Source organism: Haliotis asinina, chromosome 1, assembly GCF_037392515.1.
Source record: "Haliotis asinina isolate JCU_RB_2024 chromosome 1, JCU_Hal_asi_v2, whole genome shotgun sequence".
Lineage (NCBI taxonomy): Eukaryota > Metazoa > Mollusca > Gastropoda > Lepetellida > Haliotidae > Haliotis > Haliotis asinina.
In genome coordinates this window covers 67,193,192-67,311,886 of record NC_090280.1, presented here as the reverse complement: position 1 = coordinate 67,311,886, position 118,695 = coordinate 67,193,192, and the positions used below count along the sequence as shown (strand labels likewise).

General features: G+C 38.9%; 5 protein-coding genes across 5 annotated transcripts in view; 4 read left to right on the top strand and 1 right to left on the bottom strand.

The window, feature by feature from the left end:
- Window positions 1-12,379, top strand: part of LOC137274752 (uncharacterized) — a 12,723-nt gene extending 344 nt beyond the window's left edge. Inside the window, exons 2-16 of the mRNA XM_067808091.1 lie at window positions 575-656; window positions 1,478-2,233; window positions 2,778-2,916; window positions 3,238-3,371; window positions 3,579-3,948; window positions 4,700-4,837; window positions 5,455-5,505; window positions 5,719-5,900; window positions 7,837-8,116; window positions 8,409-8,512; window positions 9,462-9,511; window positions 9,832-9,925; window positions 10,458-10,522; window positions 10,899-10,979; window positions 12,077-12,379. Coding sequence (XP_067664192.1) covers window positions 600-656; window positions 1,478-2,233; window positions 2,778-2,916; window positions 3,238-3,371; window positions 3,579-3,948; window positions 4,700-4,837; window positions 5,455-5,505; window positions 5,719-5,900; window positions 7,837-8,116; window positions 8,409-8,512; window positions 9,462-9,511; window positions 9,832-9,925; window positions 10,458-10,522; window positions 10,899-10,979; window positions 12,077-12,158 — 2,583 coding nt within the window. The 5' untranslated portion in view covers window positions 575-599 and the 3' untranslated portion in view covers window positions 12,159-12,379. The remainder of the gene's footprint in view (window positions 1-574; window positions 657-1,477; window positions 2,234-2,777; window positions 2,917-3,237; window positions 3,372-3,578; window positions 3,949-4,699; window positions 4,838-5,454; window positions 5,506-5,718; window positions 5,901-7,836; window positions 8,117-8,408; window positions 8,513-9,461; window positions 9,512-9,831; window positions 9,926-10,457; window positions 10,523-10,898; window positions 10,980-12,076) is intronic.
- Window positions 12,380-27,682: 15,303 nt separating this feature from the next.
- Window positions 27,683-29,326, bottom strand: LOC137274743 (tigger transposable element-derived protein 6-like). Its single transcript, XM_067808085.1, has one exon. The coding sequence runs from the start codon at window positions 29,324-29,326 to the stop codon at window positions 27,683-27,685; it is 1,644 nt and encodes a 547-aa protein (XP_067664186.1).
- Window positions 29,327-30,549: 1,223 nt separating this feature from the next.
- LOC137282192 (uncharacterized) lies at window positions 30,550-53,007 on the top strand. Its single transcript, XM_067813927.1, has 7 exons — window positions 30,550-30,624; window positions 33,408-33,676; window positions 34,094-34,256; window positions 48,594-49,422; window positions 49,701-49,761; window positions 50,216-50,384; window positions 52,556-53,007. Exons 4-7 carry the CDS (start codon window positions 48,793-48,795, stop codon window positions 52,692-52,694), a joined length of 999 nt encoding a protein of 332 aa, XP_067670028.1. The 5' UTR covers window positions 30,550-30,624; window positions 33,408-33,676; window positions 34,094-34,256; window positions 48,594-48,792; the 3' UTR covers window positions 52,695-53,007.
- Window positions 53,008-55,607: 2,600 nt separating this feature from the next.
- LOC137274733 (uncharacterized) lies at window positions 55,608-56,774 on the top strand. Its single transcript, XM_067808076.1, has one exon. The coding sequence runs from the start codon at window positions 55,608-55,610 to the stop codon at window positions 56,772-56,774; it is 1,167 nt and encodes a 388-aa protein (XP_067664177.1).
- A 12,210-nt stretch (window positions 56,775-68,984) lies between these two features.
- On the top strand, window positions 68,985-118,472 carry LOC137296323 (thioredoxin-related transmembrane protein 2 homolog). Its single transcript, XM_067828097.1, has 8 exons — window positions 68,985-69,148; window positions 91,461-91,521; window positions 91,854-91,967; window positions 93,929-94,005; window positions 99,767-99,873; window positions 100,276-100,341; window positions 114,164-114,290; window positions 115,334-118,472. Exons 1-8 carry the CDS (start codon window positions 69,011-69,013, stop codon window positions 115,421-115,423), a joined length of 780 nt encoding a protein of 259 aa, XP_067684198.1. The 5' UTR covers window positions 68,985-69,010; the 3' UTR covers window positions 115,424-118,472.
- Window positions 118,473-118,695: the final 223 nt, after the last annotated feature.

Genomic DNA, 118,695 nt, shown 5'->3' with positions numbered 1-118,695 from the left:
GTTTCCACTTGCCACAGTTTCATGTTGGATGGTTTTGTACATTAAAGAATATTCTTATTTTAATAGTAAGCATGCGAGCACATAAATTTTCCGTGCAGTATTCTGATAACAATCTGATTAATGTGTGTCATGATTATGACAATGTTTAAGATGTCGGCCTATGTAGAGCTAATACACAATGAAGTGTTTACGAACAGTGTTTCAAAGTAACATGAATTAGGTCCTGTAAGTTCCAGATGTTTGTTTGACCAGCTGAAAATTCACAGGACCCATGGAACATGTAGAATGAAATGAACATATTTGAAATGTATGTTCAAGACAAGACTTGTGCATTGGGATCGACATGCTTTGTGAAGATGGGGCGGTGGGGTAAACTAGTGGTTAAAGCGTTCCCTGGTCACACAGACGACCTGGGTTCGATTCCTGACACGGGTACAATTTGTGAAGCCCATTTTTGGTGTCCCTAGTCATGATATTGTTGGAATATTGCTAAAAAGTGGCGTAAAACTAAACTTGACTCAATCAATCATTTATGAAGAACAAAGTCGTTTCAAATAGTAACTGTTATTTCCAGGTGAGATTCCACATATGCTGTCAGGATGTCAGATGATGTAAGGAAGAAGAGACAGACCAGTACCACCTCATCAATGTCGAGAGTAAGTATTGACGCTACAAAAATCTACCATAATCTGTGTGTTATATGTTTAAACACATAGTATGTCTATTATCTTCTTAACTCATTCTGACATGTATAAGGTATCTGGTCTGGACTACAGGTTGTATGAAATTCACTTCATTTCAAGTGAAATCTGGTGAGATCTCATACTTGGTATGTTGTTCATTTCTTTCTGTATGTGTATGTCCTGAGAGCAAACAAACACAAAAAAACGACCACATCATAATGTTTTGTTTGTAAAACACTGTGTCACTGATGTATCATGATCAACGCATCTATCATTGTTATGGTCCTGAAACTGCAACTGCAACCATAACCCAAGTAATAGCGAACTCTGTGATGGGTCATTACTTGATTGGATTTTCAACAGAAGTTTGACTTTCTCTAGATCCCAGCAGAAGCACTTATTACTGTTATTACTGCATTTGTTGTTAGTTGTTAACGTTAGTTGTTAACCATATAGGATGCAGAAACTTGTGTCCTATCAATCCCTGGGTGTATTCATCCACAAAATTCAAAGCATCATGCTCCAATCGCATATCAATACATGGATTGCACATTTTGCCTGCTACTAAGAGGAACATATGATCCATACTAGTATCCATTCCAATGGTTGTGTACAATCATTAATATGGTAAAGGTATGTACATGATGCAAGATGTGAGACACATGTTTTTGCTGCTGATTTGGAGCAGTAACCATCATGCCCGCTGTTTCTTAGCAGAGGCTGTTAACCACTTAATTTTAGCAGGAAAAGAATCCTTAAACATGCCAATATTAATTGTTTTCAATGCATTTTAGGCACAATCATCCAGACACAGGACTATCGGCGTCCTTTCTGATGAGCATTATGGGTGGATCAGATCGAAACTGGAAGGTGTTGATTTTCCGAAGGAAAGCAAGACCAAACCGTTTCATGAAGCCTGCAGGAAAATAAAGAGATTTAAATTAACCTTGAGAGAAATCCACAATCCCATCCAAGGAGGGTACAGACCTGAAGTGATTGATGCAGAAAGAAAAATTGTCATCCGGAAGTCTGATGTTGAAAGCATCATCGCCAAATTCTACAAAGAGTTGCGAGGGTCAGGTGCAAAGAAAATCAAGTCCATGATAAATGAATACTATGCAGGGATTTCAAGAGACACCATACAGGACTTCATTGATCGGCAGACTGACAGACAGCAGTTACGGCCAGCTTTTAGCAATGCACCTAACTTGAAGCCTGTGATTTCAAAGAAGCCGATGGGTCGACATCAAGTGGATCTCGTTGACCTCAGTGGCATGCAGGTGACAATTGGTGGTGAAACATTTCTGTATGTGTTATCAGTCATAGATGTATTCACCCGGTTCCTATGGCTTCGTCCTCTTTCCAGTAAAAGTGCTTCCTCGGTGGCTATAGAACTTCACAGGCTGTATTTTGAATATGGGTGGGGATGTCCACGGATTCTTCAATGTGACCAAGGAACAGAATTCAAGGGAGCAGTTAACCAGTTGTGCATGAACATGGGAACCAAAATTGTTCGCAGTCGGTCTCACCATCCACAGTCTCAGGGAAAGGTAAGAGTATATTGTAATGAAAAGTTATATGTGATCTATACCGTTGACATGGTTAAAGTGCCAGATGAAGGTCACAGATGCAGAGGCGTTTTCCTAATGCTTGATGTGAATGCTGTCACGTGAAACCCTTGGTGCCACTACTCATTTCATACAAATGATGAACACTACATGCTTACTTTTGGGGATTGTCATCAATCATTTTGCCTCTTGTAAAATTATAGGTAAAAGACAGTTTAGATGTTGGTGTACATGTTTCCTATTAATGTTGATCAGTAATGAAAAAGCATGAGAAAGACTGCAAGTTGCCAAGCTAAGATTTTCCATACTTGTTTTTGTTATTTGTGTTGCTACGCAGATATGTAGCTTGTCCATACCTCTGGCATTTGCTTCTTGCTTTTGATGATGTCATATCATGAGTAGGCTGTTCTGTCTTTTTTCTGTGTGTATCTTACCCTGTAGTGAATTATACAGTCTTAATGGGTTACATTGCTTTATATCTTTCGGTTCTTTATCTTTGTCTATTGGTATGTTTTCCTCCTTTCAGAGTGAACGGTCCCATAGGGACTGGAAGGCACACCTTGAATTTGATTATAAGAACAGTTCAGATAGTGAAAACTTCAACTGGGTGGAAAAGTTGCCAGTCTATGCCCGAATACACAATGACAGTCATCATTCGTCTCTTGGTAAAGTTTCACATTGACTTTTGGACCGAGGGGTTTAAATGAACGTTGCCATGTAACACAGCATGAAGCACTTATTATAACCATATCCTCTTCATAATGTAAGCATGCACTTGCAACATGCATATTGGGTAACATCGAAAACCCTTCACTACTAGTGTAGTGATTAATGAGTAAGCAAGCATAAATAGCTATACCAATTATAGCAATGTTAATCTGTACAGATAAGACTCATAGACAAATCTCACACCTAGTTCAGATGTCTAGGATAAATAAACAAACAAATAAATAAGTAAATATGTGCATAACTTCTTATGTTTACAGGTTGCTCTCCATACCAGGCCATGTTCGGCTTTCCGCCAGTCCATTTCAAGAACTTGTTAAAGGCGGGCAATTCTGTTGATGCGTACTCATGCTCTGAAGAAGAGCCCTCAGAATTATCAGCACAGAGTGATGAGGTATGACAGATTTTACGTTATCACTTAATTGTAAGTGTTATAATGTAAAATATTTTCAATACATATGACAAGTGCTAACAAGTTCCAGTCAGTACTTGAGTCCATTATCCTTTTCTACTAAATACATAAACATGTGAGTTATTTCATTTGAAATCATATATATGTTTACATGTAATGCATGTGTAATGTATTATGTTCACACTTCAGCACAGTGAAGAAGAAAATATTCACGACAGGATTGAGCGTATCACGAATCTGAGGAGGAATGTCTTCAAATCGTCAATGCACCAGTCTTCAAAGATGGTGAGGAAACACCGAAGAAAGTCAAGTGTATCGGTGTACGAAATCGGAGAAAAGGTTCTTGTAAAGACACAAGCCAAGGATGCAAGGCTTAGGAGAGGCGGCCAAAAAAAAGGAACTGCAAGGTGTTTAGAAGGATTGGTGTCAGAAATTGATTCTGACAAATCCAGGTACAGAATTTCTTTTCCAAGTGAACAGACAAGATGGGTACACGTGTCTGAAATGACATCATTGACAAGGGAGAAAGAGAAAAAGAGAAAAAAGGAGAGACTGGAAGGTACATTCAACAATATAAATATTGATAAAGACCTTTTTTAAAAGACAATGGTAGCAACGGTTTTCAAGGTATTCTTTATATACAATATATGTTATTGTGAATTTTTAGTGCGCATATGACTCATGGAGTGAACAGGTGCCTTCACATGTAATATGTATCTGACATTGTAACACTAGTGTATGAAGTCAGAAATGAAGTAGTGAAGGTATTGGACTTATGAGTTTGTGCCTTCACTTCACAAATTGAAACCAAGTCACTGAAGAGTACAATTGCTCTAGTAAATGGCATTGAAACATAATAACATGATTGAACGTAGGCCTTCAGTGTTAGTGTAGTGCCTCTGATAATGTGACTAGCACTCTTTTATGAACTATTGTGTTATTATTCCACCTTTGGGGATTTTTCAGCACTCATATTGGGGGAGGATGCATTTAAGTGTACTGTGTTCTTTGAGCAAGGGCTTTAATGGAAAAGTGGTACTCTACTGATATGTAAGAAAAAAATGAAAGATTGATTGGTACTGTACATGTTTACTTTTTAACAAGGGAGAGCTCATGAATATGTAAGGTATGTGCCAATTAACAGCAAGAGTCAGTATATGTAAGATAGTATTTCCATCATTTCCTTTTTCTTGGCATACAAAAAAAGGTTCAGTTCAATAACCAGTCAAACAGGTTCACTCTTATGGATGCCATAAAATGAAATTGTGATGATGTGTGGACTCCTACCAAAGAACATGTTTGTTATCCAGCAGACTCGATGCCTGATGCAGAAGGAAAGAGGAGATCAACCAAAAGAGTGAAAACACATGACCACAAAGGTATGTCAGAAGGTGATGCAGAAGGAAAGAGGAGGTCAACCAAAAGAATGAAAACACATGACCACAAAGGTATGTCATGCACTGCTTTTGAGTATATACTCAACACCAAAAATGTATATGTGCACACTGTTTTTTGGAGCATAGCTGAAACAGAACATTGAAATAATAAGAAATACTTGAGGCATGTGTCATATATTAAATTTTTGGAATGGCCAATTTCATCAATGTCATTTCCTTATGGACTACACAGGAATGGATTTCAATGTCATGGCATACCTAATTCACACTTACCAGGTGTGTGAAAAAGATACTGAGGTGGTGCCTTCCTTCACTGGAAAACTGATTTTTTGTGATTTTCATCGTTTAGTTCCAAAAGAAGGACATGGATTTATTTCTGGAATCCTCCTTAGAGACTTTCCACATCAGTATGTTCTAAATGTTAACCGAGTTGTGCCTTTTTGATGTGTAAATTTGAAGGAAATGAACTAGTGTCCTGTTTCCATATACAACCAACACAATCACCACAGCTTGCTCACACAAAAGGTCAACTGGTACTCTCCATTTGTTGGGCAAGGGAATTTGTCATCATGTCATAACTTTTGAATTCTTTGATCAGGAATAAATTGCACAATTCTAAGGAATACTAACTACAGCAGGATATGTGCACTTATGTTCCTACTTTTCAGGAAAAGGAGAGCAATCATCAAACAAGAGTGGAGGCACTGAAACACAGAAAGGTATAATCAGAAACGTAGAATATACATAATTGAATAACGCATGATGAATAATAATGAATTGGTTTATACAAATGGTCTACGTAATGTTATCATTTTTTCATACATCGTCATTTTCTCCCATTGATCATTTCTCCATTGTTTCGGTTGCAAAATGCAACAATTGCATAGGCGGTGAAGAATGTTAGTGATATTTATGATAATGTGTACATGTAGGACACACAACACCAACGATGAGAGAGCTGGAGCTCGAGGCTTCATTTTATGACCTTGAAGTCGTACATAATGAAGGTGAGGGCAACTGCATGTTTATTGCATTGGCCCAGCAACTGCAAATCCAAGAAGTTGAAACTCTCAGTCACATAGATCTCAGGGAAAAGGTTGTACAGTATCTGCAGGTAAGTGAATGGTCACAAACGCTTACAATGTCATCAGGAATGTGGTCGATACAATGAAGATGTGGAAGCAATGTGGTGTGCTCTTTTTTTTAAATGTTTCATTTTCATAAACGATAGATAAAAATGGCAGGCTTCAATGCAATTTTGACGAGGAAATTCTTCAGTGTTTAGTCATGTGTGTATTAATTTCTGAGAACTCGCATATAAATAAAATATGTAATATACAGGGTATAGGTGAATATATTGAATATTTATTTATCAGCCTTGTTTTTTTTGGGTGAGTCAAAATATGCAAAATAATAATTTCATCATGGGTGAAGAAATGCCATCACCCCATGCCCTGGACAGTTCGGTTTTCGTTTTAGGCAATCCTACTTGTCTCTAGGCCACCAGATGAACGATTTTTGGTTTTCTAAATGAATAACTGTATTGTGCCAGTTACATAAAACCAGCAGAGGGTTGGAAGATATAGGTTTTTAGTGATAATGTAATGATGCAGCATACATCTGTGAGAGAAAAAAAGAGTATGTCTAATGCGCAAAGCTCTGGAGCAATACCATAATATCCAAATGAGCAACAGGGGTAGGGGAATGGCATGAACACACAAGAGTTCCTACTTGTTTTCCGGGTTTCTTCACAGGCTTGGTATGGCATAGCTTGTTAAGAGACCTTGATTAAAAAAAGGAAAACCTTTGCTTTCATGTGATCCCTTATTTTCTCGTGTAGCAGAGGGACAATGTATAAAGGTACATAAATTGCAATATTTGTTAGGACTTTAGAGATCTATGATGCAAGCGTATGATCAAACTTTCAGGTGTTTGTAGTTGAAAAGTGAAAAATGCACAAAGAGCATTGCTCTGACTAGCATAGACGTGCAAGCAAGTTGTAATTCTCATATGATATCACATTTACGGGAATCAGTTCATGCTTCTGAATTTAAGTAAAAAATTGAAGAGATATTTGTTATAAGAAAAAACATCCAAACTTAACAACAAAGAAGAAATGTTTTCTACTCTGTGATGTCCATCATCATCATTACTGTGATAAATTAAAGAAGTTTAACCATTCGTCTCAGGTACAAAATGTTGGGACCGGAAAATTGCAGAGTTGATGCCTCATCTGTTTGTGTATTTGTGTGTATGTACATCCTTCTGTTTATCCGTAAACATTTCTTTCAGGGGCTAAAGTCCGAATATGTTTCATATTTTTCAAGAAGATTTGACACACATAGCAAACTGAATCTAAAGTGGTATGTGAGGATACACTTTATCACTGTATGATGCGTACCACAATATGTTATGTGCAGTATGACATGTATCACCATACATAGACCTGAATGGCACAGTATTCAGATTTGAAATGATTTCTTTTAAGGCATATGTGTATATCATGAACTCTATTATTATAAAGAAACACGTAAACCTGTTATACATATTTGTCTCTATATATATACTGTAACATGTTTCTTTAAAAAAAAATATGCGTATCGTTTTGTGTTAATACTCTATTATTATAAACAAACACGTAAACCTATTATACATATGTGTCTCTCTATATGTACTCTAACATGTTTCTTTTAAAAAAATATGCGTATCGTTTTGTGTTAATACACCAATCGCTGATTTGGCAGTTGTTTCAAACTGAGATATATCGCGATGAATTGTGCCAGCACTATGAGGTGGTGCCTTTGGCTATTCAGCATATATGTATTCAGGTCATACATTTTTCCTACTTTTTCCTACTTTCCATGGCTCCCATAAGGAAGGGATGTGCACAGAGAATCACTCCAGTCCAAAACAGTTGAATGTCTTTCACTAAAATTTGGCAGATCTACACTTATGCAAGAAACCAAAGATGGTGCCTTTGCTATATATGGATGTAAAAGTATGGCAGTAGATACTTTGCTGCTCCTCACACTCAGCCCATTATCTTGCAGGGCAAGCGACGTGTCTTCCAAGGCTTCCTAGACAGAAAGCATTTCCCATCCTTCAGAGACTATTTGACAAAAATGAAAAGGGCGGGTGAATGGGGTGACCATCTGATACTACAGGCAACAGCTGACCTGTATAAGGTTACCATCAGAGTGGTAACCACCATAGCCAATCAGCCCGTCTTCATTCAGCCCAGAGAAATAAAAGACAACATGCCTGTATTGAGCATAGGACACCTGTGTGAACTCCATTACGTTACGCTGATACCAATGTCACCAGGAAAAGGTTGGTGCTTTACATAGACATATTTATGGTACAGGTAAAAGACATATGATAGTTCACCCTATGCAAACAATAGCCAGTTAATATGTAGTATTTGTAACAGTTACATATATCAGTGTGTGGGTAGATTGATAGTGGTATTAGGTATCTGATAGTGCATAATATTGTCATGAGCACTATAACATGAATGTAATGAAATATAGTAAATGAAAACATTCTAGTGACGTTACATATGCGTGGCTGTGCCAAGTCATGTTTCACTTCCGACTTGTACTTACATACAGTGTTTTTGCAGCTGCAGAGAAAGAGACACAGGAAAGTTGTGAAAGTAACCTGGAAACAGAGTCAGTTGGTTCAGACGACCAGTACGAGATCAACTCAGCTGTGTGGGAGAGAAAGGCATGTTCAAACCAAAAGGAAAAAACTGGAAAAAAATTAACTAATTACATGACAGGATCTTCAATTGTGTCAGTTTCATTAATATGATAAATACCCTAATTTTGCGAGCCAATAAGAGTTTACCTGATTTGACAATGAATAAGATTTATTTACAACACTTTCACAATGTTTTTTTTTTGTTTTTTTTGGGTGAGATTTTAAATATTTGTGAGTCATGAAAATACAAATGTTAGTGTCAAATGTAATTGTGCATATGAAAATTCAACAGTGTGGCATAGATTTTGGGTTTTTTTGTGTTGCATTACCAAATATCTTACATAAGACATAGTGTATTTTTCACTCTTGAAATCAGTCATAACTGAATTATACTTGTAATGTACAGTTATTAACATGAATGAAAAGGAATTACCTATTTTATGACCTTTCCAAACTATGGTTGCTTATCAAATCGGTATTATTGACCTGAATTCTGAGGATGATTCAGTTCCCTCAAGCTTGACCAAGCCTGACTCACATGTTCACATTTTCAGTCTTCTTACAAAATTGTTCCATCAAATACGCAGGAATCATGTGCCATGTAAAACCCTGACATACAGAAGTATTCACTTGCATTCATATCTTTCATTACCTTTGAAGGTCCTGGGGTAGAATAGGCCTTTTGGAACCCAAGCTTGCCATAAAAGGTGACTATGCTTGTTGTAAGAGGCGATTGCCCAACAGCGGGATCAGACAGACTCAGTGACTTGGTTGATATGTCATTGGTTCCCATTTGCACAGTTCGATGCTCATGCAATTGATCACTGGATTGTCTGATCCAAACCCGATTATTTAGAGACTGCTGCCATATAACTGGAATATTGCTGAGTGCAGCGTAAAACTAAACTCACTCGCACAGATCTTTCATAAACCTATGTAACACGTGTTTGTTTCTTTACTTTAATGTTCACAGAAAGAAGATGTCATTGCTCATCTACAGAAAATACTCCTTAGAGATGCACCGTGAGTTTTCTCTTTACATGTCTTAGATTAACGTGTGATTAATGTTAGCTGAGGTTTATAGTTGCTGTAACTGTTCAGTAATCATAACTACCTTTGTAAGGGGTTTTGTGGGTAAGTGACTTGGTTGATACATGATCATACTGAAGAGGAATTAAATCTAAACCAAGTGAAATGATACCACTAGACTAAATGGCCCTGTGGTTGAGGTTCAGTTAGCTTCACTGATAACACACAAACACTACTTGGTGTTTCACACATAATAGAGCAGGACTGTTGTTGCATAAGGTGTTAAACATGAAGAATGTATTCATGTTTTTCAGCCAGGAACAGCTTCACAGGCATGACGAGTTTGTTAGCAGCTTCCCTAAACCTGATCGAAGAGTGAACTTTGCTGAGGGTTATCTTTCTCATGCTGTACGTATCTCGCTCAAAAGTTACATGGGCCCATGTGTCTTTTTGTTTCTCAAAACTTGCATTTCACTTGTTTAAATGTAAATACTGATTTTTCAAGGAGGAATGTCAGATACAACTGACAATGAGAAAATTGTGTGTTGATAGTGATTTTGTAAGCTTAGTGCTCTTGTAAATGTTCATGACACTACTGATAAAAGCATTGTACATAACATATATGGTTTGCAAAGCGTATTGTGGCATACGGATAATACCATGTAGTTTGAGAGATGATCGTTATTGTATGCTGTGTGTTGATAGTGATTTTGTAGGCTTAGTGCTCTTGTAAATGTTCATTCATAAATCGGAAAAAAGCACACGTTTGTACATAATGAATGAATGGTGCCTGTGTTCTGGTAACAAATAAATACAGAAACCTTCCGAATTACTTTCCACTTTAGATATAAAGACTAAAAAAATTTCTAATTCATGCATATATATTTGTGTCACTGCCACACATATTTACAGATTTCCTTCATGTGTTTTACTCTTTCAGATGCAAGAAAAGATGTTGCTTTACCTCACATCAACTTTAACATCAACAAGGTTAAAAGATACACGGTATTAATTCTTCATATTCTGTCACACAAGAGAGTATTTCCTTATGTTAAGCTATGAAGTTGTGCAAGAGGAATGAACATGATTGCATATTTGGCTTTGAAACAATATATATATATATATATATATATATATATTCTTTCTTATGAAATAATGATTACCAAAATACACAGTATGAAGTATTCTACACACAATAGATATTATCATACCAGCGCCATCATGGTAATGACTGAATAAGTGTTACATGTATATACATCTAGGATAATAGGACATGCCTTAAACCACCTGATTGTTTGGTCAGAATGGTTGCATTCTTAGCAGCTTGCATACCAAAGACAATATAACCATTATGAAGAAGGGAATTTCTTTGTTGAAACAGGAGAGTATACTCCGGAATGTTACGGCTGTTCAAGTGCAAAGTGGAAAAAGGACTTGAACATTTGACAAGAAAGCACATGATGTAAGAATACTTTCATAGTATTTTTGTTATGTCATTGTTATTGACATTTCTAGACACTATTGAGTTTTATGTAAGAATACTTTCATAGTATTTTTGTTATGTCATTGTTATTGACATTTCTAGACACTATTGAGTTTTATGGCATGATTTCATGAAAGATGGAATGGGTGTAAGTGGATGAAATTTTGTTATAGGTTCTTATACTTTTTCTGTTTCGAAAAATGTTGTGTTATAGAAATGTTATATATTTGAGTGAGTGAGTGATTTGGGTTTTACGCTACTTTTAACAATAATCCAGCAGGGGGACACCAGATATAGGCTTCCCACATTGTGCCCCTTGTGAGGAATCTAACCCGGGCCTTCAGCATGATGAACGAACGCTTTGACCGCTATGTTACCCCACCGACCCGAATGTTCTTTATACTGACTTGAAACAGTAGCTCTGCACGCACATATCAGCATTGATAAAGTAATGCCCACTTAATATGAAAACACTACACTGTGTATATTCTTTGAAATATACATTCTTTTTATTAAGATGGCATTTACCTGATGGAACATAGCTACAAATGAAGTTGATATTTGAATCTGTTGGTGGTCTGAGAGGAATACAGCAAACTGAACAATAGCTGAAACGTATTACCATAGCTATGGTACCAGTATGACAGTGACACAGACGTAGCATAATGATTATTGTGTTCCAAGGCAGGTAACATTGTATGCATACTTTAACTTCATGTGGCAATGTTCTCCTCACACTGGCAGTCAACAATGATATATGCTTTGCACACACGTTGACTGTTTGGTAAACATTCATTTTAACTATTGTAGATGTTCAGATAGGACATTCCTATGTCATTAGTGTCAGTAACCTACCTATGGTGTCTCGTGTAAACATACATAATTTCACAGATGCAGACAAATTACTTCTTGAGAGCTGTAGTGGTCTAAATAAGTTCTGTAAATTATGTGTTGTGTGCATTTGGACTCTGGTATTGTTGACAGTTATTACATGTATAATATGCAGATGTGATTCATGATACTATGTGATTTGTCTTATGAAAAGAAAATAGAACACGTATATTTTTTCACTTCAGAACTGCCACAGAATACTTATTGCGGGTAGGGGTGAAAGAAGCCATCGTCTTCATTCTGATGGATACAATGCAGAAAACATAGGAAGAAGTAAATATGGCTTGCATGTCTACTGAGTTTGATGCCAGCCAGGTTCCTGGGAGAGGCGTGCACATCACTGTCGACGATGAGTAATGTAGCGCAAAGATCGGCAAAACTGCAACATAAACTTATGACTGTAGTGCTACCATTGCTCTGAGGAACCCAGCCCAGATTGAAAATGCTATTGTTGGTTGGATTGCTTTACTGGTTGCAATTCAACCCAACAAAGTAGAAGTTCATGTGTACCTTACTATGAACGTGTAACCAGACATATGTCACACAGACCCTGAACATTTCTGTTACTCAGAGATTGTAGGCATCTTTATTTCTTTTCTTACTTCAATAGAAATGATTGGGACACAGCACGGATTTCAGTTTGGTGATGGTCTTACCAATGTACATTAATTCCATACCTCTGCATCTGTGCCATTGTAATGCTTTCTTCTATAGCTTTAGTGAATTACAAGCAGGTTACTTTTTTTTATACTTTTCCCTGTTTTCCCTTATTTGTATAACATACAAAAAGTTTGCACCTATTTTTTGTGTGTGCTTTTGTGCAGAGGATAGCGATTTTTGTAACATGTACATGTACATAAATATATTCAGTGCATGAAATAACGTCTGCCTGGTGGCCCACTGCTTGCTAGTTACATGGCGGGCTCACAACTTTACTTTATAGCCAGCCCAGTGTGTCAATACATTTTCCACAAGTATATATTTTAAATATTTTCAAGTTATTTGCAAATTTGGCAGCTAGACGAAACCTAACCTACCCATTTAAATCTTACACTGAATGTGCTTGGTCTGGAGAATGCTTCCAACCAATGGACAGTCTTCTTTTCTGTATGTAACAATCACACATAACTTCATTTAGTAACATTATTTTATCACCTTGTCTCAGTCCTATTTGTAATGCAGGGCTGGGTGCACATTAACAGGCCCAGCAACATTTTTCAGTTCTCAGCTCAGTGGGCTCGCTTGGTGTGTTAGGAGTTTCGTACAGTGAATATATTATTGTATATTTAACCCTGATGAACCGATTTCAGCCATGTCAGTCATGCTTGGATAATGTTTAAAACTGATATCTTCTGAACTGCAGTGGGCTGAAAGTGTGAGTGTGTATGTATGCTCTATATATTTTGTATATCCATAAACAGTGTTTAGAAGTAATTACATGAAAATGATATGAAACTTTTTTTTTGAATAATGCAAAGTTACTTTTGAAACAACAGTTTCACACTGCTTTGAGCTGAATTGTCACGGAAATTTGAATATCATTTATATTTTAGACGTTTTTGAACTTTCTTTTGTAAGGGGCTCAAATCATTTGTGGAATGCAAATTGCCACAGGGACAGTGACTAGGACACTAAATTGTCCTGACTAATTCTCCATTTCTATCATGTGTGATGTTTCAAGAGTGACGAGTAGCCAAGAAAACTGAAATCCTAGTTTCCTGCAGTTTAAAACCATAAGTAGAAATGTAATAGCCCACAGACAGATTACCATTTTTTTAGCCCCAAATGTAAATTGACTTCTCCCTAGCATTGGACGATGGCATTTTTTATCAGTTGATAGTGCAGTTTTCAATTATTTTATTTTGAACTGTATTGTCATAGAACTAAATATTATTTTTGGAAATTGATATTTATTGCACCTTTGCTTGTTTGCAGCTTAGGTTAAATGTTGCAAGGAATGCAAAAGTGAACTTAAGGAGAATTATGTGTAATAAGGTTATGTTTCAAATGATGGTTTGGTCCAGCTCTGTCATTTCCAGAAGATATTGTATTAGAATCCTTTATGGATACTTGTGAAGATAATGGTTTTACCAATTTCAAATGATACTATTTCCTTTCATGTGCAAATGTTTTTATACAGGATCATACTATTTCCATTTCTTGGCAAAGTAATGGTGTCTTGAGTCTTATGAAGTATACATTAATAGACTGTATGTCATTGGATTGGTTCAGTTTGCTTACATATAACCACCATTTAGCTGGAATACTCACAAATATGTTATGTAAAAGTAAATGCTCTCTCTCTCTGTGTCCCACTTCATAAACCATTTGCATGTTAATTTTCTTATATTATTTCGATACATGGGAGGGGTTGGATGGGGATGTTGTGTCTATGACAATGTGTGTGTGTGTGCGTGTGCATGTGCGTGCGTGTGCGTGCATGTGCGAATGTCTGTGTGATATTTTTTATATCTGTTGTAGTAGGCATAGCCTGTTGTATTGGACAACAGGTTTCAATCTGTTTTTGTAATAAAACATATTGTACATTATCCTTTTTGGTTGTTTCATGAAGAAGTGTGATAACTGGAGCTCTGCTATATGCACATACAAATAAACACAGGATGTTAAGGATGTGCCTGTTTCACTGAAACTATGGGTTACAGGGATGGATACAACTTTTTGAGAAAGGTGGGTGGACACTTCATGTTCACCCGAGTTTCATTGGTGATATATCAGAACTTGAGGACATAAGACCAATGGCTTTGACTACATGTACAGACTTCATGCCTTTGATTGTTATGTAACTGGCATGATACTGTCAGAGGCATCAAAACCAAATTCTAACCTCTGGGTACTTATATTTACGGTCACCTTGATGACTACATGGGTATGCTTTTCTTCATGTATACACATTAGCATGTGATCCCACGTTATAGTGCTGAAGTTATAGCATGTACAAGGCATCTTGTACATACTGAATCAGCGTTAAACTAAACTCACTCATGCTGTATCACCACATGTTATACTCATGACAAACAAACTCCATAACACCTGCATTAACACCAAACAAGCATACATTCACTTGAAACAAGGGATCACCTTCCTCCATTTAAAAAGAAAAATTCATATCCTCTCACATGTTGTAATTGCACAATGAAGGTAAGTCACATTGCCTTTATTGTGAATGTGCATGTACAAATGTACATGACTTTATCAATTCATGAGTAATGTGAATGTTTTTGATGCAATGACATTTTTTTGACAGAATGTATTCAACAGATGTACATGTTAAGGGGCATAGAATTAGTAGTAGTGGCAGTAGCAGCAGCAGTACTAATAGTAATAGCATCAGCAGTAGTAGTAGCATTCACCTGGGCAAACACCCCACCCCCACTACAAATTCTTAACGGTGCCAAAATCAAACGATGGTGCTTTTAGCAGGCACTTCACAATACATTCATTTGCTGGTATATAAATAGGTAATGCCATTTTTCATGTTGTACATGTAAAATGAGAACCCACATTGTACACTATGCTATTCACAACTCAGCACTGCCATGTGCAAGTGACAACTTGGCCGTACGAAACATGTTATGTGGTGGCATGAACTCTGCACACTAATGACTATTCATATTTATTGTGGACTTAACACCATTCTGGGTTTAAGGCCACAACCTGTACATGTCAATAAATATGGATGTGTATCTGTAGCTTTTGCACTGAATATCTTTGTTAACAACTGGAATCATGTTCATTTTCTCTAAATTTCATAACATTATTCACATTAATCACACAATGTGAGATGAAAAAAGAATGGTAAACGTGACATTATTTATTGCTATACCTATCCATATAGCTTATATATTGCTGAATGTGGCGTTTAATAACAACAAGAAGAAATAAACCAAAACGTGAAGAACTAATGATTGATATTGATACATTTCAGGCACAACCTTCAAGAAAGACAGGTGAAGAAGTCGCAGTGGCTGATCGATCAAGATGTCTGACTGTGTGTGCTGGTGATTAGGTGCCTGATTCTAGGGGTGCAGGTTCAAGTCCCAGATGGGTCTCAACCCAAAAGTACTAGAATTTGTACTTTACTAAGATGCCAAGTGTAATGTGCTAAGTGTAATGCCAAATATGACATATTACATTTGATCACGTTCTAAATGGCATTGTGTAATCACGATCAGTTGTGCCTTGAAATGGGAACAACAACTGTCGTAAGTCAAACTCAATATTCCCAACCTCAGGGAAAGGCAGTTGACAAATATCAAATAAAATATGTGCGATATGATGTCAAATATCAAATGTGATATTTTAAGGCCATGTGTAAGGTTATAATGGTCACAGATGTAGAACCAGGTTCCTGATGCCTGATATAAAGGAAATTATTGTTGCCTTAATTATTGCTGAGACAGATACACAGAAAAGATTATTTGACTTGCAACTTTCCAATGTTGATGCAGTATATGCTCAGCTTTATGTGAATCCTTAGTACCAATACCATGCCATGACACCTTAACATGTATGGTCCTTTGAGCAATTTCAGAGTTAGACCTTTGCTTATTCATGTTGGTTTTTAGCCATAATTGTCCAGTAAGGCATTTTTATGTTTTATGTTCTCACATATTTTGCTCCCTTCAGGTTATCATGACATTAAAACCAAATGTTTCTATTAATAACTAACTTCATATGTTCACAGGTTGTTCACCATTCATCCCATGTTGGGTTGGTCCTCACTCCAGATCAACAATTTGCAGACAGTTTGGAATGCAGTTGATGTCTACTCTTGCTCTCAAGTGAAGCATTATGAACTGAATGCATGGGCAAAGTTGAATTTTTTGATTCGGCATTTAGTTGATGTACCCACTTGCCAATGCCATGAAGCAGTGCTGGATTTATAAGAAAAAATAGATCCCCATGAATACATCCCTATTCCAAGTGGTGACCATGTCATCAGTCTTAGTAACCTAGCTTATTCTTCATCAGGAACAGTGTGGGACATAAATCGATTGTAATTAAAAACCTTTAAAGGCATTATTCCATTGTAGGTGACAGTCATGTGACAAATAAAAAAGTTAAAAATCTGTCAAAAATAGAAGTCTTGAGCAAGTACATTGAAAGGTTAATGACAAGTTTGAAATGCAATTTGGTATCATCAGCTTAGAGAACATGTCCACATTCCCTAAAATGTAGATTTTAAAGGCATTATTCCATTTTTGGTAACAGTCATGTGACGAATAAAAAAGTTAAAAATCTGTCAAAAATAGAAGTCTTGAGCAAGTACATTGAAAAGTTAATGACAAGTTTGAAGTGCAATTTGGTATCATCAGCCCACAGATTATGTCCAAATTCCCTAAAATGTAGATTTTAAAGGCATTATTCCATTTTTGGTCTCAGTCATGTGATGAATAAAAAAGTTAAAAATCTGTCAAAAATAGAAGTCTGGAGCAAGTACATTGAAAAGTTAATGACAAGTTTGAAATGCAATTTGGTATCATCAGCCCAGAGAACATGTCCAAATTCCCTAAAATGTAGATTTTAAAGGCATTATTCCATTTTTGGTAACAGTCATGTGACGAATAAAAAAGTTAAAAATCTGTCAAAAATAGAAGTCTTGAGCAAGTACATTGAAAAGTTAATGACAAGTTTGAAATGCAATTTGGTATCATCAGCCCAGAGAACATGTCCAAATTCCCTAAACTTTAGATTTTAAAGGCATTCATCCATTTTTGATGACAGTCATGTGACGAATAAAAAAGTTAAAAATCTGTCAAAAATAGAAGTCTTGAGCAAGTACATTGAAAAGTTAATGACAAGTTTGAAGTGCAATTTGGTATCATCAGCCCACAGAACATGTCCAAATTCCCTAAAATGTAGATTTTAAAGGCATTATTCCATTTTTGGTCTCAGTCATGTGACGAATAAAAAAGTTAAAAATCTGTCAAAAATAGAAGTCTTGAGCAAGTACATTGAAAAGTTAATGACAAGTTTGAAATGCAATGTGGTATCATCAGCCCAGAGAACATGTCCAAATTCCCTAAACTTTAGATTTTAAAGGCATTCATCCATTTTTGATGACAGTCATGTGACGAATAAAAAAGTTAAAAATCTGTCAAAAATAGAAGTCTTGAGCAAGTACACTGGGATGTTAATGACAAGTTTGAAATGCAATTTGGTATCATCAGCCCAGAGAACATGTCCAAATTCCCTAAAATGTAGATTTTAAAGGCATTATTCCATTTTTGGTCTCAGTCATGTGACGAATAAAAAAGTTAAAAATCTGTCAAAAATAGAAGTCTTGAGCAAGTACATTGAAAAATTAATGACAAGTTTGAAATGCAATTTGGTATCATCAGCCCAGAGAACATGTCCAAATTCCCTAAAATGTAGATTTTAAAGGCATTCATCCATTTTTGATGACAGTCATGTGACGAATAAAAAAGTTAAAAATCTGTCAAAAATAGAAGTCTTGAGCAAGTACATTGAAAAGTTAATGACAAGTTTGAAGTGCAATTTGGTATCATCAGCCCACAGAACATGTCCAAATTCCCTAAAATGTAGATTTTAAAGGCATTAATCCATTTTTGGTAACAGTCATGTGACGAATAAAAAAGTTAAAAATCTGTCAAAAATAGAAGTCTTGAGCAAGTACATTGAAAAGTTAATGACAAGTTTGAAATGCAGTTTGGTATCATCAGCCCACAGAACATGTCCAAATTCCCTAAACTTTAGATTTTAAAGGCATTCATCCATTTTTGATGACAGTCATGTGACGAATAAAAAAGTTAAAAATCTGTCAAAAATAGAAGTCTTGAGCAAGTACATTGAAAAGTTAATGACAAGTTTGAAGTGCAATTTGGTATCATCAGCCCACAGAACATGTCCAAATTCCCTAAAATGTAGATTTTAAAGGCATTATTCCATTTTTGGTCTCAGTCATGTGACGAATAAAAAAGTTAAAAATCTGTCAAAAATAGAAGTCTTGAGCAAGTACATTGAAAAGTTAATGACAAGTTTGAAGTGCAATTTGGTATCATCAGCCCACAGAACATGTCCAAATTCCCTAAAATGTAGATTTTAAAGGCATTATTCCATTTTTGGTCTCAGTCATGTGACGAATAAAAAAGTTAAAAATCTGTCAAAAATAGAAGTCTTGAGCAAGTACATTGAAAAGTTAATGACAAGTTTGAAGTGCAATTTGGTATCATCAGCCCACAGAACATGTCCAAATTCCCTAAAATGTAGATTTTAAAGGCATTATTCCATTTTTGGTCTCAGTCATGTGACGAATAAAAAAGTTAAAAATCTGTCAAAAATAGAAGTCTTGAGCAAGTACATTGAAAAGTTAATGACAAGTTTGAAGTGCAATTTGGTATCATCAGCCCACAGAACATGTCCAAATTCCCTAAAATGTAGATTTTAAAGGCATTATTCCATTTTTGGTCTCAGTCATGTGACGAATAAAAAAGTTAAAAATCTGTCAAAAATAGAAGTCTTGAGCAAGTACATTGAAAAGTTAATGACAAGTTTGAAGTGCAATTTGGTATCATCAGCCCACAGAACATGTCCAAATTCCCTAAAATGTAGATTTTAAAGGCATTATTCCATTTTTGGTCTCAGTCATGTGACGAATAAAAAAGTTAAAAATCTGTCAAAAATAGAAGTCTTGAGCAAGTACATTGAAAAGTTAATGACAAGTTTGAAATGCAATTTGGTATCATCAGCCCAGAGAACATGTCCAAATTCCCTAAAATGTAGATTTTAAAGGCATTATTCCATTTTTGGTAACAGTCATGTGACGAACAAAAAAGTTAAAAATCTGTCAAAAATAGAAGTCTTGAGCAAGTACATTGAAAAGTTAATGACAAGTTTGAAATGCAATTTGGTATCATCAGCCCAGAGAACATGTCCAAATTCCCTAAACTTTAGATTTTAAAGGCATTCATCCATTTCTGATGACAGTCATGTGACGAATAAAAAAGTTAAAAATCTGTCAAAAATAGAAGTCTTGAGCAAGTACATTGAAAAGTTAATGACAAGTTTGAAATGCAGTTTGGTATCATCAGCCCACAGAACATGTCCAAATTCCCTAAAATGTAGATTTTAAAGGCATTATTCCATTTTTGGTCTCAGTCATGTGACGAATAAAAAAGTTAAAAATCTGTCAAAAATAGAAGTCTTGAGCAAGTACATTGAAAAGTTAATGACAAGTTTGAAATGCAATGTGGTATCATCAGCCCAGAGAACATGTCCAAATTCCCTAAACTTTAGATTTTAAAGGCATTCATCCATTTTTGGTCTCAGTCATGTGACGAATAAAAAAGTTAAAAATCTGTCAAAAATAGAAGTCTTGAGCAAGTACATTGAAAAGTTAATGACAAGTTTGAAATGCAGTTTGGTATCATCAGCCCACAGAACATGTCCAAATTCCCTAAAATGTAGATTTTAAAGGCATTAATCCATTTTTGATGACAGTCATGTGACGAATAAAAAAGTTAAAAATCTGTCAAAAATAGAAGTCTTGAGCAAGTACACTGGGATGTTAATGACAAGTTTGAAATGCAATTTGGTATCATCAGCCTAGAGAACATGTCCAAATTCCCTAAAATGTAGCTTTTAAAGGCATTATTCCATTTTTGGTAACAGTCATGTGACGAATAAAAAAGTTAAAAATCTGTCAAAAATAGAAGTCTTGAGCAAGTACATTGAAAAGTTAATGACAAGTTTGAAATGCAGTTTGGTATCATCAGCCCAGAGAACATGTCCAAATTCCCTAAACTTTAGATTTTAAAGGCATTCATCCATTTTTGATGACAGTCATGTGACGAATAAAAAAGTTAAAAATCTGTCAAAAATAGAAGTCTTGAGCAAGTACATTGAAAAGTTAATGACAAGTTTGAAGTGCAATTTGGTATCATCAGCCCACAGAACATGTCCAAATTCCCTAAAATGTAGATTTTAAAGGCATTATTCCATTTTTGGTCTCAGTCATGTGACGAATAAAAAAGTTAAAAATCTGTCAAAAATAGAAGTCTTGAGCAAGTACATTGAAAAGTTAATGACAAGTTTGAAGTGCAATTTGGTATCATCAGCCCACAGAACATGTCCAAATTCCCTAAAATGTAGATTTTAAAGGCATTATTCCATTTTTGGTCTCAGTCATGTGACGAATAAAAAAGTTAAAAATCTGTCAAAAATAGAAGTCTTGAGCAAGTACATTGAAAAGTTAATGACAAGTTTGAAATGCAATTTGGTATCATCAGCCCACAGAACATGTCCAAATAACCTAAATTTTAGATTTTAAAGGCATTATTCCATTTTTGATGACAGTCATGTGACGAATAAAAAAGTTAAAAATCTGTCAAAAATAGAAGTCTTGAGCAAGTACATTGAAAAGTTAATGACAAGTTTGAAATGCAATTTGGTATCATCAGCCGAGAGAACATGTCCAAATTCCCTAAAATGTAGATTTTAAAGGCATTATTCCATTTTTGGTCTCAGTCATGTGACGAATAAAAAAGTTAAAAATCTGTCAAAAATAGAAGTCTTGAGCAAGTACATTGAAAAGTTAATGACAAGTTTGAAGTGCAATTTGGTATCATCAGCCCACAGAACATGTCCAAATTCCCTAAAATGTAGATTTTAAAGGCATTATTCCATTTTTGGTCTCAGTCATGTGACGAATAAAAAAGTTAAAAATCTGTCAAAAATAGAAGTCTTGAGCAAGTACATTGAAAAGTTAATGACAAGTTTGTGAAATGCAATTTGGTATCATCAGCCCACAGAACATGTCCAAATTCCCTAAAATGTAGATTTTAAAGGCATTATTCCATTTTTGGTCTCAGTCATGTGACGAATAAAAAAGTTAAAAATCTGTCAAAAATAGAAGTCTTGAGCAAGTACATTGAAAAGTTAATGACAAGTTTGAAATGCAATTTGGTATCATCAGCCCAGAGAACATGTCCAAATTCCCTAAAATGTAGATTTTAAAGGCATTATTCCATTTTTGGTAACAGTCATGTGACGAATAAAAAAGTTAAAAATCTGTCAAAAATAGAAGTCTTGAGCAAGTACATTGAAAAGTTAATGACAAGTTTGAAATGCAATTTGGTATCATCAGCCCACAGAACATGTCCAAATTCCCTAAACTGTAGATTTTAAAGGCATTATTCCATTTTTGGTAACAGTCATGTGACGAATAAAAAAGTTAAAAATCTGTCAAAAATAGAAGTCTTGAGCAAGTACATTGAAAAGTTAATGACAAGTTTGAAGTGCAATTTGGTATCATCAGCCCAGAGAACATGTCCCAATTCCCTAAAATGTAGATTTTAAAGGCATTATTCCATTTTTGGTCTCAGTCATGTGACGAATAAAAAAGTTAAAAATCTGTCAAAAATAGAAGTCTGGAGCAAGTACATTGAAAAGTTAATGACAAGTTTGAAATGCAATTTGGTATCATCAGCCCAGAGAACATGTCCAAATTCCCTAAAATGTAGATTTTAAAGGCATTATTCCATTTTTGGTCTCAGTCATGTGACGAATAAAAAAGTTAAAAATCTGTCAAAAATAGAAGTCTTGAGCAAGTACATTGAAAAGTTAATGACAAGTTTGAAATGCAATTTGGTATCATCAGCCCACAGAACATGTCCAAATTCCCTAAAATGTAGATTTTAAAGGCATTATTCCATTTTTGATGACAGTCATGTGACGAATAAAAAAGTTAAAAATCTGTCAAAAATAGAAGTCTTGAGCAAGTACATTGAAAAGTTAATGACAAGTTTGGAATGCAATTTGGTATCATCAGCTTAGAGAACATGTCCAAATTCCCTAAAATGTAGATTTTAAAGGCATTATTCCATTTTTGGTCTCAGTCATGTGACGAATAAAAAAGTTAAAAATCTGTCAAAAATAGAAGTCTTGAGCAAGTACACTGGGATGTTAATGACAAGTTTGAAATGCAATTTGGTATCATCAGCCCAGAGAACATGTCCAAATAACCTAAATTTTAGATTTTAAAGGCATTATTCCATTTTTGATGACAGTCATGTGACGAATAAAAAAGTTAAAAATCTGTCAAAAATAGAAGTCTTGAGCAAGTACATTGAAAAGTTAATGACAAGTTTGAAATGCAATTTGGTATCATCAGCCTAGAGAACATGTCCAAATTCCCTAAAATGTAGATTTTAAAGGCATTATTCCATTTTTGGTCTCAGTCATGTGACGAATAAAAAAGTTAAAAATCTGTCAAAAATAGAAGTCTTGAGCAAGTACACTGGGATGTTAATGACAAGTTTGAAATGCAATTTGGTATCATCAGCCCACAGAACATGTCCAAATTCCCTAAAATGTAGATTTTAAAGGCATTAATCCATTTTTGATGACAGTCATGTGACGAATAAAAAAGTTAAAAATCTGTCAAAAATAGAAGTCTTGAGCAAGTACATTGAAAAGTTAATGACAAGTTTGAAGTGCAATTTGGTATCATCAGCCCAGAGAACATGTCCAAATTCCGTAATCTGTAAATTTTAAAGGCGTTATTTCAATATATTGTTAAGGTGATGTGACAAATAAGATTGTTCATAATCTCTCAAAATTTGAACTATTGACTAGGTAGAATCACAACTTCTTAACAAGTATGAAATGCTCTTTACTGTAATAAGCTTAGAGAACATCTTCAAAATTCCATAAACTGTAGGTGTTAAGGGCAATGTTCCATTTCTGGTCAAGGGTGTATGACAAATAGAAATAGTTAAAAACCTCGGAAAGTAAGAACTTTTGACCCAGTACATTCAGAAATTGACCACAAGTTTGGAATGTAATTTACTATCATCTGTACAAAGGAAATATTGAAACTCCATAAACTGTAGGGTTTGCATGCTTTATTCCAAGTGCATGGGACTAATGATTCATGTATAATGCAGAGTCAATTAAAAAGAAAGGTACAGCATCATTAAGGATGGGTATCCCAGAAACTACAAGTAATTCCAGTTACTTGTATTATTTATTTCACCAGATTATTTATGTCACCATGACATGCAGTATCACTGTCACAGTTCTTAGGTACTGATTGTTGAAGTTGTATGAACCACCAGTGGCTACCACATCAGTACCTAATGTAAACACCCCTTGTACAGACATCCTCTGTCAGTTTTCTCCTCATATTGACAATCAGTCATCAAATCAGCAGGATTAGAATGTGCTCCATATTTTGTTTCTGTTGGCCTTTTTGTGACAGGTAGCTTCCTATCATGAGTTCATAACAAAATACCAGATTATTTTATAGCCCTGGGGCTTGTTTTATAGTGGTAGCTAAGCTCTTGCAAATACAAAGGGTATAATGTTCAGTGTCATAGAATTGTAAATACCATATACTGACACATTCATTGTTGGTTAGCCAATGGCATTACCTGTTTGTTGGATTCTTTTCGACAGGTATGTGTCTATACCAACTTAATGACTTTAGTACTACATATCATTATGTTTAACATGGTATTCTTCAAGTCTACTACTTGGGAAGATATGCAGCACTGTTTTGTTTTGTAATAAAACACCTTCAACAAAATTGATTTCTTTTGTCATTTTATGGGAAAATGTGACAATGGTTATGTTTTACCTGGCCAGCTGACGCTCTACAACATTTCTGAATACACAGACAAGTAACACCATGATTTGGACAGAAAATGTCCACTGTGACATGTTCACCAAGAACATGATTCAGCTGTCAGTGTTCAGCTGCATTTATAGGATGCCACAGATATTACCTCAATGCAAATATTTACAGTTGATATCCTCGATTGTGATGTGACTGGTATGATATGAGGCATCATAAACAACTACCTCTCATTTTACACTTTATTCACATTTTCAAAAGCTGTCCCAAACATGTAAACTTCTGATGTCTTAAGAGTCACATGTGCATGTGGTACCTCTTGTAAAATGTACTAAAGGTGTCCTTAGAAACGTGCTTCTCATGATGTATAAGCACACCTATATTTCAAGTTTATTATTAAAGAACATGACACATAACCCAAGCATTGATCACCAAACACCAAATTCAGCTCCAACACTGGGAAAGTCTGCAAACAACCCACCACACTGCTGAAAGTGTGTGTATGGTTTTACTTCACATTTAGCAATATTCCAGCAATATCACGATGGGGGACACTGGACTTGGGTCTCATGATGATCAAACACTTTATAACCACCCATGCTAAAGGAGTATAATTCATGCTCTCAAATTTTCTTCAGGTACATGCTCACCCATACTGCTTAGTGGAAACAAAACAGGCTCAGTGCTGAGGAAAATGTATATACTTTATATATTCTTTGGTTTTATGAATTTCCTGGAATCACTGACTGATTATATAAACTGTAATTATGACTTGACAACAACAACACTCAATTTCCATGTCAAACTCTTTCATACAACGATACATAACTGATACAGTTTCATGAATGTACAGTGGTAAACATGTACAAGGAGTGCTTTCATTGATTTTGTCCATGCCAACCCTGGGGGTCACTTGGTAGACTTACTTTGGTGTCATAAAGAACATCATCACCCCGCCCCAGCGGCAAATTATCAACGGTACCTTACATAATTACGATCGATTTCTTAACAAACATTGGGACATGTCTTTATTTTCCGTAGTATTGAAATGGTAGTTAGGTTGAAATACACTCTCATTGCACGCTTATCAACTTAACACGACTGAGCAGAAGTAAACCGAATGCTGTTCAACTGAGAAGTTGTGCGTAAGAAAGACGTACGACCTGGTCACATAAGCTCCGCCCACTAATGATTATTCATGTTCAGTCGGGACTTAAGACCTGTCGGGGTTTAAGGGCTCTACACACGTACACCGAGAATATAAAAACAATTGTAGACGACCTACATTAAAACAACCAGAATATCACAGATACAAAAGTCAAACTAGCCTGTAAATCTAAAACTACAGACAATACAATATGTAGCAGGCTACAGATCGCCAACAACCGAAGGCAGATCACCATCCCAAGGACCATGGGATTTACGGTACGTTTGCTTCCTACAAGGAGCTAGATTTACGCCATCACTTCAGCCACTGGCGGTTGTGTTATTTATGTATTTACAAAACTTATCAAACAAATCAATTTCTTTTAAAAACCTAATAACTGAACATCTAACATATGAAATAGATCCTTGACTGACGAAAAGAAAGCCGAAAAGAACTAACGACAGTGCACAAGATAATAAGTAATGAATGGCGATCATAGGTTGATAATTTGCTGACCTACAAACGAGCAACTGCTTCAAATAATAACCTCTGCAACACACATTACTGTTCCTTTACCCAGAAGTACGTCTACAAGTCAGATATTATAGATTCATTAAAATTAGGGAATTCACAAAAAGGCATTGTCAAGATAATAGTTTTTCTGTAACTGAATCTAAAACAGGAATCTATTCAAGTGGTGTTTGATGGCCAAATTATTTCAGTTGCGGAAAACGCGAAATAAAACTATACACACAAGACATAGATATCGATTTGAGCTGTGAGTGCAGGTTTGCGATTGTTACTGGCAATACCTTTAAAGCAGTTCGAAGTACCGTAATAATAATGGCCATATGTGTTCGTCTTATCTATGGCTAAATCTGTCATATTCGCCAGCATCTTCAGGAACTATGTAAGCTGCGGTCTATGCGGGTGGCACTGGCACTGTAAGTCCACATGACTTATTATTGGCATATAACCTGCCGTCATATTGTACTGTTTTCAAAAGTAAATTAGTTTTAGATTTTCAGGCTACTTTTAAACACCAACTGTGATACTCTAGTCATTTTACAGTTCTTTCACTGTAAAAAACCACTGTAATTTCATGTTGAAACGACTGTAAATAAAAATAACGTCGACATGCACTTAAGCGTTGCATCGTGGGATACTAATCCGGGTTATCGGGCCTCGCGACGTAGCGTCACCGGTCCGCCATGTTGTACTGGTTAGAAGTTGACAGCCGCGGGAACTCAAAATTCATGATTAGCAGGTAAAGGCAAAGGGTGTGACAGGAAGAGACTTTCCATGGGGCGGTGGTAGAGTCAGTGCTCCTAAGTACGTACGGTCTAGGTTGTCAAACGAATGCGCCGCTTACTTGCAGTACCAGTTTGGGAGCGTCGTATACCAGAATGAAGCTTATCCAATGGGGAGTCTGAACATAGAAACCGGTTCATTATATGGGCTTCAGTTTATCGTCCCTGTTAAATTTTCTACGCAAACGTATAGGCCCCTAATGCCGTACGGATTCACCGTAATACCGTACACCTAACCCCTCAATATCGTACAGGGTGCTCAATACCGTACACACAGCTAGTGTAGTGAATTATATATTATCAAATATTGAATTTCTATACAAAAACAATGTTTTGTACTGCACTTTGTAAGCGTTTGTGAATAAAGCGCACAGTGTCTCTCTTGGAGGCGTGCATAGATATTTCATTGACTGACAGGATAATATGCCCACCCACTAATCAAGGAGCTGTAATAGTGTTGTTGCCAATGATGACATGGCGAAACTTGAAATAATTCGCTATAGGTAGCTTTTGTGTTCACACAAACAAAATTCGTATCATACATTATTTAATAACGAGTGAAATACATGTACAAAATGAAACCGTGGAGGCATGAATGATGATGATAATAATTTTTATCCCAAACGATAAAACAGAGCAATTTGTTCTCGTCATCATACTTTACACACACTTTGAGTCACTGTGGGAGAATCAATTATCATTCTTTTTAAGTTTTTGTTTAAGTTCTCTCTGCTCTTTTCTGGCCTTTTTTTTCTGCTTCATTTTTCCGTTTCTGCTCAACTTTCTTTCTTTTCATTTCAATGATATGATCGCTTGTCAATATTCTGTGTGAGGTCAGCTTTCTGGGATTGACTTTGCCTTCTGAAGTTTTAGTTTCAGGCAAAGAAAATTCCTTGTTTACTGCCTCCAGTTGTCTAAGAGACATCCCTTCATCACTTGCAATCTCTACAATCATATTGCCAGATTCATCAAATGAAGAAGGGACGTCTCCACTGAGAACAGAGAGTATAAATTCCTCAGCTGTCAAGACCTCTGCTCCCTCAGGAAGGTCAGGCTCCTGCGGAGCGGATGTTGATGGTGTCTGATCGGGAGTCGCTGCAACTTTACGTGTAACTGCATCATTGGCAGCTTCGGGGGTTTCAGGGTTGGCTACTTTGGAGTTTGATGTGGAAGCTTTATCAAATGGTTGAGATGGTGCAAAGGCTGATCTGGGGATGGCTGTGGGATTGAAGGGAAATATCCCACATTTCCTGAAGCCATTGATAATGTTGCTGGCGGTGAATGCTTTGTCATAAGCAGCTCTGAATAACCTCGGCCACTCCCACTTACAAACGATGTTGTTGGGGCTGCTGCTCATATACTCCGAACATCCAAAGCTCCATTCCCTACTAAACGAACTAAATACAGTTTTATCTAGCGGACAGAGCCACTGGGTCGTGTGGGGAGGGAACGCGAGAACTGTAATATTATTCTCGCGTGCCTTCTCCAGAAAACCCAGCGTCTCGTGAGATGAATGGCTGTCAAGGATGATCAGCTGGGGTCTCTCTGAGCCGCAATACCTGAGAAAATGGTCTTCAAACCATCTCTCCCCCAGCTGATCCTCCATCCATGCTCTCTCCTGGTATGTATACACAGTACCTGGAACACCGAGTTTTGTGTTATAGGCACCCAAACTTCTTTGGGTTTTCCCTTTCACAATGGCCATTGGCGGTATGGTGTTCCCTGTGGCATTAACACAGGCCAGCACCGTAACTCGGTCTCGGTCATTTCCGACTCGGCCAGGAATGTTTTTGATGCCGGTTTCAGCAAAAACTTTCGCTGGCCGGTGAGTCAGAGGGACCCCAGTTTCATCTATGTTCCAGATTAATTGTGGTTTCTGGCTTAAACCTAGGGTATCTATGATACCACCTAAAGTTTCAAAATACTTGTCCACGATGATGGGGTTCAACATCCTTGCTCTCACTGTGGATAACGCCACTGGAGTTCTGAGCTTCACGTCAGGGTGACGTTTTAGGAAGCCCGCTATCCACTTCTTGCCAGGAATACCCCCTTTAAATGGATTTTTAATACCCAGCTGTTTGCAAATTCGAGACACCTTTATAATTAACTGACGTCGAGTAATTCCGAAACCCTGCAACGCAGCTAATTTCAGTTTTCTAGCAATGTCATTTTCAAGGTCTGCGGAGATGGTTGGTGGACGCCCAAGATGCAAGTCGCCTTCAGATTTTCCTGTGACGCGGTCTGATATGGTCATGACGGGCACACCGTGCTTTTTGGCCGCCTTCCGGAACGACATGCCCATATGTACATCGTTAATTGCCATTTGAAGGTCCTCTTTTGTATATGTTCTTTTCTTCCCCATCTAGAAAAGTAACAATAGTAGCTTAATTCTAATAAAAAGACCAAAACCTTCATGACTGAACAAGATATTCATTTATTTCAGTAACAACCACAGTGTTGTAAAACTTCCATAATGGTTTTCATATCCTGTTGGAGATCATAATGGTTTTGTATATAATACAAGACCTGACGCGCAAGGTGCATCATAGACATTTCACCGTGTATCTCCCCTGCTGGTGTTTTAGTATATGGCAAATTACAAGGGCCACAGCATTTCCGTAAAACATGTTGTCCATGCTGTGCAGAAGCAGTTCCTTTATAATTTCAGCCTCTGACTCGAAATACACATCGTCAATTAGAATGTTTTTGATAGCGATCTTTCCAAAATCAACACCCGTAAAGATTTTCCCATGCAGTTCTTGCTCTCTAATTTTGATCGGCATTGCCATCTGCAATAAAGCATATATATTGTCTTCGTTAAAAGAACATTGATGTATAATAAATATGCCTTAAATTTGCTAGTATTCAATTTCATTTTCAGATTCTAATGGAGCATCTGTCAACCATATTTTACACTAATTACCTGTACGTTCTTCAATAAGATAGACCCGTGAAGGTCCCGGGGTAGAATAGGCCTTCAGCAACCCATGCTTGCCATAACAGGTGACTATGCTTGTCGTAAGAGGCGACTAACGGGATCGGGTGGTCAGACTAGCTGACTTGGTTGACACATGTCATCGGTTCCCAATTGCGCAGATCGATGCTCATGTTGTTGATCACTGGATTGTCTGGTCCAGACTCGATTATTTACAGACCGTCGCCATATAGCTGGAATATTGCTAAGTGCGACGTAAAACTAAACTCACACACTCACACACACACTTCAATAAGATAACCAAATGCATGATAATTAAAGCTAGAGAATAGTGTACGATATTAGGAGAAGGTATTTTTATTTCGCCACAACCGGCCGCCTAAAACCGTACACTTCTTTTTTTCAAAAATGTTTCATTCATCTGTATGAAAGTTCCTTAACCGTTAATATAATCTAATCCTATTCAAACGGGTCGTTTTAGTTTGTATTCAAGTGTCTGTGTTCACTTTATGTACATACCGTTATCAATCAACAGGTGTCCAAGGATACGAGGGCGTGGCTTCTGGTAATCTCGGGTGCGAGCGAAAAGAACGAGCCTGCGCAGGCGACCGTAAAATTAACCAATTAAATCTTTCGTGTGATCACGTGATAGTTGACCGATTGCGTGCTATAAATAACACCAGGAATCCCCGGAAAAGTAATCGGCTTGAAACAAAAACATCGAGGCAAGGGTTTATTCAGTATATTTATTTATATGAAGTGTACGGAACTTAGGACACCGTACGGATTTCGGAGCACTGACTCTACAATTTATTGAACATTTGTTATGTATTGTCGAATATTTTATCTGTTTTTGTTCACCAGCTTCGTGTGGATAGTGGCCACTGTATCGTAATGTATCGATGCAAACACTGTTCACACGTGTCTAATACTCAAAGAAATTATGTTGCCCACTATCAGTACCATCGCGGTGATGCCAATGTCAGATTCCTTGCTGTTACGGCGAATGTAGACGCGACTTCAATACATATTCATCGTTCAAATCACAAGTAGTTAGAGATCACTTTCACCAGAGACCATATAATATTATATGGTCTCTGCTTTCACCACGAACAGAATGTGCAGCATAGTGATATTGAGATTATGAAAGGCAATGTACTTGCCTGCAGTATCTTTGATTGTTCAGAAAGGTTTGCGAAATTTCACGATTTCATAAAACATCTGAAAGTTCATATTGCAAGGCACGATAGTGTTGGATGTCCCTACAAAAAGTGTAGCTCATGCTTTACCCAAGTGTCTAACTTTACAAGTCACGTATCTAGAAAGCATAGGTCACAGCGTTTGGAACATCTGGAAAATGATTTTATCGTGTCATTGGTGGATGGTAACACAAGTTCTGAGAGCATGGTAGTTGATTCAGGTATAACCATGTTAGATAGAGGAACCATCTCTTCTAATGAAATAATTGACATGAATAAAGAATTTGAACCAGAGGTCACTGATGACACAAGGAATCAGTATTTAAGAAATCTTGCATGCTTTTACATGAAACTACAGTGTAAGAATCTTTTGCCAGTTAGTACCTTACAACAGATTGTGAGGGAATTCCAGGACATGCACAGTGCAAGCCAGTCCATTCTTAAACACAATGTCACTGAGAAAATGAGAAATTTAGGACTACCAGTAGAGGTGATGGGTGAAATTATTGATGAAATAACGCTCAGTGATATATTCTCGTCATGCAATATAGGCCCTTTGAAAACAAACCAGAAACGGAACACCTATTATAAACAAACCTTTGCCTACACTGAACCAACAGAGGTTTATCTTCGTTTGGATAACAATGAGAAGGCATCCTCAAAGCAGTATGTGTCATTTAAGGACTAAATAAAAATGTTGTATCAGCATTTTCCAGATAGTTTTAACTTTGAACCATCAAACATAGAACATAAATTCAGAGATGTGCATGATGGGGTAGTCTGCAAGTCAAATACCCTTTTCAGGAGGAGTGAAAAAGCATTCACAATAATCCTTTATCAGGATGCATTTGAGGTAGTAAATCCATTGGGTTCCGCAAAGAAAAAGCACTAACTGATTGGTGTATACTACACTTTAGCCAACTTTGATGTTCACAATAGGTCCAATATAGATCATATGCAGTTAGCTGTTTTGTGCAAGGAGAGTTACCTAAAAGAATTTGGTGCCCAAAATGTTTTGTCAAAACTGGTTGGAGAAATCGAAGAGGTGGAATCAGTTGGGATAAGAGTTGGGGAAGATGATTACATCAAAGGAACAATATTGTGTGTGGCAGGGGACGATCTTGGGTCTCACACGTTAGGTGGGTTTGTAGAAAACTTTAATGCTAATCAATTCTGTAGATACTGCTGTATAACAAAGGCACACTTTCAAGAGTATGGTGCTGTAGCTTAAGGCTGTAGGAGGACAACAGAACTCCATTCAAATTCTCATGGACAATTCAGACATGGCAAATCATATGGGCATAAAATCAGACAGCATTATGAACACTTTAAACTTTTACCATGTTGCCATGCCAGGTTTGCCACCTTGTACTGGTCATGACTTGTTTGAGGGGATAGTTCCCTATGACATGGCACTAATGATTCTCTATTTTGCAACAGAGAAACACTTTTTTACTTATGATCAGTTAAATAGGAAAATTGAAAACTTTCCTTACAAAAGCACTGATGCATTAGATCGTCCATGCACTGTGAATTGTCAAAGTGACAAAGCAGGAGGTCAGGCTATACAGAACTGGGTTTTAATCAGACTTTTGCCTTTGGTGGTTGGTTCATGGATTCAATACACTGATAGTGTTTGGCAGTTGTATTTGAAATTGAGGGAAGTAATTGAAGTTATATGTTCTCCATGCATAACATCCAGTCATGTCGCATATCTCAGGGTTTGCACTGAGGAATATATCTGTGATCGAAAGTCACTCTTTGCTAATACACCACTGCGTCCAAAACACCACTTCCTCTCTCACTACCCTGAAATGATTTAGCTTTTGGTCCTCTGACACATGTTTGGACAATTAGATTTGAAAGTAAACACTCCTACTTTAAACAGTGCGTGAGAAAATTTCACAACTACAAACACATCACTAAAACTCTAGCATGTAGGCATCAGCTTTTGCAAACCTATCACTCTTCAGGAAGTTTGTTTTCAAATGAAATTCGCTGTGATGATGGTATCCCTTTTATTGCAGAAAATTATTGCAAATAATTCCAGGAAGCTGTTAGAGAAAAGTCATTTACTGGGATGAGCACCACTATTTCCAATCAACTTGTGCACAGAGGTATAAAATGTCAGACAGGCCTGGTATTAATGCTATCAACTGCAAGAACTGACAGTCATGTCAGAAGAGTAGGCTCTATCAAAGGGATTCTTGTCAGGGACTCACATGTCTTTTTGCTGTTGCATCTTGGCCTTTATGCTCTGACCTTTGAAACATTTTCAATCATATGTGTTAATATATCTGAACTTGCAGATCTCCATCCCCTCTGTGAATATACAGCTTTTGGTGAAACCTACATTTCTTTGAAACACAGCATAGAGTAATAGTGGCTGACCCTGCTGATGCACTGACTGAAGAAATAATGAAAATTTTACCCAGTATTGATGACACATTGCTGCAGTCATTGATGGGAAGATTAAAGACATTGGGTGTAGAAACTGTTGATGATTTAGGACTTCTACAGGAGCAAGATCTTAAAGGTTTTGTGAAGCCTATCCAGATCAGGAAAATCCTCACTTCTGGTAAGTTGGGTGCATCCACTTCCATATGAGTTTATACTGTGTGCCTTTATTGTTTTCCTCAGGATTTGACAAACTGATTTGCCATGGCATGACTTGCCTGGTTTTCTGTTCTTAAGGCGAGCTGACACGCTATAACTGAGTCAAAATCATGGTTATTCTTGACAATAAATTCACCTCAAAGCATTATTATATCGCGGACAACTATGTCAGTGCCATGAATGATGAGCACTATTTGTTCTTTGGTAATCTGATTGTATATTTTGGATACATTATATCATTACAATAAACCATTTTGTTTACAATGGCCGACAATAAAGCCACATGGAACTTGAAGTTTCTTACAGTTGCTTCAGTAATGTTACATTCATATAGGTCTACTAGTACATGTTGAATTTGTGGTGTTTTCTTTTTTCAAAGTGGGCAATGGAAAGTTCAACTTTCAAAAAGGTCCTCATCTCAATCTGAACCTTCAAGTCCAGTTTCAGGAACAGCATTGATGTCTCCTTTAAGCAGTTTAGGATCACCATGTCTGATATTCTTTGAGAACAGCACCAACTCAGATCCAAACTGGGTTTACAAGGTTAATGTTCCATGGACCAAAATGGGCAGAGATATAACAGGTCAAATTCATGTTGCTAATGATTATTATCAAAGTTGTATTCAACTCATGTTTGATGACTAGATTGGTCAGCACTCCTTTAGTAGTATAGGGAATGGGGGTTCTAAAACACTTTCAAGAAAAGTCTCTACAAAGCCTTATTTACTAAATAAGGCTTTGGTTGGGCCCTTAGCTCTTGCTACTATTACCCCTACTACTTAACGTGTGTTGGAGGTAACACTGTGCCGTACGGTACGATCAATAATTCTTCTCTTACAAAACCCTATGTCACGTTTATATCGATGAAACAGTTTAACGTGAACCGCCTATGATCTCTTTGGTGTTCGTAATAAAGGCTTGTTGGGCTTTTTGTATCCCTTGTTCTATGTACTTTTTTTTCTCGTCTTCGCTGATAGCAGACTTACGAGTCTTGGACCGAATATCTTGTTTCATTCCGTTATATTTTGTGAGTTCAGAGAGGATTGAACGAAACTCCTCTTCTGAGATCTTACTATCAGAGAGTGCCGTGGAAATACGCCCACTTACTGTGTTGAGCTTTGCTTCGGCCAGAACCCTGATCTCGTCGTGTTTCAATGCCTTACGATGCAGTCTGCGTGATACTAACTTAAGCGCCAACCCTAACACCCCTGCTATCCCAGCTGTTATTTCAATACCTAGCACTATAGGTGCAGCCACGATGGTAGCTAACAACCCAACGCCTGCCGCCCCTAGTCCCATGCTGGTTGCCATAAGGGTAGTGTCAGCCCCGTCCAAGATATTGAAAGCTCTATGGTACTTTTTACATAGTGCTTTCCGCGTGTCACGGTCTTGTTCTAGTTGGCGTTTCACATCACATAACTGCCTCAAGCGGAACCCATCTACGGTTTCCAGCGTCTTTGCTACTTCCTCTACGACTGGGTACAGACCCATCCTATAATATATTTTTGAAAGATATTTTAATTGGGTTTCAGTTAAAAGTCTATCAATGAATTTGAAGTCTACAAGTTCTAGACCATCAGTTATGGTAATAGGTGAGAGTCTAATAAACTTTTCTGTTGTAATAAAAACCCCACTGAGGCTTATTAAGCGGTTTATAGGACCCGTGGGGGCGGGGGTATCCCGTTGTATAACAATACGGCAATATTGGTCTACGTGTTCGTCAAACCAGTGTATTGACACCCCGGGTAAAATTTGGTGTACTCTTGAGGTGTTTTCATTGTCTAAATAAAAGAAGACTTCTATGATGAGTGTGTAAGGGGAGGATAGTCTATCAAGAGACCACGTGTTCAAATAATTATTGCTAAATGTTAATTTATTGTTTGGTCCAGCACTTAACCTATTTATTTTGGCATACAAATGTAGCGGGGTTGCTACGGTACCCTCCGTAATGAAATCCCCGACCCAGATACCGTTGTTCCTAATCTTAGAGACTAACGTATCTTCGTTTAATGTGATATAAGGTGAGGTGAGTGTTAAGTTGATCAGCCATTTGGGCTCTTTTAAATCTGATAACGACATCCGTCTGTACACGTTGTCTTTGAAGTGCAGGATGTATAATTCATCTTCCTCACCAGGCTGATCGAATCCCTCCGTATCTCCTAGGTCGTTAAGCGTAGTGTTGGGACGATGACTGGTCATTATTATACTATTACGATATAATTTCCAACTGGTTTTCTGATAATAATTCAGGGGTGAACTTCATACCCATGAAGTGTATGTTGTCAGGCAGGAAGATCTTGGTTAGTGATATCTTGTTTTCCATGATCACGTTGACCCCCTGCAGACTGGTGTTGGAGCCGACACCCACCCGCACGTAAACGTTGCAAACTTGATACTGGTGTCGTTTCCCCCACCCGAGTTTGATCCCCTTCACGATCTCGACATCATTCCCCGATGGTTCCCCTAGGTAGACTTTGATGATCAGTGTTGAGTTTGCCGGTAGACTCTCTAGTATACTGACCACGCCTTCGAATTCAGACACCAACTGCAATGTCACGTTTTGTATGGCCGGTTTACTAGATAGCATGTGGGCTGCCATAGTGTCGAGTGGGCTGACGACTACGCTACGTCTCTGAGTTGGGACGTAAGCCACGAGCAGGGTTCCATTGTTCACGACTTTGTTTAGGTGGTTGTCTTCGTTATCCGTGAATACGTAGGGGGAGCCGAGCCTAATATTGAGAAACCAGTCGTTATCGGGTAACAACACCCACTTGTCATCTTCGGTGAAGACGAGCATATATGGCTTGTTTCGGGCGACGGTAGTGCTCTCAACATCGTCTAAGTCGAACAGTTTACCCCCGAACGATGGGTATATTATCCAGTTATTACCGGTGTTGACAAGGGCGTACTTAGTGTTGACTGTTGCTCTTGTGGTATCTACTATATCACTTAGGGTTCCACCGGAGGTGACTTCAACGCGTTTGCAAATGTTGTTTTTCAGTTGCAAGGCGTACGATTTACCATCTACTCCGGGAGCGTCGAAACCGCGCGTGTCTCCGAGGTCAGAGATCCCGATATTGACGCATTTTTTCACTCCGGGCCCTTGTGCGCTGGTCATTTTACGTGAAGCGTTAAGCTGAGGTATCCTATATTTACAGGATTATGATTTATATCTAACACCGATATTATCAGCTCAGGTATGTTGCCCTGGGTTAATCTCTTATACTGCCGTGGTGAAAACGACTCGGTTCTACCGTCGTTGTATTTCTCAGTTTTCACCGGCACTGCTCTCAGTATAGTGGAAGGGTGACCCCCTTGAATGTTGTACGTTGTGCTCACCTGACCGAGATGAATGTACAGCTCTCGGTACGGTACTAGGTCGGGTAACTTCGTGCCTGTGACGGTTGTTGTTGGTTTTATTTCGTCAGGAGACATACCGAGTATCCTCGCTAATGGTCGGCCGAGCCTCAAGGGGTTTCTTCCGTTGTTGATTAACACCACTGTACCGTTTGAGTCGTTCATCTTGAGTTCGGCTCCCAGGGGTTTGAAGACCTCGTCGTTTAGAGAGCACAAGCTGTAGTAGCCGTCAGTTATCTGACTGCGAGTTCCACTGACGAACAGCTTATTGTTGCTGGCGTTGATGTTAGTCCATTGCGGTAGGTAGGTGATATCGCAGAGTGCGACTTCTAGTTGGCCTGACGTGTTATCGATCGCGTGCGTCAGCTGAACGGCCTCACCGCTCGTTATTCCTGGAAGTGTTATGTACATATTATAATATATAATTTATATATTATAATATGGACTTAGCACACTTGAAAATCGTGGTGGTAGGTAGTACGGGGTTTAAAACAACCTTTATTAATATCTTTGAAAACTATATCGTGACCGTTAATAACGCGCAGGCGGTGGTAAACTGGAATCAAAACCCAATGCAGTTTTGGCAGAACCAACTCAACTTTGCTGTGTGGTGTGCGACGACAGGGTCGGGTGTGACACTAGACTACGGTATAGACGAACTGAGTAAGGCAGTCATTTTGTTTCATATTTATTATCAAACGAGACGAATATTGAAGGAAATAAGTGCTCCTCTTCCCCAAGATAAAGCGTGGAGTATGACGAATAACCCCTATGATAAACGCGCTTATGAACGTGTTTGTGGGGAGTTTGAGATTCCAACGAATAAAGACTTTCGCCTTCCTGGTGTGAACCATGGTCTCGGTATAGTTTACGTGTACTTCTACAGGTCCGGAACATATATAGCCGGTTCTGCAGATGGTACATACAACCCACACCGTCATACATTTACAGGTCCCACAACGAATGAACAGATCCATGTCAGCTACATAAAGCAAACCAATCCTGATGCAGCCACAGCCTGGACTAAAATGATCTCAAAAACATCGAAAGAATTGACTCATGCTGGTACAATACGCTTGAACGACTCGATTCGAACGTACGTGTGGGCGCTGTTGGGTGCGCAGTCGATGACGCGTTCCAACATCCTCGGTAAGGGAACTGCTTACGACGCTCAGAAACAGTTCGTTGCCAACGTTGAGGATGCTATCAATTCTCCAGTTGATCTCCCGCGGGCCATCGAACGCTACCAAAACGTGTTAGAATACGCCAGATCGAAAGTCAACTACGTGTTCGGCGTGGGGCTGTACATGGCTCCGAGTGATATGCAACTGAGAGTAAAAAAAGTGGTGGGTTATAACAACAAAATAGTCATAGCCACGGCGGATCAAAAGTTGGGTATCAACCCCGATATTAACACCCCCTATATCCCACACATCCCACCACGTGAAACGAGTATAGCCCCCGGAGTCTAAAGTTCAACCAACACCACAGGAGGTGGCCCCCCATATTCAGGCCTCCAATCAGCAGCATATTGATAGTAAAACGGCCCTGGTGGTTGGTGGGGTAGCTTTGGGACTTATTTTGTTAAAAATTCTTTAGCCGCTACGTACACCAGACCCGCCACGGCGACGATGGCTGCCCACAGGTTTTGACTGAGCCACGTGGCAGTTTTAGCCAGAGCGCCCAACAACCACGAGACGATACTACCCAGGATGCCGGGAAGGGCTTCGGCGGCTTTACCAGCCAGTTTAGCTAGGCCTTCCCCGAGTTTTTTTATCCAGTCTTTAACACCACTTGAGGTTCCGCCACTTGGGGTTCCGCCGCCGGCAGGCCCCACAGTACCCCCTGTCAGTGACACCACCAAGGTTGATATGATGAAACCCAATGCAGTCAGAATGCTGGCGATGGTGATCCCTTGCTCCCGGAACAATATCCGAATCCTGTCTGCTAACGTGGTGTCTCGGTAGAGGACTTGATTGATGGTTTCCCGTATACGGCTGACCTGGGATCGAAGCTTTTCTTTGAAGGAGGATGCTGTCTCCAGCCAGGTCTGCCTTTCCTCTTCCAAATTACGTATTCGTTTCTTGATGGTGGCTTTCAGAGCCTCGTCCTCAGTTTCACCGAGTTTGTCCTTTTCATGGGCGATGTGGTCGTCTATCACGCTAATTTTGGCCGTGCTTTTCGCGAGATGTCCGCTAATGGTTTGCATCGTCAGATCCAACCCCCGCAGTTCCGAAAGGTAAATTCGAGACCCGGGAAGGGCTTGTTCTCGTAGTCGGCCAACACCTTTTTAATATCATAAGTCATGTTTTGAACCGATGTGGCGTCCCTGATGTCTTGCAGACCTTGACGGACCTTCGGAGGATACTGCTTAGGCCGCGCGCCACCGTAATCTATGAAGCCTAGTTCATCGAGGATCAAGTCATTCCCATGTTTACTGCCCAATGTTGATAAGGCAAGCGGTTCTCTCGTGCGTTTATTCACGAGATCGATCTCCGGGCGAGCCTTCAAACGCAGCTTGCCATTGCTATCGATGGTAAACTTGGAATAGTCTCGCCACAGCGGCTTGAGTTTGGATTTATTTTCAACTGCGTTGTAATAATCGTCGACGGCCTGCCACGTGAGTGCGCCACCTTGCGAGAATGAGGTCTCCTGGTCATCATCGAATGCCTGGGCACTATCGCCCCGTATATCATCCATAGGTATGTCTTCATCCATTAGTATTAAAAATATATTTCCTTTATATAACAATGTACGGCAGAAAATTAGATCCTTTCAGAAGATTGAGAGAGCCATTAGGCGCCAGAGCCGTGCGCCAGTCGGTGACCATCACCAACAATCCCAGCAAGATAGACCAGAATCAAACTCTGCTGGTTAGATTTCCAAACCTTGGTGAGAATGACCTCATTGTACCAGGCACTGTTCGACTGGCGTTCAATATCACGTTGACCTCCGACAACGACAAACGCGAGCTAGTGCGGAACGTGGGTCGAGCTATCATCAAGAAAACGACCGTCAAGATCAGCGGTAACGAGGTGCTGAGCATCGACGACAGCGACGTGTTTCACTGCTACGGGGATCTCTGGAAAAGCGAGGGAGAACGAGTCAATGATGTGTACCAGGGCATCAGCAAATCAACCCGGTCGCGCATAGGGTATGCCTTCACGCCAGACCAGCTAGACAAGCTATCGGACGGTGAAAAGGCCATCGCTCGAGCATACGGGAATCGATTCTGCGTGCCGCTCGACTTTGAGTTGCTCACGGGACACGCGCCGTTTTACCAGGTCGCGCTGGGTGATAGGCTCGAATACGAGCTCACGTTTAACGACTATAGCAAAGTAGTGCGTACGCCGAACGGTGATGAGGCCAGTTATGCCATAGACAACATCTCTCTGGAGTTCGACATGGTCACTAGCCCGGAGCTGGCCAGGCAGGTTCGAAGCCAGTACTCTGGGAAGATGGCTATCCTGTACGATCGCGTACTGAGGCATAGATCAGTCGTGCGAGATAAGAGCGACACTGTGTGGAATATCAACCTGAATGTGCCGGCGCGATTGATGAAAGGTATCCTGGTCATCCCCGTGGAGGATTACGAGCCATTCCGGAGGGACAGCGAGAAGTTTTTCAACCCCGAGATTGAAAAGGTGGAAGTGACCATCGAGGGCGTGCCCAACCAGCTGCTCAGTCATGGTATGAGACCACACCAGCAGTGGGATGAGATAAAAAAGCTACCAGTGGGGACCTCACATTATATAACAAAGGACCTGGACCTCGGCTCCGTGCAGATCGGTGAATACCTGACCACCAAGTACGCCCTATGGTTGGACATGCGATCCACGGATGATGATAAACTGCACGGTAGCGGGCGCCGTATAGATAACGGCAGCGAAGGGATAACCATCCAGATTACTAAGAAGGCTCAACCCGCTGGTAAGTTGAAATTATATCTGTACGTTATTATGGACGCGCAACTTAATATAGACAATGGGAGATTCGTGCAAGCCATCTACTGATGGGGGGTACCCCCCACTGCCCACTGACCCACACTGCGCCATAGTGTGCGGGCAGACTGGCTGTGGGAAGACCGTTTTCGTGTTGGATATGTTGGAGGGTTACTACAAGGATGTGTTCGATAACATCGTTATCATGTGCCCTACTCTGAGCATGAATAAAACGTAAGCGCGACCTTGGGTGATGACGGACCCGGACGTACACAAAATCGACCCTGGAACACGCCTGCAGGACTGGTTGAAAGCTCTTCACGAGAAATTTAAAGGGGAACCGACGCTGTTTATACTGGACGACTGCAGCGCTAATCGCGAGATAACAAAAAAGAGAGACATGCTATCGTACCTGGCCTTCTCCGGCCGGCATGCAAATCACAGCGTCTGGGTGCTAACGCAGAAGTTCAACTCGGTGTTGAAAGACCTCAGGGAGCAGACGCGATGGGTGGCCTTATTTCACTGCAAGGACAGGGATTCGTTCGAGGAGTGTTTGAGAGAGAACGATGTGATGAGCAAATTAGAACGGGAACGGGTGAAGAAACAGCTCGCTGAAACTAAACACGCTAAGCTCGTGCTCAAGACCGACCAACCAGTAGCATATAGGGTGTGCTAAAGCTAAGCAAAGCTTAGCAAAGCTAAGCAAAGCTAAGCAAAGCTAAGCTAAAGCTAAGCAAATGCTAAGTATAGCTATGATATTTGAAGTGTTTGTCGTGTGCAACTTAACCTTCATTTCTCTGTGTTTTGTCTGCATCGGGTATTATATAGTTAAAACTAAATCTTACTTGTTATATTATAAGATGGAGTGTGAGGAATTGCTCGTACAATTGTTGGTACCTGGGGTCTCCCTCACTGATGATAAGCGAGAGAAACTGGTGGCGTTGGCTGTTGGCGGCAAAGCCAAACATTACTTTGGAGACTACACTCCGGATAAAATTCACAAAATGTCAGCCGAAGAAATCGATAAGCTGTACGCTAGATACGAGTCCCGGCTCGGAGCAGAAATGACAAAGACAATAGGATCGGCTATGACCCAGATATACACCGGTATTGTATCATACTTCCTTCCCATTCCACCAGAGCGCCGACTTTACCTGTGGGAGGACCTCGAGAAAGACCCTTTTATCGAACACGCCGTGAGCTCTATCAGCTGCGAGCTGTACCACAAATATGGTATGTTGTTGGCTCCAGTGACGGCGGCGATTATCACGGCAAAGCATTGTCAATTTGAGAGAAAAAATAATAATAATAGTATAGATGGATGCTGCACAGGAGACCCCAGTGGGGGTACCCCCCACACCCCCAACAGTGAGGGAAACCCCCACAGTGAGGGAAACTCCACTGGAGGAGACCCCTTCAGTGGGGGTACCCCCAACAGTAACCAGACAGAAGAATCCTAAGAGAGTAGCTGCCGGTAAAAAACGGTGGTGTAACCAACATAAAATTGTTACAGTGACCAACCCAACCCGACTGTTGTTGGCTGTAGGCGTAACTGCTGCCGTGGTGATAACATGGTTATATCGTGGGGGTGTGGGAAACCCTGGGGGTACCCCCACTGTGGGAAACCCTGGGACCCCCACTGTTGGGGGTGTGGGGGGTACCCCCACTGTCGACCCGCATATCATGTTATAATTTTAATATTTTTATATCATATACATAATGTCTGAGGGGAAAACGTTCGTCAACGACGCATACCACGCCACAGTGGTCGCCAGTCTAGCCGTAGGGTACGCTCGGTTGACTAAAATGGTGCTTAAACAACCAACTATCAAGCTAGATTTCAACCTGCAGGATATGGGTATGCTCATAATGAACCTTGGTATGGCGATGGCCACAAAAGACATCCTAGTAAAACAAGGGATAATACCTGAAAATATAATGAAATAAATATAGGATGGCCACGATAGCTATGATGGTCGGTGGGGCGTTAGTGAATGCCCTGGCATTTTCCGGGAGTAATTTCCTCTTTTCGAAACTACGAGATGACCACGCAGCTGAAATACAGGAAGAAAGGAAGCGGCACGATCTCGCTACTGAGAAATTACAAAAGGCACAGGCCGAGTACGCTAAAAAACGCCTCCAGAGGATCGATTTTATTAACGAACAACTCCAGCGTGAAAACCATGCCGTTCAAACATTCAACGATGTCGATGAAGCAATGAAAGAATACTACCTACTAACTGGTAAACGATTGGAACCGCTAAATAAACCCACACTCGCTCAGTACTACACACCATCCAAGGGACAAATGAATCGTGAACTGGGCTTCATAGTGTTGGGTATAGCAGCTACTGCGTTGGTTGCGAAGCAATTAAATTAAATACCTATATAAGTAAACATGAGACCCGCTCCATACCGATGCGAATACATACTTATGGGGAAGACCGAGGCCTGTGGTAGGAAATGCAGGAATCAGGGATTCTGTTGTTTCCATATGGGAAGTCCTAACTACACGTGTTCTGTGTGTGGTATCGGGGTTAAAGGGCACTACTGTCCATGTAAAGCTCACGGAGCGAACGTAGTCAGACATCAACTCATCTACGAGAATAAAAAGGGCTACATAAAAGAACGTAGGCGACTGCTCAAGATAGACTCCAATTAGACATTGGTTCTCTTAGGTGTAAACACAACTATGACTACTGTACGCAAGCTTAAGCATATCGCGAGAAGTCGTGGTGTGATCGGGTATTCTCGAATGCGGAAGTCAGCATTGTTGAGATTACTAGGTTTAGAAGCCCCTACGGTAAAACAATTAAAAGCTCAAGCAAAACAGCTTGGATACACGGGTTATTCAAACCTGGGGAGAGCCGGGTTAACCGCATTGTTATCACATGCCCCCGTAGCAAAACCTCCCACTGTAAAACAACTGAAAGCCGAGGCACACGATTTGGGTTTAGGCGGATATTCCCGTATGAGAAAACCACAGCTTGTAGAATTATTACGACAGAATAGAGCTACTGACCTACAGTTCATGCGCACTGAGCGCGCTGTAGGCAACTATTTGAGAGGTTGGCACATGCACGTTGATAGAAACATAGACATTACAGATATCAAGCCTCTGATAGCTGATAAGGTCAACCAGGAACTAAATAACCTAGGAAGTATCAAGTTTCAGATCACAGTGAAAATGTCACTCGATAAGCAGGTTGGGAGTACCACTGAGTATGTTCAGCCTTACTTCCGAGGTAAACAAGAGGTCGTCACACATACAGAGACCATTGACACATCAATCGATACCAGTTTTCAGCAGATACGAGAATACCTAGAACGCTACACACACTTGGGGTCCGGGTGGGCTGTAGATAAAATCGATAATGTCTATCTAGACATAGCTAACTACGTGCCATTCAGAGGCGGGTCATACCTAGCCTTACCCCCCTACTATAGGAACAAAAATGCCATAGTAAACGTTAAGAATAGAGGAAGCGATTGCCTGAGGTTAGCTATCAGGTCAGCCTTATTTCCAGCTGACACTAATCCGAACAGGCCTTCTAATTATCCTCAGGATGATGGGCTCAACTGGGATGGTATAGATGAACCCACCCCCATATCCCAGATCACTAAAGTAGAAAAACAGAATAATCTGGCTATAAATGTCTTTGGACACGAAGGTAACACAACAATAGTACACAGGGTCAGCGAAGTGAAGGATCGCCAAGTTATCAATATATTCATGATCCAGCGAGGTGACAAGTATCACTACACATGGATAAAACACTTTAGCAGGCTGTTGTATGACCAATCGGCACACAGAGAAAAGACCCACTTCTGTGAACGATGCCTACATGGCTTCACCCAAGCTGATTTATTAGAATCCCACCGGGATGATTGTCAAGGTGTGGGGCAGACGGCCATACGAGTCGACATGCCTAAGGAAGGTGATAATATCCTAAAATTCGGTAACCACAAGAACCAAATGTCTGTGCCTTATATCATATACGCCGACTTCGAAGCCTTGGTGGTGGGGGATTCCCCCAGTGGTGCCGTCGGCGAGGTCCCCAGTGGTAGCTTCACCCACAAAACACAAGAGCATAAAGCCTGTGGGTTTGGATACGTTGTCGTCCGTTGTGACGGGGAAACGAAAGCTCCGGTAGTGTATAGGGGCCCTGACGCGGCTGAAAGGTTTCTAAAGTGTTTGCAGGAGGAAGAAAAAATTATTAGGAATACATTGTATAGAATCGCTCCCATGCGTATGACCCGAGTCGACAGGCTAGCTCACGCTAGTAGCACTAACTGTCACGTGTGTGACTCACCACTTAACGGTGATTCGGTGAGAGATCACTGCCACATAACTGGTAAGTATAGAGGCGCCGCTCACAGCGCGTGCAACCTCAAGCTTAAAATCAACCCTAAGACAATAAACATCCCCGTTGTCTTTCACAACTTGAGAGGGTACGACTCACACTTGATCATGCAGGCCATCGCGAAAATCGATGGTAATATAACGTGCATCCCCAACAACATGGAGAGATACATCTCCTTCAGCTTAAACGGACTTAGGTTCATTGACTCGTTTCAGTTCCTCCTGTCGTCACTCGACAGTCTGGTCAAGGCCAACAATACCTTCCCTATCACCGATCGATACACAGACGCCGAGACTAGACCCCTGCTTATGAGGAAGGGTGTGTACCCCTATGAGTACATGGATAGTTGGGCCAAGTTCACCGAGACCAGACTACCCCCTATTGACTGCTTTTATAGCAAGCTGAATGAGGCGTCCGTCTCACGAGATGATTACTCGCACGCGACTAACGTATGGAATAAACTGGGTTGTAAGAACCTGGGTGATTATCACGACCTGTACTTGAGGACAGATGTACTGCTGTTAGCTGACGTGTTTGAGACGTTTAGGCGGTATAAACTCGACCCCGCATGGTATTACACCAGCCCAGGTCTGTCGTGGGACGCCTTGCTTAAAAAGACCGGAGTTAATTTGGAATTGCTCACAGATTACGACATGCACCTATTCATTGAGAAAGGCTTGCGAGGTGGGATTTCCATGGCATCCAAACGATACGCGAAAGCAAATAATCAATACGTGAAAGGTTACGATCCTAACAAGCCAACCAATCACATTCTCTACCTCGACGCAAACAACCTGTACGGCTGGGCCATGAGCCAGTATCTACCTACAGGGGGATTCGAATGGGTACCCCACGTTGATGTTATGGGGGTTGCACCAGATTCGAACAAAGGTTATATCCTCGAGGTTGACTTAGAGTATACCAAGGAATTACACACATCACACAACAGCTACCCCCTGGCCCCCGAACGTATGAGGGTTAACCCAGACTGGATGTCTGAGTACCAACATAACTTGTTAGGTGGGCGTGTGACAGACGTTGAAAAACTCGTGCCTAACTTAATGAATAAGACCAAGTACATCGTTCACTATCGCAACCTACAGCTGTACCTGTCGTTGGGTATGAGGCTGACCAAAATACACAGGGTGCTCATGTTCGACCAGAGCCCATGGATGGAGCCCTACATCAGAATGAACACAGACCTACGAAAAAAAGCCACCAGTGATTTTGAGAAAAATCTCTACAAGCTCATGAACAACTCGGTGTTTGGTAAGACTATGGAGAACCTGAGGAAACGCGTGACCGTGAAGCTGGTTCGGTCGAGTGAGGAAGACAAGCTCAGGAGATTGATAGTCAGTCCGGCATTCAACCGTAGTAAGATATTCACAGACAACCTGGTTGCCCTACACATGAAGAAAAGCCACATAAAATTCAACCGGCCTGTTTACGTGGGGATGAGCATCCTCGATTTATCCAAACACCTGATGTACGACTTTTACTACAACGAGCTCAAGAAACAGTACGGCGACAGGTGTGAAGTGCTGTACACTGACACGGATTCCCTGCTGTTAGAAATTCGAACCGAGGACGTGTACGAGGACATGAAAAAACACCTCGATTTATACGACACCAGCGACTACCCTAAGACCCATGCCATACACAGTACGGTAAATAAAAAAGTCCTAGGTAAGATGAAGGACGAGTGTGCTGGCACGCCCATAGCCGAGTACATAGGTTTGAGACCAAAGATGTACTCCATACTGAAAGCCGACAATAGTGAGATCCGGAAGGCTATGGGGGTTAAGAAGTATGTGGTGAAACAACACATCAAACACGCCAGATTCAAGGAAGCCCTGTTCAAGACCCGTACCTTTAGGCATAAAATGAACACACTTAGAAGTGATGGACATAAGATATACGGACTGACTATAAACAAGACGTCCCTGTCGCCTATGGACACGAAACGTTGGATAGCTATTGATGGGATAAACACATACGCGTATGGACATGAAAAAATTTGAGGCTATTTACTACAGCCCGCGTGGGTACTGGAAAGGAGCTAGCGCAGTAGATAAGCTAGCTAAAATAGCGCGAGTACCCCCGGAGGAAGCCAAAGCGTGGCTTGAAAAACAAGCCCTGTGGCAGATCTATTTGCCGGCACCACGCTACGTGCCTAGAAGGAGGTTCGGTATTAACATACCTAATAGCGTTCACCAGGCAGACCTACTGTTCCTACCCCACGACAAGAGGTACAAGTATGCCTTAACCGTAGTGGACGTAGCCAGTCGTTACAAGGAAGCCGAACCCTTGACCACGAAAGATTCGGCCCAGGTAGCCAGAGGATTCGAACGCATATACAAACGCAGTCCGCTGACGTGGCCAACAGAGCTGCAAGTTGACCCCGGACGGGAGTTCATGGGTGCCGTGTCACAACTGCTAGCCAAACACGATACAAAGGTCAGGCGTGGCACGGCCGGAGCCCATCGCAGCCAAGCCATAGTTGAGAGATTTAATAGGACTTTGGCTGAGCGCTTGTTCGGCCATCAGTATGCTAGGGAGATGGCCACCCCTGGAAAACGATCGACTGAATGGGTCACGAGGTTACCCAAGGTGGTGTCGGCAATCAACCATGAAGTCACCCGTCTCACCGGTAAGAAACCGGCAGACGCTATCAAACTAAAATCAATAGTTGCAGAGTCGGCCGCTCCATTGCGTGGGAAGGAGAAACAGATACCAGATAGGGCCCTAGTGAGGTATCTATACCAGCTGGGGGAACACGAGGGTGATAGCCGTAAGCGGGCCACCGATCCTATATGGTCAGTCAAAACTTACAACATAGATAAAGTGGATATAAAAGCCGACGAACCTAACTTGTACTACTTGAGGGATGGGCCGGGTAGGGGGTTTGTAAGAGAAGAATTATTGATCGTACCGTACGGCACAGTGTTACCTCCAACACACGTTAAGTAGTAGGGGTAATAGTAGCAAGAGCTAAGGGCCCAACCAAAGCCTTATTTAGTAAATAAGGCTTTGTAGAGACTTTTCTTGAAAGTGTTTTAGAACCCCCATTCCCTATACTACTCCTTTTAATATGGCGAGTAGACAGTGGAATGTGTTAAATTGTGTTGGATAAGGCTGCTTTAAATCTAAATCTCTGCTGCTTCAAATTAGAAAAGTTATATACCATGTTAACAGTATGGTCTTCATTCTTTCACTAGATCCATTGCAGAAAGAGAAAAGACTGATGCCTGATGCCAGGAGAAAAATCGTGAGAATCATTGTTGATGAAATCAGAACGAGGAGTGTTCATGCAACAAAATCACAGTTCAGTGTTACTGCAAAGAGAATTGTACAGATGTTTCCAAAGAGTCTAGAGTATAGGATAGAAGATATCATTGTAGGTACAGGATATGATTCATGTGCCAAGCTGCTCCTAACAGAAATGACAATCTGAATAGGCCAATGGGTGTGAAGATGGGTGTGAAGACAAGTGACATAGGAGAAAAAACTGGAAAAAGAAATGAAGTCCAAGCAGTGGGAGAGACATCTAAGAAGAAAGATTTATATGGATGTATAAACTTTTCCCCAAGTTTGAGCACTGATGCAGAAAGTTTGGAAGAAATCAGGGTGGATATGTGCAGAAAACACAATCAGAATCCAAAGAATCATGACTGGGACACCATAGAGACTCAACTTCGTGAAACATACAGCTTACAGAGAGACAATATCAACGAAGGAGAATGTGTCAGGGATCTGTTGTCTAAATGGCCCTTTTTATTCACAGGGAGGTGTCTGTTTCTCCTTTTCAAGCTACTGGTTGGGCTGGATATCAGAAACACAATCTGCGAAGCTTTTTCTAAGAAAGCTCACAGACTGAACAAGTTTTTAAAAACAGAATCAGGTATTTGTAAAGAAACTGATGAACTCATCAGAGAGGCTAAAGTGCAAACTGCTAAGGACAGTGTTATTGCTTGGCCACCTGCTAATATCCTTGCGATCATGAAGTACCTCTCAGAGAAGGAAGAAGAACCTTGCTTCACAGTGGATGTAAGAATTTAGAACTTTTAGTTTTTAGTCATTTTACAATGTGGAATGTTTTAGGAATAACCTTGTCATGACATGTTTTTAGAAAAGTGATAATGGGTAACGTGTTTATCCTTACCATGAAAACCAGCCTCCTATCCAAGACGAAAGGATTTATGTCTTTTCACAGTGTAGTAGCTGCAGCAAGATTTGTTTAATACCATGCTGAAAAAAGGTACTTGTTTATGAATTTTATGTGTTGCTTTGGTACTGAATATATTGTTTATACATGTACCTTTCAGGACACGTCTACCAGATCTGAAGCTGCAGACACAGACAGCTTGCCATGGATAGTTTGCTCTGGTAATTTTTTGCTTTAGGTAAAACCTCTCACTCACTTGTTTTCCAAACTCAACTGACACAGATCAAATGAACTCAAACCCACGTGACCACAATTAACAATTTGGCGCAATTGCAATTTTATTTCAGCATCAAATGCATATATGAAAACATATAAGTAGCATGACTTTACTGTACCATGGTATAGGTTAATGTGGATATTGACTTGACCAATCAGAGAATTTCACTCAGCCTGATTGTCAAGAAATTTGTTCAAACCCTGCAGATGGCGCTTGATTATAAAAGTGCATGTATGCAATGGATACACCATTTCTCTTGAGTCTTTTACCCTGACTTTTCAAAAGAACAAAAGTTTTAAAAAAAGCTAATTATGTAAACATGGTAGAATGTCTGTTTCCAAGTTTAGAACATAACAAACAGGTAAGAAACATATTTCCACACATCATTCATGTTACAGGCAAGAGTGTTCTGGAGGCCAAGAAATTCAGGATTGTGGTTGACAGAGTGGTGGTGTTGTCAGACTTGACAAGCTTTATAACATCCCTGAGTGCACTGTTTGCTCTATTTTACATTCGGAACATTCAGTACCAACATGGAGCATCAGCTACCTTGGAATTCATACAAAGGTGAGTGTCACTTGACACTTATTGCTTTTCATGATTATGTACCTACAAATTTTCAGTATTGGATGATTCAGATAACATATTTGAAAATGTTGCTAGTTATAGATGAAAGTTCACTCTCTATATCCAAATATCCAAATTTCCAAAAGATCATAAATTCAATAATTCATTCAATGAATTTATGACATAACTTTGTGAACCTTCTATATTTGATAAATTTCAATGGTCAGTAAAAACGAGCAAGCTTTTACTTCCAAATTTCTTTTTCTAATTCCATCTTAAGGCCAGACACGGCACCTTCAAACTGACATTTTTGCTTCAATCTATCAAAATCGAGATTTTGATTTTTTTCATTTATTTAACACATGTACTTCGCGATACAACATGCTGTTTTTGATATAATGTCTTTAAATTTGATATAAACCCCTAAAAACATCATCATATCTGTGGAAATAGTTAAATATGTGTGTAATCAAACTCTGAAAACACTGATCTTTCACCCGTAACCACGCCCCTCCAGCGTAAACGAACCCATTCATGTTATACATCGCTAGAAAGCTGATCGTTTCCGCCATGTTGCTGGTCAAAAACATTCTAAAAATAGATATTCCACGTGCGGATATCTTCACTTTCCCGCGATAGGTATTCTGTACGAAAACATCCTTATGAGGCGAAGTATCCCACAGTGCAGCATTCGCCAAGGCGAAATGTCCCACAATGCACCATTCGGCAATCTTCGTTACTTCCTGATATGGCAAAACATATCCCACAATGCACCATTCAGCAAATCAACAAAACATCGCCCTTTCCCGGTAGCATTCAAAATGGTGTCTGCTTAGCGAAAATATTGATCGAGAAACGTCGTATTTGAGATATTCTTGACTAACGGTTGTTGTATTCTGTAAAAATGAGATTAACAAAGTCAAAGCACGGCTACGTAAAGAATACGAGGCGCAGTTGCGGCAGACATGCTTCAAATACAGTGTCAGTGGTGCGACAAGTGTTGACAGCGCAATCAAGCTTGTGTTAGATTCTGACAGCTTTGACATTTTCGATGCGTCGGAAACATGTTAGGGACCACGCCTTTGAGGAAAACATTCCCACTGGAGCCTTTGAAGGTAAGAGCGGATATTCACGCATAAAACTTTATTTTAAATCTTTTGAAAACCTTCAATCTCATTTCTGTGACAATGTATGCCAAACTGATCGATCATACCAATGGGTGCGAAGGGACCGAGTTTGTGTTGAGGCAATTAGGTACTTGTTGTAATTTTTTTTATTTTATTTTTTTTGTATATGAATTGTTTCATGTATTTGGAATACATCCCTTCAGTAAAGTGAGATTCTGAATGTGTTTGTCTGGTGTCAAAGTAGAAAAAAAACATGACCAAACCTATTTCCTCATTTTCTCCATATACGTCATTAGCGATCTTAGTGCACTTAGTTCTCGGTTGTTAATCACCCAATTTGAATGAAATTTTGTGTACATATAGGCAGTTGATCACTTTATGCAATAACAGAGAGACTTTTTAAATTTTTTCCCCCGATTTCTTTTTAAAAAATAAAATATGAGTGAAAAATCAACTCAAAAAAGTGATGTTTTTAAAACAAAATTATAAATAACAGAAGTCTTTTTTAAATATTTTCTCTCTATCATTGCACCCTACACACCCCAAGCTATGATGTAAAGTTGAAATTATTTAGATATCTTTACTAGTTTTAGAGAAAAACTTTCACTAAATTTCATCATTTTTCAGGCTTTCAGCGGCCATCTTGGATGTTTCCATGGCAACCAGTGGCATCATCACCCGGAAAAGACTCTTTTTCAATTGTTAACATGTATACCTCTAAGTTGAAACTAATTAAACCTAAGAAATACTTCATAAGCATTTTGTCATATGTGAGGTGCAGTGTCTGGCCTTAACAATTGGAAAAATATATTGGGATCCAGTGGTAATCACTGCTGCTATTATTCTTTTGATAGTATCAACATCCTAAGGACTAGTACTAAGATAGCTAAAGCTACTACTGGTTAGTGTTTTATTCAATGTCATTGATTCTACACAAGTCCAAGTCCACTTTTGTGGTCAAGATTTAATGTGCTTATATTCACTGAATTTGCTTCATGGTTATTATTTCTGTGAAATAGCACAGACTATTCTGTTTACTTTCAGATGTTTTGTTGGAATCAACCCAGACAAGGGCAGCAAGAGTGATCGAAAACGGAAATCGAGTTGTGCTGGAAGTGTTAATGCCAAGGTTCTGCTGCGTCTTATCAACCAAATGGCAAATTTTGAATGGACAACCTGTTAGATTGTGAACTGTGACTGTTATCTCTCTTGACTGGAAGGACATGATGATGCGGGTACAATTCATTTGCTGGAGGTTTTCCAAAGTTATTGTAAGCCTGTTATTATTTTTCATGTCATCTCAGGTGAAAGTGAGTTACTGGCTTGGTGCATTGTCTGATCACATCCATGAACCACTTGTCTCAAGAAAGCTTTACGTTTAGGAGACTATTTACAACTATGACACATTTGTATCATCCATATTTTCAAATGTCTTAGGTCATTGTTCCAGAATTACCATGTATAATGTTTAATTTGTGAAAAATATCTCATGAACTGAACTTGTTTCATGTCAGTTTTGTTCTCTGCAAATGAGACAGCATGACGTTTTTACAGTTATGATGTTCTTAGTTCCACCTCCCGATTCCGTATTGTCGGAATCACGTGAGATGTGCGCATGCGCTGAATCATCAGTTGTGCGTGCATTGTTTCAACAGTCAACATACTTATACATTAATTGGAACTAATTATCGAAGTTTTAGACGACAGGAGTGGATATACAAGCTGTCATTGACATCAACAGGTTGGTTCTTACACCGAGTTCGGAGAGACGTACGAAACTTTTTCCCTGGATTTCTAATTGTGTAGAAAATTCAAGACAATCTCTCTCTGACCAAAACGACCACTGGTCGTGGTCTGCCAAAATGGCGATGCCAGTCCCGGGGGGCAAAAGCCCAGAGGGGCACACACGCTCAACAGAGCGAAGTGACAGTGCTTTCCAACTTTTTGAAGACCTCACTGAGGTATCAAATGCCATACAACCCGGTACATCCTCAATGAGGGAAAACACAAGTTCACAAGAACTTTGCCAGTCAGAGGACATGGAGACGAGAAGGGGTGGGGGGAGCAGTAATGACACAGACACCCCGCTTGACGAGACCTCGCTGAAAGCCATTCTCCAGGGTCAGACTCGGGCTATGCTGAGCATCAGCCAGGCACTAGCTAAAATTAGCAACAGGCCGGAAAACACCGAGGCCGAACGAACCCAGCCGAGCGGGTCCGAATGCAACCAAGATGGCGGCGCCCATAGCGAAACCGGTGAGTCGGACGATGATATGATAGATACATTGGTGAATCACTGCATCGACCAGGGAGTTAACCGTGCCACTATCAGTGATGCAGCTGAGGAGGAGGCAGGCGATACTAGCAATCTGCAGGCCTTATTGGCAGATATTGTTGATTTTTTGGGGGAAGAGGAAGCAACGGGACCAGCCATTACAGAAACACTGGCGACCTCAATAACCCAGGGCCTATCAAAACCTCCCAACATGGACAAACTAAAAGAAATCATGGACAAATACAAACGGCCACAAAATCTCCCCTATCTGGTATCACCTCAAGTTAATGAGGTTATCTGGTCTGAGAGCAAAAACTTCACACGATCTCGTGACCTGAAAATGCAGCAAACACAGAAAATGATGGCCAAAGCCATTATACCGGTCGTTGAAATGACTGACACATTGATGCAGGCTGTGCTCCACAAACAACAAATCAACGTTGTTGAGCTGCTAAAGACGACAAAAGACACTCTCAGACTGTTAATCGGAATCCAATCTGACCTGAATACTAAGAGGAGAGAAAACTTCAAGCCAGACCTGCAGGGACCCTACAAAAGGCTGTGCAACAGCGACATCAACGTCACCACCCACCTTTTTGGTGACGATCTCTCCAAATATGTCAAGGACATAAATGACACCAAGGAGCTCAGTACCAAACTACACTGGAAGGAACTGAACAGGGGGAGCCCCGCGGGGAAAAGTGTGGGTCCTGCACAGAGATTCTCAGGGTCAAGGTTCAAGCCATACAACTCGGGTCCAGCCAGGAAGGTGTACACACAGCAGAGAGGCAAAGGGTACTCTGCAGGGGGTAGGCCTCAAAACAACCATGGGAGCAGACAGCGGCCTTTTTTAGGGCAACGCCAACTGGGGCCAAGGTCATCCCAGAAACCTCAATGAGTGAAAACACCCAAACCCCACAGGTTGGTGAAAATACTATGCTCCCTCCAGTAGTTGTAAATACACCTGAAAATTTCTTTGCGGGGAAGATAAGCAATTTTGTAGACAATTGGGCAAAAATCACGTCTGATCCGTGGACCCTATCATCTGTTGAGGGAGCAAGTATCGAATTCAACACTGTACCCTTGCAACATAATGCTCCTCCCCCTTTAAGACTGCAAACAAGTGAAATAATACTCATGGATGCGGAGATTGAGCGAATGTTACAAAAAGGCATTATTACAACATGTGAACATTCTCCGGGAGAATTTTTATCAAATGTTTTTTGTAAGGTGAAAAAAGATAAATCACTAAGAATCATCCTAAACCTTAAATGGTTAAATGACCATGTAGATTCCTCCCACTTTAAGATGGACACTTTTAAAACAGTTTTGTACCTGATTCAGAAAGACTGCTTTTTTGCCTCGGTCGATCTCAAAGACGCTTATTATTCTGTCCCCATTAGAGCTAGTGACAGAAAATATTTAAGATTTCTTTGGGGTGGAACTTTATATGAATTTACTTGTCTACCCAATGGCCTGTCATCGGCCCCAAGGCTATATACTAAGATAATGAAGCCAGTTTTCTCCTCTTTACGAAAACAAGGGTTAGCAAATACAGCTTATATTGACGACTCATTATTAGTAGGACAAAACGAGAAATTGTGTTCAGAGAATGTGGAGGCTACAGTAAAAACGCTTGATAGCCTTGGCCTCACGCTTCACCCTATGAAATCTGTTTTAAAACCAACTCAATCCATTACATACTTGGGTTTTGTCATAGACAGTACCTCCATGACAGTTACTTTAACTGATGAAAAGATCTCCACAATGAAAAATATGTGTAGAGACATGATTAAAAGAAGATCAATATCCATTAGAGACATGGCAATTCTCATAGGGAAAATGAATGCCAGCTCCATGGGTGTGGAATACGCACCTCTGCATTTCAAACACCTAGAGATTGCGAAAAATGTAGCCCTTAAGCAAGCAAAAGGTAACTATGATGGGCCATTAACACTAGATAAACAATGTGTATCTGACCTTCACTGGTGGATAGACAATGTGGACAAATACCCAGTTTTTCTTGAACGAGCTCAGCCAACCATCGTAGTGAAATCTGACGCCTCTAAATCAGTATGTGGAGAGACAAGTGCGGGGGGGCAGTGGAACAGTGCAGAGAGCAATATGCATATCAACTGTTTAGAACTAGAGGCTGCAGGCCGTGTACTGAAATCCCTCTGTGCTCAACTTCGCAACATGCATATCAGACTTCTATTGGATAATACTACAGCAGTAGCATATATTAACCATATGGGTGGTACTAAGCTAGATTGCAACAACATCACAAGAGAAATATGGCTGTGGTGTATAGAGAGAAAACTATGGATCTCCGCAGCCCATGTGCCAGGGGTGTGCAATATGGAAGCTGATTGGTACTCTAGAAACAATTCAGACGATAAGGAATGGCAAATAGATGTGTGTGTGTTCAATAAGCTGACATCTCTCTTTGGAACACCAGATATAGACTTATTTGCATCAAAATCAAACCATCAGCTACAACGCTATGTGTCGTGGTACCCTGATCCATCTGCATCAGCCATTGATGCTTTTTCCTTATATTGGGGTGACTTGTACAGCTATATTTTCTGTCCCTTTAGCATCATCGGAGTTGTCCTCAAGAAAATTCAGGAGGAGCAGGCAGACGCGCTGATGATAGTACCGCTGTGGACGACGCAACCCTGGTTCACCAAGCTGCTGCAATTATTGACAGACTGTCCCAGATTGCTACCCAAGTCACCTCAGCTTCTAAAACTCACATACAGAAAAGATGTGCTCCACCCACTTCACAAGAAGCTTCAACTCGCAGCCGTGAAACTATCAGGGAAGCTCTCCAGCGTGAAAGTTTTTCAAAGCCAGTTGAGGACATCATACTGCAGTCATGGCGAAATTCGACCCACCAACAGTATGGGAGTTATCTCCAAAAATGGATGCAATTTTGCAATGAACAAAATGCTGATACCTTTTCACCATCTCTCCAACAATGTTTAGAGTTTCTTGCTAGCCTGTACAAGAAAGGACTCGGCTATTCAGCTATAAATACAGCTAGATCAGCTCTATCAACAATAGTGACCGTTCAAAACATACCATTAGGACAACACCCGATTGTGACACGATTCATGAAAGGAGTGTACAACCTAAGACCAGCATTGCCTCGAAACAAGGTGACATGGGATGTCAGCATTGTCATCGGCTTTCTCAAATCATTTGAGCCTGAGTCACTTCAACAGTTGTCAATGAAACTGGCAACACTACTTTTACTGCTGACAGGGCAGAGAACTCAGGCTTTGCATATGATAGATCAAAGAAATGTTGAAATAACAGACAATTGTGTGAAAATTAGATTTGGTGATCTCCTGAAACAGTCCAGGCCAGGATATCACCAAGAAGAACTGACCATACCCAGTTATCCTGACAAAAAACTGTGTCTAGTTACCCTACTTAGACTGTATTTGTGTCGCACTGAACCTATCCGCGGAAATGAAACCGCCCTTTTCATATCCACTGTGAAACCTTATCACAGAGTTTCAAAGGACACAATTGCTAGATGGGTAAAAATGACTTTAATCAAAGCAGGTATAAACATGCGCATTTTCACCCCTCACAGTATCCGGTCAGCATCTACAACTAAAGCTTCAATGAAAGTCCCATTAAGTACCATTCTCAATACTGCTGGATGGAGTAGCCAATGTACATTTGCCAAATTCTATAAAAAACCTATATCCAACAGACATCAGTTCAGTGAAGCTGTCATGGCATAATATTCTATGATCTTAGACTAGTCTAGCTTAGATGAGTATTAGTTGAATCAGATTTTCGTCGACATGTTTGACATCTTACAAACAATTTGTGCCTTACATAAAAGGTTTGACAATTATTTCCACATTTGTCTTTATTTTCTTTCCATTCAAGAAATATGTTTCCTTCTCTAAATATCTCACGTGATTCCGACAATACGGAATCGGGAGGTGGAATTAGCAAATTAAACGAGACTTACCTGTAAGGTGAAGTTTGATTATAATTCCACCGACCGATGAAGTATTGAGGGATTACGTGCCCTCCACTCCCAACCCTTCTCTACTGGAAACATATTTCTCACCTTTAAAGACTGATGATTCAGCGCATGCGCACATCTCACGTAATCCCTCAATACTTCATCGGTCGGTGGAATTATAATCAAACTTCACCTTACAGGTAAGTCTCGTTTAATTTGCTAATTTTGACATAGCCCTGATGGTATGCAAGAATGCGTAAAGGTGATGACTTTTGGGTTACTTCAGCAAGTAGTAACTTTGCATTTAGAGTTAAATTGTTTGTTGAAACTGGATATAATATCTCTCAGCAAATGAGACAGCATGACTTCTTTGCAGTTACATGTATAATGATCTTAGTTTTGACATAACACTGATGGTATGCAAGAATGCATAAAGGTGATGACCTTTGGGTTACTTCAGTAAGTAGTAACTTTGCTTGCATTTAGAGTTAAATTGTTTGTTGAAACTGGATATAATATCTCTCAGCAAATGAGACAGCATGACTTCTTTGCAGTTACATGTATAATGATCTTAGTTTTGACATAACACTGATGGTATGCAAGAATGCATAAAGGTGATGACCTTTGAGATACTTCAGCAAGTAGTAACTTTGCTTGCATTTAGAGTTAAATCGTTCGTTGAAACTGGATATAATATGTCTCAGCAAATGAGACCGCATGGCCACTTTGCAGTTACATGTATAATGATCTTAGTTTTGACATAACACTGATGGTATGCAAGAAGGCATGAAGGTGATGACTTTTTGGTTACTTCGGCAAGTAGTAACTTTATTTGCACTTAGAGTTAAACTGTTCATTGAAACTGTGGATATAATATGTCTCAGCAAATGAATCTGTTGCAACTGTATTGATATTTTAGTATTAGAGTTTCCCTTGTGTTTGTGGGTAACAGCTGCGTTGAGTTAAACTGTTCGTGACATTACTTTGCATATATACCATGCAAAAGGGCTAGTTGCCTACAATCATATTGAATTACTACTGTAAGAGAAATTAGGTTTCATATTTTGCAAACAGGCTATTAACTAGCTACTATATCCAGTTACATCATGATGAGATTAAAGACACTAGACGTGATAGATCATAACGGTGTGCAGTGTAAATTTGCAGTTACTAGTGTTCCAGACATCTGTAATGATCGATTATAAGATTAATGTTATTGTTGATGATGACTGAGACTAAGCACTAACACTTGCTGTGCGCTTTAACTTTTCTTTCATGGTGTTAGACTATTTGACACATCCTTTGTATTGTTCCAACAATACATAATAATAAAAGTTCACAAACCTTCCTTTTCGATCATTGTCTATATGTATATCAAGAAAAATTGTGATAGTTTCAGTGTTTTCCTTTTCATGCTGGAATGCAGAATTAACGTTAATTTACAGAAACACTAAATTACAATTCACGTTTCAACATTAATTCACATGAAAAGTTTGGCAATCATGCTACCAGTTATTTCGTCATAAATTTACAGAATGTCTGTTCAGTTACACAATCAGTGTAAGTTACAATGTACATTTCGAATGTTAATTCACGACAAGTTTGCCAACCATGCTGCCAGTTATTTCGTCGTAAATTGGGAATTTTTTAGTGTTGACGAGTGGGTGTTTAATACCCCTAATTCATCATCCATGCAAAACCTTTCAATATAGAGGAGAAATGACCTTAGACTTTTACTCTTTCATTTTAATCAATTTTTTATGGCTAGATTGTCTATAATTGCTACTAGCTGAAGGAATGGTGTAAATCCAGATAGGGCCCATGCTTAGAATAATAAGATGACCGAGGGTGTGAATGAAGTCAATAAACGTACAGTGGGATCATGCTCTGTCTTTGCACCACATTCACCGTGGTACTTTGAACAGATAGAGAGAGATCTGCCTTTTTGTTTGTTATGCTTTTTAATGTTGGTGTCTGTGGAACTGAATAGAGTTTCTTTGAAAGTGTCCATTACAGGACAATAACCACACCTTACAGTATATCCCACGATACCTGATCTTTAGAAATTCAATTATTCAACAATTTTGATACTTTCATACAGATATTACTAATTTCAAACAGAAAGTCACTATCACTGCAAGTGTCTTCCAATGTGTACCGATCACGACCACTCCGACGTATGTACAATTTGAAATATTTTCAACAGCTTTTCACAGAATGAGTGAAAAGCTCTGAAATTTAGACAATGTATTTTATGAAGCCAAATGTTCGAAATTCTGTTATAACGTGGTCGATATGGTTCTCAGTATTTACATAAATTGTCAAATAAGATTTTATTGTCACCACAGTGGCCAGTGAACCACATGACTACACACAAATCGTCGCAATGTGTTGAAGTAATGACAGCTATGAAAAGATCAAATATTCACCTTCACATCAGTCCTAAACAACAACTCTGTACCACCCATGTGTTACTTCAGAGTACCAGTCATTACGCACTTGCCGCAGATATTCTCAAAAATAAAATCACAATCACCGAAAAGCTCGCTGTACAGAATGAAGTTGTCACTGGACGCCTGAAGTACAGGGTTCCAGAGGTTGGTTATTGCCATGGATAAGAGAGTGCTTGGCAAAGTTCTTGAGCTGTCTTAGGTTGACTCATCAGGTTGGCTCAGATAGGGAGGACGTCAAGATATTATTTGACATTAACTCTGCGGACTGTGGTTCAGTATGAAGTTGAACTGCAGTATCGGGCGTATAGCATTATCATGTTAAAATGTAATGTGAAACTGTGTGAATAGGGGAATGTCTAGTCAAAATGTGCGTGACCAAAGCACTTGACGGCAATGAGATTCCCCATGGACAATGATCAATTGAAATTGATCATGGTATTCTTTGAAATTTTTTTTTTCAAAACTTGATCAACCTATGTGTTCATAAATGGCGCGTGCAAAACTCCATCCTTGTACCCTTTGAAACTGATAAAAACAATGTCCTAATTAAAATCAAACGGATGAAGTTCACAACTTTATTTCCATTTTCCAGTTATTAAGAAAGTTGCTGGAAGACAACTTCAACTAACTGAAATTTACACACTATATAAATGAACTCTTGTAAAATAAATCAATAACAACTGTGATCAGTGTGACGCTGTGTGAAGACCACTCTGTATATGGGGAGTATACATGAACCACACTGTTGTGCTGTAATGTGTCAACTCTCTCCATACCAACTGCCATCTATGTGAAGCTTTGTGAAGACATCACTCTGTATATGAGAAGTTTACACGAATCACAGTCTTGTGCTGTAATGTGTCAACTCTCTCATACCAACTGCCATCTATGTGAAGCTTTGTGAAGACATCACTCTGTATCTGCCCGGCCGCCCGCTGTTGGCTAGTTACATGACACGCTTACAACTTTAGTTTATAGCTGGCCCTGTGTGCCAATACATTTTCCAAGGGTATATATAGTCTGGTTCATAATTATTGAGAATTTTTCTTCTTACTTTGAGCTATCCTAACACCTCAACTGATTCACTGATACTTAAAACTAAGTAATGGTATAAGGGAGGTAACTCATCTTGGCCTACTGAGTATAGTACAATTAGAGTTACCTCCCCTGAATTTGTAGCAGACGTCATTTTCCTCAGCACTGTCAACAATGTCTGCTGAAGATAAAAGAAGGTTGATTTTTGAGTTGTGTAATCAAGGAATTGATGATGTAAATACACTGGCAGAGAGAACAGGAACTCCTCTTTCTACTGTGTATAGGATTAGGAAGAATTTTAAAGAGGGAAAGGATTTTGGGCATCAGAAAGGAGCAGGGAGACCCAGAAAATTGGACTTCTCAGATCGCGTCCGGCTGGGAATTTTAGCGTCTAAAAAGCAAAGGGCAAGCATCTCCAACATCAGGTATGAAATGATAGAAAGGGGATCAACAGTTGTATCAAAATCTACAGTTAGAAGAAATTTGATTGATCTTGGATGGGAGAAAAAGACTGGAATTCTTTCTCCTCTCATGAAACAAGAACATAAAGACAGGCGTGTTGAGTGGTGTTTGGCACATGAAAACTTTGACTGGGAAAATGTGATTTTTACTGATGAAAGCTCAATATGGGTATATCCCAATAATGTGAAAATATGGACAAAGTCTGCGTCAGCACCGTTGTATCGACGACCTAAATACAGCCCAAAGTTTCATGTATGGGGAGGGATATCCTTATTAGGAACGACCCCGCTGTGTGTGTTTGAGGGAAATCTGACAAGTCAACGCTACACTAACATATTAGATAATTTTCTGCTTCCAAGTGCACATGTGTTTTATGGAAATGACTGGATTTTGCAGCAAGATAATGATCCTAAACACACCGCAAAACATGCCAAGCAGTGGTTTCAGGAGAAAAATGTGACTGCATTACCATTTCCTGCATATAGTCCTGACTTAAATCCCATTGAGAACATTTGGGGGATGATGAAGGAATGTGTGAATCAAAAGGGGTTGACAAAAATTGAAGACATGAAGAGAGAAGTGGTCCGATACTGGGACAGCATAACTCACGAGACACTAACCTCTCTGATAGGAAGTATGCCTACCCGTCTTAGACTGTGCCGGGAAGCTCAAGGAGACTTGATAAAATATTAAATTGTTACCTACACAACATGAAAAGGTCAGTTCACTTTCACAATACATTCAATTTTATCTGATTTGTTCTCGTTTAATAATATGAAATGCTTTAGCTATTCTCAATAATTTTGAACCATACTGTGTATTTGTCACTGACTATGGGAAATATTTTGAAAATAATTTACAGTTGTAGTAACTAGATGATGTCTGTAAAGTTCATGATCAGTCAAACTGTAACTTCCTCAGATCAACCCTACCCATTTATCAAACACTAAATGTGTCTGGTCTAGAGTATGCTTTCACCCAGTCAATAGTGTCATTCTTTTCTGATGACTAAGTGAATTAACAGTGACCACCAAGTCATGGTTTTGTTAAATTTGCTTTTGCACACCTTAAAGTTTATTCATTAATTACATTCTTTTAACACAATATCTCAATTCCTATATTTAATACAGGGCTGATTACGTGTTAACAGTGCCGGCAACATTTTTTAGTTATCAGCCCTGTAGGTGTCCTGTCTTTTGTGAGATTTTCATATACTGATGTTATCTGTCTGCAGCTATGTGAAGACATCACTCTGTATATGAGGATTATATATGAATCACAGTTCTGCTGTAATGAGTCATCTCCCCCTTATAATACAAACCACTAACAGCCATTCAAAACTATGATCGTTTGCTCACAATTTTTATCCTAAGGTGAATAAAATTCTGAGATTTAAATGTTCAGTTGGCAAGGTAAAATTATGAAAATTATTCACTTTGATTTACTTTTTTTACTTAAAGTGAAATTCATCAGTACGTTTTCACTGCAAACAGACTATATGTCTTGAACACTTTTAGAGTTCATTACTCAATAATGTTGTGTCTTTAAAGGTTTGTTGTCACAGAGATTAAAATTTGTTTTAAAATAAACAATAAATACCTGTAAAAGTCTAATAGCCATGACCTAAGTCTGATGTCAGCATCAGAAAGCACATGGATGACAATTCAGCTTCATCTGTAAGGCAGTTTGAAAGATGAGTTCAGAACAAACACTGCATTTTGAGAGAATTCTAAGAGGGAAGTTGGTCCACATTCTAGGGTTATCTAACAGCTCTAACTAAAGACACTAAAGACACCACATACACCATGTGGAACACACCAGAAATGGGCTTCACACATTGTAGTTGTACCCTTGCAGAGAAAGAACAAATTTGGGTTTTCAGTGTGAAGAGTGAATGCTTTAACCACTAGGCCACCCCACCACCCCTTGCCTCTTACAACAAGGGGTTATGGGTTACTGAAGACCAATTCTAACATGGATCTTCATGGGTCATTTGTTATCTGCATTTGTCTTATCCTTCCAGCTTGTACTGTAGCTACAAGACTGCTACAGCAACAAGACTGTGAATCTCAAATCTTAACGAAATATTGTCTGCTATATAGCATTTAATAAATAGAACGAGATTTCATTTCAGTTTCCAAATACGTCACCCACTGGTTTAGCCAAGCAGAAAGCAGAGGGGAACCATAATCATTGATAATGTTCTGACATAACATAAGTCTCAGAAACCATGTGAAGGAATGTTGCATTTTTACTGCTTTGCCAAAATTGTACAGAAGCTTCATAATATTACATCTATGATACTGACTAAAAACATTTTCACATATTTCCTACAGCTCTGAGTGAAATTGGTGATGTGCACTTTAACATTAAAATGAACTGTTACCTTCTTTTTTCAATCATTTCAATTGTCAAATATGAGATAAAATTAACAACATATATCAGAAAGACCCATTTTTCAATGTTACTCAATATATCAGCAATTTATCCAAGATTCCCAAAGTGAGTGAGTTTAGTATTCCACCTATAAAGCTGTGGTCTGTAAATAATGGTGTCTGGACCAAACAATCCAGTCCCACAATTGTGAACAGATGACAGATTCCAAAAGAAGTGCTCCTGGTAGACAAATTGAAACAAAAAGGTTTCCTGGACACTTTCTTCAATTTAGAGATACTTTACATATTATTTTGACTTTGTATTCAATGCATTTGAATAACAAAGCATTGAAACCTCTTCTTAAGTTATTGGTTTTGCTATCATAGAAGTATGAACAGTTAGTAGAACTATTAACATGTTTTGGGAATATATTCATTCTGATTTGAAACCCCAATTTTTACTGACATTTGCCCCAGACTGACACTTTCAGTGATAGAGCATGCCTTGATACATCCCTGAATACACAACATTTAAATTGCTAACATCCATACTGTTGAATTATCAGATATCACATTCATTCACACTATTTGTGATATTGTACACAGATGCATAAGGAGCATGTATCACAACAAACTAAGTCTAGCTTAAAACATATGTCCTCTTTTGTGAGACAATACATTCCTCCACATCTACATGGGTGTTTATACACACGGTCCTCCACACAAAATTCCTCAATGCGGACATTGTCTTGTACTGGCCAGTCCTGGACTAGACACCTCTCTTTCCATCTTTTATCAAAGAGTCTTCTCATCTCCACATTTCCCAGGATCTTCCAGGCATGGGTTATCTTAGTAAACTTCTCTGATAAATCACTTTTAGTTGTGTATGGGTTGAGTTGCTTATCTGGGTGGTGGGCTTTTGCTAACTTATTGAACTGGCGTTTAATCTCGTCATGCGTGGAATTTTCCGAACACTCCAAAACCTCATAAAGGTTGTCCATCTTAGGGCGGTCTCGGTACCTTGCTATTCGCCGCAACGTCAACGTCTAATCATAGTCTAAAGAACAAATGTGATCTTCGTCTTCAGGACATTTCAGTCTACATTCTTCGATTGTGATATCTACCACTGATGACGATGTCAGCAAGCTTACCGAGACGCGAGAAACGTCGGCTGCTGACGGGTCGTAGTCAAAATGGCAACACATCAAAATGACCACAAAACATCCAAGTCAAAATGGCCGCAACCCCCTGGTCATACCAAAATGTCAAAATGGCCATACATTATTGTTGTTGTTGTTGTTAGTATTGTTGTTGTTGTTGTTGTTGTTGTCGTAAAATGCTCATAACAGTTTGCCATGTATTATTTGATACCAACGTGTAGAAATAACAAAAGAAGCTTTATCAGACAAAACTTATTACACATCAGCAAATCCTATTCTCAACATATACCAAGTTATATCGTTGCCTGAAAACCTATTATGTCACTAAAACCTAATTTGAAGATAATGGACTCCAAACACTGCGATCTTTTCATACCTTTTATCAGAAGATTGAATAACACCTCATAGTATTTGATATTGATTTTGATATTTGATGCAAAATAATGTTCAGGGTATGCTGATTCTATTTATAATGCACACATCTATTTGCATGAAACAAGAAAACAGCAGAAAGTATTAAACAGAAAAACACACATAAAAAAAGATAAATACTGGCTAGCGAACAGTTATTCCCATTTTAAGCGGTTTTTAACGATTTGCTCCAATATTTCTTCACAGAATGAAATAAAATTTATCTTGATGATAAATCAGCTATTCACCAATGTTTTCAACTTGTTTACAGTTGTCGATCGTCTTTCTCTGAAACGCGGTCAGCAAGAAGCACGGTAGTGTATATTGTGCGATCTCTACCACTAACAAGACATCATCGCCACTAACAAGACCCATTATCGCCATTTCTGAAGCAATAAAACTATTGTGTTTCAAACCTTGACATATTGAAGAAATTTCATAATTGAAATTTGTTTTAAAAAAGGTAGTTTAAAACAACAAAACTCTCTCTCATTGTGAATGTTGAGGGATGCTGATATAAGCTGATGGGAATATGGAGACGGGCACTTATCAAACTTGACATTTTGAGTAGTTCTTTGCAATTTTGGCAATGTTTGTTTTCTCGGGGGAAAACATAAAGATAACGGTGAAAATTGACAGTTATATTTTCTCAGTATCGTCTGCATGGGACATGTCGAGTCTATAAAACCGAGATGGAAATTTGGGTCAATTCAAAGTTAAGTGATTCACTGTTGGCATTTTGGGTAAGTTCAGACAAATTAAAATCTGCACTTTTTATGGACTGAATTGTCACGTCATAGATTCACAACACAGCCAGGAAGATTTTCATTCAATTCTCATTGTTTATGAAATTTCATATCAACACACTAATGGTCACGTTATATACCCCGACGTTTTCGGGTCTCGTCTTCCGAGGGGATTCATATATTTGTAATGTCTACAACGTAAAATACTCACTCTAATTTTAACTCTTGTAACCTGTCGGTTTTTTTTGGATGTGTCAATATGTGAAATACTATCTAGGTACAGGTAAAGCTGTCTGTGCAAGCACAACAGCCTGGTGGTGGCGATAATTGGTAGGCAGCGATAACTGGTCGCTAGACAGTAGACCTTCTCAAAATATTGTGTACCAACCACAAAGTCTCAGTTGAGAACGAACTTCAACGATAATGCACATCTCCTCCTCCTTCAGACCAACCCCCACCCCTCCCCAACAACAACCCCCAAACAAACAAAAAACAACAAAACAAAAAATACCCCAAACAACATGATAGAAAGAAAAAACGCCACAAACGAATACAGTCTGTTGGTCAAAACGGCCAGTATCAGGATATATGGCAGTAAAAGGTTAGACTGGTTCCCCTGCCCTATTCCGCGCTGCGCTATCGTTACACTTTGTGTAGCCAGCTTGCTGAGCGTAGCATAGGCAGAGTACCAGTCTAGTAAAAGGTAAAATCAGAACGGCAACATAAGAAGTCAAAACGGCCATAAAAACCACAAGCACACGAAAAGTCATAACGAATGTCAAAACGGCACTAACACAGATCTTAAATCATTATATTGCATTATTTGTATTTTTGACGGTCACCCTATGACCATTATTTTGTACTCGTTAAGAAAGTGCGCTAAACACAAGCCTACGCTTATGCGCATATAAAACAAAATTCTGATCATTTACGTTTGCCCAGAACTTGAGAATATATTGATACACCCTTGAGTGTACAGTTATCACACAGCCTTGTTGCCTTTCTGCGTGTGTTTTCACTGCGTCTTTGGGACTCTAAGTATCCTGGCGTAATGGGTTTTCGATCGGATAACGATGAAATATTTCGTGAACGAAAAATAAATCTTTTAATATAGTTCAGCCTGTCTTCAGACAAGATGAAGTTCATTTCCTAAACTATTATATTCCCATGCATATCACGCATTTTCTATCGTTAAGCCGCCACTTCTATCGAAGTAATCTCTAAGTTTCGCCGGACGTGACGTCATATGTTTTCGATCCTTTCGTTGGCTGAATATTTATTATGACATGCCCCTTTTATCAAAAACGCTCACTATATAGTCAAGCATTTCAGGTTGCAGAGATAATAAAGATCTCGAGTTTCCCTTTCCAATTTGCTCTAAAACAGTTTTAGCTGTAGCCGGGAACAAAACACCTGCATAAGTAGATTTCCCATGTCATTTATCATGGTGTGTACCATGTGAGATGGAAAGTCATAGGATTCCCCGTCCAGCAGACTAACGGCTAGTCTCTGAAATGAACATATTTTACTGAAAAAACGTCCATAGTGAACAAAAAATAATATAATGAAATGGAGCCCTGAGCCTTTCTTCATTTTCAGATGGAAATCTAGACTTGCCACATTTTCTAGACTTGTGTGGGCTTTCTTGGGTATTCATACTTCAGGGTCTGTACGACAGCCTACCCGTCCAGCTACCCCTTATAATTATTAGCTAGAGCCTAATAACTACACTGCCGATACTGGGCCTTTTGCGTTGATAGCCTTCATGAGGCAAAATAATTTAAACGGCACTATAGTGTATACTTGGAAATGAATTTTGACATTTTGGCGAGCCATGAAAATAAATCTAGTAGCGTGGTCACATGACTAGTAACGTGACCTTGTAAGGTAGTACGTAAACCATGCAGGTGAAACATGAATGGCATCTTTAGAGTAAAGATTTAGGATTTTTATGCATTTGGTTATGAAGTAGATATTGCATTAATGATTTCCTAGTTAAAATAAATCTTTCGTTGCTTTTTTACTGTTGCTGACGCATAAACTTTGATTCATAGTATATTTATTTCTCACCAATAGCGGGGATCGTGTTGTTGACATGCAGGATGGATTCTCATGGATTTTCCCGCATTATCGCTGTATATATGGGAATTGTAATGGCCGATCGAAAACATGTAGCGATCGGAAACATATGACGTCGCGATAAACTTATATCAACATGTGAAAAACACAATCTTTAAATTCTCAACAATTTCTGGTCATACTATACTTAATGATGAAATGTACTGCATGACCGATGCATACAAGCAACACCTGTCGCGAGATGGGATATGACTGGTCACGTGATGACAGCGTTTCGTGACAAGTAAACACCATTCGTAACTACTCGCCTCTTTCCGTAACCATCCGGCTTTCCGGAATGACCCGAGTAGTTACGAATGAAGTAAACACGTCCCATTCGGAAAATGTCGTTTACCTTCGGCTACTTCCGACGGAAACGAATGAACTCCGAGTAACGCGTATACGTCGAAATACAATCCTACTGTCTCAACCACATAATAGCGCCATCTACGCCACAACGCTTCCGGTCAAAGATGGCTCTCTTAGGTGATTGGAAAGCTGTTGTCAATGCTCATTATATAAGCAATATCCTTCTTGCTGTTTTGTATTTTATTTTGAAAACAACACCGACAGTTTGCACATTTCTGTTCGAAGATTGTAAGTTGGAAATTGTAAGTATGAAGGTCTTATTATTGTGTTTTTTATTTCTATACTGAAGCCATTCACTTGATGTGTTATGGTGTCCCTCTGGCGCAGTATTACATTGGCAACTGACACGTTCTTGTTTCTTTACTGAGGCCATTCAATTTTTCAACAAAATCTGGTGTGTTACTAGAATGAAGTTTCAATAACATCAAAACACTTTGATTTTCATGTTTAAAAAAATTGTTAAGAAGTTGTTAGATTTACAAGACACCCACCCTGAGAAAAAAAAGAATTTTTTTTCAGTCATTTTTTTTTTGGGTAGGAACATTTTAGAAATATTTCTGCACTTCGAAAAAATATGTTTTAGTATTCTAGTTCTGTAATGGTATCCTGGCTATCCATTTTGGTGATGGCAGTCACATCAGTATGGAAATCTGGCCTTATACTAGGAGTAGCCCCATATAAATAATTTTAAAGCTTTTTTGCTTTTTTATACAAAGTTTTCATGATTAATGTCTAAAAGTGATTAAAACATCGTCAAAATAAGCATACATATTCATTGTCATGGTACAACAGGCCTTTCTATCCCAAAAGGGTGACAGTAAAATTTAAAAAAAAAAGAATATTTTACAGCTTTTATAAAAATATATGTTCGACCTTAAAATTTGAAGGTCATGTGATACAGACATATGTAAATGTATTTAGAAGAATATCTAGTGTTCTACCTGTAAAGTTTTACATGAAATTTTTACGTGGATCTAGGGCAAGGGATAATTTATCAAAATACACTTTGTTTTCGACAATAAAAAATATTTAAAAAATTATTAGCATTCAAACACCCGTTCCATCAAAAGGTTACCTCATCTCTTTCCAGCCAAATACTTGCTAGGGTAATTTTTAAAAATATTTTTACACTTCTGAAAAATATTGGTATGCATTGTACTTGTTTATTGGCACCAAGTCTGTATTTTTTGCAACATAACTAATATATCGAACACATACAACTGCGAAATTAGTGACTGACAACTCAACTGTTTCAACACCATCATAAACATATGACATGTAGTAATGTAGTGATGTCTAGAATAAGACAATAACTGTATACAAGGCAAGTTTGATGTTAACAAAAGTTTGTCAAAATAAGTAGCAACCAAGTAAAACATAAGGACTTCTTGCTCCTTTCTTAAGAAGGAGCAACCACATAAACTTTCTACAGACAACATAGTGCCACTACAAATGGAATAAATAAAGTTTTTCTCCCATAAATAATCCATAAAACATAATCCCATAAATAATCCATAAAACATATATCACTGGGTCAAAAACTAAATTTGGCCCCAGGAACAAACAAATCTCAGCTAAGCCCTTTCATATCATTTACAATCTCTCATACATGATGGATTGACACCATATCTGACATTTAGAGGTCAGGGATGAAGTCTGTTTTGGATGTGATCATAAATACTTAAGAAAAAACATTCCAGCAAATACAGTTTCAGTTGCAATGATCCTGGGGGCTTATGTATCCATTTTGGCAAAGTTTAATGTACAACATACAGAGAAATATTGTTATTCCTTGAAAGAGTACCTAGTCTTGTTCTTTCAACTCTATCACAAATTATTAGCCTGGCATTTTCTCTTTCTTCTGTTCATTTGGACAGCCCATGCAACTGAAAATGGAGATGATAAATTTACAGTCTAAGTAAACTTATCCTCATTACTTTTCGTTACACTCCACTACTGAGTCTAACAAAACCTTATGGGAGGTCGCGTCAGGTAACCTTTGAGATTGACCAGTCAGAACACAGCTTACCAAATCGTGAAAGTGGACATTCGCACATGCCTATTGAACTTGTTATCTTGAAAAGGTTCATTGATTCCGAATGCTATTTAGCGTATGCTCGCTTCGGGATGATGCACACAGTGTACGTACAAACATGACAATGGTGAGTAAACAGTCGCTGAAAATGGTGTTTTTGGCAGTATTCAAGGATGTCATCTTGCGGGAATATTAGCTCATGGTAACCATGACAACAGAAACCCCAAAGTGTATATACTGCAGGTCAAATAATTGTGTTATATGCACATTTTTGTTTGTGGAGAGATCTGTGTCAGTGACCTGAATATTTTGTAAGTCAATGTAACTCAGATCACATGGAGAGCATTTGGTGTGGATACGGACAGTATATTTTCGTTATGTTTTGTTCACAGTGAACCAAACTATTCCAATACAAAGTTCCCCAATGTGAGAGGATACCATTTGGTAGTTTCACAATTTGTAAGAAAAGATGCCAGTGTACTACATCAAAAAGCAGGTAATAGCGATTTGGATGTCCCTATCCGATACATAATTCAGTTCTTAGATTCCCATATTCTCCTGTTTGTGTAGATGTATTTTGATTAATTTTGCATCATTATTAACGGAGTAACAGCCACATTTTCAAATGTAATGAAATAACTGAAAATAATGCGACATTTTAGTTGACGTCACAGCATGTTTTGTGCATTTGGTGACGTCAAAAAAAGACGACTCTGGCTGCTGATTAGTATATATCTAACCTAATATCCACTCAATGTGTGAAAGATCTTAGCGTCTGTGTCAGAATTCAACATGTATTAGCCAAAATATAAAATGAATGGTTTTACCGCGAAAATAGTGTCCTGAATATATCAACAATTACATGGTTTTACTACATATCTTCTTGTGAGCAACACATGCTCCTGTCTGGCATGAATTTAGCGTAAATGAAAATTTCACAACGCCTCAATATTCATTGAATATTCATTTAGGAAATAGACTTTTCGTCTTATGATTATGAAATTATATGTCACTTCATAAGTATGCAATGAAAGGTACAAAGAGATCGCTTTTTCAGTACAGAAGTATTAGAAAATGGATGTAAGGCTTGTCCAAATTAAAACATGACCTGGTTTATATATTTTTAACAATTTTCATATAAATATTGTTTGGGTTAGATATTCTGCCATCAGATATATTTTAATGGAATTTGAATTGACTTTATTATCGAAAAAAATGATAATGAATCATAAAACGTTCTTGACAAACTCGCACCTAGTCAATTAATATTCATAATTGTTTTGTCTGTACAAACCAATACGGTGAACAAGACAGTTCCTTTAAATATTTGTACCTCTACGTTTCATAAGATGTACAAATCATTTTCATTAATATTATCAGTCTTATTTATAAGTTGGAATTAAATCGCTATTTATTAACCTGTTCATATGAAACTGCAATATTTGTCCCAGCGTATTGAATATTGTACATCACAGGAACTAAAGCACATGTTGCAGTAATGGCTACGCATGATCTTCCAACATTTGTGTAGAGGCACAAAATGTGATTTAGTACACTTTCTGAGTCAGTTTCCCATGTAAACATTATTCAAACAATCAAAAGCATTCAAAGAATAAAAACGCATACTTTATATCCACATATGATATGGTGTTGAACATAGATATATGTAGATACTGAAGTCAGTTTCATGAAAAAATATCTGAACAATATGCAAAATATACATCACAATACTAAAAGTGCAGTTGGAATGATATGGGCATTTTGTTTACTCTTGTTCAACCAACCTTAACCTCAAAGAAAAAAGTCATGGCATCAAGCTGCACTAAAAGTTTGACAGTTTCTTATGAATTACCAAATTATTTCACTGTATCTGTTTTTAATTTGCTATTTCTTGCTACGATACTCTTCCCCTGAATATATTTGGCGTATTGAGCCATTGTAAGCAATGATTAGATGGCTGGATGTTGGAAAATTTCCGAAAATGCTACGCAGTGTAAAATTGGAATTCAGAATTCAGAGTTTGAAGTTTTCCGGGCTGTGGTTAAGAAGAGGAAAACTCAGAAGTTACGCAAGATGTCCCGTTTGCCTGTGTCTTCATCAGGATCCAGGTACACCAGAGTTACAGCCGATGCGAGAGGTGCCTGGGGCGACGTCTGATGCTTCGCCGAGAGTGGAGCCAATGTTGATGCAGACACTGACGTCATTGCTGATACCAACGCCAACTACCCAGGCTGGGGGTTGGATGTACTTGTCAAGGCCAGACGCCCTAGTGCACCCGGAGGTACAACAGATTCTACGATCATTGCTAGTACCTTCCCAGCGGGCGCATCTCAGGGGTTGACGGAGCCTACTACTAGTGCTCCACTGTTGGTCCCAGACTTTGCAGCAATGCTGAGAGAGGAGCGCATCTATTTACCAGCGCCTGTGGGTGCATCTCATTCTCAATCAGCAGGAACGCCGGGCTTGGTGAGATCGACGCCAGGGTTGGGCACATCAGCGTATGGAGTGTCTGGAGACGCCACTACTGTCACCAGCGCTAGAGATCAAGACGCACAGAGGCAGCTGGTCTAGAAGAGTGAGAGCAGAGCCCACAGGTGTGAGAAGATCAGGATCGAGAAGCCCCCGGGCAGCTCGTCAAGCGTGTGTCGGCGTTGCCAATCTGCTTCCAGATCTCTGGATCGTTGGGCGTTAGATGAGGTCATTAAGAGACTATCCTCCAACTCCACATATACAGTACATGATTCCAGAATCCAAACGATTGATACGGAGCGGCGGCGTATCCTGAAGCCGGTCTCGGTGCTAGTGCCAGCGACGGCTATTGATTTGACTGAAGTTAACGGGTCCCAGTTTGCCCATTTGACATTGTTATTCCTGTGGCAGGGCAAGGTGCTTCATGACCTGTTGGGGCATATCCGTACAGCATTAGCTATGACGACGGTGGTGTGTAGGATGTTAGACGCATGTTCGTGGCAGGAGGAGTTCAAGTGGCGTCTCATAAGAACTCCCTTTTCCTCAGAGGCCCTCTTCGGAGATGCTATCCAGGAGGATTATAAGGAACACATGGAGCTAACTAACACCAAGGTGTCGTCAGCATTTGAGGCCCTATCGTCTGCCTGTCGCGACAGAACTGGAACACGTGGCAGGGGGAAGAAATGCTACGTCCCGAGGAGGGAATCTGTCAGATCTGCCATTGCCAGAGGTCGCGGCTAGGGAGACGTGGAAGCCAAATGTCGCAAGCCTGCAGACTCAGCCAGGGACACCCCCGCCACCCTCGGCAGAAGGAAGGGGAAGTGTCCTATTCAAGATGATGAGGGTGTTACCTGTCTCAACTGGGACCTCCCGCCCCCAGCCAATTTTTTCCTACATTTGGTAGGCGGGAGATTGGGCATCTTTTGGATGAAATGGTTCATCCTCAAAGATCCTTACGTTACCAGAATCCTAAAGAAGGCCTACAAACTACCAATCATACAACCTTCACCGTTGACGTCTCGGCCATTGGCGTGGGTGTATATAGAGTCGCAGCGCTAGTTGCTAGCAGACAACATCGAGGTGTTACTAGGGAAGTGTGCCTTCAAGGAAGTGTTGGACCCACACTACTCGCCAGGGTTCTACTCTCCAATCTTCCTTAATCCTAAGAAGGTCCGACAAGTTACGCATGATCCACAATGTGGCAGCGTTCAACAATCATTACTTGTTGGAGCCTCCTCACTTCAAGACGGTGTCTCGTGCAGTCTCGACTTACAGAATGTGTATCTGCACGTCCCCATCTATCCGGCTCACAGGAACTTTCTGAGGTTCGTGTGGCGGGTCCTGCTGTTTGTCATTTCCACGGCCCTGTGGCTATTTACCAGAATCACGACTCCTATCACTCAGTTTCTTCATGTCAGGCAGATAGAGTTCGACCCGTTCAACCAGTTTGAACCTCAGTTGTTATGCAGACTGCTAGACTCAGCCATCCGTCTCCTGGAGCAGTTAGGAAGGATAATCAACTGGGAAAAATCGCAGTTGCATCCCACGCAGGAATTGGCATTTATCGGGGGCCTGTTCCACAGACAGTATGACCATGTGTAAAAGATTTTCGGGTTCGTAGCAAATGAACTGTCAGAGCCGTTGCTTCTCAGGGAGTGGCAGTCACCGTTGGGCCTACTGACGTCGGCGCAGAACTTAATATCCCAGTGTGCAGATATGTCCTATCCGATGTGTTCTGCCGACCATGGAAGCCGTCCCCTTCCGAGTGGATGCTTCACCCGGAGATATTTCGGCTCATATGTCAGAATCACAGCCTCTCACTGACCTATTTGCCATGAGGTTCAACGCTCAGCTTCCAGTGTACGTGTCTCCGATAGCAGACCCGGCAGCATGGGCAGTCGGCGCTCTGTTGATGTCATGGGAGGGACTGGATGCATGTGGTTTCCCTCCGCCAGTGCTAGTACCAGCGATGGTGGCGAAACTCAAGTTCACGGTGAGGATCCGTCTGCTTTTGGTCGCTCCCTGGTGGCCGGCGAGGACATGGTTCCCAGAGCTGTTCCGCCTTGCTGGAAAAGATTCTGGCTTCCAGAGTGGGACCAGTTGCATTAAACTCAGTGTTAGCTGTCAAAGGAGATAGGTACGTCTCGAAGATCAAGGAACTGGTTGCTATGTTGAAGGCATTCAAGCTGGAGGACGAAAAGGTTGATTTCCGTCCGCCTGCGTGGGACCTGAACATCATACTACAGCACTTGAGAGGTTGCCCTTACGAGCCGCTGGACAGGGCATCGTTTGACAACTTAACTTAGGAAGACGGTGTTTCTGTTGGTGCTAGCTACAGCGGAGAGAGTTAGTGAAATTCACACACTGGATGTGACAAGGGTCTAGTTTGAACAGACCAGACATGGTTCTGTACACTTGGGCCTTCTCTGGGATTTCCTGGCAAAGAACCAGCTGCCAGGTCAACCAGACAGGTTTTTCACCACCCCACCTCTTACTGCATCATCGGACCTGAGGATCAGGAAGAGCAGTTACTCTATCCGGTTTGGGCCCTCAGATTATCAGGAAGTCCTCTCCTCATCGGGGAACTAGGAAAAGGTTGTTCCTGCCCTTTTCCTTGACTGCTAGAGGGGAAGTCACCAGGAACACATACAAGTTAATCATGTATTTAAAAGTAAGGCTTCCAGTAAATTATTTTTTTCTGCTTTCTCATCTTCGTATGCCCCATTTTTTTGTATTCAGACATGAAATAATGGAAAGTGTCACTGACACTCCGTGAATTAATGCCCTTGTGTGATCAAGTCGCTTTGCATACAAAACAGGCCTGTTTACTCCATTATATACATTTACTGAATTAATGTTTTAATAAGAAAGTGACCAGACATATATCATCAACTCAAAAAAAAATAAAGATCGTTAAATATAGATGCTATAAGTGAACTTTGTTTGAAAAACCTGATAAACAGATATATCCATGGATCATGTTTGTACAGACACTGTTCAGGAATACCTGTTTGATTCCTGGTACTAGCAGTTATATGATTTACAACTACAAGTGAGTTTAAGAACTGCGTTTTCAACAAAACATCAGTCAAGTGGAATTGTTAAAAATTAATGCAACACTGTTTTCTTTTGAGTTTTTTTTTTTGCTGATTTCCTCTCCTGTCCATCTGTCTGTAATCATTTTGTTTCCGGAGCATAACTCAGAAACCGTTCAATATTTTAGACTAAACTTGATAGATATAATAATCTCAGTCTATAGTTGTGCCTTTTGCTATTTATAGAGTTTGGGCATGTTCATTTTGGTTTTTTTTCCATGAACATGGTGGGGTGGGTTTTGTTTCCAGAGCAGAACTCAAAAAACTTTCAATATTTTTGTGCAAAACTTGGTAGATATATCAATCAGAACCTGAAATGGTGCCTTTTGCTATTTGGAGGTTCTTGTGATTTCTTATTTTCTCGGTTTCCATTGAAACGTTTTGGACATAGTCTCAAAAGTGGGTGGTGTGTTTCGTTTCCAGAGCAGAACTCAAAAACCATTCAATATTTTTCTGCAAAACTTGGTAGATATATCAATCAGGACATGCGGTGGTGTCTTTTGCTATTTGGAGGTTTTTGTGATTTCTTAGTTTCTCGGTTTCCATTGAAACGATTCGGACTTTGTCTCAAAAGTGAGAGGTGTGTTTTGTTTCTTGAGCACATCTCAAAAACTTTGTAATATCTGTCAGCAAAAGTTATTAGATATATGTGGCAGATCCCAAAGTGGTGCCTTTTGCTCTTTACCGTTTTTTGTGATTTATCATTTTCTGGGTTTCCATTGACATGTTCAGGACTCAAAATGAAGGGATGGGCTGCGTTTCCAGAGCACAACTCAAAATCTTATAAATTCTGCAAAACTATGTAGGGCAGACCCTAAAGTGGTGCCTTTTGCTATTTACAGATTTTTGTGATTTATCATTTTCCTAGTTTCAATGGAACCGATTCTGACCCAGAATGGAGGGATGAGCTTTTTTTCCGGAGCACAACTTGAAAACTATTCAATATCTTACAGCAAAACTTGGCAGATATTTGAAGCAGAGCATAAAGTGGTGCCTTTTGCTATTTACAATGTTCGGACATTTGTATTTTTCCTGGTTTCCATGGAAACAATTCTGACTTAGTTTCGAAATGGAGGGATAGGCTTCGTTTCCAGAGCACAACTGGAAAACCATTTCATATCTTTCAGATCTTGGCAGATATATGAGACAGATCTTGAAGTGGTGCCTTTAGGTGTTTCCAGATATATGGAATATATATTTTTCATGGCTTTCATGGAAACGATTCAAACTTAATCTAAGAAAACATCAAGTAACTGTCAGATGATTTGTCCTTTCAGATGTTGTGAGCCGGGGAGATATGTCATCTTCTGATGACTCTTGTTTATATGTTGTTTTTCGTTTTAAAGCAATTTACACAATTTTCATAAAATTCAACATATGATTATTATTATACATATTGATACTATTGTTAACTTTGTGTACAATGCGCTTAAAAGAGCATTTGGTGTCACAACTGTGCAGTTACAAGAGTGCAAGTTTAACTCCTACATTTTATGTACATGGCCTAATGGTTACGTTAGACTGGTATCAGCAATGGTTTTGAGAACTTGACAAACAGTACTCCGTTGTTCAAAACAACCTTATCTCTCAAGGTCAACCTTCTCTCTAAGATTTCAACCTTAGACCTTTACTAAGGTTAGCCTCCTGTTGCACGAAACAACCTTAACTAAGGTTAACCTTAAGTTAAGGTTGATAACTAAGGTTGGCCCGACCCAACCTTTGCGTCTTTAAAGTTGGGAAGGGAATATGGCAGCTGCTTTTATTTTGAGGAAGCGGAGAGTGTACAGAAATCGAAATGTCAAAAATAGCATATTAATGATCACTGATATCAAGTTTTCATGAAAACCAGTTATGATAATTCGGAAATGTCGCGGATGAACCCAGAATTGGTTGGGATGTTTTCGAAAATACACTTACACGAACGCCGAAGTGCGCTTTCCGCTATATTTGATAGTGTTTACAAAATCACGTTTCGACAAGGCCGATATTGAGATGCCTATTACATCACGTATACTTCATAGTCAGCTGCGACAAATGCATCATTGAATTGATCATAGAATCAAATCATAGAATCAAATCACAAATGGTCTTTGTCACCAACACCAAATGTCTAGGTAAAATGAAACGAAAGATATTGGGCATAAGAACGAACACTGTGCTGGAAAGACTGTGCGTTTCAAATGTAAACAAAGAAAAAGTCTGATTTTACACTACGTGGCATTGTTTGAAATTTTCCAACACCCAGCCGTGTAGTCATTGCTTACAATGGCTCAGTACGCTTAAAATACTGAGTTGAAGAGTATTGCAGCAAGAAATAGCAAGTTACAAATATATACAATGCAATCATTTAATTATTCATAAGCAACTGTCAAAGTTTCCGTGCAGTGTGACGTCATGACTGATGCAAAATCACGCAGAACGACAGCGGTACATATCAGCATTTCTGGCATCTTCCATCATTTACAATGTAAACGATAAAAACACATAACAATACACAGATAGTCAGAATAATTCTGATTACTTACATCCTGCATTTATGTTCAAAAGATACCTGAATCAAGGCAAGTTTCCTCGCAAAATCTGATGTAGCCTTGTCAGTGAAGCCGCCGTTTTGAAAGAAATGGGTCATGGGAAGTGATGTCTCATGCCAACATTGTTGCACATATTAGGCAATTTCTTTGAGGTGAAGGTCGGTTGAATAAAAGTAAACACAATGGCCATATCATTCTGATTGCACTTTCAGTATTGTGATGTATATTTTGCGTATTTTGACGAGGTGCGAGTTTGTCAAAAACGTTTTGAAACAGATTTTGATAGCAGCTAGGATATCTTACTCAGTATTTGTACGAAAACTGCTTAAGAATATATAACAGGTCATGTCTTAATTTGGACAAACCTTACATCCATAATCTCATAGTTCTCTCTTTTCACCTTTCATTACTTACTTATGAAGAGAAATAACATAATCATAAATGTTTATATCCTAAATGAATATTCATTTACACTAATTTGATGCCAGGCAGGTGCGCGTGTTACTCACAATAAGTAAAGTAAAACCATCTAATTGTTGATATATTCAGGACTATATTTCGTTTTGTCTAAAGTGTGTTGATTTCTGGCATAGGAGCTGAGACCTCTGACATATTCAAAGGAAATTAGGTGAGATATATACTAATCAGCAAATCAGTCTTTTTCTGACTTCACAAAATGTACAAAACATGCCATGATGTCAACTTAAATGTCATTTTCAGTTATGTTATTATATAATGTCATTACATTTGAAGATGTGTCTGTTACTCTGTTAATAGTGATGCAAAATTAATCAAAATACATCTACACAAACAGAAGAATTTGGGAATCTAAGAACTAAATTATGTATTGGATATTGCCATCCAAATTGCTTTCTCATGTAGAACATTGGTATCTTTCCTTATAATCTGTGAAACTACCAAAAGGCATCCGCTCACGTTGGCGAACTTTGAATTGGAATAGTTTAGTTCGCTATGTACAAAACATAACGCAAACATACTGTCCGTATTCACAGCAAATACTCTCCATGTGATCTGAGTTACACTGACCTGATATAAAGCATAGCGGAGTTATGCCCCCTTAACTTTATGCGTGCATCATCTCCCTGTCGACATTTGACGTCATAGAAGAGAATCCATTTTTAACATTTATTGCGGGCCATTTTTAATATTGAGCGCATAACGTTGTGCATTAGCACATAAATCCATCTCATATACACTTATGTCGTTCTGACATTAGGCTCTATTTTCTTCGCTCACATTTTTCGTAAAGATGATAAATTTAAAATCGTAGAAGAGTGCTTTCATTGGTACAAGATGAAAACAGAGAAATTTACTGATTTTTGATGCACACAAAAAATTTGGACAACATTTAGCAGTATCTATTTCTCAAATCCCTGAGGTTGTCACAGTTATATTTATACCAACGGATAGGAAATTAAATAGTCTATATTTCTGTGTAATTTTATAGCCGTACACAGATCCAGGACCACGCGAGCGCAATTCTCGCACAACGCTCACTTTTCAAACCTTATGAAAATGTGCACCTGAAGAAAAACTCGGCATCCAGGGGGTTATGGTTACTGCTAAGGTTGGAGTCCCTAAGGTTGCCCTAAGGTTGCCCTAAGGTTTTGTTTTGTGCAACGGGCGTATCTTTTTCTTAAGGTGATTATAACTCTAACCTTAGTGCTTAAGGTTGATCTTAGCTAAGGTTGTTTTGAACAACGGAGCACAGGTTGTTAATGAGAGGTTTGCTGTACACTGGTCTTAGTGAGAAAACTGTCATTGCCTTAAGACAGAACTTTGTGAATAGTGAACCACAAATATGTACTAATACTATGCAGAGCTCCAGATAAGGCACATATTTGCATATTTTACTCAATAAAATTTGCATTACTCAATTAATTACAAATGTTGGAATGAAAAAAAAAAGTCATAAGAATCAACCAAAACCCCTTAGCTCTGTAATACCTTGCATACTTTACTCAGTAAACTAAATTGGCTTGTATATTATAATTTGTTGTGGCGCCCATGCTCTTCAACAGCGGAAGTGAATGCAGGGATAGAAATGCTACTTTTTCTATGTGTGTCTTAGGGAACCAGATGTATAGTTTACACATGCTTTTCAGAAATCAAGTGTGCTCACATGTTTTAGAATATGTGGCATTGATCATTTGAAATGCATTGTTAAATAAAGAAATGTGGTTATGAATATTCAAATATATATGGCATTATTCAATTTGTGTAAAAAATAATTGTTTGGGGGATCAAATGACTAAAGGTGAGTTACGTTTAAAAAAATTAGAAGTGCTATAGGGGCAATGAGAACATTATTTAACCATGCCATTTCAGTATTTTCTATGCCATACCACACTAATATGTGGGGTATTTTGATCCCTGAAATGTTGCGTCATGCGTATATAGGCATATACTGTTACTGTCTGGAGTGACTTCCTGACTTCCATGTTGAAAATGGCTGCAAACTATCTGGCAATGTAAGAATTATTAAAAACTTAGGTCTGTTGTGAAACATTTGTATTCATATATTTAAGAGTGTTATTTACGCAATAAGGATAAGAAACTCTGTGTTAAAGTACTCAATTCTTTTAACTAGTGGCACTATACAAAATTCAATTACTGCATTAACAGATATGGGAGTAAATACCCAATTCCTTTAAAAATTAACTGGAGCTCTATGTTTTGGCCAGTATTCAGTCAATCAATCAATCTTTATTCACAACTGTAGGCCACAGGCCCACAGTACAGACAAATAAAAACAGTTCAACAGCAGAGTGGATGTCTTTTAGAAATAGCATGATAAATAAACAAAGCAACATTTTCAATGAGTATCCGATTGGAAGTTGACAGTAGTTGGATAAATTTATTTTGACGGTTGTATCGTAAAATATTTGGGTATATATTTGATTCTAATGTTTCTATAGTAGTCACAAATTAATAGTACATGGTATTCGTCTTCCAGGATATTCAATTTACAGTATTTGCACACGGTGGATTTATTATGGAATTTTCCTTTATAACAGCTTACGTCATAATAAACGGAGATTAATACAGCGTACATATGGTTCACATATAAAATTTTCTTTAAACAAGGAGTAAGTGAATGCACAGGAGCTGTTTTGGAGTTTTGCATGCCACTCCTGTATAAAGCAATCTTTGCTTCTTCGTACAAGCAGATTTAAGAAATTGTGTTTGCTTCCAACTCCCTGCCATATCCACGCATGTCCAAGTCCAAGTCTAAAGAGAATTGTTTTTACATGTGAAGCCCAGTTAAACCTATTTCGCTCGGTGCTTGCGTTTGAGTCTAGATTACATAACATGTACTAGGTTTTAGATGGAAAGCATGAAGAGGGCATGGAGAGGAGCTTTGTAGAGTTTAAGAGTATATACATGGAGAGGATATCTATCAGTTTCTCCGAGTACAATGTTATTTGGTGTAGACATTCGCAAACCAAGAAATCGTTTACATGCATAAAGTAATACCCTTTCCAGGCAATCATGTTTGTGAAAACCCCACAATTCTGACCCATACAATAATATTGGTAGTATTTTACAGTCGAATATTTTAAAGTAGACATCATATGACAAGTCTTTAAAATTACAAAGGCATTTTGTTATGGAAACTAAGGCTTTCTTTGCTACTAAACTCAATTTTTGGTACTCTTGTTATCACTGCATATGAAAGACTTTTGGTTAGTCATAAACGAAACACCATTTAATTAATACCAAGCGTTTAAAAGTTGCTAAAAAGCTGTCTGCTTCTCTCTCGCCCATAAACGAAACCGCAGACAAGTTACGTAACCCTGTCGACAGAACCCTACAGTGACGTCATAGAAGGAACGATTTCTCGTTAAATGTATAGAAAATGTGTAGGAAGCTTGTCATTTTGCTGATTTCTCGACGCCACCAAAGACATGCCGAATTGTTGTGTTGCCGTCAATTGTTCCTTGGGGTCAGGTGATGGTGTCACTATGCACAGATTTCCACCAGACTGCTTAGTTTGTGCTTAAATTGGCTGTTAGTGTGTGCGAAGTGAGCTTTGTGGAAGCCTGTGGTATATACAGTCGAACCCCATTGTCTCGAACACGGTTGAGACGAATTCTCGGATGTGTCAACTGACATCTCGGTACCTGCCGATTTATTATTATTTTTACCCTGATGAGTCGAACTAGATGTGTCGAATTCCCAGTTGTGCCGAACTCATTTTAGGGTCCCCAAAGGCTCTAACAAGTACAAATTTACCTTTTGTCTCGAACTGTCAAAGCTGGTTGTTGAAACTGAAAACTTCAGTTGCGCAATCGGAAGTCATCCTCATAAACGTGCTACCTAAAGATCAAAAGTAACGATTAACGGACTCAACAATCAAGTGACATGTTTAACTACGCATCTCTAAACAAACAATGGCGCATGTTGTTGTCATGTGACAGTCTATGTTAGCGGTCATGTGATTTCCTTGAAAATACAAAATGAGAAGTGAGGAAAACGGAGTTGGATTATCTAAATTGGTGTTTTGTTTTTTGTTTAGTATTTAAGGTGTAGGATCAATTTTTTAACCAGTGCGGTTAGTAACACGGCAGAGCAATTCAGCGAAGGACCCTATCAGCCTGGGAGGATAACTGGATCGCAAGTTACACCTAGAAAGCAAAAATTATCTGTGGAGACAAAAGAGACAAAATACGAGGCTGTCATAGCTGTGGCGTCGGGTGGAAAATCCAAAGCAGAAATTGCAACTGAATTTGGCATACCCGCCCTCGACACCCTTATCAGATTTGTGGAAGCACGTGACACTGACACTTTTTCCAACCAGCTTGGTACATTAAGAAACTTTTTGAGCAATTCTGCTGTGATGCCATGCCCGAACGCCAAACAGACTGTAATTTCGGATTTTTTAAGAGATAAATTCCCCACATGTACACGTATGTACATTCCGATTCCGTTTGTATGAACTATACAACTTTTTATACTGACTGAAAATGAATTGCTGCTGTCAACTAAATGGAATCGCTTGTGAGTTTGTTAAATTATTCTTGTTCTTATCTTTTTGTATGCATATTTATTTGCCATGACGAATAAAGTGATTGAATTGATTTACATTTGTATATGTTAAAGATCAATACTGCCGTAAACGTCTATTGCAAAGACATATTGTTCGTATGTGTATCCAACTGCAAAATAACAATGTGTTAAGCACCGTGGTCGTGTTGGTTCTTGGTCTTTTCAATGCTGACGGATGTGTCGAACACTCGGATAAGTCAAACTTTCCCCTTGGACCCGACGAGTTCGACACAACGGGGTTTGACTGTACTAACTCGAATGGTTCGCCCCCAACCACGCTTCCAGGATAGAAAATGGAGTTCAAGTTTCATTGAGTTTATAATATTAAGACTGCTTACTACATATTGCTGACCAAAAGGATTTTGCATGGATATATCGCTTTCTTCCTCGGAAACGAGGTTTTGGTCGAAGTGACAATATTATTGTAAGTAATATTATATTGACCCCTTTTATTGACCAATTCCATGACTGAAATTGTTATGTTATAAGCAATGTCATGTAAAATCCTAATGTCCATCAATAAAATACATATTTTACTAGAAAGTAGTAGAAAGTAGAAAGTAATTTTGATTTTGTAAGTCGGTGAAAACAAACTTAAATAGCATTCATCCTCAGACAGGGCGCCGCCATTTTTGAAAATCATGAAGTCACGGGCTAAAGTCCGTTAGAATTATTGAAATTATGATTTGTTCTCATCAAGTTAAAAAATCCAAACTACTTTTTACTGGTAGTTAAATATGCATTTGAATCATGGCCAAAAGGATTTTGCATGACACAACTTGTAACATAAGGACTTCTTCCAAGGAAGCAAGGTGGGGGTCAAAGTGACATTTATATTGCAAGCAATGTTATATTGACCTCCACCTCACTTCCAAAAGTGAAATTGTTATGTTATAAGCAATGTCATGCAAACTCCTATTGTCCATCAATCAAATACATATTTTACTACCAGTAGAAAGTAATTGTCCCTTTGTAAGTCGGTGAAAACAAACTTAAATAGCGTACATCCCAAGACAGTGTGTCGCCATTTTTGAAAATCGTGAAGTCAAATCCATTTGAATTAATGAGATTATGTATGGTTTGTTCACATCAAGTTAGAAAATCAAAACTACATAAATATGTATTTGAATCATTACCAAAAGGAGTTTGCATGACACAACCTGTAACATAACGTAAGCGAGGTCGGGGTCAAAGTGAAAATACTGCGCGATAAATTTCTTCACTTGCTAAATTTACTTGGTTTGTAACATTCACTCACCAGTATGTAGACACTTGTCAATATACGTCTTTATACTTGGTCTCATAATCCTAATTACTTTATAATCACACTTTCATGCATTTGCTTGCAACTTAATAAAAAGAAGCGATCTGTGAATGTATAACAGGAATGTAATATGTAGACATTTCATAGTTTTCCTATATGAATCATAATTCGCACGCACGCCCTAGTGTATGTCGTCTGCATCATTACACTTAACGACGAAAACAATGATTCTGTTGAAAGCTACGTCAACTTAATCAAAACAAAATGCAAATATTAAAATTAAAGTTATAGGAGCAATGTCAGGCTATTACCTTGTTGGAGGAATGTATCCATCAATATCCACAAAAACAAGTGATATATAATTCATCTGCAGATTTCCCAAGTGATGTGTCTTTTAACAGTCTAATATAAGAAAACGTGATGTATCGTTTCAGGTTTTTCACATTGCTGTATAGTTTCATTGGTTACCCAAGATAGCACACCTGACAACTAATTGCATAATGTGCGTCATTCTTTTTAAAAAGTTATTTAGTTAGCCAATAATGAGCAATCAATCAATGTATTGGCGGTTAATCCTTTGAAAGAAGGGTGTTGTTTAAATAGACTCAGACACGACAGAGTGTATTCAGTATAGATTAGTAAATGTACATACATAAACATTACCTTTTGACAACTCCCCCATTTTAATCCCCATAAAACTAATTAATCAATCAGCGTGTTATCGGTTAATCCTTTGATCGATCCAGACAAAATAAATGCCAAATGGGGGCCTTTGTCGGGTAATCTAAGTGGCGTTACCACTAATTATACTTGTTATAAATTCATTAACTGACCATCAAGTGAATAATGACAATTATTGTGTAGGTTTATACCACCTAACACAGATTACAACCTAGCGACACCAAGTGATTTTGACAGAATTGTCTTTGAAAACAAGGGTTGTAACTTGAAAACTAGGTAAAGCAAGAGACAAAACTAAATGATAGTAGATAGTGAGAACATATAGCTTTCATTTTTCTCAACAGCTTTCGCGGTTTCAGGTTTGTACAAACCTGTAAACGAAATAGTTTAACCCCATGAAATGTAGATGAATACTGCACAGACCCCCATTTCTATACCCACTATTACGTCACGGAGACACGCAGTTCTGCTTGATTGAAATTTTGTTTGCGGTTGAGAATTGTGCACGGTTGACAAAAAGGTCAATTTAAGGCAATTAAAGATCGAAATGAGCTGTTTTAATGACGGGGTTTCATTTATAACGATGTCAGCAAGTGATTTTGCATTTGTACCCTATTAGAGTATATGTGACCTTGAACTGAAATGTCTATTTAGAGTGCTGTTGAATGTTACGTCAAGATACTGGTAAGATGTAACAACTTCAAGCATAGTGGATTTCCATTTTTCTGATTTTGAAAGTTTTGATCCTCTTTTAAAAACCATGATTTTAGTTTTATCGAGGTAGACATTTAGGGCCCACTTATTGCAATATGTTTCTAGAGCATTAATTTGCCTCTGTAGACCGATTACAGACTCAGAGAAGAATACCACACCATCGGCGAACATCAGACTAAATATTTCAGTAAGATCTGGAAATAACTGGACACCAGTAGAACATAAAAGTTTAATCTCGGAGACTAGTTCGTTGAAAAAAAACGAAAATAGGAAAGGGCTTAGGACATGCCTAATACCCACAGGACAGTCAAATACGCCTGTAAGAAGATTGTTGTTAGTGCGAACACAGGCTTTAACATTTTCATAAATACTTTTTGGGGTTTTATCCATTTTTGAATGGAGACCGTGTTTATTGAAGACATACCATAATTTGTGTCTCTATACTGAGTCAAATGCTTTGGAAAAATCTACAAAACATACACACAGTTTTCCACCTTTCTTACTAATATATATTTACAAATTACAGATTGAAGAACAAATATATTGTCTGTGGTGGTAAAGCCTGCTCTGAAACCTGCTTGTTCTTCATTTATCATACCCAAACTGTCTGACCAGAATGCCAAGCGGTTATTTAGAATGTTTGTATAGATTTTACCAAAAATACTTAAAAGGGAAATGGCATGATAGTTTTTCGGATTGTTTTTATCGCCCTTTTTATGTATTGGCACAATTATTGCTTTTGTCCATTTTATAGGGAATGATCCATTATCATACAATGTGCTGAAAATGATTTCAAGGTAAGGCAAGAGGATATGGCAAGAGCGCTTGAAGAACTTGCAGATTATGAGGTCTTCCCCAACGGTTTTATTATATTTAAGTTTATTAATACTTGACTGGGTTTCCTCTCAGCTAACTGGTGCACTGAATGTGTCGTTAGTTATGTCCTGAGCATGGCTATCGGGTATGGAAATGCTATTACTATCTTCCAGGGAGACAGAGTAAGTCACGCTGGAGTCCCAATCAAAGAGATTTCTAATGTAATCGTGCCAAGAGTTAACCGTAATGTTATTTTCAGCTTTACGTGGATATAAGATGTACTTTAGTTTTCGCCAAAATAATTGGGGGTTAGTAATTGAGTCCGACAACTCAATCATAGTTTTGTTTCCAAACTTATGTTCTGCATCCTTACACGCAGTTTTGTAGACATTTCTTGATGAGATGTATAAGTCCCGGGATGATATATCTTTATGCTTTCTAAATTTATTAAGGTAGTGACACTGCTGATGATTAAGTGCCAAACATGTATTATTAAACCAATCTGGGTTTGGTTTGGAGGATGTAATGGTCCGCTTCATGCACTCCGCTGACTTGAGTATTACATCACTAAACTTTTGTATGCCAAGCTCACAATCAGAACATATTACTTCTGTTGCATCCTCCAACTCGTTTGACAGGTTTAAAAGATTTGAGACGTATTCACCTTCTTTTTCGGGTTTCCAGACGTACTTAACAATAGGTGTATTTAGCGGCCATTCATTTGTAGCGAGCTGCTTGCCATGTATCGACACTAGAGAAAATGATATTGGAAGATGCTGAGACAATATCAAATGTTGATATCTGGTTAAGTACCATATCTGAACCGATGACATAGTCGATCACACTGCACCCTACGTGACTTATAAATGTATAATCACCTTTACCCTTGTCTGAACCAGATCTTCCATTTGCAATATGGATGTTAAGCAGACAACACATTTCTAGAAGACTTTTTCCAAATGTGTTGACATGGGTATCGCAAGATATTTGTGAAGATGAGAATCCATCATTTATAAAGTGATTCAAATCATCACAATCGTCTGATATGTACTTTATGTAAAAATCTGCTAGTTGGCCAGTTCTCGCATTCAAATCGCCAATCAGACTCACTTCGCTGTGTGTAACATTCGCAGAGTAATCGCAATAGTCATTAAAAAGGATATCAATACCATTTTTGGAATAGGTAAGTGAAGAGCACCAATTTGATCCGTCTGGTTGAATGTACGCAAATATAAACATTCTATCTTTAACAGTGGTAAACATATTTTAAATATTGCGTTAACTCCTTTTTGAATGTGTTTAACATATGGCTGGTAACATTCTTTTACACATAAGAGGATACCTCCAGATAATCTGCCCGATTTTGACAATCGTACACTTGGGATATGGTAGCACTTGTACAAAGGAAATGATGACACTATAGTACTATGATCACAATCAGCAACCCTTGTCTCGGATAGATGAATAATGTCATGTTCCTTAAGAAAGTTCATAAAGTCAGGATCATGTAATTTATTAACAAGTCCAGGTACGCTCCATGTTACAAACGAAACACCACTACTTGAATCAGTCACCTTGTTCGACGAATCCTCATGGATATGGGTTGCTTTGACTGGGACCCAGCCGTACGCCTATCTGTACTCCCGGTCCTGTTTCGTACTCCTCCTAGGGCCATCTTGTACGGTGTTGAATCTAGGTGCTATGCACCTAGCTTTCCAGTGTCCTCTAATCTTGTGGTCGCTAGAAGTACTGACATTGTCTACAACAATAAGTTTACCATTCTTATATATAAGTTTCCTTTCTTTCCCGTATCCGATAGTTCTTTTAGTTTCTCTTTCTGTTTAATGGTCAGGTCGTTTGCTATGCCAATTTTATTTCTTCAGTTCATCTCGTTTCTTCAGAGTCCATATTTTGCTCTCCGTATCCCAAGAAGCAGCTATAAGCATGATAAGTGGTCTTGGTTTCCTGGCCTGTTCACCACCAATCTGGTGTCCACGTTTGATGTCAAACATTCATTACAGACGGAGTTCAACACCTGCACTACCTTGTTTCTACAGTCACTGTACTACATGTTGTTCAGTCTCAGGGATCCCGAACAACTCAATATTGTCTCTGCGACTGAAAAGTTCCAATCGTTCCAGTCTGTGTTCAAACTCGTTAAGCTGATCACTTTGGGATGCATACTTATCTTCAATGGTGTCGTTAAGAGAGTCTGTGTCTAGTCGTAGGACATGCTGATGTTCACTGAGCCTACTAACATCACTCTTCAGCTCAAGTAATGAATTCGTAAGGGATTTCACATCTTCCTGTATGAGTAAAACTTCTTGTTTTAGCTGCATGACGTCACCTTGAATAACATTCTTCATCTCAGTGAGAGCAGACAATAAGTCAGTTTTCATACTGTCAAGTGCTGCTTGGGTGACTGGGCCGGGGTTTTGTTTGACATCACCACAACACAATAGCTCTACACCGAGCTTCCCCTAACGGTATATTACACACAGGGATCTCGTTTTCGTGGTTGATACAACTTGTCACTGACCCGTACACATTGTCGATAGGTATACTTTCATACTTTAAATCATACCCAAGTAACCCTCTTGTTACTGAAAAGGCAAACTCAAAAACATTGTGTGGTGAATACTACCGAGCAGGCATGCAACAACAAGAAGGCTCACCATTCTGTAGTTATATTCGGTTATTGCTGACAAGTTCGTTTCTGGGTTATACACAGTAGCCATCTACTCTACCTGGCTCCAACCTGGTCGATGTGTGTATCTTCCGATGCATTGTCTCCATGTTGTTATATCCACCATCGTGGTCGACAAAACTCAAGACAGTTATGTCCGACAAGTGTTTGAGCTAATTGTACGTCGTATATGTCTTCAATTCTCTAATTTAGGGCATTTCAAATGAAAGCAAATGTTGACTTGAACCACTCTGCTTGACGCATGCGCAATATCAAGAGTATTAGTAATTGTGTTAACCTAAACATTTGATGATCATTCATACCCTTGAAGGTCCGTGGTAGAGTAGGCTATCAGCAGCCTATGCTCGCCATAAAAGGTGATGATGCTCGTCATTAGAGAAGACTACCTGGATCAGGCGATCAGCTTCACTGACTTGGTTGACACAGTTCCCAGTTGTGCAGATCAATGCTCATGCTGTTGATCACTGGATTTTGTTGTGGATTATTTACAGACCGCCACCATATAGCTGGAATATTGATGAGTGCAGCATAAAACTAAACTAACTCACTCACTCACTAGTGATCATTCAACTCTAGCTTTCCAATTTTCAACTAAAACTCGTTTGTGAACCATGGTGTATGGGCTTCACCTTGAATGCCCTTTGGAGTGTTCTTGAAAATGTTTCTTCATGGTGCTTTTTTGATGAGAATTTTTTTAGTCATTTAGGAGAAGCATATGTGAAACTGGATCTGGTTTTTCACCTGTCCAATTGTTTTCAATATTTGCTATTGGAAAAGCTGTAAATGTTGGAATTATATTGTGATTTTGAAGAAAGGAAGATTTATCTTCCATCGTGATGGTTGGAAGGCTATTTTATTTTGGATTTTTTCTTGGACTAGTTAATATGAAACATACAAAAAACAAGAAATATAGGTGGCATATGTGTCTCTTACTGTGTTACATTCCTTCTACTACTAGTTATTTACAAATGACTCCTTTCTCATCACAAAGTTGAACATTTGTACAGTAACCAGTTTAAGAAATGAGAAATCATCAATTAGCCATCATCTCATGTCATTTATGTTTTCCTGTCAACTGCTAATCAGTAAAATACTAGGGTAACCGAGCTATGTATTTGCAGTAATTTCAGTTTGGTTTTTGTTTAATTGATATTTGTTCTGGTGTTTTTCAGAAAGAGTGGGAATGGATCACTTTTCTAGGCTGTGTCATTGTGTTGAAGAATAGAAAAGAAGGTTTGTTGCACACAATGACATGAATGGAACATACATGAAGTGTTTCAGGTTTTACTGTTACTATGTGCATAAAATCAATATTTTTTTAAGCCTTGGGTTCAGTATTTGACAGTTTGTGTACTTGTATCTTGATCTGTGTACTAACATTTTGTGACAAAGGTAATGTTTAAACATGGTGATATTTAAATGTAATTAAAATGATTAGTGCATATTGAAAACAAGACCTGAATGACTGAATATCAGCATCTTATACACAAGAAAATGTATGCATGATTTATGCACTATATATTATATTTTGATGTTACAACTTCCTGATGGCTTTTTCTTTTCAGCAACTATCAACAAGTATGTCTCCACTACATGTTTGTTTGCCAAGATGTTGAACGTGGTGATGTTTTTCAAGCAGAGTCCTGGTCTGGGTATAGCTTACTGTGTTTTGTGTTTATGTAAGTAGTACACGATTTATCTCAGCTCGCTCATGCCTCTCATGTCATATTCCCAGAAGTTGTCAAAGCTGTCATTGTGAAAGCATTATATTTTTAAACCTAGTATATCTCACATCTTGTGCGCTTCCTTAACCCATTCAACACAGTAGGCTGAAAAACTGGCGAAAACATCACCAGTCCCCAGATACCGTAAGCCGCAAAACTGGCCAGGGAGTAGTTGTATCAAAATGATATGTAATTTTAGGAAACTAACTAACATGTGATTCAGAATTAGAATTAAAAGCTTTTTTTCCCAGTGTTATTGTAAAACACTAATCTCGCACACACGCTTGGGCATGAGGTTCAAAGGTGTGCGAAGGACACACAGCATAGACTCTCACCTGTCATGTCTAAATTGGTTGTGAATCTACTGAAATCAAAATTAGAGCCGCATCAAGATCCTCAATTCCTCTGGATTCGATTCATCACTCTGTTGAACCGCATAGTCATCCTAGAGGATTGGTGGGACAAAATTCAAGCCATGATAGCACAAGCACTACTCTCTCGGTTACCACTACCAGGTGGCAATGCCTACTTGGTCTGTTCACATCAGCATAGGATTTGACCAGATGAGAATGACTAAAACCACGCCCATTGCAATGGTTCTTGATTCAGCACCTCAACATGTTGGATCGGATTGCACTGCCAGACTTGGGACCATATCTACTATGGTGTACTCACTGACAAAGTCAGCAGGGACCTATTTACATCTCTACATAGACGTGTCACTACAAGTTTGAGGTGTTCACCTAAACATTGAGGTGGCAGCAGGAATCTGAGCAATGAAAGAAAAACAAACCACTGATGGTTAATATGGACGAATCCACATTAACAAGCAAGGATCAACAAGATCTCACACACTGCTACAGTTGACCTTTCAACTCTTTGTCACATCCCAGGTGCGTGCAATGTCATGCTGACTCACTGTCACGCCCTCTACGACCATCCCCAATGGAATGGATGCTACATCAAGAAGCATTACGACTCACAGTCAGACATTGGATTGATGCATATAGACCTGTTTTCCACAAGGTTCAACAAGCAGATACCAACATTTGTATCTCCAGTGCCGGATCCGTTAGCATGGGCAACAGACATTTTCAGCATCTCGTGTGAAGGACTGAATGCGTTCGCATTCCCCCCCTCCAGTACTTGTACCAGAAGTCATCTAGAAATTAAAACAGACGATGTGGATACAACTGATTTTTATCACGCCTTACTAGCCAGCGAGAGATTGGTTCCCAGTACTCAATGAGGAACTAGGACGACCAACATGGCAACTACCTGAGTGGAAGAACCTACTCATCCATTCACACACCAAACAAACACACAGCAATCCAACACCGTTCCAACTTCACGTATGGATCGTATCAAATCCTGCTTGAAACATCAAGGATATTCTACTAGAGCAGCGAAGGCGGTCACCTTAGCTCTACGTAGATCTACCCACACATTATATGACAATAAATGGATGCGGTTTGAAACATACGCCAGAAAGAAAGGCTTCCCTGCAATGGAGGCCACATATCTCAAATAGTGGACTACTTATTTCATCTGCGACACACCAGAGGACTGAAAGGTTTTTCACTCTCAACATACTCTGTTATCACCATGAAAACGGGGATCAAGCTGACTACAATGCTTGAAATACTTGCCTCACTATGCTTGTTCAAGCTAGAAGACCAACAACGCAGACGCATTGAATTATTGACACAAGAAATCTCTGTTCCTACTTGCCCTATCAACAGCAGCAAGGATATCAGACACTGGACTTAAATCACACACTATTTGACACGAGTCACCATGAGTTTGTACATCTAGGACCGAGATGGGATTTTTCTAGTTTGTTTTTTTTTCCGTTTTGTTTTTTGTGTTTTTTTGGTGGTAGACACGAGTTAATTTGAGGTTATGATTTGTTCCAGTGCAGTTCATATTTCTGCCAGAACCAACATACCAAGGTCCAGAACATGTAATCTACTTTCGTGGACCACATTTAGAGGTAAGATGTGACAGTATGCGACAGTGAGTGAGTTAGTGAGTTAACAATTTGATGTTTTCAGCCTTTCTGTTGTTACCATGATCAAACATCCCTTATGAATATCAATGACATTTAGTTCTCAGAATGAACTGAGCCCACTGTGTTGAATCTGTCAGTGTATTATAATTTATATATATATATATATATTGTTTCCTTATTCTGACTCATGCTAATTGCTTATCTCCTCTTCCCTGGCGAAGGTAGTGGAACACCTGAAAATCCGTTGAAGTTCCCTTCTAGAAAGAAGCGGACGTAAAATACACACACCCATGTGTAGCCTCCCATTTCTTTCACCCTAGGCCATGTGACTGGTCATGCTTGTCACTCTTTCCTTATCGCCCGACGTAGACGGCTGAAAGTACCTGAGGGTCCCGATACGACGATAAGTTCTTTCTTTAGTTTGGTCTTTAAACTAAATTCTGCTTGTATACAGTTTTTATATATGTATGTGCATTGTATATTATCAAATTTGTTGTAATTATGTCAATATTAAGCATGTATTTCTTCAATTGAGACTCAGTCCCAATTGATGAAATCATGTCTACTTTGTAGATTGTGGCTGTCTGCGGTTGATCCTCATTTAATTTGCCTGACGTGCAAAGAATTTACTTTCTGTACATGGTCTATTTACAGACATACTAGGGACAAGCAATGGCGGCTTGCATTAGTCATGTCTAAAACAAGTGATATAAATTCTGATAAGAGTTCTTCCTCAGAAGCAGGGCCGTCTCAATCGAAGAAGTCTAGGTCATCGAGGACGGATTCATCTTCTTCAAAATCATCGCAGAAATCGTTTGGAGAAGAAATTGTCCCTCTACATGAACAACTTATCTTCATCGAACCTCCATTGATTCTACAGGTAGATATCAACCAACACAGTCATTGGGAGACATCATCTAGATAAACGGCATCTTCTACACCTCTCAACCCGGAGGAAAATCGTCAGACAGCGCAGACTTCGTCAACAGTAGACAACTTTACAGCTGAACCATCGCTACAAGCGACGTTTAGAAGAAGAGAGATGACTGCACTCGTCATCATCATTGACTACAGGTCAGCATGAGCACTCACCTAGAGCGGCACTCAAGCTGGAGGATGGAGAGGATGTGCATGCACACACTCGAGGAAGATTGTCATCAACGTCCCCCTCTTCACGTCGCAGTCGAGAGAGAGATCCAACCACGCCGCGTGAGTGCATCCGCTTGGGCGAGTGCACTCACAGGTCTACTCGTCAATGAAGAGGATCTTCATCAGTCTCCCTAGCTCCAGTCCGGACAGAGAGATCCACCTACATCGAAAGAGTGCACTCGCAGGAGTGAGGATTCGCGCTCACGTGGGTGCACTCGCACCAGTGAGGACTCACGCTCGCTTGAGTGCACTCGCATCAGGTCTTCGTCACTCTCCCCTGTTCATTGAAGGCGCTGTCAACAATCATCACCCCCTCCTAGCTGTGGACTCTTATAGGAGGGATCGTCAACACGGAATGAATGTTTCACTCATGGAGGCATGAAGATAGACATTATCGAGCGTCGTCATCGGAGGAAGCCTTATTTTCGGACTTTGAAGTTATATCATGGAGCCCAAATGGACTTGATTTAGCTTCACCATCCAAGGACTCTAATGAAGCTAATACTCACATGATGAAGGATGACGACATTGATGCACTTACGTTCTTGCCGTTACCTCCGATATCTACGATTCCTGAGATGTTATCTACGACGTTTAAGTTGGCAACCAAGTTTCAACAACATCAACATCATTAGATGTTCGTCGCTTCCCTCTTTATCGAATGGAGCCCTTCGTCAGAGCAATGGACGTTGATGAACAAACCTTACAAGGTAGGCAACAAGAGATTTGCTCAGCTCGACACAACTATGACGCACATTTTTTTCGGATTAGAGCCGTCAACGAGACTCTCATCGCAAAGTTCAGCAAACCTGCCAATGAGGAAAAGAGGATGATCCTGTTTTAGCATTCATCACTCAGATGAGGGATCATCAGCTCATGTCTGAACACCTCGCCTCAACTAGTGCGGGACTGAATCTACTTCATCGACAAGATTAATGAGGTAGCAAGGATGGTCACCCAAGACTCCAGAGAAGTCATGATGATCAAGTCCATCGACACCTTGACAACGGTTGCTCAAGCAAACAAGTCAGCGTTACACTAACAAGTCCAAGTTCTCCAGAGTCCATAGAGAGGAGGTAAGGGTCTGAACAACTGGAGTCTCCTACCTTCAGCCGTTCCCACACAAGTGTCTCAAGTGGGTGGACGTCTCAACTGGGGAATTCTCAAAGACGAATATGTCATGAAGATTCTTCAAGACGACTACAAAATACCACTGCAAACTACACCTTCGATCACAAGAGATGACGGCATTATTTTTGGGGCCAAGAATTTCCCACACATCTACCTTGAAGACAGTCTGTCTACATCAGCTCCAAGCGGAGGAAGGTTTTTCGCACGCTTTACTCATCTAGACACGTCAGGTCTTTGAATGTCATTTAGAAGTGAAAATACATAAGAATGAAGGTTTTTATGGATATCAACTTCTTTATGAGAGAACACAACGTTTCGGAGTTAATGCTTACTCCTTCATCAGGTGATTGAGAAAGGGATACAGAGGTGTATTTATATGTACAGGTAAAACAATAACAAAGTAACAAGTGGAATGAGTTAACGAAAGCTAGTATAAACAAGCACTGATAGGAAGCCGATAGTTAAGATAACAATGATGGAAGCCAATGGTAATGCATTACAGTTGATTGGATATCCAGGTAAAACAATAACAAAGTAACAAGTGGAATGAGTTAACGAAAGCTAGTATAAACAAGCACTGATAGGAAGCCGATAGTTAAGATAACAATGATGGAAGCCAATGGTAATGCATTACAGTTGATTGGATATCCAATCATTGGCTTCCATCATTGTTATCTTAACTATCGGCTTCCTATCAGTGCTTGTTTATACTAGCTTTCGTTAACTCATTCCACTTGTTACTTTGTTATTGTTTTACCTGTACATATAAATACACCTCTGTATCCCTTTCTCAATCACCTGATGAAGGAGTAAGCATTAACTCCGAAACGTTGTGTTCTCTCATAAAGAAGTTGATATCCATAAAAACCTTCATTCTTATCTAGACACGTGCTCGCCAAACAGCAGGGTTACGGACAAGCCTGAGGGCTAGAAAGGGTATCACTGTTGGAACAAGATATCACAATGATCAGTTGACTGCTACACCAGTGACGTCACGTCTACAACCAGATTGGTCCCAGAGAGACAACGTCCTGCTGGTGACATCACGTCTTCAATCAGATTGGTTCCTGTGAGACAGTGCCCTGCGCAGAATGCGATGTTATTGTCCCAGTGTCAGGAAGTCGTCTAAATTAAACTTTCACACTTGTAATGATGGAAAGATGTCGATTACACACTAGATTAGCAATCTACAGCATCATATGATTCTTCAGATGGGATAGAGGTCTTCTAAGAGCAGATCCAGCGGTGCCTATCAGGAGATCTGCAGCAATGAATGACAGTTTCTTTTTGGACAGGCTTCTAGCTATAAATAGACTCCCTTCGCGTGTCAACTCGTTCATAATGAGCAGGGTTGAGGATCTGAAGACGGAAGAATGACATATCTTCATGGCATACAAGCTCATCGTGAGAGACGTCAACTCAGTCTACAGGTGGACTTCACTGTTGGGCTACTAACTCAGCTCGGATGACTAGCGAATCTTAATTCCTTGGGATTGGATTCATCATGAAATATATCACTGTCCCAGAGGTTTGGTGGGTCTAAGGTCAAGCCGATGTCAGAACAAGATCTACTCTACTCGACGATGTCTACTCGGTGTGCTCACGTCAGCTCAGGACATGACCAGATGAAGATGCCTACAGCTATGTCTATGATCACGATTCCTGAGTTTCATGTCTTGACTGGTTTACGACGCTGGACATCTGGGATAATACCTGCTTTGGTGGACTCCCCAGTCGAGGGCCTGCACAGAAACGTATAAGTTACAGTCGGCATTCAGCAACCATCTCTTTGTAGACACGTATCTCAAAGGTTGAGGTGATAACGAGGTTACAGCAGGAATCTGAAAGAAGGAAGATTGCTCTTCCCATCAACCAGTTGGAGATGAAAGTGGTGATGTATGTCAACCATCACTTGTCGACAACACTGAAAGACAAGCTACTGATGATCCACACAGACAACTCACCAGTGGCTTTCTACAAAAACAAGCAAGGATCCATCACTGGTCGACAATACTGAAAGACAAGCTACTGATGATCCACATAGACAACTCACCAGTGGCTTTCTACATAAACAAGTAAGGGTCAATGAGATCGCCATCTCTACTACACCTGGTGTTTCAACTCTACAACACGGTCGACAGTCTGATTCTCCAAATGTGGGTATGCGATGGGATTTTCTTGGGAGAAATCAGCTGCCAGGTCAACCGGATTGACAATTCCACATACCTACACTATCTTCAATCCCTGGACCCCATGATACTCAAGATTCATCATTATGTTCAGTCAGATCATTGAAGATATACATCGCACGTACCAAGTCTAGAAGGCAACGTTTCAAGCGCCTGTTTATGCCTATATCTACTGAGACACTTGCGGAAGTATCCTGCAACACTATCTCAGTGTGGATCAGAGCTGTTACATTGAGAGCCAATAAAGCAGCAGGATTGGAACCTCCGTGAGCCTCCAACCCACATGAAGTTATAGCCTTGGCCTCTGCTCTAGCGCCACATGGGAATTGCTCACTATCAAGTGTAATGGAGGGCTGCTTTTGGAAGTCAAACACAGTGTTTGCCAACCACTACCTACGAGACATAGCCCACGGAGGACGTCTCTGGCATTCATCAGTTTGGGCTTCTTATTGTTGCTCAGCAACTAACAGTTCTACAAAGGCGCTGAGTTCACTCACCTGTTTTATCACGTGACTTGTGGAAGCCAGACGTTCTGCGGAGTCCTTTAAACAGACTAGCATGAGTGATCATGACCCTGTACTTGTAATGAAGATACTTGCACATGAAGAAGGGTCGTAACTATTCTTGATTACAGTATCTCGACAATTAGTTGCATCAGAAACTAGCAGGATGCTAGTTACTTTCGATGTCAGACATTCCAGTCAGCAAAACCTTCGGCTGAAGATAAGTTTGACTGGATGTGATCCCCCAGAATCTACAATGAATATTAGAAGAGCAGGACCATATTATTGCCATTAGTTCCCATTTGGGGGGGTGGGGGGAATTATTGGACGTAATTTTGACAGCCAGCAGAATCCAGCATGGTCTGACCCACCGCCGTTTCCGTCAGATTCTGTAAGCAATTAGCATGAGTCAGGATAAGGAAAAATACATGCATGTAATTTACTAAATACAATTGATATTTTATACTTATCCTGACTCATGATGAAAGCCCTCCAAGTCGCCACTGGAGAGTGACAAGCATGGCCGGTCACGTGGCCTAGGGCGCGGGAAAAGGGAGGCTACACATAGGTGAGTGTATTTTACGTCCGCTTCTTTCTAGAAGGGAACTTCAAGGGATTTTCAGGTGTTCCACTACCTTCGCCAGGAAAGAGGAGATAAGCAATTAGCATGAGTCAGGATAAGTATAAAATATCAATTTTATTCAGAAAATTACATATATGTGATTAGATGAAATTCTGCCAATCTTTCACCAACATCATGTGTTGTTACAGGAGGAGCTGGAGAAAGACACACGAGTCCGATGGTTTATCACGTTTTATGCTGCCTGGTCCCCAAATTGTATGCAGTTTGCACCATCTTTCTCTGAAGTGTCAGCTGAGTTAGTATTATTGTATACCTTTACTGTAAAGGCCAAATCTAAGACTCTAACTTGTGGAGAAATGGCTAATTTTATGTTTTGGTTGCATTATTGTTTCAGGTCAACATCCATATCATCACCATCACATCTGTTAACATATCTTGAACTAATGCTTCATGCTTCATCTTGCAAATGACCAAACGTGATTTATTTCTGAAAGCCAGACAGGGTTAAGTAATCCATGTAAACATGAACACATGGCTACAGGTAAACCTGACTGACTTTCTGGATTTAAGATTTAAACAAATTGTAATTACTAAGATAATATATTTCATGAGATCATGATTTGTGTGGGGTTTTATACTACAAAATGTTGTGTGTTGAAACATGCAAGTACAAACAGAATATCACTCCTTGTTGCAGATACTCACTAAATAATCTGAAGTTTGGTAAAATTGATGTCTCAAGATATCCTGCTGTAGCTGAGAAGTAAGTGGAAATGGAGGCAGCTGAATATTATAGTATTATTTAGACATGCCAACTGACTCTAATAAGTTATCCTTTGCTTGACAGCACCAGTAATTCATAGTTATCTGCCTTTTTGTAAATAACGAATGTGATATATTTGATAATTTCAGCAGTCTGTGTAAACTTAGACTCAGTATTATTCGTTACTCTCCTCTGCTGTGTCTAACAAACCCTAGTAGGAGGTCATATGAGGTACCCTTTGCAGTGTTCATTCTAGGCCGCATCCTTGTGCCATTCACACCCTGAAAGTTTATATGGCACACTTCGAAAATACTGGCGGGCCATGTTGGCACACTCAAGACATTAACATAAATCTGAAAAGCACTTAGAGTTTGTTTTCAAGTGTCAACTCACTCAAAACGCAGGTTTAGTTTAACAGTAAAAAAATGGGCTATCTCTTCTCACTCAAGCAAGCTGTTAGTGTTTTGAGTCCCAAGAACTCTACAGATCAATTTTAATTACAAGCTGTTTCAAACGACAGTACGAAGCCTTCAAGTCTGTCGGTCTAAGTAAACTTAGTCTCAGTGTTATTCATTACACTCCACCACTGAGTCTAACAAACCCTAGTAGAAGGTTGCATCGGTAGCCTTTGAGCGACCTGTGACAACCCAATCAAATGCGAGACAGTCAAATAGATTTAACCAATCAGACAACTGTTACTACTTAGGGATCGGAGGGACTTACAAAATATTCAGGTCACTGACACAGATCTCTCCACAAACAAAAATCCTCATATGGCACAGTTAATTGACCTGCAGTATATACGCTTTGGGGTTTCTGTTGACATTGATACCATTAGCTAATATTTCTGCAAGATTCCATCCTTGAACAGTGACTGTTTACTCACCTTTGTCATGGTTGTAAAGTGTGCCATGTGCATCACCCGGAAACAAGCGTACGCTAAAAGGTGTTCAAAATCGTTCAGGTACAAATCTTTTCAAGATAAAAATTTCAAAAGGTATGTGTGAATGTCCATTTTTGCGATTTGGTAACCTGATTGGTCAGTCTCAAAGGTTACCTGTCACGACCTCCCACAAGGTTTTGTTAGACTTAGTAGTGGAGTGTAACGAAAAGTACTAAGGCAAAGTTAACTTAGCTGACAAATCCGTGTTCTGAAGAATCTGATGCGCTTTGTAAAACAGTTTCCAATTAGTTGGTTTCTTTGAGAGATCCGACCCTGATTTCTCGGAACAAACTTAGGTCTGTGTTTTGACTTAAGTTTTTGCTCAAATTTGAGAAAATGCAGTAACAGGCATTTTCCAGAATGCATGGAAATTGGTATCAAACTCAAACTTAGTGGACAATCTGAGTTTGATGGACAGATTCCTTTAATTGTTTGGACTTTTTTATTTAAATGAATGCAGTTTAATAAAAATTTATCTGTTTCAAATTGTCAAACTCGGTTTGAGATATGAGTGAAAACTTTGTTTTGAGAAATTTGGACCTGATCAGGTTGCCAGCAGCACCTTTGTGCTTAGGTTGCAGTGGGGGCACACCTGCTGTCAAAATCTCTTGTTTGTTCTGAAAAAGCGAAAAGCTTGTCATGATGACATCTAATTTAATTCAACAACACTACTATATATACAAAATAAGATGTATTCATTCTATGAATCATGTTAGTTGTAATCATTCACTACTAATTCTGTTATGTTGTCATAGCATTCCTGTTAGCTACTGGTATCATGTTGTCATAGCATTGTGACGTCATAAGCATTGTGAGGTCATGGGCAGAGTTAACAGTTAACCCCCTGGGTACAGAGTTTTTTTTCAGGCGCACATTGTCGTAAGGTTTGAAAAGTGAACGTTGTGCGAGATTTGCGCTCGCGTGGTCCTGGATCGGCTATAATATTGCACAGAAATGTAGAATGTTTAATTTCGTATCCATTGGTATAAATATAACTGTGGCTACCTCAGGGCTTTGAGAAATAGACACTGCTAAAAGTTGTCCAAAACTTTTGTGTGTGTTGAAAAACAGTAAATTTCTCCATTTTTTATCATGCACCAATAAAAGCACTCTGCTAAGATTTTTTTAATTTGGCATCTTTACGGAAAATGTGAGCGAGGAAAATACAGCTTCATATCTGAACGACATAAGTGTATATGAAATGGATGTATGTGCTAATGCATAATGCCATACTCATGAAATAAAAAAAATGACCTGCAATAAATGTGAAATATTGATTTTCTTCTATGACGTCAAACGTCGACAGAGAGGTCATGCAGGTATAAAGATAAGGGGGCATAACTCCGCTATGGTTTACATTAGGTCAATGTAACTCAGATCACATGGAGAGCATTTGGTGTGGATACGGACATATTTTCGTTATGTTTTGTTCACAGTAAACCAAACTATTCCAATACAAAGTTTCCCAATGTGAGAGGATACCTTTTGGTAGTTTCACAATTTGTAAGAAAAGATGCTAATGTACTACATCAAAAAGCAGGTAATAGCGATTTGGATGTCCCTATCCGATACATAATGTAGTTCTTAGATTCCCATCTTCTCCTGTTTGTGTACATGTATTTTGATTAATTTTGCATCATTATTAACGGAGAAACATTGAATATTCATTTAGGAAATAGTCTTTTGTTCTTATGATTATGAAATTATTTCACTTCATAAGTATGCAAGTCAGAAGTATTAGAAAATGGATGTAAGGCTTGTCCAAATTAAGACATGACCTGGTTTATATATTTTTAACAATTTTCGTATGAATATTGTTTGAGTTAGATATTCTGCCATCAGATATACGAGGGGATGTCAATAAGTTTTGAACCTTGCATAGAAAAACACAAAATATTGGTATGAACCACATTTATTTTTCAACATAGTCCCTATGTGAGTCAAGACACTTGTTCCATCTTTTCTGCCAGGCGCTGATGCCATCTCTGTAGAAGGCACCATTTTGGTCCTCAAACCAAGCCTCAGTAGCAGCAATAAGCTCATTATCATCCTGAAATCTACGACCACGCAAGTGTTTCTTGAGATTTGGGAACAGATGGTAAACACTTGGTACCAGGTCTGGAGAGTAGGGGGGATGTGGCAAGATTTTGTACCTGCATTCCTGGACAGCAGCGGCTGCAACGCAAGAGGTGTGTACTGGAGCATTGTCTTGATGTAGAAGAATACCACGTCTGATCTTGCCCCGGCGCTTCTCCTTGATTGACTGTTGCACTTGCCTCAAAAAAGTTAGCATAATAGTCCCCATTCATTGTTCTACCTTTTGGTAAGTAATCTATGTGGATGACGCCTTTGCTATCGCAGAAGACTGTCACCATTACCTTCTGCACTGATCTGGAGGCTTTGAACTTTTTGTTCCTGGGAGAAGTGACATGTTTCCATTCCATGGATTCTTGTTTGCTCTCAGGATCATAGTGGTGGATCCAGGTTTCATCACAGGTTACTAGCCTAAAGTGAAAATCTTCTGGATTCTTGTTGTATCTGGTTAGCATGGAGTTGCTTATGGTGACCCTTGTTTGCTTCATTTCATCTGTAAGCATTCTTGGCACCCATCTTGCGCACACCTTAGACATGACGAGATGTTCATGAAGAATTGTCTCGATGGATCCGTGTGAAATATGCCTGTGGTCTCCTCTAACTCATGGAGTGTGATTCGACGACTTTCCAGCACAAGTCTATGCACTCTGTCAATCTTTTCCTGACTAGTGCTTGTTGTTGGGCGACCTGGACGGGGGTCATCTTCAAGACTCTCCCTACCATGCTTAAATTCATTAACCCATTGTTTGATGGTAGCATCTTCAATGTTCCTCGCCGACTTTCCTACAAGAACTAGAAACTTAATTACTGCTCTATACTCAATTTTCTGAGGGGGGTCTCTTTCTGTCAATGTGAACTGTTCAATAACTTCTGAGAGTAGGATACCAAAACTTATATATCACATCAGCTACACCCCAAGGTTCAATGTCGTACCATAGGCTGTGACACCTGGGTATGAAAAATGCTCAAGGCTCAAAACTTATTGACATCCCCTCGTATTTTAATGGAATATGAATTGCCTTTATTATCGAAAAAAATGATAATGCATCATTCTTGACAATAAAAACGACATAAACCAATACAGTGAACAAGACAGTTCCTTTAAATATTTGTACCTCTACGTTTCATAAGATGTACAAATCATTTTCATTAATATTATCAGTTTTATTTATAAGTTGGAATTAAATCGCTATTTATTAACCTGTTCATATGAAACTGTAATATTTGTCCCAGCATATTGAATATTGTACATCACAGGAACTAAAGCACATGTTGCAGTAATGGCTACGTATGATCTTCCAACATTTGTGTAGAGGCACAAAATGTGGTTTAGTACACTTTCTGAGTCAGTTTCCCATGTAAACATTATTCAAACAATCAAAAGCATTCAAAGAATAAAAACGCATACTTTATATCCACATATGATATGGTGTTGAACATAGATATATGTAGATACTGAAGTCAGTTTCATTAAAAAATATCTGAACAATATGCAAAATATACATCACAATACTAAAAGTGCAGTCGGGAATGATATGGGCATTTTGTTTACTCTTGTTCAACCAACCTTCACCTCAAAGAAATTGCCTAACATGTGCAACAATGTTGACGTGTGACATCACTACCGATGACCCATTTCTTTCAAAATGGCACAGGATTTTGCGAGGATGTTTTCCTTGTTTCAGGGATCTTTTGTACATAAATGTGAGATGTAAGTAATCAGAATTATTCTGACTATCTGTGTATTGTTATATGTTTTTATTGTTTACATTGTAAATGACGGAAGAAGCTGGAAATGCCGATAAGTACCGTTGTCGTTCTGCGTGATTTTGCGTCAGTCATGGCATCAAGCTGCACTAAAAGTTTGACAGTTTCTTATGAATTACCAAATTATTTCACTGTATCTGTTTTTAGTTTGCTATTTCTTGCTACGATACTCTTCCCCTGAATATATTTGGCGTATTGAGCCATTGTAAGCAATGATTAGATGGCTGGATGTTGGAAAATTTCCGAAAATGCTACGCAGTGTAAAATTGGAATTTTTCCTTTGTTTACATTTCAATCAAGCGCTGTCTTTCGAGCACAGCGTCCTTTTTCATACCAATTATCTTTCATTTCGTTTTACCTAGACAGTTGGTATTGGTGACAAAGACCATTTGTAATTTGATCCTAAGATGTGTGGGGAATTCAGTGATGCATTTGTCGCAGCTGACTATGAAATATGCGTGATGTAAAAGGTGTCTTAATACCGGCCTTCTCAAAACGTGATTTTGTAAACACTATCCAATATGGCGGAAAGCGCACTTCGGCATTCGTGTAAGTGTATTTTCGAAAACATCCCAACCGATTCTGGGTTCATCGGCGACGTTTCAGAATTATCATTACTGGTTACATGAAAACTTGATATCAGTGATCATTAATATGATATTTTTTAAATTTATTACTCCCAGTAATTATCAGATTTTCACATTTCAAAACATACTGCAAATAACGCTGTGAATCTCGATTTTGTACAGTTTGGAAAATGATGACATTTACGATGAAACCTATTTTGAAAGGCAATTTTAAGCACTTTAGCTTGGTCCGAGATAATAGAGGATGTTATCAAGTAACAGGGAATTTTCCGCAGAATCCAGAACTGTTAAGTATTTATATATGCGTGGTATATTGAGAATTTTATTGGACTTAAAAGTGAGGGGTGTAGAGGAAGGACATATATGTCCCTGTGGCATCCAGGGGGTTAAGCCTTACTGTTCAGTTCAGCTCAACCTGATGAGGAGGCCAGGATAAGCCCTGAAACTTCTTGAAAATAAAGTCAAGAAGTTGCTATCCATAAAATTTGTCCTGTATTGCATCTTTTGTTCACGAATTTGGAACAAAATTGAAATTATTCTGTCACTTCAAAAAGCAGAGCTTTCGGAGTTAAATTCTACCTAAATGTACTGCAGGTAATGTTTCAGATCAAACTGTTTGACGTGTGTACATATTTGTATGAAAAGATCATATCATGTGACTCAGTCCGTGGCTCCATACAGCTTTTAGATATTGCACTAGTGCAACCTGAACTGCAAAATGTACCTCATATTTATGGCCACTTTTACCTACTTGCACACTGCCTATGTTCGTATTTTTCTGTTAAAACAGACTTCATATGGGAAACAGATTGATGATCCAGACTATCATACCAGACCCAGAATAAGTTTGTTGTAGTGATGTTGTGAATATGGAATATCAAAACTACAAGTGACAGATAATTAATTGTTGAGCATGAGGTGCAACCTGTGTTAGTCTGTGGCATCAAGGTAATCATGTAAGGTGGCACCAGAGACAAATAGATTTCTTTTTCCTAATACTTAGCTCTGCAGTGAGTGGTTTTTGTTGTCCATTTTGGAGCTATTACACTTAGATTTAAATTTGGAATTGTTCATTGCCATATGTATGTAGCAAAGACATATCTCAAATGTTTCCAGATCCTAAACGAACGAGTGCTCAGTCATTGGCATTTTGTTATTCAAAGAAGACTGTTCTTGACATTTCTTATTTTATGATGGTTTACGCTATTGAACACTAGATAATTGGAATAGATTCATTTCATATTGTGACCAAACCCAGGAAAAGATAATGAGGTAGGATAATTTCTTTTTACAGAATATGTGGCCTGTTTACTTTCACCAGAGACAATATAACTTATTACATGTATGTAGTTTCTTTTTTCATCAAATGATAACATTTTCTGGTAAATATACTGTTACTGCAGCAACATAAATGACATTAGTCATGTGTTTTACCCTCACTTCACCTGAAGAAGAGACTAGAATCTGTCTCGAAACGTTGTGACCTTGTATAATAAAGAAGTTGAACCATAAAGCACTTTTAGTTTGATTCCTCCAACTTCTAAATGCCTTTGAAACAACAATTAGTCATGTGTGATTCAAAATAATTCACCAAACAAAGAGGTAATGTTGAAAACAAAAATAGTTCATCACCCATTTGTATTTGATGTACATTTTAGCAAGATATTATAAAGAAATAAGATACAGAAAATAATATGAAACATCTATCCATATATTTTATGGTATACATGTAGTTGTATCAAAGAATTGTGTAAAATTGTCAGTTTTCCACATAACTGAAAGACATTAATTAAAATTTTCTTATTTACATGTTGCTATTGCATTGACAGATCCTGAGTGTCCATGACTATTTGGGAGAGAAAAATACTTGTCATATTAAAAATATCAATTAACATATGAAAATATATGAAAAGATTTAAAGTTGTAACCAGCTATGAAACATAAATCATTGACAAATCTATCATAATTATTCAGCAAGAACATTAATTTATTGTATAAAGTTATAAATGTAATTCAACTTGTTCTGAAGTGAGTCATATAATTTTTGCATACATGTAATATGAACGCAATATTTATTAAATCGTCCCTGATTTCATGTGAAACTATAACTGAAAATATATTTTCATTTATAAAACATGTATCTTGCAGTTGCTACTACACTACATCGTCACAAAAAGAAAAGCATGAATATTATTTTGAAACACAAATGACATGCCAATATCCGTGCACCTGTTGTTGAGGCTGATGTTTGTGAACGTTTTTTGTGTCGAATCATGTGAAGAAAAAAGAACAAGCTAGGATCAACATGCATCACAATTATATCTTTGCTATCTTTATATTAAGTGGACAATAAAGTAATGTGCCTAATATGAACAAAAATTCAAATAAAAGATACTGAAAAATTTGCATCGGTAGTGTTAATTGACTACTGTTTCCAGGTCAGGGGTTAGACTGGTGCGAATCATATAGACAAAAAAACACTAAGAAATTGCTATGAGCTCTCATTATTTATTTTAAACAGTTATTTGTGCTAAATTTGGACGAAATATCTACAACTTTTCTGTTAGTAGTAGTAACGAATGAATTTCATCAGGCAATCCCCCTCTCTGACATCACATCTGGTGACCTTTGCACTTACTAGAAAACAAGTGTAATGATCTAAATTTTCATCTTTCTCTTGTCATACTAAACGGAAAATGATAAATGTAACACTTGTAGAATGACAAATTCTCCCTTTTTCGGCAGGTCTTTCACAGAAGAGTTCTGTAAACTTTCTTCAAACCAAAATAGCTATATTCGGAGTTGGATGAAGTGCACCATGTTTGTTTTTTGTACGTGTAGCACGATCTTACACCGGCCTTTTGCGGGTTGGTGAAAAAATTATTGAACCATAACACTTGAAATTAGCAGTCATGAGTGTTTATAAATCCTGTATTTTATTCTGCTATTTTCATGACATGACACGTTTAAATAAACGTAATAGTGCCATTTCAGTAAGACCTGTGATGACATCGAAAATATGATTTGTTTACGACGAATGTTTTCGATTATTTTTTGTCAGAATTAATTTTTAATTTGTCGTTGTGCGATACAAATATACGAAATTATAGTCAGATACTTATGAAATATCAGTAATAAGAATATTGAAATCGGTTTGCGCAAATTGGACAAGTTGTTTGGTTCCTAATATAAAACATATCCAGCTGTCAATCGAGTAATTCTGATAAATTCAGGAAAATTTACTGTATTTATGTTTGTCTTGTAATTAACCTCTGTACGTTTCAAATTATCAGGATATTTTTTGATTGTTGATTTTTCTATTTAGTATTAATGAGCCGAATATTTTTTCAGTTGTTCCTTATTTTGTGATACACCGACTGTTTGAAATTACCCACCCATTTATCAACGCCTTATCAGTCCTTCCTGGGTTCCATGGCAAATTTTTATGAATTCCGCAGCAAATTTAAGCAAATTCTGCACCCTATCTTTCAATATTCTGCAAAACATTCTGCGGTTAAAACATTTAGGAAAAACAACAAAAACATTGTACAGACCTTCATTGTTTTATTCTCAAACACAGATATAATGTTAAGTCGGCAGTACACATCACATCTTGAGTAAGCACCCACATCTTTTTCTGTGTTTGAGAATTAAACTTTCACTGAAAGTTATTTCTCTCCTCTCATTTGTAGCTTAGGTGCAGACCAACAACGTCCTGTTTCATGCAAATAACAATTTTACATTTAAACTAAATCTGCAACAATTTCAAATTTCAAAATGATCAATTTTGAGAACGTAATTGCAGTGTCAAGTTCATGTAATATTATTTGAAAGATGCGGAAAACTTGCTTTGTTAACAAAGTATCTTTAATCATGATTATTTTGAAAATGTTGTCACAGTAAATATGTCAGTTCGTTTTATATATAACCGATCCTACTTTTGACATTATTTCTACTTTTCATTTTGGCTCTCAGTCCGTTTTCACTCAGTTTTTAAAATGAGCAAATTCCACGGCAGAAAAGTGGCAAATTCTGCACAGATTCTGCAAGAAAACGGTTTTGCCGCGGACCAGATGATTTTCTGCATGGAAAGATAAATTCCGTGATTTTTTCTGCAACTGTGGAATCCAGGAGGGACTGCCTTAAGCTGAAATTAATTCAGCAGGCTAAAGGTTATTTCTCAAAATCAACTGAGTGAGTGAGTTTAGTTTTACGCCGCGCCCAGCAATATTCCAGCTATATTGCAGTGGTCTGTAAATAATCGAGTCTGGACCAGGCAATCCAGTGATCAACAACATGAGCATCGATCTGCGCAATTGGGAACCGATGACATGTGTCAACCAAGTCAGCGAGCCTGACCACCCGATCCCATTAGTCGCCTCTTATGACAAGCATAGTCACCTTTTATGGCAACAAAATCAACTGAAACACTGAACACTTGTTACACTTAATAGTTTCCTCAACAGTCAGAAAAGTATATTGTCCTCAACCTTCCTGGGTGTCACTTTTCCTTCAACTTGTACTTTTAAATACTATTGCAGTGTAGTTTTTTAAGTTCATTTTGAATTAATTCTAACTTTTAAATAAATTCTGAACAAATCCTGGTTTCATATCTCTCGTTCAAATTGTTGACCACACCTGCATTGGACGTCAAATATTGTATACATGTAAACCTCGATTGAGTAACTACTAAGTATTGTATGTGAAACAAGTCACAGCAATTTGACATGACTCACACTGTTTTCTAAATGGCTTGTATCACTGAAGATAGGTGGGCCATGGGCCCACTTTTTCTTAAGGCTAGAATGAACACTGCCTTTTGAGATTGACCAATCAGAACACAGCTTACCAAATCGCATAAGTGGACATTTGCAAATACCGTTGGAACTTTCACCTCGCAAAGGGTTTTTACCCAAGCGATTCTGAATGCGATTTTCTGTATGATCGCCTCCAGGTGATGCACATGGAACATGCTACAACAGTGAGTAAGCAGTTGCTACAGTCACTGAAAATAGCTATTTTGCCAATATTCAAGGATGTCAACTCGCGGAAATATTGGTTAATGGTAGCCATTTCACCAGGAGGCCATAAGCCTATATACTGCAGGTCAAATACCTGTGTTTTATGCAGATTTTTCTTTGTTGAGTAGGTGTCAGTCACCTCACATTTGATTAGATGGTCATAGGTCACAGAAAAGGTTACATCCTACTATAGTCCATTTGGCTCAAAAGTAGTCTGTCGTACAGACCCTGAAGTATACATATCCGAGAAAGCCCATGCAAGTCTAGAAAATGTGGCAAGTCTAGATTTCCATAGCTTCATCTAGCTCAAAAGCAGACTGATGAATTATAGTGTAACTTGAAAACTGATAAACATAACATACTCAATGAAATGGGGATCATGATCAAAACATCATACCAACTCTGTGAAGTTTTTGGAGAATTTTTGTCCTAATAATAAAAAAGTTGTTTAACAAACTATTAATGAAATATTGACAGTTTACTGTTTATTACTAGAGAGGAGTGCAACAAAAGGTAGAGCCAGGTGTTCGATAAGCATGTGCTCAAATGTTGAGAAAGTTATTTATTTATTAACCTGTGCTGTACTGTCTCCATCCTTTCTCACACACCTTGCTGTCCCTTTCTCTGCACTCCCCCCTCGTAACAAATTGTGAACTGAGTCAATATTATAATGATAGTTTGTTAAACAACTTTTTTATTTTAAGGAAAAATATGCTGCAAAACATCACAGTGTTGATGTGATGTTCTGATTAGGATTTCATTGAGTATGTTATGTTTATTAGTTTTCGAGCTAGACTGCATTTCTTTAGTCCACTTTTAAGTCAAACGGACTGTAGGGTCTGTTAGACTCAGTATAGGAGTGTAACAAATAATACTGAGACTAAATTTACTTAGACTGACAGTTTCAGAAGTTTACAGCAGGAACGTATTAGGAGTCTAAGGATGAATACGGATACCGCTTCGAAAACTTCAAACCATGTTAAAGTTGTGAAATATTAAAGAAGTGATCCTCCTTGGGGTACTCATAGGTTTTAGAATGTCCATTTTAAAATCCCACAACAGTTGTAGCTATATTTTCTTATCAAATATTTATAAAACAAAAAGACTTGTGTTGTCTTGTTCGGCCATTGCTACAGGGTTGTATGTTGCCCCAGCAGCCAAGAACAGGTAACTGTCAACCTCGTGACTCTCTTTTGTCCTAATGTTGTACTATGTGACAGACTCGCTGTCATGGTTCATTGGAGACTTAAGGTGGATTTTACCAGTATGGTGATGACAAGACTTTATGGATTAACATCTCTGTTTTGACAATGGCGATGTTTCGGTATAAATTCTTTTACTGTTTTCATGCATTTGACGAGTTTCTACAAAGATGAGTGAAAAAACGCAAATACTGTATGTTTGGTTTCTTTCTTTTTTTGCACAGATGATAGGTAGAAACGTATTCTTCGTTTTTCATTCATAATTTGTCGTGACTTTGCTGGTGGGTACCTCTCAGATTTAGCAGATTTTCATGGTTAGCTTGCAGTCTTCCACATTTAGGTGAGATTGTTTCTACTAGCCTAGTAATTATTATATTCAACAAATATTTATTCCATGCCCATTTTCTAGTATTCATTGAAATACTGGTAAGTTATGCTTTGAATGATTAGCGGGCGCTGTCGTAGGTATTATTCATTTAGGTATTTGCGCAAGTTTTAGTATGAATCAAATCGGTTGTGTCATTTCAGTGCTTTGCATGTTACCATGTTCGGTTTGATAGTCTTGTCATGTGTCTCTTTTTATGTATGATACTTTATATATACACAATGTACTGGCTATATATTATAGCTTGACTCTCTTCTCTTTGCTGTTCATTACGTGCAATGCAGTCCAACCCCCTCAGTATCTGCATGCTGTGTGTCTCCGGTGTTTTGCTGTGAAAGCCCAATGACTAGGCATGCACTATTTGCCTGGCTTTCTTGCCTAGGTCCCAGAAGAGCCAACAGTGTGCTTCACAGTGTCTGTGACATTAAGGCTCAGGACCAATCCTCTAAGAAGTCATCAAAGCACAAAAGATCAGACAGTGCTTCTTCGCTTATCCCCTGCCTCTGGACTATTTGAAGGGACAAACAGTCAAAGATGACATTATTTCCTCCCCCTCATCTATCCCCCTTCACCACATATTGTCGCTGCACCAGCACCTTTAACCGTGACTGATCTATCAAATTCATAGCAGCAATAAATATCCTCACCCAAATCCGGTAGATAGCGTGGCCACTGTCTGGAATCACCTCCAAGCGAGCAGAATTCCTGCACCAGTTGCAGACTCAATTCTGACTTCATGCATGGATTCGCTTAATGTTCAGTATGAGCATATAAGGAACTGCTGTGCATGCTGGTATTTTGACAGGGGGATTCTTGATCCCTTTTCTGCAGATTTAGTCAGTATAGTTCCTACTGTGTAGGTTAAAAGCCAGTCTCTCCACTTCATCTGTTACGGGTTACTTCAAGGCTATTTCATATTTCTGTTGATGGTTCACATCTTGGACAGCACCCTGTGGTGTAGCACTTTTTAGCAGATGTGCTGCCTTAGTCCCATGTTGGACGTGCTGGACATTCTTGATTGGTTGTCCAGTCCTCTGTTTTACTATCTGTTTCACTAGCTCTTTCATTCCAGCTTTTGAGTTGGAAGGCAGTTTTTCTAGTTGCCGTATTGTCCGGTTCCTCTCGTCAATATGTCCCAGAATTCCGTAAGAGTCTTAAGGCTTATTTGGAGTCTGCCAAGCAGGTTCATCTGTAATTACCAACTCAACAGACACTCTTGCCAGTGTGCTCAGTTTGGTCAGACAGTTGTCAACACTGAGCAGGGTTGAAACTCTCTTGCCGATTGAGTTTTGGGGTTGTTGTTTTTTTTTTAAGTCTCATACTTGCCTTATATGCTCTTAAGCTCAGCATTTGTTCGTCTTTGATCCTAGGCCATGCTCTTGTCTGATTGGCATCAAAAGTCAAATGACTGGGCAAATGTGTTTTCTATCTCTGGTAGATTTAGGAATTCCACTTGCAGTTGGGTGCATTTGCCAGACAGAATGCCACTCCTGACTCTTATCACTGGAAGTTTCATGGTTATAAGTATCCCAAGGAGGATCTCTTCTGTAAAGAAGAATCCAATGCAGTTTTTTTCAAATTATACAATATATAAAACTCATCTTATCTCATTTTGTGCACTCTTCCTTGATTTTATGACCATGGTGTTGACTAAAAATGAAATGAGTATTTTGTGCCTGCCACACTTTAAGAACATGGTGTGTACTCCATTCACTTTCCCCTTTTATTGAAGCTTATCATGAAAACATCAAGGAATTCAAATTCTTATTTCAGTGACTGTTTAATGCAGATCATAATATTTTTTTTTTTTTTATCTTTTATAGGTTTAAGATTGACCATAGTGCTTGGTCCAGACAGCTTCCTACGATTATTTTCTTTGAGGATGGCAAAGAAAAGACAAGAAGGCCATTATGTACCAAACATCATACACTTAAGTTTGCTTTAACAAAGGTGAGTGTATTTCTGTCAATTCAATGTGATGATACTTGTACCATGCTGATAAGAATATAAAAAAGGAAAGGCACATTTCAAAAAACAGGCTTGTTAAACAGAATACTTCTATGGGTGCGTTTTGTCAACATTGCCAGTTTGGTTGATTTTAGGTCACCTAAAAGTATGCCTGCTTGTCAGTCTACTTCTTTGACTGGCATTTCTTGTCAGTTGCTGGGATTTACAAATATCTTCTACTTGACTATGAAAAATAAGTCATCCCCGGCATGTAATACAGTCGCCACCTCATCTGTCCGCCCGTCCGTCTGTAGTCATTTTGTTTCCAGAGCATAACTCAGAAACCGTTCAATATTTTTCGACCAAACTTGATAGATATAGTAATCTCAGCCTATGGTTGTGCCTTATGCTATTTACAGATTTTTGGCATTTATATTTTTTTTTGTTTTTCCATGGAACATTTTGGTGTTAGTCTTATGGTGGGGAACTCAAAAACCGTTCAATATTTTTCTGCAAAACGTGGTAGATATATCAATCAGAACGTAAAGTGGTGCCTTTTGCCATTTCCAGGTTTGGTGATTTATCAGTTTCCATAGAAGCGTTTTGTACTTAGTCTCAAAAGTGAGAGGTGTGTTTTGTTTCCGGAGCAGAACTCAAAAACTTCTTAATTTCTGTCAGTGTTACTTGGTAGATATGTGTGGCAGACCTCAAAGTGGTACCTTTTGCTAGTTACAGGTTTTTATGATGTATTATTTTCTCGGTTCCATGAACATGTTGCTGATTTCGTTTCTTAGTCTCAAAATGGAGGGGTGGGCTTCAATCCCAGAGCACAACTCGAAAACCATTTCATATCTTTCAACAGATCTTGGCAGATATATGAAATTGTGACTTTGCTGGTTACAGATATATGGCATTTATAATTTTCATGAATTCCATGGAAACAATTCAAACAAATGAGTAACTCTCAGATTATTTGTCCTTTCAAACATGTGGGGGCCGGGGGGATATGTCATCTTCTGATGACTCTTGTATCTTTATTGTTTCAGGAAAACTTTGTCAAAGAGTTTGAATTGAATGACGTTTATGATCAGTGCAAGAAGAATCCCTTGGTTTTGAGAAAGAAAAAGGATGATTGAGAGACCCATTTGTTGCTGTCAGCTGTCCATGGTCACTCAAGTGATATTTAGTCAACATCAACATACTCAGGTTTCTGTCATACAACAGTCTGTCCTGTAGATTTTAATATAAGACTATGGAAATATGAATGTTTTTCATTGTGGCATGTTCACCTTCTGCAGACATGAAAATATTTGGTTACATTTAAGTATATATTTTTTTTGTCCATCTGAGTGTTTGGTAAGAATCAGGGATGGGAATTTTTTGTGAATGCATGGAATTTTGTGCATTTGATTGGCTGGTGTCATTCACATGACATGTACATCTTATATTGGTTCAATTAACACAACCCCAAAGATGCAAAGCCCATTTTCCTCTTTTTCAGTCATACCCATTCCCATCCCTGACTAAATAGTGATCAGAAAGGACATGTCTTTCTCAACTTTGTCATCATGCTTTCATGGATGTAGTTACCAGAAATATTGGTTGAATTTCATGTAGGTTTGTTCATTCAAAGGAGCAGTCAGCAGTCCGGCAGTTTGAGATATTTGCTGGCCCTTGTGGCCTTCAGTAAATTATCTGTTGGTTTCTTATTTAACTTTTGTTTGTTTTTTCTTAATGTTTGAAAATCATACTTCATCTATCATGTACTTACAGTTTCACATCCTGTTATTTCAGCACTTTTCACATAGAAATATCAAAACCAGTCTTTAACAAATAAAAACTCCTCTTTGTGCCATAGGCTTCTCTAATTCATTTGCACAAACTGTATGAAACTGTGGACATTGTATTCTGTTTTGTTTTCATTGGTTTGACTTTCAAAATGGGCCTGCAGAGTTCATTCAGGGCCAGTAGATTTTAAAGACTGCAGGCCTAATGGCCATGTGGCAAATATAAGCATTGCAAACACTGGGTGCAGTGTACATGGTGGAATGGGAAGCACACTGGCCAAGTGCCTAGAGTATAAATTGTGTTGAACATGATGTTTTTGTGTTATGAAAAATGACCTTGCATTTCTGCTGAGAATCAAACTGTCTGCTTGAAGTAGCTTCTTTAGAAACAGGCCAGCAGAGTTTGTAGCCACTATGTTGTCAGTAGGAGACTGTCCCTTTATCTGTCATCACCTGAAAGCATGTTCCTAGAGTTCCTATGACTCATGGTGCTGAAACCTTGTGTATATGTCCTTAATGATTTTAGAGAGAAAAGTACTGAAAACTGAAGAATTTCTTTAATTACTTTTATACTAGATTGTTTCACTCACGATGCTGAAATTTTGGATGTACAATCCTATGAACTATGACCTCAAGGCAAACGATTGATTTTGGGTTTTCTGTTTTACTTCATGCAAATAATTAAATATTTGACAATCAAGCATTAAACATTTAGAAAACTGTGATTGTCAGAGTGAGGGTGTCTGGTGTTTTAAACTATCCTGATCACCAGTCTGAGTGGTAGTTGCAAGTGGTATTTACTACATGTTGCTCAGTAAATACTAAACATCCTGCAGGTCTTTGATGTTGAACAAAGATCACTCATCTGTCATGAGGGTCACCCAACTTGTTCTTTTTTTCTCTTTAAACTCAGAATACATATGTTCCTAAAGACACTAGATATATAAGTATTCTATTTGGTTCCGAGGATAGAGGTTTCATGGTTAATATTCTATAAAATGGCCCAAACATAATTTCAGTGGGAATTCTAGTTGGGCAGAAAATTAGTAAACACAATATACTCAGATTCACTGTGTTAAGAGTTAACAATCTGTTAAGCAGTCATTAATAGTTCAACAGATTTGTTCCAACTGGTGATACCTAAATTTGCGAAGTTAAAATCTGAATTTCATTATGACCATCAATGCTTGGTCACTCCTGTTCAAATTGTTATGTCTAGGTCTTAGGTTCTCACACACTCACGACTGATTTTCCTCAGGGTGATTCATAATTTGTTCAAATCGATTGGAAATTTAATCACTTGATCAGCATGCTGGAAGATGGTCATGGCTTGACAATAAACAAGAAGTTGTTCCCTATAAAATCAAATGCTTTGTTACCAGTTATTGGATGACTGTTTTGCATTAAAAGAAACAAAGCTATTACAGGAACCAATATCTTCTGTCTCAGGAACTCGGACTTGTGTGAAATAGGTTTAAGTTCTAGACATCATACAGTAGTCATTTAGGAGATAAACATCATGTGTTGGCCAATTTCCGGGTGTTATTGAGTATTTGAAGCACGGGAATGCATTTGGAACCGACAGCGTCAGCCGGAGGTTTCAAATGAAATATTCCCGTGCTTCAAATACTCAATAACACCCGGAAATTGGCCAACACATGATGTTTATCGACATTGTAAAGACAAAAGTAAACCAAAGGGTTTTAGTGTCTGCACTCGTTTACATCGAACACGGATACAGCAGTGAAGTGTCATCAGCTGGCCGTTTCAGCTGGTTCCCATGGTAGCATCTGGAGTTGCTCATTTGTGACGTCATTCTAACTTTCCGTCACAATATGATTTGAATGACGTCACCACTGTTGATGACACAACAAAACAATTGTTTACGTGTCAATACGCGGTGAATAGTCTTTCAGTTTCCGGGAATCTAATACCATTTAATCGTGTTTTTCAACCAATCAGATTACAGAACACAGTAACTTTTGGTTTACAATGCAGTGTTAGAAACATTGAGACACTGGTCATTTTAATGTCTGTATTTGTGCAGAAAATATATGAATAGTAATGTAAAGGGACTCTCTTATGTTAATATACGACTACACATGCAGATAATGTCCTGACACAACTTTTGTATGCATTTGCTACTTGTATAGTTGAATCCCTAACTGAAAGTTCATTGTTGAACACCACATAGAGCAGTGTTCAAACATATCAGCTGTACACAGACAGCTGAATGTCCAGTTGACTGAATCTTGAAGACCATTGTTCTGTATTGCTTTGGGAAGTTGACTTCTTGTCTGGAGAGAAAAATTAATCAGCATGCTGTATTTCATAAGCAGACGTAAATGTTCAATAATTCTGTATAACTATCCAAATAAAGATGTGTTATGTAAATATTTCCTGAAGTTAATTATTTTTTTTTGAGGTTAATTCAGGATCCCTTGAGATTTGCAGTTCCTACAAGTTGCTTCATTAGTTTATAAGTTGCTATAAGTATTAATTACACGGAACAGCCTAACAGAAGAAGCATTCAGCATTCTGAGATCCCTGGGCATTTACTGTTTTTGTCAGGATTGGTTTGGGAAATTAAACCGATCCGTTGTGGAAGAATACACAGCACT

Coding starts and splice junctions, on each gene's coding strand:
- LOC137274733 (XM_067808076.1), top strand. CDS start 55,608: ATGGCAATTCTCATAGGGAAAATGAATGCCAGCTCCATGGGTGTGGAA.
- LOC137274743 (XM_067808085.1), bottom strand. CDS start 29,326: ATGGGGAAGAAAAGAACATATACAAAAGAGGACCTTCAAATGGCAATT.
- LOC137282192 (XM_067813927.1), top strand. CDS start 48,793: ATGTGCCAAGCTGCTCCTAACAGAAATGACAATCTGAATAGGCCAATG. Junction 49,762..50,215: donor GCCATGGATAGTTTGCTCTG/GTAATTTTTTGC, acceptor TTCATGTTACAG/GCAAGAGTGTTCTGGAGGCC. Junction 50,385..52,555: donor ACCTTGGAATTCATACAAAG/GTGAGTGTCACT, acceptor GTTTACTTTCAG/ATGTTTTGTTGGAATCAACC.
- LOC137296323 (XM_067828097.1), top strand. CDS start 69,011: ATGGCTCTCTTAGGTGATTGGAAAGCTGTTGTCAATGCTCATTATATA. Junction 94,006..99,766: donor TTCGTGGACCACATTTAGAG/GTAAGATGTGAC, acceptor GTGTTGTTACAG/GAGGAGCTGGAGAAAGACAC. Junction 114,291..115,333: donor TTAAGTTTGCTTTAACAAAG/GTGAGTGTATTT, acceptor TTATTGTTTCAG/GAAAACTTTGTCAAAGAGTT.